The 144,179-nt window shown below is 40.4% G+C and overlaps 4 protein-coding genes and 1 long non-coding RNA gene across 18 annotated transcripts; 3 read left to right on the top strand and 2 right to left on the bottom strand.

Annotated features, from left to right (window-relative positions):
- Positions 4,200-41,387, top strand: DNM1L (dynamin 1 like). Of its 4 annotated transcripts, XM_021388814.1 has the most exons (21): positions 4,200-4,477; positions 15,324-15,471; positions 19,843-19,881; positions 21,064-21,110; positions 22,138-22,209; positions 22,810-22,896; positions 23,305-23,467; positions 25,001-25,121; positions 25,745-25,876; positions 26,172-26,378; positions 26,598-26,718; positions 27,909-28,064; positions 28,194-28,283; positions 29,251-29,343; positions 30,583-30,639; positions 31,774-31,855; positions 33,125-33,129; positions 34,368-34,535; positions 35,139-35,248; positions 37,663-37,822; positions 39,090-41,387. In XM_021388814.1, exons 1-21 carry the CDS (start codon positions 4,376-4,378, stop codon positions 39,144-39,146), a joined length of 2,217 nt encoding a protein of 738 aa, XP_021244489.1. In that variant the 5' UTR covers positions 4,200-4,375; the 3' UTR covers positions 39,147-41,387. The 4 variants fall into 4 exon arrangements, with proteins under 4 accessions (XP_021244489.1, XP_021244494.1, XP_021244466.1 ...); XM_021388819.1 differs by lacking the exon at positions 19,843-19,881 and having other exon boundaries at positions 4,202-4,477; XM_021388791.1 differs by lacking the exons at positions 31,774-31,855; positions 33,125-33,129 and having other exon boundaries at positions 4,203-4,477.
- YARS2 (tyrosyl-tRNA synthetase 2) lies at positions 44,793-51,631 on the bottom strand. Its single transcript, XM_021388831.1, has 5 exons — positions 50,470-51,631; positions 49,313-49,480; positions 46,935-47,090; positions 46,426-46,596; positions 44,793-45,945 (listed from the first exon to the last, which is right to left on the bottom strand). Exons 1-5 carry the CDS (start codon positions 51,483-51,485, stop codon positions 45,786-45,788), a joined length of 1,671 nt encoding a protein of 556 aa, XP_021244506.1. The 5' UTR covers positions 51,486-51,631; the 3' UTR covers positions 44,793-45,785.
- LOC110394811 lies at positions 51,825-68,958 on the top strand. Of its 7 annotated transcripts, XR_002435919.1 has the most exons (6): positions 51,825-52,731; positions 55,135-55,269; positions 55,763-55,843; positions 58,048-60,624; positions 61,491-61,612; positions 68,789-68,958. It is a non-coding gene; the product is annotated as an uncharacterized LOC110394811 (long non-coding RNA). The 7 variants fall into 7 exon arrangements; XR_002435931.1 differs by having other exon boundaries at positions 55,135-55,190; positions 55,763-60,624; XR_002435918.1 differs by having other exon boundaries at positions 55,763-60,624.
- Positions 69,173-86,077, top strand: LOC110394773. Of its 5 annotated transcripts, XR_002435875.1 has the most exons (7): positions 69,176-69,317; positions 69,621-72,055; positions 72,149-72,324; positions 77,268-77,496; positions 78,470-78,606; positions 80,364-80,448; positions 80,745-82,169. XR_002435875.1 is itself a non-coding variant. In XM_021388771.1 (3 exons), the coding sequence occupies exons 1-3, from the start codon at positions 70,151-70,153 to the stop codon at positions 73,304-73,306; spliced, it is 609 nt and encodes a 202-aa protein (XP_021244446.1). In that variant the 5' UTR covers positions 69,173-70,150; the 3' UTR covers positions 73,307-73,664. The 5 variants fall into 5 exon arrangements, 1 of the variants encoding a protein (XP_021244446.1); XR_002435886.1 differs by lacking the exon at positions 80,745-82,169 and adding an exon at positions 85,922-86,077 and having other exon boundaries at positions 69,173-72,055; XR_002435874.1 differs by having other exon boundaries at positions 69,173-72,055; positions 80,745-82,158.
- Positions 96,045-137,688, bottom strand: PKP2 (plakophilin 2; the record flags this gene model as incomplete). The annotated part of the gene is made up of 13 exons (XM_021395754.1): positions 96,045-96,939; positions 99,376-99,463; positions 100,439-100,628; positions 102,842-102,995; positions 103,602-103,775; positions 105,299-105,460; positions 106,893-107,010; positions 114,870-115,047; positions 119,627-119,834; positions 122,861-122,999; positions 127,204-127,898; positions 130,048-130,160; positions 137,130-137,688. Coding segments are annotated over 13 exons (2,847 nt in total), but the record flags the coding sequence as incomplete, so codon positions are not given.

Raw genomic sequence — 144,179 nt, 5'->3', positions numbered from 1 at the left:
CCATGAGTGCTGACGCAGGAACAGAAAGAACAGCGTATGCTGAAGGTTCCAGGTTCCAGGATCATGTAACTTCCAATGACAGGATGTGTTTTCACCACTGTGAGCCAGAGTCAGAACAGCAGTTCGTGGAGAGCTAGTGAGATGGGAATTCCCCGCTGAAGCAAAAGTTCAAGATGCATCACTCAGTGGGTAAAGTGATGTGCGCTGTCTTTTGGTATGGGAAAAGGGTGATCCTTCCGGATTTCCTGGAACTCAGGCAAACCATCAAGTCTTACTCCTACAGTACTACACTGACTAAGCTGAGGGCTCAAGCTTCCAGAGTCAGGCCAGGGAAGAAGACAGCCTTCTCTTGCAACACCATCATGTCATAGTCCATACGAGTTTGAAGACCGTGGAGCTCATTGCCATCCTATCCCAGACTGTCCTCCTGTACTCACTGTATAGTCTGGATATGGCTTCTTCTGAATTCCATCTGTTTGGGCCAATGAAAGATGGACTGTGTGGGGAACATTTTCCTAGCAGTGATGCCGTCATAGCAGCTGTGAAGCAGAGGGTCACTTCCACTGGTGCAGATTTTCGTGAGTGTGGCATGCAGGCCCTTATTCATTGCTGGCAAAAATGTGTAGCTCATGGTAGTGCCTATGTTGAAAAGCAGTGTTTTGTAGCTGAGAATTTGCCCTATCATATAGTGTTCTTGTGCTCTTAGTATCTGTTGTAGTTTCCATGGAAATAAATAGGAGACATTACCTTCATAGTGACCTATGCAGTTACAGCTGTGATAAAGCGTCTCAGAAGGATACAAAAACATAATTCAGTTTCACTTCACATAAAAATCAGGCTCTGCTGGACCCATATCTCTATATTATTATATTATTATTATATATTCTCTATATAATCTCTATATTACATGATTACAAAAGGTGGCACTACTAAGGAATAATTTGCAAAAATATTTTGCCAATACTCTTTGTACAGTACTAAGTAGCATGGCTATGTACACACTGTAAATGTTACATTACATCGTTGACACTTTAAAGTGTGGTTATCAAATATATCTTCCTATAGACAAATATGACAGCAAGGAAATACCCTTTACTGTCATGGTAGCCTGTGGTTTTCTTGTCTGGTATGAAGTCATTAAATGGCAGATGACTTGTCCACTCTTCCCAGTATGTCAGTATAAGGAGATTCCAGCTGTCTCAGTTAATAGAAGCAAATGACAATGCAAAACTGTGTGAGGAAATACATACCATGGAGAAGGAGGACTGGAAATTTTGTCAGTTTTGTTCTGACTTCAGACATAAAAACAAGGAAGTTTATGGTGAAATTAGGACATGAGAATTTCAAAGCTAACACCAAACTGATTTTTGCAATGTGCATAATCAGATCATGAAATTTACTATCGCAGGATGTTGCTGCAGCTGAGAATTTTACTTGATAGCACACACAAAAAAAATATTATACGGTATAATGTAAATAAAATAATCTGGTTTCAAGTAACATTTATAAAACCGAAGACATATTGATCTGTCTACTTCAGATTTTATAGACAAAATCAAAATTATTAAATACATAGGATTGAGATTAGAAGATCTTACTAATATTTTTTTTATAATTTCCCCAGGAATACTGGTGCTTAACATTCTCAGAGATGACATTCTGGGGTAGATTTATATCAGGTCAGATTCAGTGTGGCAGTTCCTGTTTTCTTACGTTAATTAACTTTTAGTAAAAACCAGTCTGACTACTACTGCCTTTTATCAGATCTTTGAGTTTCGTGCTCTGTACAATGTAAGTCTGTTAAGGAAATTAGATAATTAAAGCTAGAGATGGCCACTGCTTGCTAAAATGATTATTGCATTGGCGCAGTACTCAACTGGGTTGAGGTAAGCGCTGGATTTGGTGAGTTGGTAATAGACACAACATTTTATAGCAGAGGTATTTCCAGAACCCACTTTTTAGCCAGAAATAGACAAAATGGTAAGATTTTCTTTCTTGGGTTTCCTAATCTTATGTCTTCTTTGTCCTTTCTTCTTGCTTCTCTTCTGTTCATTAATTCATTTCCTCCATTTGAGTTGTGTTTCTCCATTTGGGTATTGTGTCCTTGATGGTATTTTTGACATCTCTGCTGAGCAGGCTAAGATATCTTAGAACTCTACACATTTTGGCAAATGGTAATTTCACTGTGTTCTTCTTGAAATATTACACTGAGTAAATTCTAAGAATAGCCATACTGGGATGAAACAAAGGGCAAACACAGAGTGCTTTTGCATGATACTCACCCAGCTTCCAGCCACTGTCAGCTCAGAAACATCCATAGCTAGGTTTAATTTCCACACTGTTACATATTTACATGCAATACATTTTTTTAATTATCCTTATTGCTCTGAGAGCAATTGGCTTCAGCACACCTAAACCTCATGGGTGAACCTTCTAGATAATTGTGACTGTATGACTATAAGAGCCCGTCCTGCTTTCCTTCTTGCCAACAGGATGATTATTCACATCCTTCTGTACATATGTTTGCATGTGTTAATCATCTCCCTCTGTGCCGAATACACTCATATTTTGAATACTGCTGTCTGCTTACCCATCTTTTTGCTTTTATCATGAAATACCAGTCCTGTGGCAAGCAGTGTGAAAATTCCTGGGTAAGAATGCAAAACTTGGTTGCAGAGATGTATAAATAAGAACGTATTCCCATTGCATGTTGTTTCTTTCAACATTTGAGAGTTTTAAGAGATGAAGACTGGAAAAGACTAACTCGTATACAATAAGAATACAAGTTCTAAAGTCATCCAGAATTTAAAATTTTCAGAAGCATTTGTATTCTGTTGTCTTACAAGAAAGGACAAAGCTGCATTACAATTCAGTGCTAGCTTACTCACAATTCCGTTTTGAGACAATGCATTTGGAGGAAAGACATTCAAAGATCAGATAGCTTTATTTGTTGTGATTTTGCATCGCAAATCATTCTCTGGTTTTATTCTATCTCTTTGTATAAAGCAGCTGAGTGTTAGATCTCCCAGTGATCCACCTCCCACACCTCAGCAGATACCTCATCCAACCCTGCTATTATCTATAGGAGGTACAAAATTTCAGATGAAGAGATGAGCTGACCCACAGCAAAAACAGAAGTACTCACTCACACACACACACACACACACACAAAGAGGAAATAGAAGAAATGTAACAGTTTTAAAACTGCCCATTGCAGTTCTTGGTATGTGAAGAGAAATAGGAAAATATTCCTTCTTCTGCACAGTTTGGAGGAGCGAACATTCTCTGGTTCTTTTCTCCCTCTCAGAAGAGCTCATTAATGATTTTTCCCTGTCCCCATCAGCTTTGTTTTCCTGCTTGGTTGGCTCTGTGAGGCAGGTTGCTGACTGACTTGGCCATTTGCCGTTGGGCACCTTGTTGCGTTTGGGCACGTGTTGGCACCTTGGGGCTCTTTTGTGCTTTTTGAGAGTTTTAAGGGATCTTCTAGAGAGAGCCCAGTGGAGGGTCACAAGGATGATGGGGGCCTGGAGCATGTCAGCTGTATGACGAAAGGCAGAGAGCCCTGGGACAGTTCTGCCTGGGGAAGGAATGGCTGAGGGGTGATCTTATCACTGTTTATGACTATCTAAAGGGCAGATGTCAAGTAGATGGGGCCAGGCTCTTTTCGACGGTGCCCAGTGACAGAACAAGGGGCAATGGATGCAAACTGGAGTGCAGGAAGTTCCATGTGAACATGAGGAAAAGCTTCTTCACTGCCAGGTTGACAGAGCACTGGGACAGGCTGCCCAGAGAAACTGAGGAGATATCTTCTCTGGAAATATTCAAAACCTGTCTGGATGCTTTCCTGCGTAACCTATTGTAGGGAACCTCCTTTAGTGCAGTGTTGGACTAGGTGATCCCCAGAGGTCCCTTCCAACCACAGTGATTTCGTCATTCAAAACACAGTGCCCTGAATGAACGCGGTGGTGTGCTGCTTGCTGAGGATTGCCTGCAGTGTGCTGTGGCTGGGCCTCGGCCGGCGGGCCACACAGCTGCTGGTGACGAGAATCAGCTCGATCTCACTAAAAGCCTAACATCTGAGGCGGAGCTGTGATGCGAGACCGCAGCAAACCCGCAGACTGACACGCGGAGGCCTTCGGCCCCGGGCACATAGCCCGGGCGGGCTCGCTCCCGCACTACAGCTCCCGTGGTGCCCCGCGGCGCTCAGCTCGCACTGCCTACTGGGGGCCGCGCCGTGCGCGGGGGCCGGCGCCAATGGCGGCAGGCGGAGGGGGCGGCTGACGGGAGCCGCTGCCCGTCGCGCCCATTCATCGCCGACGCCTTCCCCGGCTTTCTCCCTTCCCCCGGCCCCGCCGGGCTGCTCGCCGCTGCCGCTATGGAGGCGCTGATCCCGGTGATCAACAAGCTGCAAGACGTCTTCAACACGGTGGGGGCCGACATCATCCAGCTGCCGCAGATCGTGGTGGTGGGCACGCAGGTGAGGCGGGGCGGAACGGGGCGGCGGGCACGGTGGGCCCTCACCAACCGGGGCTGCGGCTGGGGCGTCGTCCGCCCCTGCGGGGCCGCTGACCCGCGGTCGCCTTTTCCAAGGGCACGGGGGGACGAGGGCGGCCGGGACGCCCTGAGCTGCCCGCGGCCCCCCCCGTTCGCGCTGGGAGTGTCTCTGCCGCCGCCTCTCCTTCCTCCGCCGCTCCCCGGGAGCGGTTCTAACGGCTGCGGGGCTCTCCCTACGAGCCGCCGAGCGCAGGGATGGAGAGCGGAGGGACGGCACCTGCGGGGTCGCCGAGCTGTTCTTTCTGCCTTTGGGACCTCTTTGTCTCGGCTGATGGTTGGGAGCCAAAGTGGCCTGCCTTGGCCTTGCTGTTACAGCCCGTGTGTCCCAGCCTGGTAACGCGGCGGGGCTGAACGAGCAGCTCCAGCCCCTTCACATGTGTCCAAGCGGGACGTTGTTCCTCAGCAGAACTTCTAGCAGCACAGCGTGCTGGATGGGACCGGTGGCAGTCGTGGGTGAAGTGAAAATGAAACATTAAACACGACCGAAACTTGGCGTTAGTGCTTTATCTTCTTTCTTTTTGTGTATTGAATGTATGCTGTTACTTGACTATAACAGGCTGATGTCAAGAGAGTTGTGCTAGCTGCTCTGCAGCCAGATACAGCTACATGGCTTTGAAGGCTCAGACTGCAAGCTTAAAGCTGAAGCGTGGCACGGGTTTCCTCAAAGCCAGTCATGGTGCAGGACTGGTGTAAGGCAGTCAGCTCTTTCTTTGTTTAGCCAGCATCAGTCTGGTGGTTCAGAGACTCTGTGTCAGTCACCTTGTAACATAGACCTACAACACTGGCACCTGTGGGGAGACTTTGCACTGGTCACTTGTGTCAGGTCCTTGGTTTCTGGAGATCACAGGAACCCATCGCTTCGTAGAAACTCCCAATTTTTACATTAGCAGTAACTCCAGTAAGTTGGTTTTGTTGGTGGTGGTATTCGTTGTTTTCATTTCTTTCTCTAAAAGAAAGATGTAAGGCAGAGATGTGACGTTTTTATATGTGAGATTAATGGAAGTATTCTTTTCTGCTTAATTCTGACATATTGAAGTCTTTTGTAACAACCGTATCCAATTAACTTTTCAAAAGTACGTAGAGTATGTCATGAACATTACGACTATACTGACGTACAAAGGCTGCTCTGAACGTAATGCCTCCTATTTTATTATGTTGGCCCACAACATCAGAGGTGGATGTTGATGGTATGGCAGTAGAGGTTGAACCTTCCTGCCCGTTTTCTATTCATTACATTTTGTTGCAGTGTGACAGATGGCAGCAGAGGGGCAGTCTGACAGAATGGTGTCTGACATGGAAGTGTATATGAAACAAACGTGGGGTACTGAATTCCTCAGCAGAAAAAATGGCACCCATTGTCATTCGTTGACGCTTGTTGAACATTTATGGCACCGAACAGTGCATGTGAGCACAGTGAGGCAGTGAGTGGTGCATTACAGCAGAGATGACAGCGATGTGAAAGACAAGCCATGTTTCCTACAGACATGCACAGTTGTCACATAATGAAATGAAGAGTGTCTCAATCTGCTCATCCATGCAAATCAACAGACTGCAACCAGGGAACTGTGTACAGAGCTGAATATCGATTTCAATGCATTGGAAACAATGGTGGCAACATTGGAATATCACAAAGTTTGTGCGAGGTGGGTCCCATGAGTGCTCACACAGGAACAGAAAGAACACGGCATGCAAGTTTGTCAGGACCTGTTGAGCCAATATGAGGTGACAGTTTCCTATATCGAATCATTACCAGTGATGGACATGGTGTCAACACTGTGAGCCAAAGTTAAAATGGCAGGCCGTGGAGTGGTGACATGAACTTTTCCTTCAATGGGAATTCAACAAGATGCAGCCCTTAGTGAGTAAAGTGATGTTCCACTGTCTTCTGGGATGGGAAAAGGGTAATCCTTCTGGATTTCCTGAAACCCAGAGAAACCATCAACTCTTACCACTACATCACAATGCTGACTAAGCTGAAGCCTCAAACTTGCCGTCAGGCCAGGAAAGAAGACCGCCTTTCTTTTGCAACACCATAATGCCAGGCCTCATATGAGTTTGAAGACTGGAGCTCATTGCCATCCTATCCCAGACTGTCCTACTGTACCCTCTGTATAGTCTGGGCCATTGGGCCAATGAAAGATGGAGTGCATGGGCAACATTTTCCTCGCAGCTACACTGTCATAGCAGCTGTGAAAAAGCAGGCCACTTCCACTGGTGCAGATTTTTATGAGCATGGCATGCAGTCTCTTATTCATTGCTGGCGAAAATGCATAGCTCATGGTGGTGCCCATGTTGAAGAGTAGTGTTTTGTAGCTGAGAATTTGCGCTATCAAATTGTGTTGTTGTGCTCTTTGTTTCTGGGGTAGTTTCCATGGAAACAAATAGGAGGCATTACTTCTGGAGCAACCTACATATATTTGACTTGAATAGTCTACCCTTCAGTATTAATACCCCTTTGGCGCTATGTTCAGTACACTCAAAACAGACCCATGAGTAAGGTATACTGGTACTGTATCTTTTAGGAGACTAGCTTAAAAGCCTTTATATATCTCAGGAAAATGTGTAGCAGAATGTGTGGAAAATTGTATCCTGATTTTGTTCATTTGTTTTAGTCAGAGTTCTTGGAGAATGTAGTTGTCTTTATGGACACAGTGATTCTGTAGATATTTTGTGCAGTTTTTTTTTTATCCTTAAGATTGTATTGTTTTATTCATTTCAATCTAGTTTATGGCAGACCAGATTTCTGGAGATGTCTCGCGTATGTCCTTAGAGCTGACAGTTTTGCTGCTGGTAGTTGGCTTCCATGTGTTTTTGAAACGTGCCTTTTAACAGTGTTGTTCCTGGAGATATTTTTGGTTAAGTGCTGTGTGACTCAAAGCTTTTCCCATAGTTGATTTCTTTGTAGCCTCAGGCATATGCCGTCTTTACTTTTTCTCCTTTTTGTAACACTCACAAGCAGTTTTGAATTTCACACCTCCATTTTCCTTTGTGAGAAACAAGTCCTATCAGTTAAGGCTTCTGTTGCTCTCTAATTTCTCCTACTATTTTTCCTTGTTTGCCTGTTGCTTTTCTTGAATGACCTCTCTACATATTCAGCAACATGAAATGTAGATTTTTGTGTGTTTTTCTTAGCTATGTTCAGTACCTCTTTACTACACTTCTGTTACGTTTTGTGCTTAATGTCTGACCCTAGTTCTCATTTAAGTATTCCAAATTAGTTCTTCCTTTTCTAGCTGTTGTAGAGTTAGTAACTGTGTATAATTCTTCCTTTCCTTGAGAGATTTCTTTCCAGTGTCACCTTTCCCCTTAGGATTCATTTCACACTGTCCCTCTGTTCTGAATGAATGAAGTATCCTAGTTTTTCCTTTTTCTAGGTAGGTTTGGATGATGATTACAAACTATTTCCCCGTAAATGTTAGACATTTAATGGCCTCTCACCCTTTTTTGAGTGGTGTTCCTGTGACTCAGTCACCTGAGAATTCCTTCTTGTTTTCCACGTAAAAACTGTAAAAGTAATCTCTGTACCCTGGTATGGAATTTGTTAAGAAAACTGCAGACTGCTGACAGGACTTGCAGGACACCCTTACACTGCCAACTTTGTATCCCTATTTTAGGGTTTTTCTGTCCTTCCCAGATAGGTGTGCTGTTTTTCCTGATTCAGTATTTCAGTTGCCTCCTTACAGCTGTCTCGTTGAAATGCAAAACAGCGTGCAGGCTGGGAGTACTACACAAACCGCATTTGTGCGATAGTACCGTAATACCTGACCTTATGGTGAGTTTTATACAAATGCTTTGCTTTGTGGTCCATGTAAGGGATAGTGAGATTGTACTGAGGTGCCACAGCCAAACACATTAATGCTAAAATAAAATGAGGTGAGGAGAAGAACAACTGAGCTATGGCCTTTTATGTGTTAAGGATGTGTAGGTATTAGAACAGAAAAACCTCCATTACAGAAGAGGGTATGACTTCTAGAATAAACATCAACAGGATCTGTACCTATAGATGCGTAGAAGTGAATTCCCTTTTAGTTTTTTCTTTTCATTTTTTTTTCCAGGTCTTTAATTCTTGGCGTCTGTTCTGGGTTTTTGGAAGTCATTGACCTAGATATGTACAAACTTCAGTGCTAGTTTTGTAGCAAAGGAGTTCTCCCAATACCAGCATTATTTCAGAAAGAAAAAAGATGTATGTTGCAGTGTTGATTCTAGTGGCAACTTCATGATGAAATTGCTTGAATAACCAGCAATTCACAAAGAGATTTTTTGGAAGACCTTTCAGGTGGATGTTTCAGTATAACTGAAGACTGAACAATAGTAAGTGCTGTGTTGGGACTTCCAGTGGGGAAGTGTATCTTACAGCACTTAATGTAGTTTGCTCTGTTGGATGCTGCCATCCAAAGGAGCTGTTTCTTAAGGCTCTATGATTGGCTTATAGATGAGCATTATATTTATTTTTTTCTGTTTGGAGTAAGTGTTATGTTTGATATTTCAGCCCTAAATCAACTCTTGTTGCTACTGAAAAAGGTTTCTTGATCTGACAGCCTGAGCATTTCAATCCGAACAGCTGCATATTCAGTTAGACCAAATAGATAGGATAGTAATTCTCACGTTAAGAAGCTAACATCAAGGAGAAACCAGTGTGTGTGTGGTGCTGGCTACTGAGATGAGGAGAGACATGTACTGAATGCTGTATCGAAACATCTAGTTTGAGAGAGAACAGCTCTGTGGTCTTAAAATTCAGGTGCGGCACAGAGCTTCAGTGCCATTCCTTGCGGAGAAGGAGCTTGGTTCATCCAAGAACGCATCCTACTCCGTGTTGGCAAAAAGACAGTTTTAGGTGAAGGAAACTCAAGGCTGTGCCAAACAACTGGGAAAGCTCCGTGCAAAGCCAGGTCAGGAATAGGCATCCTCCCTCCACTTCATTCATTTGGTCCTGCAATATTTCTTGGATTTTCGATGCAATTGTCTTCAGATCCCCCTTACCTTTGTGACAGGGCGTGGATGGATCTAGGGCATAACGTCAGTGCTGGCTCTGCTGCCTGGCAGGAGCTTGTTTTTCTCCTGGGTTTTGCCAGCTTTCTGTGTTTTTTAGTTTAATTTAATTTGCGTGTGTTGTTTTTGTGTTTTGATGTCATTCCCTGTGTCTAGTTACAGGCATAACTGTTCTCCCTTTTGCCAACCCTTCCTCCTGTCAGATCACGCCCTGACTGTTCTGGTGAGCGTTTCAAATGAGCAGCAAAATGAAGCTGATGTTAATTAGGTGTTTGCTTATGCCAGGCATAACATAAACTTTGCTGCTAGAGCAAAATAGTGCAATAGTTTTGTGTGCCAGCGTTATCTTCCTCTTGTGATTGGTAATAGTTTTGCTCTGAAAACCCGTATTATAATTAAAATAGGTGGATCCTATGTCTTGCTCACGGGAGATAGCACAAGGAAAGCATGTTTTCAGGAAAACTGAGGTGAACAGCGATGAAAGGAAAAAGCCTTGGCAAATGTGTTTCAGGATTTGGAGAGAAAACAGCTGTGCAGGTCTTGGAGAAGATTTCCTTGTATGGTAGCCAGGAGGTTCACCGGCTTCCTGTTATCTCGGTTGTTTAGGGCTTCTTAAATTTAAAAATACAACTTGGCTTTGTTTTGCTTCGCCTAATTGAGAAATGATAATAATGATGTGATACTATGTAAGGCCGATCTTTTAATGCTTTGAAATGTAGATCATTAAACATCGCATTTCCATGGAATAACCAGTACTGGTTGATTCTAATTAAATGAGGTATTTTTGTCTCAAATGAAATATCAGAGGACCTTGGAAATTGAAGTATTGAGAAATAATACAACTGCAAATCTTCTGTGTGTTTGTTAGAGTTTGGCCTGCATTTCCCTTTAAATGTGGTGTGAATACAGGATTCTCAAACAACTTTGAGTGAGCTCTTTAAGGCCTGGCTTTCCATGCTGCTTATACATGAGCTTTCTTTTGTGGAGGGACTCCCCATGGATTCTGGTTTCTTCCTGAATGAGGTACCCAGATAGATGCTTTGAAAAGAAGGTAATGTTCACGTGGATGATGCCTCAGTAAAAATGCATCTGCTTATATTATCCAATAATAGAGCTGGAGTTGAGTAAGCCAAATGCATGTGTATCCCTAAGAGCATTATTTAGCCAGCGGGGCCTTTCTCATTATTTCTCATGTGACAGAAATAGCAAGATTTCTGCTATTTTGCCTCGGATGTCAAAGTAGATGCACTGCTTATCTGAAGAAAATTCTTCAGGAACTGTTTAATGGAGAAGCAAAACCTCTCTGTCATTCTGATCATTCTTAGCTATTTTTGGTTATTATGCATTCTTACTTTCTTGTGCTCTCCTGTAGTAAATCTGTATTCTGTTCTAGGAGTTCTTTGCATTTTTTTTTTTTTTTTTGCTATATGATTAGGTAATTAAACATTTATCTGTTGGTCCAATCGAAGGAATGGTGATAGAACAAGGGGAAGTGGCTTCAAGCTCAGCATGGGTAGATACAGGTTAGATACAAGGAAAAAGTCTTTTACAGTGATGGTGGTGAGGCACTGGAACAGGTTGCCCAGAGATGTGGTAGATGCCCCATTCCTGGAGACTTGCAAGGAGAGGTTGGATCAGGCCCTGGTCAACCTGATCTAGCTGCGGTGTCCCTGTGCATTGCAGGGGAGTTGGACTAGATGACCCTTCAAGGTCCCTTCTTACTCTAAGGATTCTATAATGAAGAAAACTTACCCCCGTTTGAACCAATTTTGTTTGGAAATTCCCCAGGACATCTTTCCCAAACATTAGGAAGGCAACAGATTCTTATAAGATGACTTGAAACGTGTGCAGCTAAGCCCGTTACTGTTTTAATAACACTTGAAATATGCAACAACCCACGACTGTAAGATCTAATGGTGCTTGCGCATCAGTGAGTCTCCATGTGAGTCTGCGTGTTGTCTTCTTTCAGCATGGGCTCCCTAGGAGCAGGCTGGCTTGTTGAGTTGCTTGCTGAGGTCCTGTGAGACACAGGGCGGTGAAGCTCAGAAGACTTGACATGACCTTAAGGACATCCTCCTCTTAGCACGCTGCTAGTGGTGACTGGTGACTTGGTGACAGTGTATACAGGCAAGACTGAGGTACGCATTGCCTTCTTTGCCTTGATGTTCACCAACATGGTATTGTGGGCCCTTCTACCTGTAACTGGGACTGAAAGAGGGGAGGAACTAACAGTAGTGGGAGAGGATTGAGTCAGGGCTCCTTTGGATGTGGAGAATGCATCTTGGCGCTCTGTGTATAGGGAGCAAGTCTTCTAAAACTAGGACTGCTAATTAGGTCATTGTGGGCTTGGAAATAGAATAAGAATGCCAGGGAGGTGAATGTTTGGGATAAGTAGTATTTATATAGTTTGGGTTGTTCATAGTATTTCTTCGAAATTTTCAGTACAGAATCTTTTACATTTATCAGCAACCGTGAAGTGTTTCTGAAAATAAAGTCTGTTGCCATGCAGGAAGCTGGACAAAGTCATGTCCTATCCACCACTTCTGAGTTCCTGAGAAGTGTGGCTGGTAATACAGCTGGTTGCAAAGGAAATTCTCCTCATAAGAATTAGTGTAATGGATGGGAGCAAATGTGTGTTGCTACTTAGAAGTGCACTCAGGTGAAATAAGCAGGGACATGTAAATATGGAATGGAGGATCATGAGGATGTTTAATGAGTAGAGATGGTGGGTTTTTTTGTCAGAACTGTGACCCACTCAGCTTTTTAATTGGTGAGAGAAGTGCCCCACCATCTCCCTGTTGCTGTCCTTCATCCTTGATTGTTCCGGATTAATCTGAAAAAGATGTTGACAATGATGAAAATGTAACTGTTGACACGACAGTAAGAAGACTGGTAAGATTTACATCATCTGTTCTGTGTATTGAAATAAAACATTTCTTAAGTCCCCGTGCGTATCTTCCCTTCTTATGTTAGTACTTCTAGGAAAAACTGTTTTGCTGTCCACTGAACTTAGTGAGACAGGTGGTTAACAGAGCAGAGCGTTAAACACTTATTTCTGAGCAGTTTATATAAAGTTCCTCTGGTCATTGTGGCTTGCAGATATGTCAAATTAGGATCAGGTCAGGCTCCAGAGGAAAACTTGACTGATTTGCCACAGAAGATTAGAATGTGTTGATGCTTTTCTGGAATTGGTATTTCAGTCCTTGCTCCAAATCATGACAGTAGTTCCAATGAGATAATAAAGCAAGCACAATGCTGCTGCACATTAATCCCCCCAAATTTTCTGGTACTCTTGTTCCGAAGTATTAGTTAGTCGCTGCCTACAATTGTTGTGTGAAAGACTGACTGAACTGAATTTGTATTCTGAACAGACTCCGTATCTCTCACTTCTCCCCACTGGCAGAGAAAGATCAGCTTTGTGTTTACTGCTCTTCTTGCTGTGCTTCCAGATAATTCTTGGTAATGGATGTATATGGGACTCAGATTAAGGAGTGCATTATTAGATACTGTATCATGTTCCAAGAGCAGATTGCTTCAGTAAGGAAACGTAATGCAATTAGAAACAAATTTCCTGATGTGTGGAGTATTGTAATGTCTCATCAAATGTATGACTTCACGTTTGCCATTTATTAAACCACTGCAAGGGATTCAGATAGTTCCTTTTACATTTGAAAATAACTGGACTGTGGGAGTGATGTAGACTATAGTGTTCAAGTTCCATATGTAGTTTAGTATGGAATCATAAAATGGTTTGCGTTGGAAGAGTCATTTGCAAATCATCTAGTTCCAATCTCCTTGTCATGTGTAGCGACATCTCTAGATGAGGTTGCCCAGGGCCCCAACCAGCCTGGCCTTGGACACCTACAGCTTCTATAGTCTCCTCTAGTACCTCATCACCCTCATTGTGAACAGTTTCTGCCTTACATGTAATCATAACCTACCCTCTTTAAGTTCAAAACCATAATCCTTTATCCTGTCACTACATACTCTTGAAAAGTTTTCTCCATCTTGTTTATAGGCTCCTCTCAAGTTCTGGAAGGCTGCAGTGAGGTCTCCCTGTAGCCTTCTCTTGTCCGGACTGAACAAGCCCAGCTCCCTCAGCCTTTCTTCATAGGAGAGGTGCTCCAGCCCTCTGAGCACCTTCATGGCCCTCCTCTGGACCTGATCCAACAGCTCTGCATCCTTCTTGTGCTGGGGGCCTCAGACCTGCGCATAGTCCTGCAAATAGGGCAGAGCAGAGGGGAGGCAATCACTTCCATCTCCCTGCTGGCCACCCCTCTGATGTACCCAGGATGCAGTTGGCTTTCTGGGCTGCACGCACACACTACTGGCTCATATTCAGATTTTTGCCTGCTGATACCCAAGGCCTTCTCTTTAGGGCTGTTCTCAGTTCCCTGAGACTATTCATCCCCCAGACCGTATTTGTGTCAGGGATTGCCCTGACCCAGGTGCAACACATTGTACTTGGCCTTGCTGAACCTCATTAGGTTCACCTGGGCCTACTTTTCAAGCCTTTCTACATGTCTTGGGTGGCATCTCTTCCTTTAGTCACAGTTCAACTCACTGCCACAGAATTTGATGTAGATTTATTTTGAAAAATATATACAATCTGTGTTGTTTTGCTATTCATCCATTAGAACAAATGATGTTGATAAAAATTTGTTTGGTAACAGCATTCATATAGTAGCAACTCAGTAACTGACTACCGTGCTTGTCAGGGCAGGTTTTCTTATGGCATGCCCTTATTGACTTACCGACTACAGAAAACAGGAAGAATTGAATACAGTCCTATTAAAAACAAAACAACACCCACAGAATCTTACTGGTCAGGTTTTCGAGCTATTAGGCTGACATAACTGGGTCTATTGTTAATTGTTAGTTTTAATACGATGTAGTCTTGAACCACTCCTACAACTCGTGTTCACAGTTTGTTATTGGACCATGTAGCCCAGTTTGATGTTCCGTGCAGAATTCTCCAGAATGCTTCAGATGTAGATGCTTAAAGAGAATCTGGGATTTCCCAGCGTTTAAGCATTTCACAGCTTCTTCCAGATGTTTGCAGCCAATTCAGTTGTAAATATGCATGTGTATTCATATACACACACGCGCAGAGGGGGAAAGACAATATAAAACAATTTCTGTTTATATATTCAGATTATAAAACAGCATTTGTAGTAATGAAGCCAATGTAATATAGTCTCTACAAATAATAGTAAAAAAACTGAAAGAAGTGCAGGACTGTCTTGGCTTAATGGACTCAAGTGTACATAGTTAGTATTTTCTATTTGATGCTACTGCTGGTATTAAGGTTGGACTACAGAGAAAAGAGTTACTACAAGATGCTAGGAAATGACATAGTAGAGGATGCAGAATTTCCTTCTGAGTATTATAAAGAAAAATATCTTTAATTTCCAAAAGCACTTCTGGAGAGATGAATATTTAGGGTAGAAAATGCTAAAGAGGATATTATTTTGTTTCTGAAACCTATTTTATTTTTACTTGTTTAATTTAGCTTTAAAAAATAGAAGATGCATCTATCACTGGCTTTTAAATGCCAAAGTAAAGTTTAGAGATGTACTGTTTTATAGCAGATCTGTCCTTTATTGCCTACATGGTTTGATTTCACTGTTAGATACAGCAAGTCTGTTGAATGCTCCATACAACGCTGTATAGCAGAGGATAACTGAACACTGTTTAAAGGAGTGGTGAAAACAAGCTACAACTAATATATTGATAGTGTTTTGTTCATGAAAATCATGTAACTGTTTTTCAATTTTCAGAGCAGTGGAAAGAGTTCTGTCTTGGAAAGTCTTGTGGGGAGGGATCTGCTCCCACGAGGTACCGGAGTTGTGACCCGAAGACCCCTTATTCTGCAGCTGGTTCATGTTTCTCCAGAGGATGGTCGGAAAACAGCTGGAGATGAAAATGGTAAGTGTGATCCAAGAATGTGTTTGTCCTAGTAGGAAATAGACTTTTAGTTTTTCTTGTGTGTTTTACTGAAAAATCAGTTGTTGTAATCTTAAAACACTTGTTTTTTGAAGTTTTCTTGGAAGAAAATACTGCCATTGTCACAGCTGTGATGTCCATAAAGCAAAAGTCATGAAGTCAAAAGCGTTTGGGTATTCAGAATATCTTTTAAGTTTCAAGCTTTCCTGTTTGTTCTTAGCAAATGCCTTTGAGAAAGGCAGGCCAAAAAAAAGCATTTCACTTTCGATAATGATTGTCTAGAGCATCAAGAACGCGATTTCCTTGTTTGTGTTTTTCTCCTCCTCTTTTGCTGTTTAAATAAGGTCTTTCTTTGAGATATAATGAGTATCTGACTTTGTAGAAGAAGGTGAAGAAATGGATAAGCTCTGGATAAAGTGGTAGTAGAAACGAAAACACAGAAAGCTGTAGTAGATGCGAGGAGAATTTAATGGACATGTTATGTAGCTTACAGATACTGTCTGATTCAGATGCTCCGATTTTAAGCACATCAAGAACAGTGCTTTAAATTGTCTATAGGTGTTTACTTTGGAGCCTTTGTCTTCTGTGGTGCTTCATTATTATCCTGCTGCAGGTGAAGAAAAACGACTCTGGTCCCTTGGAAGTTTGAACGCTCCTGTTGCTCTTGGCCTTGTGAAAGAGCACCAGGGGCATATCCACCTTCTGATCATCATAGATCACTATCTAAATTAAAAAAAAATTCTGAAGGTACACAGACTTCTGATAGTATAATAATGTTGAGCTTATAATTATTAATTCTCATTGTGTTTAAATTATTTGGAATTTATTTCTAGAAATAGTACGTTAGGGTATCAAGTTGTTTGCAGTACTTCATCTCATGTAATATTTGTAATTGTTGGTCTGTTCAGCCTGAGGAAAAGAAGACTGAAGGGGTGATCTGATTAATGTTTATAGATATCTAAAGGGAGGTGGGAGGCAAATAGTTGACGCCAGGCTCTTCTTGGTGGTGGGTAGCAATAGGACAAGGAGAAAGGGCTTAAAACTTGAACATAGGAAGTTCCATACAAACATGCAGAAGAACTTCTTTACAGTAGGGGTGATGGAGCACTGGAACAGGTTGCCCAGAGAGGTTGTGGAGTCTCCTTCTATGGAGATATTCAAGACCCATCTGGACGCCTACCTGTGTGACCTATTGTAGGGAACCTGCTTTGGCAAGGGAGTTGGACTTGATCTCTTAGGTCCCTTCCAGCCCCTGTGGTTCTGAAAAACAGTTACTGATGTTATGCAGTGTAAAGGTTAAAGCTTTAGTTTTCAATATGGCTGCAAGCAGAAAACACCATTCTGATTCATAACAATTAAATGCTTTTAGCATGCAGTACACAGTGTACAGTCCAGGCTGTGCTTGATTGTGAAGAGATCATTGGATAAGTCAGGATGGAAATGATCTCAGGAGGTCTCAAGTCCAGCATTCTGCTCAAGATAGGGCCTGTTCTGAGCTCAAGACTAGATTGCTCAGGGCTTTATCCACTGGGTCTTGAAATACATCACAGATGGGAAATGCACGGATTCCCTTGCCTACTTGTTAAGAATGGCACACTGGATTTCTTTTTAAGCGGCTTCATGCTAAATGCTTTACACTGTACATGATTTCTGGTAATTTTCAAAAAGCTTTGATTCTGAGTTGTTGAATAAAACAGGATTTTGTTCTTCTCTGTGACTTCACAGGTATACAAGATAATTTTGTAATTAAGGGAATGCTGAGTCAAGGCAGAGGTTTTCTGCTGTAGGTTGCATTTGATCTGGGGATTTGAATTTTGAATTAGAAATGGGCTAATTATATTATTGCATTAGGATGTTGGGCTGAATTAATATTTATAAGGCCCATTTTTAGAGTCTTATAGACTTTTAGAGAAAAAGGTCAATATTTAAGACGTACATGTTATAATTTCTTCTAGATGTTCCTTTGAGAGAAATGTGGGCTTGTTTGTTAAGAACAGACAAACTTCTATGACTTTTACCAGTTGCATTTGAATTGCTTCTCTTCTCCCTCAAAAATTCAGGCAAATTACAGTGGTTTTGTCACTGATATGCATTAGCTTATGTATAGATTGTCTTGTTTCATCTGAGAACGTGGGATCAAGTTGATTGGAAAGAAAACAGATGGCAACCTGTTATCCTGACTCTTCTGTCTGAAATTGTAATAAGTCACTATACGATTACAGGTGTTACTTTTGTTATGAGTTGCATGTTGAGGTAAGGCTTGAATGCGTTATCAATTTCAGAGGGAGATCTTGCAGGAAAGCCTTTATTGGCGTGAACAATTTCTTCTTTATCCACAGAATCTTGGACAAGAGAACATCAGCCTTAGCATATTCCTTTCTGAATGTGCTGCTGAACTTTTTACATGAACAGATACTTTAATGCAGCTGCTTTGTTGCTTTGTGATTCCTTGTGATCTCGTAATTTGTGTTTTGTCACTTTTTTTCAATCCTATTCTCCTTGCCTTGAGCATCCTTTCTGAGGAATGATGCAAATCCTTCCTCCTTTCCTAAAAACTCAAATGCATTAAATTAGAGCCTTTGGGAATTTTTTTTCAAATGTTGAAGGAGTGTGTCATCGTTGACTTCAGGTGTGTGAGGCAAAAGATTCCCGCTATATAGAATGAAACTTCTAGGATAAATTAAACTTAGGTTTGCACCAAATGAGATTTTCTGTACATCTTGGGACATTGCATTTATTCCTTACTTTTTTTTTCCTCCATGTGGACTCAGGCTGAGGTTAAGACTAAGCCATTTATCATGGGTTCAATCTTCTGTTATATATAGCAAGGAAAACACGTATCTCGTTAAAGCTTAAAAAAAACCCTCTAATTAGATCTATGGATGTTAACAAGTTAAAATGTAATACCTCTTACTAAGCTGTGTCTTTTTTGTATCTATTTTTAAAAGCTGTTGGTTGATACTAAAAAAAAAATTATGCATAGAACTAAATCTAGCATCAAATTTCTATGCTGCCAGAAAACTAGTAATTTAAGACTAAAACAGCATGTCCTACATCATCTCCCTGAGAAGGAGATGACAGAAGAGTGCTTGCTCCATTTCTTTCAAATTGTGATGGTGGCAGTATCTTGCTGTATCTTCTGGATCTACGCCCATCATCCTTTTCTTGATTCTTAAGAGGGGATGAGTAATACAAGTTTGAAAGTACCGTGGGTTCTTCCTTAACGTGCTGTACTTCCTCTGTACAGTAAATAAATTAAACCTGTTTAATCATGTGAAATTAATAAGCCCTTTCATTTTATACTTCTTTTTTGGGGGGAGGCTGGTATGTGATGTTTCTGATAGGGAGAAAAAAAAAAAAGCTGCCTCCTAACAGTACTTTTCTTGTATACCTGTGGTTGTTTATAAACTCTCATAAAACAGTAAGGATAGAAGTCTTTTTTATTTAATAATTTTGTTTTTTAATAGATCTAGTTCACCTAAACCAGCGTATTTCCATTGATAAAGCTGTGACTTAACCGTCAGTGCAAGACATCAGAATTAACTCCCCAGATCTAGCAGGCTTTCCAAACTGATGAACCAGTTGTTGCTGTGCTCCTTGCATTTTTTGTCAGACAGGCACAGAATGCAACAAAAAGAGGTCTTCCCTGGTTTGTTTTGTTCTTGCACTTTCCGTGGGGCTCTATTGGTGTAATGGAAAAATACAGTCATAAACTCGCTAACCCTTCAATGAAGTTTTCATTTTTTGGTAATGGGACATATATAAACAAGGAACTTAGAAGTTGAGAATGGTGATAGCTAACGTTGTCTCTTCTTAAATCTGTCTCAGAATTGCTGTGATTTTTTTTTTTTAATCAGCATAAATTCTTTTCCGTTCTTAAAAAGATGGATACAAAACTCAAGTTTCTTTCCTGTTCAGTAATATTATCTCCAGTGACACTGAAGACATGCCTGACTTTTTTCCTCATTCTTGCCACGAGTAAATGATGACAAACATATTTTGCCAAAGTTGTTCAGCTTTGCAGAACCTACTGGTGCTCTTTTCTGTGCTCAGACAAAAATATTGTAAGCTGTTGGAATTAGATGAGCAGCAATAGTAGAGATCATCAAGTAAACGTTGTGATATGGAATATCTGATTAATACTCATCATTTATCGGTGTTCAGTTAAGATCTTACTGCTGTGCATATTGTTAATGTTACACATTCTCATCCGTAGTGGACTAGCATGGACGTCTGTCTGCATGCACTTGTGATCTTTGTAATATAATCTCGCGATGAAGGTGAATAAAATGCTATGTGAAATATGATGAAAAATTTTAAACATCTTTCACTGCTGTTTCTCTTTAACTGCAGACCCTGCTACATGGAAAAATCCAAGACACCTTTCTAAAGGTTGCCTTTATCCGTTTGCTTTTTCTCCCTACACATAAAGTGCATGCCTGTATACACTAACCACATACATTTCATGCCACTTTATTGTTGATCACACTTTTACACGTTGGCTACTGTGTTGATTATTTTGCTAAGTCTTGTGATTTAGTTTTTTTTTTTTTTTTTAAAGCTTCCTGACCGTTTTGCTTTAGAATGAAATGACTTTTGCTTTTCTGTGTGGTTGCTGCCTCACGGAACTTTCTGCACTTTTAATTCCCAAATCCTTTAAAAGATCTCTATTGATTGAATTACCTTGAAATTCAACTTGAGTGAAAAAATGTTTTGAATGCTGACTTAATGTTAGGTAAGCAGTGTGTTTGTCGAGTTGCAAAACTTCTTGTAGGCTATTTTTCTAGAGCAGATTGCTCATTGAGTAGCAGAAGGAAGAGGATCACAAACTAAAAAATTCCATATGGAACTTTTGGTATTTGGAAACCCAGCTGTGGAAGTGTGAGTGTATTACAGCATGACTCAATGTGCTGCCTGCACCACAAAGCAGGAGTTGACCAAACCTTTTTTGCTGTTTCTGGGACTGCTCTTGAGGAGCCCCCAGTAATTTGAGGCATCTGTGGTGACAGACAAGAATTAAGATGTTTGGTCCATGACAGATTTGGGAAGAGACATGTTTTCCTAAGACTTCATTGTTATGTAGAACACTTATGTATTTTCTGTTTGTTTTGGTTCTACAGGTTTTTCTAACTTTTTCTTTCAGCTGCAATTTGATCTCATTTGCATGGTAAAAGAAAAGTTGCTATCAGCTGGTATATATATTTTTTTCAGGGTTTTTTTTTTTAAGCTGTTGCTAATTATTTTGTTTTCTGTTGCAAACTGATTTTTAAATGGACTTAGACATTTGTCAAGAAATGGTAGGACAGCTGATTGGCTCAGTTCACAGTTATGAAGATGGACGTTGTCTAAGAGACAAACTAAAAAGAGTAATGAGATGCTGTGCTTAAATAAGCAGAATCATAAATATATTTGTATTGAGCCATTTAACATCTGATAGCAGAAAGTAAACTAATTCTTTTCTTGCTGCTCAAAAAAAAAAAAAAATCACATTCTAGTCTTCAGCAAACAGATTCAGAAAAACGTAACTGGAATATCTGCTTCCTCTTCCTCATGTACCTCATTCTTTGTTTTCAGAGATAGATGCTGAAGAGTGGGGTAAATTTCTTCACACCAAAAATAAGGTATGTTTGCTTTGGTTATGGAGCAGCCTTTCCCAAAAAGAGACCTATTCTATCTGCTATATTGCATGCCAGAGTACTCAGAGTATTTCTAAGAGTAGAAAATTAATCAAACCGTTAGTTACTTACTAGTGACTCTGTACGTGGATCATTGATTCTGCTGAGTTATTTATCTTGACCCTGAAAGTGTTGTTTTGCTGCTTTTTTCTTTTTTGTGCATGAATTAAATTGCAAAGACATGGAAGTATTACTATCACGAGTCGTTTCAGTCCACTGAAGAATTGGCTAGTTTTGAGATATATTAGAATGTTATGAAAAGGAAGGAAGAGTTTAATAGGTAGCAAGGAGAGAGAAACGGGGATGACTGAGGATTTCAAGTGAAGAATTAAGCTCTGTCTGTCTTTGCCCACAGCACAGCTCCTTGTTGGCAGATGTTTTAATACTTTAAACTGATTTCCTCACTTTGTAGGCAGTACTGAAGTTTGAAGGAATCTTAGAGGGGAACACAGAGGGAACATGTGGAAGGGTAGCTTGATGGTGGCTTCCTTTTATTGGTGGAAGGAGGATAGACTAAACAAGAATGTAAAAAGGAAATGAAACGCTGTGTTCTTTGTCCCTTCCCAAGATGTGAAGGACTTGAAGCTTGATGTTGTTCACTGACTTCAAATGGTTGTAACTAGATTAGCAGTAGAAGTAAATGTTTGAAATTCTCTTTAGGTGAGTGCAATTTGTTTTCTGCCTCATCCGATACTGTTGTAAGCTCTAGTAACTGCCATCTAACAGTGCAATGGATTAATAACAAGATTCCGATTCCTTTCGTTTTTAGCACTGATGGTTGCTATTACAGCAGTAGCTTAAGAGCTATTACTCGTTCTTTTTTTCCTCCCCCCCCTCACCTTCTGTATACGTAACTACATAGTTTTTCACTGTCTCTTGGAGAAAGGAGCACTATTTCACAATTAGGTGTTTGTGGATTAGGTGTTTGTTTGTAAAATGGCTATTTAAATAACCTTTCTTTTCTGTACTTCAGATCTATACAGATTTTGATGAAATTCGTCAGGAAATAGAAAATGAAACAGAGAGGATTTCAGGAAATAATAAGGTAAGTGCTGAACTGTGAACATCTTTGTCTTGTTGTAGATTCTCTTGCTACTGAAAGCTTTCTTAAACTGTTCTGGCATCTAGAAGTGAAAAGCACTGAACTGTTCCAATGAAGAGATACCAAGCAGCATTACTATGTTTAAAGATTTTTCACTATGTTCATGAAACAAGTGACTCAAGCTAAAACAAAACACAGAATTGTTATTGCTTTACTTCAAAACTTCCATAATAATCCTGCAAAAAATAATGTTAAACTTGCTTCCATTGTTTCTGTATGCATGCTTTCATGTATGATTACAAACTTAAGTATTGAAATAACTTAAGTAAACTTAGTATTGTGTTATTGAATATCCATATAATTACTGAAATAAAGCCTTTTATGCATTATATTGAGGGAATAATGGGGCAACTGATAAATACAAATAAATTGGTTGGCAGATGTCCTTTTTTTTTTCACCAAATAGGTAGGATGTATGATGGAAGAAAGATATTCTGTTATTTATGTATGCATTATTACAAAACTTCAGATTTGACTTTTAAAGAGTCATTTAAATAATTTGGTACAGTGACTCACTTTACTATATTATGAATACTTTTCTAGGGTATCAGCCCTGAACCAATTCATCTTAAGATCTTTTCATCTAATGTCGTGAATCTGACTCTTGTGGATTTACCAGGAATGACAAAGGTAAGATATGAAATGCTTTTATTCTGACTCTTTGTAAACACTGTTTGAAACAAGGAACTTACGTTCAGTCTTAAGCATTATTTTTGTATTGTTAGATTAGTGTTTCAGTTCTTAAAAGTTGTTTACATGTTCCTTCAGGTAAAGTAGTTGGTGACATCTCAAATGTATATATCCATCTTCTGCTGTAGGATTTAGGTTTCTGGTGCTATTCACGATTATAGCAGCCTTTATTCATTTTTTTTCCCTTCCGTTTTTTCCCCCTCTTCCCTTCTGTTTTTTCCCCAAGGTAAAGGGAAGGTCTGAAGACTCTGTTAAAGTGTTATGCAGAGCTCTAGTGGTCTAACAAGGGAATAAATGTACAGTTTTTAGGAGTTCTACACAGTGGTTGTTTGTTCTTTTTTTCTCTAGGTGCCTGTTGGTGATCAGCCCAAGGATATTGAACTTCAAATAAGAGAGCTAATCCTTCAATTCATCAGCAATCCAAATTCAATTATTCTGGCGGTCACAGCGGCTAACACAGATATGGCCACTTCAGAAGCACTTAAAATTGCACGGGAAGTGGATCCAGATGGTAAGCAGCAAGAAAAACTAGATCTTGTAATTCAGCTTCAGCTTTATTTTAAGATTAAAAAAAAAAAACTCAAAAAAACAACAGAAGTTGTTTGAGCAAAAAGAAGTAAGGAAATGTTACTTAATTTCCTGGAAAATGCAATTACTATATTTGCTTAAAGATTTCCAGTTTCAGTCTCTGCAACTCAGAAAATACTGTGATCAATTAATATCTCAAGAGTTTTCTGACTTACAAACAGATCAGAGAACTATTTTAATTGTCCTGTGAGCCACATCTGTTTTCAGAGCAACAAAACGGCATTACGGAATGATGGTGGTTTTGAGATTTTTAGTAGTTTAATCTGTTAGGATGACTTCATGCTTTATTGTCAAATATTTTCTCTTTTGTAAGAGAAAATATGTCATCCTGCGGCAGTAATTATCTGTTTAGATGTTAGTTTGGTGATTTTCGCTAAGAATAAAATTAGTGTGTACTCTTAGTATTCATTTTAGTGTTCCGCATTTGTAGAACAGAACTGACTGATTTGTTTCAATCTAAAAAGGATTGCTTTTATATTTGCCTAATGACTTTGAAACAAATCTGAAGGTACTGGGTGCTGTTGGTATTATTTACTAATAAATGGCACTGTGTAATTTGAAAGACTATGGAAGTGTATACTCTGAATGTACGTATATTGAAATTAGGGGAAAATTTTGTGTTGTTATTCCTTTCTCCTCAAATTCTTCTTCTCATAAAAGTATTATTTCTTACATGCTTTCAAACTACAAGTGTGCTTTGTGGTTTACAGGGTCCACAGCTTCGAGGGAGAATCTCTTCCCTTGGCTGTCTCTTTAGTCAGACTGTCCTGGTTCGAGGCAGCAGACCCTTTCCTTTTCATTTACTCCTGTAAAAGTGGTCAGCTGTGTTTTTTGGATCACTTCCAAAATTCTAAACTTTAAAGGTCTGGAGTGGCAGCTCGTGTTGCAGACTTTGTGGGCACAGTGATATGCAAAGAGAATTTGAGTGACTGTTTCTTCCACAGCGTCTAATATGAAGTTGTTTTAATTCAGAAAACATTGTCACATACTTGACAAAATTCTGTTTCATTAGCAGAAGAAATCCCATGCTGCTTCTTCAGACTCCTCGTACTTTTGGCTCTGTATTTGATGCACAATGCTTGAAGTGGTCCTGTTACCTCTGGGAGCTTCTCCAGTAGTAGTGGTGCTTCAAAAATAGTTTCAGACAGATTGCCATTATGTGTAGTGTTACATATATCCTAGAAATGTGTTCCATTTGCTCACACTTACAGGTCCCCTGCCTGTTTGCCCTAGTCTTCTCCATAAATGCTTAATAGCAACCTCATGTACTATGCAAAAATATTTATTACATTTAACAATTATATAATAAAGGGCTTGAGGTTGACAAGCACCACACATTCTTATGCTGGTCTCTGCTGGTTTGATCTATTACACTTCATGCAACTGTATGAGGAATGTTTTGAATGCTGAGCTTTGAAGACAAGAAATCCCTGTGAATGAGCTTTCCTTTTGGTAGGTCGAAGAACTCTTGCTGTTATCACAAAGCTGGATCTCATGGATGCTGGCACTGATGCTATGGATGTACTCATGGGAAGAGTGATTCCAGTAAAACTTGGCATCATCGGAGTAGTGAACAGGTCTGTCTGGGCACATTTACACTGTTTTTAAGACTTCATAGTAAGACTTGTTTAACCATGAGTATGAATTTAAGAGTAAGGTGACTTGACGTTGAAACAAGCAAGCAAGCAACAAATCTGTTTACTTCTCAAAAATCTCTGTTCTTCTTCTCATCAACCAGCTGCTAATTTAGAAGAAATGTCTCTATTCCTTTTTAGAAGAACTGTAGTGTTATGTCTTCCCACTATTGATTTTTAGCTTGAGGGACATTTTTGAACAGCTGTTCACATTATTGTTAATTCAGCACTAATGGATATTGTATATTAAGGCTAAGCTAGTGCTGACAGCATAGCACTGGCTGTAGTACTTGTTCACTCTTATCTTTTGCATCAGCTAGGTCAAATCTTATGTAATGTAAAGTTTTTTGCTCAGTCTGTATGACTGCTACCTGTACTGATTTACTATCTGTGCTCAGTGGAACAATGGATGAACCCCTTCTTTATTGTCCAAGCAATAGGAGCAATTGTTTTTTTTCTTGTGTAAAGAGAAACCCAGCCCTTCAGATGTCCTGTCAGGCAAAAAAGAAGTGTGAATTGGTTTTACTTTGCACGTTAACTAGTGTGAAACTCTCTTTTAACTTCAGGAGTCAGCTGGATATTAACAATAAGAAGAGTGTAGCCGATTCTATTCGTGATGAATATGGCTTTCTTCAAAAGAAGTATCCCTCCCTAGCCAATCGAAATGGAACTAAGTATCTTGCTAGAACACTGAACAGGTAATCAGTTAAAAAAAAAATAAACGTGTGTGCTTTTCAAGATATGTTGAAATGTAGACCTATGTATGATATATGTTATCATTTGTGTTTACCTTTCCTTTTTACTTTGGTGCCATACAGTAAAACAATAAGGAAAGCTCTGTTTGGTTCCAAATTCAATTTCTGAATTCACTGTAATTTTCCTGAGCAAATGTTTTCCTTTGGTGATTATTTTCTGTCTCATCTCTCTTTTGATGTAGTTGATAAAGCTGAAATTATTCCTTCCTTCTCATGAAGGTCTGTTTTTTATTTTTAGACTGCTTATGCATCATATCAGGGACTGCTTGCCAGAACTGAAAACCAGAATCAATGTTTTAGCTGCTCAGTACCAGTCCCTACTTAACAGCTATGGGGAACCTGTTGAGGACAAAAGTGCCACTTTATTGCAACTCATTACCAAATTTGCCACAGAATATTGCAACACTATTGAAGGAACAGCAAAATACATAGAGACTTCTGAGCTGTGAGTACCAAATGTTTTTTTAGAATTTTGACGACATGGTTAGATTGAGCCTGTAGCCCTTGCTGATTTACATTGGCAATAGTAGTACACTAGAGCGTAATATAGTCAAAAATGTTTGAATATAAGTAATTGTAAAAAAAAAAAAAAAAAAAAAAAAAAAAAAAAAGAGTTAGAGCTTTTTGTCTTCTTTACTAATTTTAGTTACTTTTGTTCTTTCAGGTGTGGTGGAGCCAGAATCTGTTACATCTTTCATGAGACCTTTGGACGAACTTTGGAATCTGTTGACCCTCTAGGTGGCCTTAACACAATTGATATTCTGACTGCCATTAGAAATGCTACTGTGAGTGTTACTCTGTATTTCTGGGTGTTGTTCCTGTGTATACTGCTTCAGTACTGTGTATTAAAAACAGCTGAATGAGTTTGCCTGGGTACTCTGAATCCTGCTTTTTGTTATTTCAAGTGAAAAATACAGCATTCAGATTTGCAGCCGTTACCAGATATGGAATGAGTTTAAGGGAAGTGCTTGCTCGTTTCTGTTGTGTATGAAGCTGAAGCCCAACTTCGGCAACCCGTTGCTGTTATATATTACAGAAAGTGTGCTTAAGGACTGCTTGTCCACTTGTTTGGCTTTAAACACTTCTAGGTGAGCTGTAAAGACTCAGTGTGAGATTTGCAGGCTAGAACACGTTCAGATACTTTCATTCTCTGTGATGGATGTGGCTCTTTAATAGTTAAGTATTTACGTGATGAATTGGTTTTGTCGTGAAGAGGGGAATTGACCGTAAGTTTACTTTTAAATGTTGCAATATAAGGAATGTTCACTCCTTAGAACTTGACTGAACAAACAAGTCAGCTTTTGTATTGAGTTCTTTTTGGTGCAGGCAGACGGATGTGTTTTAGCACAGTCAGCGATTATTGAGAGTTGGGAGACATCAGATACTTGCAGCAATGAAATGTGTGCATGCTGTTGTCCTTCTGTAAATCTAAAACAGCATTCAGTGACTGATTAATTGTATTGGTCTGTAAGGTCATAAATTATCCCCAACATTGACACAGTGACGCTGCACCACAAGTGTATTTAACAGCAAACCCAGCTGTCATGCAGTGAGAATTATATGGCCAGGAACGCTAAATAGTGGTACCTGTTCTGTCTGCTGAAAATTGGGAAGAGAATGTTTTAGTCTTTCTTATAAATTTCAGTTAAACTTTGATCCATAAATCTGAAAAGAATTATTCATGGTTGTAAGATTAGGTGGAAATGCTCAAGGTTTGACAGGGATGCTGGTTAATTATTGTTTAACACTAAATTAGTCTTACAGGCATTTTCTGTGTTTCTTTAGTCTGTAAACCTTTTTAAATTTCAATATTCTTATAACAGGTGTTACTCTCACATTGGCAAGGCCTATTCTCAGTGTTCTGGGTGTGAACACTGTGACCTGATCTATTATGGGCTTCATCAGAAACCCAAGAATATAAATATTCTTTGTTTTATTATACAATTTAGCAACTTCTGCTGTCCTTTTAAACTAGGGACCTCGTCCTGCCTTGTTTGTTCCTGAAGTTTCATTTGAATTGCTGGTTAAAAGGCAAATCAAACGTTTAGAAGAGCCCAGCCTTCGCTGTGTGGAGCTGGTTCATGAAGAAATGCAGAGAATTATACAACATTGTAGTAATTACAGTACACAGGTAAAAATACATGTATTTGAATTGTGTTACCAATTATTGGGCATTTCCCACCCTTCCTTCTCTCCTACCCCCCTCTCCCCCCAAAAGGGAAAAAAAAAAAAAGTCTTACCAGTAAATATTTGTTTTTAGGAGTTACTGCGGTTTCCCAAGTTACACGATGCCATAGTTGAAGTAGTAACCTGTCTTCTGCGTAGAAGACTTCCTGTCACAAATGAAATGGTAATTTTTCATGTTTTATAATGTTGCTGGAAAAAGTGTATGTTTTCTGGACTTTTCTATGATGCTTCTGTTTGCTTTGTAATGTCTGGAACCCAAATTATTAAAAGAATCACAGCTCATATTTGTTAAATGGCGAACTGTTTAATAGCTGCATTGTTTAAAGCTTGTACTATAGAAGAAGATAGATTAAAAAACCAAAAGGATGATGGTAGGGCTATGTTGGAATTTTTCAAGAAGATTTTACCAAAACTTGGATTTAAAACCTCCTAATCTTTCTGATGTAGGTATATTTACCTTCCCTGTAACAGAAACTATGTGTTTACTGTAGTCAAAGATGCAGTGATTAAAAACTTAAATTACAATCTTTTTTTCTATTTGTTTCAAAGGGAAGGTCAAGATAAAGTGTTGTTTTCACTTTTAATGCCCTTTAGCTAATGAGAGCTCAAAATTCCATTTCTGTCTTTAGGTAAATATGTTCTAATATACTAGTATATTTAGTGCTTGTTGTGCTAGTTCCTTGTTGGGAGTAAACATACTCTGTATATATGTGTGTATGTTTGATATGAAAAGCAAACAAATTTTGTTCTGTGTGCAAATAGTGAAACGTTTCTCATTGTTTCAGGAGATGTAGGCGGCTTGGTTCCATATAGTTTACACTCCTTAAATTGCTGAGTTTTGTTTATTTCTTGCTGGAGAGGGGTTAGCTTAACAAAGCTAACAAGTTAAACTGATACATGTTTCAAAAAACCTGAAGATCTGAGTGCATTGCAGGGACAGAATGAATTACTTTCTCGCTTTCTTCACAGTCAGAATTTCAGTGTCTTTGGGGAAGTAACAACAGTCTTTAGCTGAGGACAGTTACAATGTACAATGTAAAACTGCCTAGGCAGTTAGACTAGCATTGTAGGTCATTGTTCTTTGCCTCTGTTAGACCTATTGAATTTGTGTGAATGTCCTTTCATTGCAGGTTCATAATTTAGTGGCTATTGAGTTAGCCTATATCAATACCAAACATCCTGACTTTGCTGATGCCTGTGGGTTAATGAATAACAACATCGAGGTAAGAAAATACATCTCTGTGAAGAATAGTTGAATATTTGGAAGTAAAGAGGTTTGGTTATATTACAATGTGGCGTACACCTACTTTGTGAATGTTTGATTTATTAGATTTGTATTGCCTATTACGTTCAGAACCTGTGGTTGATATTTTGCTGCAAACAGTTCTGCCTCTGCGTGTCTTTGAAAAATAAGATGGGCACCAGAGTAGTGGCTATTAAATGAGATTTTTGGAAGGGAAACCTTAAAAAGATAGTCTTACACTTACAAAGTTAGCCTTTCTGTTTTGCACACTTAGTTTTGATTGGTAATCGCTGTTGCTGTCATAATCCTATGGAAGCAGTTGTTCTACGAGTGGTTTATGGAATTCTTTCTCGAAGCGTGATTTTTGTTGCAGTATTTCAACCATCTGCCCGAGAGCTTGCTAATATTCTTGTGTTCGCTTGTTTATCCAACGCACTTTTTCATAGTAGCATTCTTTTTTAAATGCTTATATTGTCATTTCTGCTTGTTAGTTCTAACTTCTTGCTTTCTGTTATATATTTTGTATTGACTGGTTGTGCAATTGATTGAAGAGCAGCCTACCAAGGTAAATTCTAGTTCAGGTACAATGTCTGCACAAACTGCTGTGAGTATGAGAATTAGGACTTGTCAAGTTGAACTTATGAAATTATTGTATAATTGTGTTACCTAAATTAGTTCTTTTTCCAACATCTTCCTGAACAGGACATTGAACATTTTGAAGAAACAGAGCATGTAAAACATCTTATCTTTATTCAGTGGAGAATCGATTATTAATTTCAAGAAAAATCAAGTTTTTGTTTGTTCTGATCACTTCAAATTCTGTTTTGTTGTAAAGCTAATGCTTCCTTTTGGGCTAATCAGAGTTAACTATGCTGGATGCGAAATCAAATCCTTTTGGATTATTTTGAAGATGTAATGCTTAATGAAGGTCGTGGGGAACCTATGCTGAGCCAAACTGCTTAGCTTTGATCCTGTCTTTTAAAGGCTCTGGTCTTGATTATGAAGAGTGTTGCAAAAAGTTTTGCAGAAGTATTTATGTTGAAAGTTTACCACATAATCAGTCTAGTTTCATGCAAACAACCGAGGCTTTTATAGGATTGTAGTATAGTTACAAAGCACTAGATGAGATTAAACTAGTAGTGTTTGTTTGTCTTGAAAATTTCAAGTCATCTGTAACATATGGATGTATAATTGAAGTCTTGCTGGATTGTTTTTAAAGGAACAACGGCGCAACAGGTTAGCCCGGGAATTGCCTTCTTCTGTGCCACGAGACAAGGTGAGTAAATGTTGGTTTTTATTTGTTTGTTTATTTTCAGTGTAATGCACTCTCCTTTGATCTAATCTAAATGCTGGAAGCTTTGATGTGCTGCCCTAGTAACACGCTGGGAAGCTTCCAAGTATTGACTTTTTTCTTTCGATTTCATGAGATGGAAGTAGAATGCTTTTTCTTCTTCCAAAGATGCAGTTTTTGTGGGTTTTAAATTGGAGATTTCTGAGGACTTACCTATAAATCTATCTCAATATTACACATATTACTTGAATGTCATTTCAGATGAGGCTTCATATGTTTGCAGATACTAAAGATGAGGTCAGAACATGAATGCTTATATTTGTGGCTGTGACACTGATATTGAAAGATAAACAACTAACTTAAAGTATTTATTGTGCCAGCACAGTGACTTGTTTTTTAAAGTCACTCTAAGACTGCAATTTTAGTGCTGCCTTATTTTCTTTGGGAGAAGATAGAGGAGATAAAGTTGTTAGCACACAACTGGATTATGATGATCAGCTATCTCTGGAGCTTGGATACCGAGCATCATGAAAATGTTGCCTTGTGGAAATGAAAAGTCTGACAGTCAGCTAGGATTTTAGGCAGTCGTGTGTTTAGTATTCTGTGAAGTACTTTGAATTTGAATGCACAGAATATGGTTTAAGCTTATCATTATAATAGGTGTTAGTACAGCTGATAGAAATCAATTCTTTAAGTTTCTTAGCTTAAAAAGTATGATAAAGTCTCAGAGCGGACTTCAATATCACTGCCTCTAGTCTGTAGAAGGCAGCTGATGGATTAACCAAGAATATAAGGTAGCTATTTAGAGATTGCTTTCACTGCTGTTTGTTCTTCTTTTAGTTGACTTCGTATTTAAATTGTCAGTGTAGGAGCTGAAATGAAATTGAAGGACAAGATAAACCAAAACTCCCCACCTGTCTTGAACATGCTTTTTTTCTCAGCTTATATTACTGTGCTGCTTGCAAATCCAAAATATTTTCTTTTCTGGATTAAAAAAAACCAAACAAACATAATATATATTTTAGAAGCTAAAAGTGCATGAATTTGCCAGGTAGATTTGGTGGTCTTCAGTTGAATATTTTTTTTCCCTCCCTGCATTTTTTTTTTTACCTTCTTTAGTCTACTAAAGCTCCAGGTGCATTGCCACCTGCTTCCCAGGAGACTGTTACTGCTGCTTCTGCTGAGGCTGATGGCAAGGTCTGTCTTGATTTTTCCTATAAGCACTGCATGCCAATTGATGTTGTGGTGCACCTCAGGTACTACAGGAAGCAGTCTGTGTTTAGTGCTCTGTCCCTAATAACAAAATGGCTGTAGACTACTTGACATTTCATGATGATAGTATGCACAGTGGTAAGTAAATATGTGCAACTAGGTGGCAAAGCCACTGCTTTCTGTTTAAACTCTTGGTTGCAATCTATTGTTGTCAATTGCTTGTTTGGTGCAACAGTACTGTAATCCAAGTTTTTCAGCATGGTTGTTAAACTGCATGTTTTTAATGTGTTGACAGTTAAAGAAGAACAGAAGATAAACTAAAAATGTGAGTTTCCTGCTTCCTGCAGGGAATCCTTACAGGCTTTGTTAGAACTGAGCCCCCTTCTTGTTGTCTGACATTAACTGTTCACTTCTATGTGTGAAATGTATTTTGTAGTGTCTTTTTGCACTTCAGGTCTGTTGTCATGTTAAAATAACAGCTCAGTACTGTAAAGACTTTTTTGCTAATTGATTTCATTGAAGTCACAGAAGATGGAGTGTCACAAATTTGTGTAGTAGGAGTAACTAAGAAGACTCAGGCTTTCTGCTTTACTGCGTATGTATGTTCTGCTTCTAGTGCAAAGCTGTCATTTCTGTCCTGATTAAAGTGCTTAAAGTCAAAATCTAGTCAGCAGTAGAACTTTAACTATGATTTTGGTCAAAGTTTTATTGGTTCTGATATGCTGCAAACATCTAAAAAGAAATCAGGAGCTGTAGTGAAGATAGTGTTGTGACTGCAGAAGTTGCAGGAAACTGCCAAATTTGGTTTGATTTGTGTTTCCCACAGACCTTGTTCTTTATTAAGTGGTGTATACTCTGGTGCTTTGTTTCTTGTGGAAGAATGTAGCTTTCTGAAACTGCTTTGGAGATGAAGCATGCTCCACAGTAATAATGAATGGGCGAGGTACAGGGATTTTTGCCACTCTGAATAGCTTTCTTAAAATCAGGAAGAGCGATGGAGCTTTCCTTATCAATGGTTATCTGTCGTTAGCAGAGGTTCATTTGAATTCTTATAATGTATTTTGTATTTCTCTGAACAGCAGTGCAATTTTATTAGACTTCTGAAAAATTCTGTAGAATGGTTTGGGTTGGAAGGGACCTTTTAAGATCATCCAGTTCCAACCCCCTGCTATAGGCAGGGATACCTCCCTCTAGACCTGGTTGCTCAAAGCCCCATCCAGCTTGGCCCTGAATGCTTCCAGGGAGGGGGTATTCACAGCCTCAGTGGGCAACCTGCTCCAGTGTCTCACCACCCTCACAGTAAAGAGTTTCTTCCTAATATCTAGTCTAAATCTACCCTCTTCCAGTTTAAAGCCATTTCCCCTTGTCCTATCACTACGTGCCTTTCTAAAAAGTGCCTCCCTAGCTTTCCTGTAGGTCCCCATTCAGGTACTGGTTTCCTCCTCATATGCAGCCATTTGTACTCCATTTGCCATTCCCTCACTCTTTAGACCTGAGATCAGCCTGTAGCAGTGGTTTAGTTATAAACACAATAGATGGTTCTACCTCAATTCCTCCTATTCCTGAAGGAAGACATAAGTAGTAGCAGTTCAGAGCCTTTAATGGCCAGCACGGAGTTTACAATGAACTGTTGTTGTTTGTTTCTTTGTTTTTTACAGTACGTAGTTAATAGAACAGCTGCTAGGCTTATGGGAAAGTACAAAACAAAAATTACTACTGTTCTACATCAGAATAATTTCTTTTTTCATTTAATACTGATCTAACATGTATCATTTGCTAATATATTTGTCCAGTATTTCTAATATGTAAGAGTTGGGTATTATGTCCTCTTCTCAGAAGAACAGGGTCATTCTTTCCCTGGAATGGAAACTGTACTTCCCAGACAGTGCTATCTTCACTTCCAGAAGACTGAGATTTTTCTTTTTTAATTTGGTACCAAAAAGCCTTCTGTAACATGAAGTCTGGCCACACAAGTACATTCATAGCTTTGGTACCTGGAAACATAAACATGCATATATTTCATTTATTTCATAACCTGTTATTGTAAAGAACATTGGTTTCTATACAGAGTTTAAATACACTGAAGTCTTTCAAGAGCTTGTGGTGAATCTGAATGATCCTGATAGTGTAGGTTATATTACTCCAAGAACATGTGGTAAAAGCCAATAGATTTAGAAAGACTGTATTTCAGAAGTGATCTGTAAACGTTAAGCTCATTTGTGCAAGGAATTTCATACCGTTATTAGGAAGAATGCAAATTAAAAAAGCTTTCATTTTACTGATATTTTACACTCACTAATGGATTGAAAATGTCCTTCTAATCAGCCTCCCAAAGGGGAAACAAAAATGGGGGCTGTGACGAGCAGAATGTAGAAATAAAAATACACATATGAAAATAGTATTTTAATTGAGTCTTTATTACCTGCAGCTTAGTAATAACAAATTTGCTTTGTAGCGCTCGAGTTTTAACTCTCATATTTTTCTTTGTGTTGTTTGTGCAGGCTGCTGCTGGAGCAGGAGATGTATCTCAGGAGTCTGGAACAGGCAGCTGGAGAGGAATGCTGAAACCCTCAAAAGCAGAGGAGGTATCAGCAGAGGAAAAATCAAAACCCGCTGCAGCTCTTCCTGCTAGTCCACAAAAAGGACATGCTGTAAACCTATTAGATGTGGTGAGTGTCATGAAAGACACATACTTCCTCTCTGTAGTTAAGGCTCAGGAAATAAGAGAATTCGTATATTTACCTTGTGACTTTGCTACTTGTATGTATCTTCACGAATAATGACCACTATAGAAACAGGGAGCTCTAGCCCCTCTATTTTCCCTTTGTTCACCTTTGTAGTTTTAGCCTACAGTTTTGGATAATTGGCTTCCTTTCACAAATTTCTGTGCAAGTGAAATCCTTATCTACATCACTTCTTCAACAGAAGCAAATCTCAGCTCATCTCAATTTAGCTGCCTGTTCATTTTTGCTTTAGTTGGCATTTTTCAGACTAGAGGAAAAGAATAATTTAAATTAGAATTAGATGGAGATTCTTAAAGTCTTGGTAGAACTTACTTCTTTTGGTGAGCTTTCAGTTTCAAAGATCTGGATTTTGATGTCTCTAGGTCAACAGTAGACTAGGGTTGCAAGACAGATTACATGTATCAAATTACCAGACTAAAAGAGCAAAAAAAAAAAAAACAAGTTTTGGTCTCCCTCAGTTTGAGTTTTATTTACCTATGCAAGTGATCGGAATTTAACATGGGGTTTCTTTTTTTTTTTTCCACACAGCCTGTACCTGTTGCGCGCAAACTTTCTGCCCGTGAGCAGCGAGATTGTGAAGTGATTGAACGACTCATTAAATCTTATTTCCTTATTGTCAGAAAGAATATTCAGGACAGGTAAAACAAAACTACCTAGACGTGTTTAAGCCATACAAATGTTGTGATATCTCAGGCGTCATGTGTATAATCTTGCTTTCTTATAAAACTTACCCCTCACAGAATTAAGAAGGCTGAAGTAGTACTTTGTTTTTTTTCTAACAGTTTTAAATCTGCGTTATATTGATGTAAGTGGTTCAATTAGTTGGTTAGGAGGTGGCAGTTTTTCTAAAAGATGCTGCAATTCAGATGGATGATTTTAAGCAAATAACTGGAATAAACTCTGGGTGTTATGTAGCAATAGTAGAATGTAGCTTTGTTGTCCTTTCTGTTTCCGATAGGGACTGCTGTGGCTAAGTTTTCTAGTCCTTAGCTGTATGGATGGAAACAACAGGAGGCATTTCCATAGTACATAACTACAGACAGGCTTTAAAAAATTAAGCTTATTAATTGTAATATTCCCCTCCCAAGTGAAGAATGGTGTAATGCTTAATTTCCCTTGTGTCTTTGCAGAAAAACATACCTTTTGTTTTCTTACATAGAGGAAACTGTGGGGAGGAATCTGCAAACTAGAGTTTTGAACAAATTTGTAAGGTCATGGGAGTTTTGTTCGGTCCAGAAAATTAAGTAATATTCTCTTCAACACAATTTTTAATATTTCACAGTAGGAAATCGCTATGTTAACCTTAATTTTATTGGTGTGTTAGTATTAGTAGTGTTACCTCTTTGTGTGCTGTAAACAAACCCTTTACATTCTTTGCAAAAATGCATCTTTGTAAAAATGCAGCAAAAATGCTGCATCTCAAGCATTGTAAATTTGATGCATTAAAACATCCTGACCTACTTCAGAAATATTTTTAAGAAATATCTTTTGATGACTGTACTCTTGTCCATCCCACATCACACTTGCAAAGGTGATTCAGTCTCTTATTTGGAAGATTCAGAGCTGCGTTGGGTTTGATACCAGAGTTTTGCTTTCACTCTTAGCCAGGCAACTCCCAGAATATTTTGGACTTCTTAAGTTCTTCTTTTGGTAGAACTTGAAATGCATTGGCTTGAAAAGAGGATGTAAAATGAATTATTTCACTATTAATAGACCTATATGGTCTCATCATGGTTTCCCAGAAGTCACTCCACAGCTGAGCAATAAAGAACCTTAAAGCAGTAGAGCATAGTGGGGAAAATTCCCAGCCAAATGTGGGAGTATGATTCCAAAAGCTGAGATGAGTTGATGGATCTAGGTTCATCTTGGATCTAACTGGTTAGACTTGCATGCGCTCTGGAAAAAAAGTGCATTCTTTTGAGCAAAACCTCTTGATCTGCCTAGGATAATGGTTTTGATTTGGATTTAGCACTGTGGGCACATGAGATCACATGGGATCATGGCCTAATGAGTCTGTACTGACTGTACGTCAGCTCCCAGTCTACGCTGGTTGTAAAATATTACTTACAGTGTTGCATTAACGAAGTGGTTGTTTAAACTGATATTTCTTATTTATCAACTGGGAAGGACTGTTGATATTTTCATTGTCAGTTGCTGCTGTTCTGATGAAATAACTCGAGGTGCAGTTATTTGATTTTTTGATCCTCTGTTTATATCTTCAGATTCTGGTACTGTTCTAATATAGTGATTTTATTTTACCTGTGCTCATGTAAATATTTTTGCCCACCTTTTCAGAAAAGTATTCCCACACATATCTTAAGTCCCCAAGAAAATCAGGTTCTAGCAGGTTCAGTAATTGTATTTATTTATTTTTCCCAGGAATTTTAGCAGCATGGAAATCAGCTAAAACCATGGTTTCATTGGGGGTATTGTTACCTAACATAAAACTGAAAAATGTTGCTCTACAGATTCTGTGGCCTTTTTCTGAAGGATTGTTCTTGAATCTCATTGATTGCTGCTTGCTTCCATTGTAAACAAACACATTTTGCACACTTCAACTCCATTTGCTGTTGTAAATTGCCCTTATGCTGCGTAGTCTTCTGTTAGAGATTATACGGGCTTGTATTTGAAAAGGAATCCTGCTTTCAGTTGATCTGATTAGATATATCAATCCTTTCTTTGACTCTTTCCTTTCTCATGTACACATAAATGTTGATTCAAGAGTGACATACCCTTTTTGTCATGCCTAGCACAGTGGAGATTTGATTTCTGATCCTTAGCAGAAAAAAAGTAATTTACTTTTAATGTGCTTTTTACAGTATATATTCATGTCCTTTACAATACAGCCATCCCATGTGGAAGAAATTCATCTTTTAAACTGCACGAGATACTTGATTTACTTGAGATAGAAAGCTTTTACGTATGTTAGTGGTAGATTCCTGGTAGTCTGAGCCAAGGTTCTGTGAAGCTGCTTGCTTACGTTGGGGATTCTTTGATCTAGGCCTGGTTCTGAGTATTATGTCCTGAAGAAACAATCCTTGTGTGCTTGCAGTGTGCCAAAGGCAGTGATGCATTTTCTGGTGAACCACGTGAAAGACACTCTTCAGAGTGAGCTGGTGGGCCAGCTGTATAAATCCTTGCTGTTGGATGACCTTCTGACGGAATCTGAAGACATGGCGCAGCGCAGAAAAGAGGCAGCTGACATGCTAAAGGTATTGGGGGGGGGAAAAAAAAGATATGATCAGGGGCTTATGGGAACAGTTGACGAAACCAAAACCATGTAAATGCTAGATTTTGTTTCCGATCACTTGCTCGTATTTAACTTTCCTTTATTGTGCTCAGTAGTTCTTTTCTGGGAAATTGATTACAGTGTTTTGACTGTTGTTCCCATCTTACAGTGCTTCACATGGCCTACGGGCTTGGAGGATCTAGAGAGTTCCCTGTAATATGAGCAGTGGAAAAGCTGAGGCTCAGTTATTGTGATCACAGTGTATGTCTGTATCAGTGAATTTGGGATGTACTAGTGTTTAAAAAAAAAACAAAAAACCTCTTCATTTCTTCATTATTTAGTTATGTGATGTATCAATCTGCTACAGCTGCAGCAAAAGTGCTTCTTTGGATTGAACCATATAGAAAAGAATGCCTCTCAGATAACAGTGAAGCTTCACTAAAGAAGTAGCGAGAGGTGCTTCTCTCTTGTGGACAGAACAGTCTGTTCAAGCAGTGCACGTTTGAGAGATCAGATGCCCTGAGATTCTGCTTATCCAAGATGCCTGTAGCAAGTTTAGTCTTTGCATCTATATGATAAATGCTCTTGAGTGAGGGGAAGTGTCTTAAAACTGTAAAGTTCATCGGACCAAACTCAACTCTGGATTTCTCCAGATTGGAATAATACTTCAGTATTAGTTGGTATTCTGAGCTTAAACCAAAACAGTTTAAATTTCTGAAGTTTAGCAGGCTAGACTGTAATGACTGCACCTGAATACAGAGATAATAGAAATGTAGTTTCCCCCTCTTTTTTATGGGGGATATTCAAAGCATTAAAACTGTGATGGTGAAAGGTCTGCTCTTGAGAATTTATGTATGTATATACACGTACAAAATGTTAAGATAAGCATGTGTTATTGGGAACACTTAAGCATGTTAATGTTGCTCAGAACGATGATAGTTCTTTTTGCTTAAAACTAGAAATGCAGTTTTAAAATAACTCAGTTCTCATCTCTCTAGAGAGACAATTTAGTTATACCTTTGCTAATGTCTTAGCACTAGCTGCTGTTTTGTAGTATTTCTCACTTGTGTGATCTTTTGCAGATGGAAGGTTCCATAGTTGTTTACCAATGTCCTTGCAGCTTGCTACCACTAATGAAAATGACTGGCTTTGATTTAAATCCTAATGTCACGCTTTCTGACTGCCATCCTTGCTAGAAATCTTTTCAGAAATACTAACTAACTTGTCTCTTTTTATCTCTCTGTGTGCAGGCCTTGCAGCGAGCCAGTCAAATCATTGCAGAGATTCGGGAGACACATCTTTGGTGAAGACTGTACCAGCCACGCTATTTATATGCATTGGAGGTTACACTGACTTCAAAATTGCTAGGCATGGTATACGGAGTAGAATTTTTATTTATGAACTCTTATCTGTGTACTGCAACTGTGTAAATCTGCTCATGTAAAGACAGTTGGTTTGATTTGCAAACAGAAAAATATGCTGTATTTTGCAAAATAAGTCGTATTTAATCCACATAATAAATGGCTCTAAATGTTTCCTTACCAGCTTTCTGGTGCAAATTAAAGCAGACCAAGTCTACTGTCTCAATGACAGGCTCATTTGAACTTGGGGAAAAACACTGAAGTTCCAGTGCCTGACTTGCTAAACAGGTTGCCTGTGGTTAAGATGGACAGTGTAGTCTTGTGGCATAGTTTTGAGCTGCTTTTACAATAGAAGTTTAAATACTGTGAAGAGACGAGAGCACCAAGTATTTTCTTTCATGAATATATTGCATGCACTATGAGAGATGGAGGTGTCAATTTTATAGCACAGTAGAGATGTCTACCGTATTGCTACATATGTGTGTCCCCATTTCTTTCCGAATGTTGAAACTGCAGACAAAATTCTGAACTTCATTTAATGGAGTATCATGTTGGATGAATCAGCCTGGAGCTTGCGAACAAGTAGCGGCCTACTCACAAGTGGGCGCCAAGTTGTTGACGTGCACTGGAGCTTGCGTAAAAATGTTGGGGTTTATAATCAGGTACAAGAACACCTTGCCCTTCCTCCCCCTTGGGACCAAGCCCCTGGACCATCCAATAGTAAATTTGTTCTGGCACAACTGAAAAAAAAAAAAAAATAATAAAAATGGATTTCAAAACTGTTATGGGATAACAAGTGTTTTTTTCAAAAGCAGATGAAGTTGGCCAGGGAGAAGGGGATCCCCACAACTTATTACCAAACTTTGGAAGATAGGACAGTATGAAAGAATGCCTGTGAGATTGGAATATTTATGCTAGAGATCACAGTTACTTTTAAGGAAATTGTACTGTAAGTAGCTTTTTTCTTTTTTTTTTTTTTGAAGACAATCACATTAGGAAACCTTAAGTTGGAAATTGAGTTGTTTTCTTCTGATTGTAATTCATAAAGTCAAACACTGTTCGCACTAACCTTTAAAGGGTAAGCATTTTAATTTTTATGAATAAAAAAATTATTTAAATTCCAGCCAGCGCACTTGCATGTACTTTTCAAACAGATCTACTTTTTTTGTATAAAGTAAAAGATGTGTACTGTGGTGTTGCTGATATTTTTATCCTTAACACAACTTGCATGTGAAAAATGAGACACTGCTGCTAACAGCCATGGTCTGCTTTCAGTATGTTGGGCCAGTACCATGAGGTTTTTATTCCCCTCTTCAGTTCCTCTTTCATTTCATCCATTAGCAGAAACTGAACTCCTCTTGTAAGCTGCTAAAGATTGAAAATTCAAAACCTGTTAAGGTCCCAGTTTCCAACAAGACCTGTTTTAAACATATATTTTTTTTCACATAATATTTTTGAGTTTGGCATCACTATATACACAAGGAGTTAAGTCTCACCTGCAATTCTTGTTATTTTATGCATGATCTGAAGTAATTCACACAGGACACAGAAACATAACCTGTATTTTTAAACAGCCTAAAAAATCACAATGCGTATGTTATGTATAATGAATACAAAGGAAGTAATTGTAACTTCTCACTTCTTATTCAGGGATGGTAGTTCTCAAATTTAAGAAACGTGATTGTAATGAAGTGCAAGCCACTTCTCAAGTGAATTTTAGCGAACAGCGAAAGCTTTTAAGAATTTTGTCAAAATCATTACATTTGTAGTTGGAATTCCCTAGCATCTCCTTCCCTTGTACTTTTAGCATCTAAGAAATACGTTTTCAACAAAGTAGAACTGTCCCTAAACAAATGGCTACCTATGTTTTAACTCCCAAATGTCAATCAACAGTCTGTTGTCAAGGGATATGCTCAACTGCGAAGTTTTCAAGTGCTACATAAAACAAATGAGTTCTGTCTATTTAAGACGTCTTGCAAGTGATAACTGGCTCTGTAATGTCATGTGAAGTCTCCAAAAAGTTCATCTGTTTTTTATAATTTTTATTTTTTTTGTTTTACAAACATTTTTAATTTGGTAATGTTTAAGTGCCAAGAAATGAACTTATCATCCTCAATGCAAATCTTGAAAAATCTATGCTGTAACAATCCTGTTATTAAATAAACAGATACTATACAAAATGAATTATCCCAGAAATAAAGTTTTGAACTCACTTTTAGTTCAGGTGCCAGGACTGTATGCCCTTACAAGTTTATAGAATAGCTAAGAATACTTACACAGCCTTAAGTTTGCTCTTGCCCTCCTGTAATTCGTCATTTTTAGTTCTTGTAACAGGTGCTGTATTTGTGCAAGTAGTAGGGTTGACAGGCTGCTGGTGGCCATTAATTGTTTTCAGTGGATCATCAGAAACAGAACTAAGTGCTGTTGTTGCTGCCACCGTTAGAAATACAAACTGGGCAAACTGGTAAGAAGTCTCACTAGGTTAGATTGACTGCTTATAGAGTTATGACAGTCAACCTTATTTATTTAAACCTGAAATATTTCTGTCATCAGTGATCAACTTTTAGCTTAGTTAAAAACACCTTATTATCCAGTGAAACAATCACAGGGAGAACAACTTCTGTAGCCAAGTTTAGACTCTTAAATGTTTGACATTAATACCTGACCTGTGTGTGGTAGTACTGTAAATAAAACACAGTATCTGTGTGTGAAAAGTTTATCAGTAAATTTTGTGGGTTTTTTTAGTAGTCAGTTTCAAATTTCACTTGATGGGTAAGGGGAGTGTCTATCTGCTTCAAACTGTATTCCCAAGTAAAATGTAACTAAACTGAAGTGAAACTTCTGTGGTACGGAGGACTAGCTATGAGAGATGCCAGATTGGATATACTGCAAACTCAGGTCCCTGCTTTATGGAATTGCAGCAGGAGAAACAACTTATCTTTCTCTTTGTAAATTGCACTGAGTTATTTTGAGTCTTTTTTTTTTTTTTCCTTCACTGTTAATTCCTTCAGTTATGCAGGCAGACTGCTAACCGGTGTTTTCTGCAGATACTGAAGTTCTCAAATGCATCTGCTTTTTTAACTTGTTGCCAGTCAAACTCTGTTTTGAGGTGAGAGAATGAGATGATTAATTCTTCAAAGTTTTTAAAAGAAGAGTAGACTATTATTGTTTTATGTCCAAATAGCTGCACCTTTTAAACTGCTCAAGGTGTTTTTCTGTTCAGATAGTTCCTTTTTTATTTGCTACGTGCCCTCTCACCATCTACCTCGTTAAAATCTTTACATCTATGTGCTTCTTGAAAGCAGCCACCACTGCTGCTAGCTGCCCCAATATTCAAGTCCTTCAGTTTGTGTTGTCTCCAGCTGCTGAACAAATGTTTTCCTTTTTTGTGTTGTTGTTCTTTTTAAATCTCTGACCCCCAAATCCTGCTTTTCTTTCTATACTTGCAAATCGCCCGTTTGCACATGCAGTAAGTACTTTAATATTAATTTCCACTTGTTCACCTTTGAACAAGCTATGTCTTTGAGTGATCGCCTGAACACACCTGATTTGGGGTATTCAAGGAACAAGAACAGCCCAAGAAAGAATACTGGGTTTTTAAGTTGTCCTTCATTCTTGGCCTAACTGTTCTAACATTCAGGTGCAACACCCTGTACAGGCTGCCTATGAAATGTAGTGGTTGCATCTATCTGCCTTGTGGAAAGAATCAGGGAAGGCTTTGGATTGCTAGGAGCTGGTTAGAAAGGAGCACGGAATAAAGCTCTCAGAGTTAATGGATCGCATTATAAACCTTGTATACAAAGAGTTTAACTTTTTTAATTTTGTATTTGTAAAAATAAATAAAATCCTTTTAATACTTGATGAAAGTGGGTGCTAATGCTTTAAAAAAAAATTTGAAATTTGAGGATATATGTGGATCTGCACTGTGTGGATACAGAAGGGAAAAAGGCAGGAGGAGATTAGGTATGAGAAATATGACTTATTTGACTCCTATGAGTTTTGTCTGCAAACAGAAAGTAGCTGTTAACTCGGATCTGTTGCGTTTATTGGGAGGTTAATATGGGTGTGCACTGGTGTATTTTGTTCTCAGGTGAATGTTCCTGTATTGTTGTAATGCTTCTGCCATGTAAGGAGCAAGGTAAATGCAAAAGTACACAAAGTGGATGATCTTCTAGGAAAGCAAATTTTTTGAAATTGCTTAGCTTCTCTCTCTATTCTTCTACCCTTTTCCTGTCAAAATTGTCTTTTTTCCTTCAGATGTTTATGATAGCTCTGAGCATTACGGCAGCTTAAGGCAAAATAGCAAGCAACACAAACTCATCTTGAGAACTGACAGGATATCTAGATTATTTTTCTTTCTTTTCAAGGTAGGAATAACTCAAGTACTTTTTTTCTTTATATAGCTATATAACATACACAATATTGTTATATACTGTTGTATATTAAAGATAGTAAAATAATATAATAATATATAGGATGTGGATATCTCATTAAGCGAGTAAGTGGGATCTCAGTCTGAAACTAACACTATTATCTCCATGTAGTGAAGTACTACCATACTACAGTTTAATCTGAAAAATAAACCCTGGTATATAAGCAGCAAGTCACTGTAAGCTGTTATTACTGAAATCTTGATTGACAATGCAGATAAAACCACCACCAAGTTAATCAAGTAAAAATAAAAAAAACCACCATTTCCACCCCACCCCTCAAGATACAGAATATAGGGGTCCTTGAGAAATGCTAGAATTTCTTGTAGTTATTTCTTGATTCTTAAGTGTTAGGTGGCTTTAAAGCAGCTGAAATACCATGACTTATTCCAATAACATAAGAGCTGATGATTAAATACCACTATCTAGACAGCTGAATTTAGGTTCCCTCCCCTTGCAGCTGCTGCAACTGTAAAACTGTAAGACAATACAGTTTCACAGACTAGGAAAGCATTTATTTCCCCCAAGAGTAAGGATTAACCTAATCCTTGCAGACAACACTGCAGCCAGTGCCCAAAGCAATCACTTTATAAATCCATGGGATTTCACACTTGTTTACACTGGGGAAGGAAAGATCCCTTTAGAAGCAAACAAAACCAACAAAAAAACAACACAAAAGTTTGAGCCAGTCTGCTATGTTACTATAATGAGCAGTAACTTAACCAGTTCTGAGTTATTCTAGTATGGACTTTTACTGCTAATATTTTTGGTAACCACACATAGCTTTGTGTTCCTCAGGTGGCAGGACTGTGAATAATGTGGGACCTATGTTCCATGAGCAGTCCCAAACCCCACCATAGGAAGAGAAAAGTCTGAAGAGAGCAAGGTACTGTACTGATTTGAGGTGTGTAAGCAGTAGCAGGGTCTAGCAGTGTAGGTGTTTTTTTTTTAGAACAATAAAATAAAACACCAATGCCTTTAAATGTATTCGGGAAGCTGTGATCCCAAGTGTTAGCTAGGCCATAAGCATGAGGATGATTTTCTGTTCTATAATGAAAAGGTGCTGCTTTTGCATATTGCTCTGTATTACCACATTAAAGCTGCGAAACTCATATGCAGTATGCTCACATACATAACCAATAAGAAGCTTAAATATCAGGACTTAACTGTTTCACTTATTTATTGTGAATCTTCTGCAGCTTGCTTTAAACCAAACCTGTTAAAAAAAATACAAAATGAACTGTTGATTGTAGGTTGTTTGTCCTTACCCACTTACTTATCCTGATTTTCAGCGTTAGGATGAAGTCAAAAGTCAACAGCAGCGTTCCACCTCAGTTAGAAGGACAGGTTGCAAGTATCCCTTTGCTCATCTTTCTGTAGCGTATCTGGTGACCGTTCCCCCTCCCTCCTACAATACAGTAGTTGCAAGAGAGTCTCCATCTTGGCACCTTGAAATGGATCTTTTCATCTTTTTGTCCATACCCTTTTGAATGGTGCTTTGAAAAATCTCTTCATTGGTATAACTTCTAAGAGTTGCATATGACAGTGTTCCAGTTCTGGACTTCAGCAGTACCTGTTTCCAAGGCAATTCCAAACGCTCCTTTTTGGTGTTTTAGATCCGTATCTTGTTTCTTAGTGGAGAGAGCATGTCATGTAAATCTGTGTACTCTTCATAGGTAACAGCTGATGCTGACAGGCACTGCCGTAACGTTAAAAGTTCTAAGTTAAGAAAAAGCCCAGCTGTAACAAATAATAACTCCACTAAAGTTATTAAAAAAATCCAGTGTAGGTGTAACTGCCATAATATAGTGTGCAGCTTTTCCTGCTATTTGCGATTTGTGGCCTACGTGAAGTGTGATCTATCCTTAAGGAATCAGATATACAGCAGATAGGGGAAAAAAAAAATCTGGTACGGATTTCTATGACTTTCTGGTTCACTTATTCACTTCCAGCACTAAAACATGAAATCATACATGTTTAGAATCTCAGCTGCCTTTATTTGAACCCTGTTGATATATTCTGAAAATGGAAACTATGCTATTAGGCAGTTTGTGAGCTGCATAGTAAAGCACAGTATAGACACGTCTTCAATTACATTCTTCAAGCAACAGAGTTGAAGTGGTATCTATCTCATTTTAGGGAGATATTCTTCTTGTCACAATTGCAGCCATTTTATGATGTAGTAATTTTTCTTTCCAATCCTGAGCAATGATACTCCATTCTTGAGAATATGCTGTCCAAGAATAAGAACAGTCTCGGGATTGGTTACACGAATCCCATTTACTGAAACTCCACCATCTGTAATTTTCTGGTACCTTAAAAAAAAAAAATCAACAACAAAAACAGTGGGTAATTGCAAGAGGAAGATATCTATTGCTGGAAAGTATTGACAGATCAGTTAAGAGTTATTTAAGAAGTTTTTTTGGTTTGATTCGTAACTGAATACATCTTAAGTCTCATGCACTTCGAATTCAGTCCAGGTCAAGAATAACTGAAGTCAGCCTTAGCCTCTGGCGCTCCCACTCCTCCTGAGAGGAATAAGGGAAGATAAACAGTTGCTATCTCTGCCTCAACTGCATATTTTAGAGATATGGTACATGACAGTGCATTATCCTACAGATTTTCTTCAAAATGCAATGAGGCCTCCCATCTCCCTCCTACTTAAAAGTGGTATGTAGGTAACTAACGTGTTACTACCTGATTTGATTATTCTGACTTTTTGTAACACTTCTGAAAGCACACCACTACCACCCATTTAGGTGAGGTATTACAGAAGAGGGGGAGTGATAACATACCCACTAGGTCCATGCTGAATGACGTTTGCTTTGCGACACAGGTCAAGCAGAGTCATTCCAGGTTCAAGTATCAATTCAGCAGAAGGAGCCTGTCTAAAAAGTTCCTGTAGCTCCTGGTCAGACATAGCTTCCAGTGCCTCCACACTGCTGTGATAAAGGGCTTTGGTACACCTGTGAGAACAAAGATCATGCAAAATACGGTTCTAGTCTCATCTTTGGACAAGGCGCAGTTCAGCTAAACAGACTCCCCTCCCCAGTTTCTTCTGATGCTCCTCACAGTAACAGAGGTAGTTAGGAGCTACCTTCCCACTCTGAATTTTTGTGGTTTTTTTTGATTCCACTCCTGCAATTTTAATATTCTTAAAGTATCTCTTAAGCCTACAGCATTACTGTATATACCTCTTAATATCTAAGCCTCAGCTAACTCCATTACAACAGTCCCTGCAAAGCTATACATAACTATCATTGGATAAATCTGAAAGAAAACTGCTCAATAAATCAAACTTCACCTCTTAGCAGATTCCAGCCCCTCTCTGCCATGAACAAGTTTAGTTACTTCTGCAGCAAGTCGCTTCTGAGGGCCCCATTTTTCAGGCTCTTTGGCATGCATTTCCATGATGTGGTCAATCTCCTCAAGAGGAAGAAAGGTGAAGAGTTTCAGGTATCTACGAGCAGGGAAAAAGAAATTCTTTTGTCTATAAAACCATCATTGCAGATTTCCTGTCTTTGTCATTCAAACGTCATTAACTACACTAAAATGATTCTTATTTCTTTAAGAAATCCATGTTACAGGTATTCTTTCAAACAACTCTTCGTTTTTGCCCACATACTTCAGCTTAGAATGATAACTCATGTTTTATTTACTATTTTATTGAGGGTAATGCCTACAGAAATAAGACAGTGCCAAAACCTTTTACGAAGCTTGTACTGCAATCAGGAATTGACTTTTCTAATGAAATGCACTTTCCAGAATCTACTGCAATTGCATGTCTACTCGTGAGGTTCTAACTTATATCTTTAGTAGTTACACAATACATTAATGCAAAGCAATGCTGCTATGCTGATCACCAGACAGAAGTATGCCGTATGTTGATGAATGAGTATCTCAAGAGGAAGATTATTCAGGACAATCAACACTTTAAAGGTACATATCTCAAGCATACTCTTTACAACGAGGATTATTTTAATGGACATGCAGTTGTGTGGAATGCAGCATACTAACAAAGGTACTTTCATGATTATAAAGTCTGAAAGCACGAAACGTTTCAATGTTAAATATCCACATAGACCTTTTTTCAGTCTGAAAAGTGCTGTGGATGCAGAACCTCTATACAAAATCAAGCCAAGTTACTCAAGATGTTTTTACTGCAGTTTCACTATTAAACCCTACCCTGGAGTGCTGATTACTACTCGCTTTGAGAAGGCTCAAGCAATTAGCAATTTGACCAGGTAGGTGAATTTTGTTGGTTCTGCTTTGCTCCTCTCCCTTTCTTTTTACTTTCGACAATGACTTAGAATTGAACCCTGAAAACCTCTGCCTTGTAGATAAACTTATATCATCTGCCATGAACTTCAAACAGCATTGTTTTCTCTCCTTTTTAATTGCGCTACTGCTGCAGTGTAACTGTCTACTATGTGTGTCTCTATATAGGCCAGTGGTGTCCCGAGTGGGGTGCAATCACCCCAGAAACTATGCAAGATGATCCACTACATAGATATAGATACATATACATACATGTATTGGGAGTGCAAGCTTAAAAAATTGTTTTTAAATTTTAAAACTAATAGGAGTGCATGAACAAAAAGTTTTGGAGACCACTGATCTAGATAGTCAATAATCACAAATATGAATGTGCTAATGACTTCCACGCAAGACACCATTTTAATTTGCTTAAGGATAAACAGTTATTCATGTGATGCAGTTCTAGATGCTGAACTTGGTAACAAGCTAAGTAACCTATGATCAGAATGTGGCATTTCTGGGTATTTCATACTAGCTGAAAATTTCTGGTATTTAACATCCATTAATATCTATCAAATTGGTTATTATGGGAGAGATTTTAATATCACAGAATCCTCAGAGTTGGAAGGGACCTCTGAAGGCCATCTAGTCCAACTCCCCTGCAATGAACAGGGACACCACAGCTAGATCAGGTTGCCCAGGGCCTGACCCAGCCTCCCCTTGAAAGTCTCTAGGGATGGGGCATCCACCACATCTCTGGACAGCCTGTTTCAGTGCCTCACCACCCTCACTGTAAAAGACTTTTTCCTTATATCTAACTGAAATCTACCCACCCCGAGCTTGAAGCCATTTCCCCTTGTTCTGTCACCACAGACCCTACTGAAGAGTCTGTCCCCTTCTTTCCTGTAGCTCCCCTTTGGATACTGAAACGCCACTACCAGGTCACCTCGCAGCCTTCTCTTCTCCAGGCTGAACAGCCCCAGCTCTCTCAGCCTATCCTCACAGGAGAGGTGTTCCAATCCATGGATCGCTTTTGTGGCCCTTCTCTGGACTTGCTCCAGCAGGTCTACATCCATGTATATGATCTATATCATGAAGTTACAGTACTGAAATTAACATGCATCATACGAAATGTACTCACCCCATGGGCAGAATGAAATGTGCCACACTTTTTTCGTCATAAATGAACTAATTTGCGGTGCACACGCCAGAGGGAAGCAGGTTCTGCTATCCTATGTACCTATGGCTCAGTCACGCCTGTTTAACTAGCATATAGTTATAATTAATGCCTAGATCTACATGGAACTGTTGGAAGCGATGCTATCTACTTGCCTTGCACATACCTGCATGCAACAGTTACAGAGAACCATTAGGATCTGGTTTTATAAACAAAGCCAAGAAGGAAGATGAAGAAAAACTACTTACTTCTCAACTATGTCATCCTGTTGCCTAACAAAAAACTGATACAGCTCAAATGGAGAAGTCTTATCTCTGTTTAGCCAAACTGCATTGCCAGCAGTCTTTCCCAGTTTATCTCCAGTAGTACTGGTAATAAGAGGCACAGTAATTCCAAACACATCTGTTCCTGTCATCCTGAGAGGATGAGAAAAGATGAAAAATCACATTTTGGTCATCTTTAAGAAAACTCAGGCATCCTGTAAGATACTATCCTTTATGTAAAGCAGTTATGCAGCTGTGAGCATGCAAAGTAATTCAGAAGAGTGTTTTAGGAGAAAAAACTGGACTTAGATTTTTAAGTTCTTTGTGCAACGAAGTTTAAGTATGTAAAATAGCTTTGTGAGCAGCAGCACTAGCAAGTTAATGCGACCTGTACCTTCTGTCTTCTGCTCTGAATAGTAACTAAGGCTGCCTGTGGGGTTAGGATACCTGTAGTGTTTTTTTCTGTGCTGAGTGTTTTGTGATAGTCAAGCACACACTTCAGGGCAAACATCACCACCTACTCACGGTGATACCTATGTATCTCTGAACTGTGCAAGTGTCCACACGGTTCCTGAACACCTCCAGGGATGGTGACTCCACCACCTCCCTGGGCAGCCTGCGCCACTGCATCACCACTCTTTCTGAGAAGAAACGTTTCCGAATATCCAACCTGAACCTCCTCTGGGGCAACTTCAGGCCATTCCTTCTCATCCTGTCACTGTTACCTGGCAGAAGAGGCTGACCCCCAGCTCACCACAACCTCCTTTCACGGAAGTGTAGAGTGTGATGAGGTCTGCCCTGAGCCTCCTCTTGTCCAGACTGAGCAACCCCTGTTCCCTCAGCCGCTCCCCATAAGCCTTGTGCTCCAGAACCGCCCCCCCCCAGTTTCATTGCCCTTCTCCGGACACACTGTAGGGCCTCACTGTCCTTCTTGTAGAGAGGGACTCAAAACTGGACACGGTACTCGAGGTGCAGCCCCACCAGTGCTGAGGACAGAGGGCCGATCACCCCCCCGCTCCCGCTTGCTGCGCTATTTCCGATCCAAGCCAGGCTGCCGTCGGCCCTACCGCCCACCTGGGTACCTCGCAGGTTCCCGAGCACGGCCCATCGCCCTCGCAGCCCCGCCCCCCGTCCCCACGTACTTGGTGACGAGCTCGTATCCGGACATGATGTTTCCCATCTGGTCAGCGCCGCCCAGCTGCACGCGGCAGCCGTGGTGCCGGTGGAGGTGCAGGAAGTCGTACGCCTGCAGCGCGGGGTACAGGAACTCGGCCAGGCTCATGCCCTCGGCGCTGCGCAGCCGCGCCTGGCAGCCCTGCCGGCTGAGCAGCGTGCCCATGCGGAGGCGGCCGCCGGCGCCGCACAGGAAGTCGAGCAGCGGCTCGCGGCCCAGCCACCACGCGTTGTCCAGCAGCTCGGCCCGGCCCAGGGGCCGCCCTCCGTCCGCCGCCCAGAACAGCGCGCGGTGGTTCTCCAGCAGCCGCCCCAGCCCTTCGCGCAGTCCCCGCGCGTGGGCCCGCACCCGCTCGGCTTCCAGCGGCTCCCGCGCGCGCTCGCGGCCGCTGGGGTCGCCCAGCCGCGCCGTGGCGCCGCCCACCACGGCCAGGACGGTGTGTCCGGCGCGCTGGAAGTGCAGCAGCGCCATGACGGCCGGCAGGTGCCCGACGTGCAGCGAGTCGGCCGTCGGGTCGAAGCCGCAGTAGACGGCGACGGGCGGGCGGCCCGGCTCCAGCAGCGCCTCCAGCTGCTCGTCCGCTCCCTGCGCCGGGAACACCTCCTGAAAGAGGCCGCGCTCGCTCTGCTCAGCCAGCAGCCCCTTGGGGCCGCGGGCCCGCTGCGGTCGCTCGTGGACGTGCCGCGTTCCGGGCTGCCGAGCCCGCCGCAGGGCGCCCCACAACCCCGCCGCGCGGCCGCAGCGCCGCGACAGCGTGGGCGCCGCCATCTTGTGCGGGGCACGCTGCGCAGCGGAGGGGCGGAGCCGGGGGCGGGCCCGGCGCGGAGGGGCGGCCGCGGTGCTGCGCAGCCCAGCCCTGGTGCGAGTCAGAGGTTTCCTTAGCCCGCTTGGAACTGTTGTAGATCTGTGCACAGTGTGCTTGTGTCTCAGAGGATATTGAAGAAAATGAACACAGAAACAACGATGCGTTGGCTCATCCTTCATTTTTTTCCCAGCCTGCCATCCTCAAATGCTAGGATTTCAGATGTTTTCAGTCTAAAATACCTTGGAAGTCGAGTCTTCAGTTTTCAGTAATTTGTTTGGTGGAACTTATATCAGGTGGCTGAATTAGTAAGATTACAACGTTTGAACTTTAAAACTCACACTAGAATTTGTGAAGCTTCTAAATCAGAGCCTGCTGAAAACACTGTTGTGGTTTAAGCTTAGGAAGTGTGGGATAGATGAGAGGACGGTGAGGTGGGTTGAAGACTGGCTGACTGGCAGAGCTCAGAGAGTTGTCATCAGCGGTGCAGAGTCTGGTTGGAGGCCTGTAGCTAGTGGTGTTCCCCAGGGATTGGTGCTGGGTCTGGTCTTGTTCAATATCCTTTCGTCAGTGACCTGGATGAAGGGATGGAGTCCCCTCTCAGCAAGTTTGCTGATGATACAAAGCTGGGAGAAGTGGTTGACATACCAGAATGTTGTGCTGCCATTCAGCGAGACCTGGGCAGGCTGGAGGCTTCGGCAGAGAGGAACCTATTGAGGTTCAGCAAGAGCAGATGTAGAGTCCTATGCCTGAGGAGCAGTAACTGCATGCATCGATGCAGGTTAGGGGACAACCTGCTGGAAAGAGCTCTACAGAGAAGGACCTGGGTGTCCTGGTGGGCAACAGGTTGGCCACAAGCCAGCAGTGTGCCCTTGTGGCCCAGAAGGCCAGTGGCATCATGGGGTGTGTTACAAAGAGCATGGCCAGCAGGTTGAGGGAGGTGATCCCTCTGCTCTGCTTTGGTGAGGCCACATCTGGAGTGCTGTGTCCAGTTCTGGACTCCTCAGTTTAAAAAAAGATAGTAATAATCTAGAGAGAGCCCAGTGGAGGGCCACAAAGATGATTCAGGGCCTGGAGCGTCTCCCTTATGAGGAAAGGTGGAGAGCCCTGGGACTGTTCAGCTGGGGGAGGAGACATCTGAGGGGGGATCTTATCAGTGCTTATAAATATCTCATTGGTGGGGGTCAAGTAGATGGGGCCAGGCTCTTTTCAGTGGTGTGTGGTGACGAGAACAAGAGGCAATGGGCAAAAATGGAAACACAGGAAGTTGCATCTGAACACGAGGAAATACTTCTTCACTTTGAGGGTGACAGAGCACTGGAAGAGGCTGCCCGGATAAACTGTGGAGTCTCCTCCTCTGGATATATTCAAGACACACCTGGACACTTTCGTACATAACCTACTGTAAGGAACCTGCTTCAGCATGAGGTAGGACTAGATGATCTCCAGAGGTCCCTTCCAAGCACAACAATTCTGTGATTCTGTGGTGATTTAGTAGGAAATTGGATTCAGCATCTTTGAATGTATTCTACTTGGCTGTTAACTTCCTTGTTCTTTCCCACTGTATTCTTGAAATAAATCAATGCTGTTGGTAAGGTAGCACAAAGAGAGCAGCTTGCACAAGTCACATGGCACTTCAACGAATTTCAAGACCAACAAAACTAGCACTTCTAGCACTTTCCAGAACTGTCCATTCCTCCTTTTACTTCATGTTTCATTTTAGAAAAGTGATGTGTCTATTGCAATTCAGTTGTAAAAGACACTGAAAAAACAGTGGGAATCCTGATTAGTATGGCTTGATGTTTTCACAGAGCAGAGTAGTAGTAGGAAGTCAGCAGCAGTTAAATGGCATGAAGAGCAAGATGGTATAAAAATTTTATTAACCCTTTTGATGATTTTGTGAGATATTACGTAGATTTTACAACAAGCCCTTCCAATTTTGGACAATCCTTCTCTGTATGATGACGACATGGATAAGAATTGTCAGACTGTGTATTTCAGAAGTGAACAAACATCCTAAAATAGGAGATATTTAGATTGCCCAATCCCCCCTGAGTTAACACAGCCTGAAGAAGATGTTTTATTAGAGGCTTGAACAGTGCAATATAATGATTCCAATAAAAATCTGTCTTTTAATCTATCATTTTAAGTCAGGAGAAGAGCATTTCTGTGTGTGTAGCAGTGGCAGGTCAGTTTCTGGTTGCTCCGGTCACCTCTGATTTGCCGAACTGACCTCTGCATGGCACACACATATTGACAGAGTGGTTCCAGGGTGGTACTAAGGGGAAAACAAAGAGTTTATAGAACTCTGTGATGCACAGGAAAGAAAGAAGATGATTTTAAGCATTCATTTTGTTGTTCAAAAGTCACTGCCTTGAAGACTTCTTGCTAACAGACCTGCAGGTTAGTGAAACATGGAATTAATCCATTCTATCACGCTGGGGAGAGACATGATGGAAAAGAGAGCAGATTTGGTGGAAAACAGTGCAAAACAAAAAAAGGTGGATTGTGCACCTGGACACAAGCATGTAACACTTGTGCTAACTATTTAAGAAAAAGTGCTGTGAAGTTACCTTATGTCACTAGGTTGGTAGCTGTATACTTAACAGACATGGTACACATTTGTTTTTTTTCCTGAAGTCTTACTGGTGAAAAGAAGAGGGTTGGCAATACAAGATGCTAGTTCTATGTCCTGTAGATTCTACTTTGCAACAGTGCTGCTGAATATTCAGAGAAGACAAAATTATACAAAATAGTTGGCTTTGAGGTCTGTAAGTAGTCAGATCCCATGACTGGTTATAGCTGAAAAGATGGAAGAATAGTATAGCAAGTTTCTCAGGTTATTGATTTCTGTTATCTCTCTTAATCATTGGTGTTTCATTTTTACTCAAATGACTAATCAACATCTTTCATGATACCTTTCCTATTTCAAGTCTTTTCTGTGAATTTCTTCTTGCCTTAAATGGAGGTATCCAAATCCTTGGAGATACTGGGCTTGAGTCTTCTCCCCCTGCACTGGCTGTATGTTGTTCTAAGTTATGCCACTTAGGCAGTCAAATCTCCTACCACAGAATAATGTCATTAATACTGATATTATCCTAAAAAATTAAAAAGACAATAAAAAATAACAGATGTTTTTAAGATAATATTTTGAGAATACACAAAATCTCAGATACTGTTTTCTTGGTTTCAGCAAAAAAAAACCAAACTGAACTAAATCTTGAAACTTTAATGGTTTATAAGCTGAAGCCTCCTTGCTCTTCCTGAAGGGGGATAGAGCTTTGAAATCAAATCAGGAATTGCGAAAAGAAATTAGAAGATACAAATTCCAGAGAAGTTTCTGGCCCTATCTTCATGGAGAAGATAAAATGGACAAGCTAGCTGGGGAAAAGAATGTAACTGAAGTTGAGTAAGGGACAGGATATTTTAAAATGGAGGAGAACAGTGTATATTTTTAGTTTAAAGAAATCACTCCATAATGTGAAAGCAAAGAGAGAGGAGAAAGAGTAGGTATTGGCCGCTCTATGCATGAGAAAAGCAATATGGATTTGTTTGGGAACTGAATTTATTTTTGTGCAAAATTCAGGTAATTGTTGTTCATCCAGGCAGTTCTTACTCATTTTCATATACTTTCTGAATAAAGTATTAGAACTTGAACTTAGCATCATGGTTGTCAAATATCATCCTAAACCAAGCTTGGCTTCTGAGAAACCTGACTCATAGTGGATAGTCTGACTGTTGATAATGAGGGGAGAAGAGCTGAAATACTACTACACTTCATGTAATCTGTGTGATAACTCTAATCAGACCTTCTTGTTTTTTGTCTTCCAGCTTCCAGTGATTCAAAAGACAATGAAGGAACAGAAGAAAGCGATGATGAAGGAAAAGTGAAATAAATTTAATATACTTTCACTAATCATTACAGTATTTGGTTTTCCTAATTTTGTTTGTTTCCTTGCATGGCAAGTAAGTGAAATTTTCCTGAAAGTAGTGAGATTGATTTTAGGCAGTACAGATAGCTGATACACGATCTTCTGGCATATCTCTGTCAGTATGCCTGTCTTAACTTTAATTTTACAAGATATTTCAACCTTGGTCCTCATTTACTTGTTATAAGAATGATAGTGAAATTGTTGTTATGACTTTTAAAACACGTATAATGTTGTTCTAACAATGGTTTCTTAGGTAGAGATGGAAAATAAATAGTAGTTAAAGGTCATGTAAGGATAGACTAAGCAAGATTAAGAGTAGCAGCAGCAAAACTAACCTGATGGGATGATACAGCTTTCTGTATCAGTGCATGGACATAACCTTTTTTTACCCTTGTTTTCACTTAGGAAAGCTAGATAACTATTCTGTCTATCTCATTACCAGTAATTATTTACTAATTTTATGACATTAGCTACTGTTTCTCCAAGACTGTTTGATTAACTTTTATTTATATTATTTCTTTCCTCAGGTCCTTTGGTTCTTCTCCTGAAGAAAGGTGTGCATCTTAGCTCTACACATGGAACCGTCACAAAATGAATCACAGAAAGCTGTGAGTTAGCAAAGTTAATAAATTCATAATATCAAATAGCATCTCCACTTAAAAAACACTGATTTGATATTTTTGTCAAAATAATCTTAACTTGAGGAATTTTACTTAATTGTATTTTTATTGCCAATAAATGCAAATTTCTAATCTCTATATTGAGGGGACCCTCCCACTCCCCCTAAAAAGTACAACCACTGGTGAAAATATATAAGGAGTAAAACACTGCAGTAAGCATCTTTCCTCCATTTTATCCAGTTTCCACATAAGCCAAACACCTGTCCTCCCACCTCCTGAGCCTCTGAGCAACATCCAGCGGTTGCTCTCTGTTTATCCCAACTCCTTCAAAGAGGTGACAGGTGGTTCAGGAGGTTGGTGCTGTGTGCCTAATGGTTTGTCTGTTGCTCCTCTGTGCTTCTTCCAGTTTCCCTCTGCTCCTATGTGCTTCCTACTGGCCCTGTCCCAGCATGGATTGTCCGTGGGTTGCAGTCCCTCAGGGGTGATCCTGTCCCATTGTGGGTCTGTTGTGGCCACGGTCCCACAGCTGGGATTTTAAACAATTGCGTACATAGATTCTAATAGTTCTTGTTATAAATTAAAACTATTTGAGGTTTGGAAGTTCCATAAATGTTTGCTTCCTGCTGTGATTATCCTTTGACTAATGTTGGCGGTTGTTTGAATCTACACCTTGTTACTTCTTTCTCCTGTTTTGCTAGTCTGTAGTAGACCAACTGTCAGGGTATTAATCTCCCTCTTTTTTCAGCACTTAACAAACTCAGGGGCTTTCCAGAGATCTATCTCTTATCCCTTTCTGGACTCCAGTCAAAATATTTGAATTGTTGATGTAGAATACAGCAACTGAATTATATGCTGTAGGCATATCTGAACTGTGACTGAAAATCCACAGGAATCAGTGTAATTCTAGATTGATTCTATTGGGATAGAGGGATTCTGAGGGATTTCCAACAAATGCCATTCTTTTTCTGTGGGATCCTTTGGCTGATGATATTTGCTCCCCAGCAGTGATGTTACTTTAAGTATGTATAATCTTGATGGACTCACCTTCAATGAATGGTTATACACCCATTTGTATATGTGTATGCAATGTCTCAGAACTGGAATTACCATCTGTGAAATGAGCAAGCCAAAAGCGATTATTGCAGTGGACTGCTCAACAGAGGAACTTCATGCTGTCCCAAAAGCACTGTTAAGGTTTCCTAATGCCTACAAAGGCTGTGAAGTATACATGTCCTGAATGCCTTGCAGTATTTGTGCAGCATTGCTATTTCAAGGTCCGTATTAGAGCTGAAATATCTACTAGGCTAAAATTATTCATGTGTAATACTCACAGTCTGGTAAACTATTCATGCTTAGTGTCATTTTATAAGCTTACAGAGAGTGAGACTAATGAGGGGAAAAGTGCAGTTTGGTTCAGTGTATTCCACATCACTTTACATTTATTAGTGGGAAAAAAATGGCCACTAGTATATTTCACACTTAATACTAATCCCACATATATTTTTTTCTTTATTCAGCACAAGTGTCCCAAGTAAATTACTGGCTAACTTTTGAAATTAATATGGAAGAAAAACCCACAAATAACTATCTGATGAAACCCATTAAAACCATCCTTACAGAAAGCTGTGTTGTTGCAGTGATATTTGTTCCAACCATATGCAAAGAAAGAAAGATGCAGATACTTAATTCAAATAGAAGACTGTCTTCTGATGGTGATCAAATCCAAATGTCATCTATATTTGTTGGGAAAATTACTGAGGATATTTTAGAATATTTTGAGACACAAGAAATGTAGCTCAAAATATAAAGAAAATCTTACCACAGCAATGAATTGTTTTAAATCTCTGGCAAGTTGCAAAGATGAAAAAATAATAATCTTAGAAAACAAGGAGGAATACTCTGGAAATAATAATCCTAAATACACCCACGTGTTACAGCTCTGCAATTTATTAGCATCCAGAAGTAGTAAGTAATTAATATTCGTAAATTTAGCTCAGTAATTTAAACAGTGTAGAAAAATCCTACACAGATGTTACTGTATTCCTGGAGATGTGATATACTGAAGAAAACTTTGATTGCATTGCATTCTGTCAGCTAATTCACAAATGTCTGTATATGTAGCCAGTTTTAGTATCGCAGTGGTATTTCCTATCTTATAAAATTAATTCATGTTGTATCATTGTATCTTACAGTACTCGTTACCTGAAGAAGGCTGATAGTACAAATTGGGCCTCCTGAGGCCAATTGCAGGATGCTTTGGTTGGAGCCAGTTTATCTGTGGTATCAAATGTTGCAGCCAGTTCTAACATAGTTTATTTTGGCAAGATTTCCTGTTTTTGCATTAAAGATTTGTGAAAACGAAGAAGCACTGTTCCTTCAATGTTTATAGGAAGGAGCAGAGCCATTCTCAAGAGGCCGCTCTGCCAACAGGAGTCCTCCTGAGGACAGTGTCCTCCTGCTTCTGCAGAAGTTGGGAACCCTGGACCAACCTTCTGGGCTTTGAGTTCCTTCAGGTCCCTGCAGCGTTATGTTACGGCACATGGTTTTGTTAGCTACGTGTTTTTCAAAGCTTGATTTATTTGATTAATTGAACTAATACAGCACCACAGAACCACGCTAGACCTGGAGTCAGTTTCTACCTTCTTCTGCCTCAAGAGTCCCAAGAGACCTCTGAGCTGCTTTCCCACTGCTTTTGTGAGGAGCGAGCTCCTCCTGCCACATCAGTCCCGGGGCTGCAACTAATTCTTCAATCCATTAATTTCACAACCTGCTCCCTGTCTTCATCTGCAGGGACCTCACAAATGGGCTTACGTGGGTGAACCATCCATCTGGGCTGGCTGCAGTCTCCCAGCCATTACTGAGGTAGACCCATCAGCATCGTGCCCTCACCAGCTCCCATGGATTGCCAGAAGATGCTGAGGGGTCTCTGTAAAGAAGCTGCAGGTGAAACCTCTGCCTGCAAGCAGAACCTGCTCACATGGAAAGAACTTGATCTCTTTCCACCCACAAAGTTGGTATCTGAAAAAAGCTTTGCTTTTACTTGGGCCAATAGGATCTAAGGAAATAGCTATTAAAAAAAAGTAAGTATTTCTCTAGTTTCTAGTTTTCCTTTCCTTTTCCTTTTTGTGCGAGTGGAGGTGGAGGGAATGATCCTGGGGCATATGTTTCATTCAGCGTGCCTGTGCCTTGAGGAAGGTCCTGTTCAGGTGCAGAAAGCAATTTTTAAACTCTTTTTGAGCTGCAGCAGTGGAAAGCATGGTAGACTCAGCAGTGGGGAAGGTCAGTGATTTTGGTACTTCCATGCAAGACCTCTAGATAGTGCAATCAAAAAATGGACTACAGAAGGCAGAAAACTACAAGGACTGAAGTAAATATTTTGATCAGCCTAACACCTGCTGAGCCTTTTTGTTTGTTAGCAGTTGCTTGGTTTGATAATTTCTGGAGGGCAGTTGAGTAAAGAACAGCTCAGTCCCAGCAGGTGATTTTTGCATCTCTTTGCACCAGCAGTCATGGCTGAAAACATCAGACCTTTTGACCTGCAGGTTTGTTGTAATATCATTGTGTTGTATGAATTTGTAACTATGATTTTTTGACTGTTTCTTCTAGACAACAGTAATGGAGTAGGGACTGTGATTTACGAGAAAGACAACATTTTATGTAAAAGTTCATATGGCCTAAGAACTACTCATGTTTTTTAAATATGAAGAGATACTGCTCAGGATCACAACTTGCATTTATTGATTCTCTCCCCATAAAAAAGTGTAGTCATGATCTATTGTCACATTAAAGTAGTACTTGGAAGATTGTTATGGAATAAGTTATCAGGTACAGAAATGTTTTTAAAAGACCATGTATAGCTGTGAGAAATACACTTTTAAGTTTATTAGGCTTGCGTTTATGCATATAAATGAGCAAGCTGGTTTTCATTATATCAGTAGTTGTTCATGTTTACTGTCTTCAGAAACAAGCTGGTAAAGTTACAGAAGTATAAAAGAATTTTCTGGAAAAAAAAGAAAAAGGAAAAGAAAAAGTTTGTATTCCTGACCTGTGTTCCAGAACATTAAGATGATGGATTATTTAATATTTTCTCAGCAGTTAGAAGAGGTGAAGTGCCACATCTGCTAAAATCCTAAGTAACAAGCCAATGTTATTACATGATGTTATTACTATGACTGTTAAAATTTCAAGCTTATTTTTATTTTGCGTGTTTCCAAAATGAACTGAGAATAGTGACTCAACTAAGAAAATATAGCAAACATTTTTTATACCTTTTCAATTACTCTGTGTTTATCAGCCTCCTTGTGTATGATTCATTTTTAATAATCAACTTTTCCTGTGATAATTCTTTATAAGCATTATTTTTCACATTCAAAGGAACTTATATTTCTGAAAACAAAGACAAATTATACTTGTGGGCAAAAAAGACTTCATCATTTTCTGAAACTTCACATATCATACTGATGAATGATTAGGATCCACAATCAGTCATTTTGAGATGGAGATCTGCATAAGTGTTCCCAAACATCAGTAAACATTTAAAATCACACAGGAGCTCTCACTGAAGATTTAACAGCTTGTTGGAGTTAGATTAGACTGTAAATAACTGAAGCTACCAGAAGAAAATTCCCTTTTTGTTTCTGTCCATAGGTTGCCCTGGGCTATGGTGGATATCCAAAAGGGGAAACAAATAGTTTGTTTTCCAAGAAGGCAGAGGTTGACTTAGACCGATGTGCAATTGTATGTGCAGAAGCTAATGCAATTATTATGAGGTAGGAACTCATTAAATATTTAAAGAAATTTAAACAAAGAAAGTCTTGGTGCTGGGTTTCTCACTCTGGCTCATCTAACATGGGAATTTCCAGTGCCCAGAAAGAAGTGATGTTTCATAGAATGGAAGCAAATTTAGTCTCCTAAGGCACTGGGGGCAGTTTTTTGTCAGAGATCTGGGTCAGCGTGTTCTTACATTCTAATGCACCGAGCAAACTTATGTGGCAGTGTTCCAGAGCTTCCTGCTAGTCCGCTGTCTTTAAACTCATGTAAACCCAGTTTCCACATGCAGTCATGGGCAGGGGTCTTCATGTGTGCTGGAGGCAGGAGTAGCCAGCACAGAGCTATGGCTTCTGTGTGGGCTCTGTTGTTATGGAGCCATTACAAATGCAGGGCGTCCAGGCTGGGTGATAAACTTAGACTATTTGATACACACAGAGTGAGTTTCATGTGGTTTCCTACCTGGGGGAGATTCCTCTACGTGCTGACTGCTGTCGCAAATGTCTGTGTTTATATTCTTAATTGATTGCTCCTCTTGACTGAACATGGGAACTGTCACCTACTCCCATATTCAGGTGATTATGGTTTGATGCTGAACTGATCCCTGAATACATTACATTAATAAGAGTATTTCTCTTTATGGAGCTGTGAGTACACAAACAGTAAGCAGATCCATCTCCTGAGCTGGCAAGCTCATGGTACATATTGTAAGTATTCACTTGTCATTGGCTTTCAATCACTTACTCTCCCATCTCAGCTGGTGATGGAAGACAAAAGAGAGAAGAATCCCCTCTACATTCCAAGAGAACTAATTCTCTCCCAACGCACACAGCTCATTTGTAACTATGATGATTTTGCATTTTTTCAGTTCTGTGAGAGACCTGAGTAGCGCTGAACTTTGTCACCCCACGTAAGCCTTGCAGTGACTGTATGAAACTGGTTGACTCAAAGGAGACAGCAAAAGTCGTTCTGCCGAAGAAAGATGGAAATGTAGGTGATATTGGATATGGCTAAAAGCTATGTGCTATGTTCAAAGCTTGCTGTTCCTTTGTCCTCTCTCTGAGGATGTCTCCCTAAAACTGTGCACTTTCCCTTGGGGGACATTTGCACTCTCTTCACTCTTTCAGGCTGGGTCATGTGTGCCACTTCTGAGCTTGTTTGCACTGCGGAGTTGACTGCCAAGGAAACTACTTCTCACAGGAGTATACATGGGAAAGGTAGTTGCTCCCGTGGTGAAAGGGAAGAGGATAGGATGATGGGTAGTGCTTACAAGCCATTCTTCATCTTCAGCAGATAGGGAAGGTCCTGGGATAGCACACCAAAGCACACAGACTTTAAATGGAGCTTCATTTCTCCCCTTGGCCGTATGATGTACAATTTCAAACAAATGGAAGACCTCCAGAGCAGGCTCTGCTCTTTTGTCCACTACCACAGGGTTAACGTTACCAACAACCGTTCTTCTCTCTTTGGGAAGACATATACCCCATCTACATAGCTTGTGCTCTGCTAAAGACATGTACAGCTCCCTAGAAATCCAGGGTCTACATGCTTTTCTGTATCACCATCTAAACATCCTGGCACTGACAGCTCAGACTTCTGAGATTGTGGTAAGGACTTTATTTATAGTCATTATCAAAAACTTTATCATCTAAGGACATTATTTTCCAGTAGAAAACATACTGTTTCAAGTAGTCAAACAAAATTATTGCTGGAAATCTAAGTTTGGGTTTATATATCACTGCCCTTAAATTGTGTCAAATCTTTGAGGCTACATGAACAGAACTGTATTTAATGAATGGAGTGCACTGGGATAAGTACTGGCTTTCATGGACTCTTGCAGTAAAGAGCTGTCTGTGTGGATAATATGTGCACAGAACCCTCTATGGAACTAAGACGTTATTGGTGTCAGATACTGTTAGTGGGGTTGTTTTTCCCTGATAAAAATGTAGCTCATTAACTCAAGTTATTTTTAATAAGCTTGATTTTGCAGAGCTTTTTGGCACAAGATTAATGTACATCCTAGTTGCTTTTTTATTTATTTTTTAAAAAAGCCCATCAAATAATACTAAAATAGAAATATGAAATCAGAAAGCTATTTTAGAAAGTCATGTTGTTTAATGGTGCATACTATACATTTCTCACTTAGTGTGTTTTTGTTTTTTTTTTATCAGCAAGCTGGAGGATTAATGGATGATCCTTTGGGTAACGATAACCAGATAAGATAATAGCAAATATGAAAAGTACAAATCATAATATTTTTTTAGCTACAGTTATGAATGGCTCTGAAATGTGACCATGTCTGAGGAGGAGCGGTGAAAATGAAATGGAGCGAGGTCATGGTGTGGGCTAAGTGTGAGACCAGGACGTGGGTGCGCTGATTACATAGGCTGTGGGGAATGGGCCAGCTGTGGGGAACAGGGACAGCTCACACTAACTTGAAAGTGGCAAAGACACAATGATTGCATCAAATTGCATATGCTATGCTGCATAGGGTTTGCTTCAGCCTGTGGCTCAAGGGTGAGAAATCATTCGCTTTTCATGTACCTCTAAGAAGTGCCCTCTGATAGGCACATATCTATTTTTAAAAACTTGTTTGTTTGGTTTTGTGCCGAGTTGATAATATTTTGGACTGAGTTTGATTTGCCAGTCCTTGAAACTAGACCAGTTAATGTGGAACATGCTTTCATATTTTTACAGGCTCAATCATTTATATCATTTAGTTCTGAGACAGGGTTTTGCAGGCTGTGGTGCTGACAACTGCTTTTGTCCTTGCTTTTAGATGCCGGCAACTGTAACACCAATACTGGGATTCTCTAGGGTGACCCTAAATCCAGAATAATCTATGTAAACCTTCTTTATCTTTAAAATGTCATTATGAGAATGCTGTTATTTGTGGCTTGGTGTCTTTCAGCAATCATTTCTTTTGCGCAACCTCTATAGAGGACACTAAAGCGTTTTTAATGGGATTAAATTGAAGATTTTGTCACCTCCAAAAAATGAAATTGTTTGCGCTTTTCAATGTATCATATGTTTGTGTTCTCTTTGGAGATGGCAAGCCTCTTTCTTCAGTTTCACCCTTGCCTTCTGTTATCAGATTTGGAAATATATGTGGGCTTTCTGCTCGGTCTGGAAGCTGAGAAAGCAGCAGCAGAAAAAGTATTTTGGTAAGGGATAGTATGGAAATAGTTTATGTGTGTGCAAGCACGCATGTACCATAGGGGCTGTAAGAATTTCCCAAGGACGTTCAGCTCACCATACAGTATGACAAAGCCATGCTACAGGCATCCTGTAAGAAGAACTTCACACAGCTAAATACTGTATGTAAAACAGCCTGATAGTATTGTAAATCCATAGTCTCTCCAGACTCCATAAGCAATTGTGCACAGACTTCATAGTGCAGGATGAAGACCTTTATTGTATGTGCTCACAGCCCTTTATACCCATGCAACAACCCCTTGGTCATGTGTATGAGCCAAGCATCTCGTATGTGTTTACGTCCGGGGGAGGGGGGCATACAAGTCTGGTTCCTTCTTCAGGCCCACTGGTCCAGGGTCTAAAGGGTCACTGTTTTTGTAATAGAGCCCAACAGATTCATTTGCAGCGGCCCCCACCACAGAAGGAGTGGTGGGCTCTATTGGCAAGGTGGATTTGGCATGGTTTTTCAGTGACTCAAAAACCGATCTCCAGGAACCCAGAAGGTCTTTAGCCACAGGGTCAGAGCACAGAGCTGCGTCCCTTGGGTCATGCACAAACCCACAAAACAATCATAAACATAATCACATTGTAGTTATGTCCCCGTCTGCTAAGTGCATGCCTGTCATTCTGGCAGAGATGGAACAAAAACTTGTGTAGGATAAATCTGTAAAGAATGCTGCACTTCTGAAGAGGCTTCTTCCAGCCAACACTGTCAGGCTTTCCTATCAGAGTCAATGCTTGTAAACGTCAGATGCCAGCCTTTTTAATCACAGAATTGCATATATTTTTATGTGTATGCGTATAATGTATAGTTTAGAAAATTAATGACATTGAAATTTAAATAATTGCGCAGTGTCTATATGCAGATAGTGTATTTTTTTCCTTTCTCCTTGACACTTACAAGTTGGTATTGATTGCTAACAAAATATTTGTTTGCAGCATTAGAGAAAGATCTTTGGTGACCTTTTCACCACTCACCACACAGGAACTGTCAAACTACTTGTTCTAAGACTTATTCGCTTAAAAGAATACGGCAAAGCCCGGGAGAATGTCTCTTGACTGTATTATGGCATGCCAGTAATGTAACAAGTAGGGAATGTTCAAGACAGTCCTGTTTTAAGACAGACTGAGCCTGAGTAGAGATAAGGGTACAGTTAGAGTTCATCAAAGTTCTGAGCCTTTTTAGTGTAAATCATCAGTCTTTCTGTGATATTCCCATAAAGTGTAAAGCCATTTATATTAGCCTTCTAAGAAAACGATCTTTGCAGGCATTTTATGAGCAATTGCACAAAAAAGGGTAGAATTGATTGTAAAAGTTTAGCCTTTCTTGTGATAAATAGGATGAACAGATAATTGTTTTCATGGCAAAGTACTTGGGCAGATAATGCAGATTAGTGTAAGAACTATCAAGAGCTAATAGTGAGAATTAGGATTTTATTTTTCCAATTGATTTGTTCCAGCACAAATCCTTTATCCCATCTGTCTGATGATGGATGGTGCTGACACTGATGGAAAGGAGTACCAGCAATACTGTGAAGTTGTATGTGAAAGCTGAGGTTCCCAGTGCTTGTCAGCTCATGTATACAAGCGCCCTAGTGGTGTGATGGAAATTTCTTGGAGAGTCCATTGAACTGCTAAATGAAATCGAAGTAAATATAAAATACTAATATGAAGGCTTCTTTGGAGATTGGTGTGTGCCCATGTGGTGCACGGGTCAATAACTGATGTCACTGACTGTCAAGTGCACCCCTCTTCTTGTGTTTTCCTCCTCATTCTGTATGGCACCCATGGAGCCTTTGCCTTTCCTTGCTCTCAAGCAGAGATGAGCATAGTCAAATTCGGCCACCACAGCACTGTGGGATCTAGTTCCCAAAAGAAGGTCAAATTTCCCATAAAACACAATCATCTGTCTCAACTGAATTGCACATTGCTCAGAAGCTTTGGAAAGTATTACAGGAGTTAACCAGAAGAAAAGCCAGCACGTCACAGCAGTGGTGGTAATTTCCATTCTCACTTCACACTTACATTTTTATTTAATATTTGATGTATATCTTTCATGTGGAGAAGAGTCTCATTCAATTGAGAAATATCATTGTTAAGTATAACTACAATTTAAAATGCTGCTTAGACTTATGCTGGCACTTATCAGATCTCTGTGCAGTATGAGGTCCTTTTCACCTCTCCTTCTCACACCAAAGTGAAGTTATACGTTCTTTAGCCACGAGGTGGCAATCCAAGAGCTCAATATATTAAATTGTGCTCATATTTGTAGTGCTCATGCAGGTTAGGCTTACCAGTATTAGTTAAGTAAATATATTTGCAGCGTTACTATGGAAGGACTGTTTGTTTGCTGGTATGGGATATCTGCCCCACAGCTGCATGACTGCATATAAGAGCTAAGGAAGACAAAGTTGACGTTCTGGCTCAACAGTTCATGCCTTTTATGACACTATTTATTGTTAGTAACAACAGTGTATTTCGGTGGCTTGGTAGTCCACAAGAGATGTTCCAGGAACTCAGCTGCTGTGAAAAGCAAAATATCTCAAGAAAGGGGATGTGCTGGGGAGATGCTGCTGTCTCACCATGCTCCTCTCCCAGCCTCACCTCCTGGCTTTCCTGAGCCCCAAAGGACCTGGGAGCCCTGTGCTTGTGAATTGCCTCCTGGAGCTGATTTCTTCACTGCTTCAGTTCTGCTTCAGCCATCCAGGTGTTTGGGTCACTTCTCAGCATGTGCTTTTTTCCCTACATTATCAGTGAGTCAAAAGTGGTGCCAGCTGGAAATACTTCATGGTCAGGCTCTGGAATGTGCTACCCAGGATGGCAGTTGAGTCACTGTCCCTGGAGGTATTCAAGAAACATGCAGATATTGTAATAAGGGACACGGTTTAGTGGGCAGTATTGGTGGTAGGTGGATGGTTGGACTCCTTGATCTCAGAGGTCGTTTCCAACCTTAATGATTCTACGATTTCCACACTTTCTTGTAATTGAAAGTGTCATTTGCAGGCTTACAGAAAGTGATAATGTCTCTACTATTCTCTGCACAGAGTTCCAAGGACTCACGCTGTAATGGAGAAAGTATTTTAAGACATTTTCTAGTTCAGCATTACTTCTTTCAATGGAAGTCCAAGCGTCAGCTTTACAGAAGTTGTTGGTTTTTCTCTATTTTTCTCTTCCCTCATTCAAATAAGATAGACTTAAACAACGCATAGCATAAGAAACAAAGTGTGTGTTTGGAGGTGTTTTACATCATTATATTCACCAAAGTATTTATTTGGACACGGGAAGTTATTATGGATGTGCATTTAGTTATTTCACACCTAAGGAATAACAGCCTGCTGCTATCTTCTGTTGGCATAGCACCAGTTTTCCTCTAAGTACATTATGGGAAATCTTATTTTCAATCAGGTAATGTAGTGTGAAGTCGATGTGCTAACTCATAAATCTTTCAAACACACAGATCTGTGGCTTAGTAAGTAGGTAGCGATATAAAGGAGAGGAACACCATGAACCGCCTTGAAAAATTCAATAGCTTTTGAGAAGTGAGCATCTCTTGGGTGGATTGGTGAAACTGTGTGAGCCGGGGCTGGGGCTCTCTGAGCTGCTGGGGGCACATCTGCTGCGACTGCCACATTCCTCAGAGCCCACACCACCATTTCTACAGACCTGCAGATGGCCCAGCTCTGCTCAGCACCTTATGCTCATGTTCCCTGCCCTCTCAGAATTCAGGTTTCACAGTTCCTACAGCTTGAATAAGCATCTGGCTTTGCTTAGCACTGACCGCTGAGTTTGACAATGAGCATGAGCAGGGACTTGTGTCTGGGAGGTATGTACTTCTGAGAGGCACCTGGGCTGTGCTGTATCTCCAACCCTATCTGTAAACGCCTGCTCAGCCAGCTGATAAACAAACTTTGCCTTCAAAGCTGACAGCAGACGCTTTCTTCTGGGAGAACGTGTGATCTTTCAAGCCCCTTCTGTTTCTGGAGGTTGTTTGCATGCATATGTCAGCTCTCTTGTTGGCACACTGTACAGCCTTCAGACAGAAGAAGCTTTAAAAGCGAGCTCTGGGACTTGGTGTTTGAGGAGCTGTGTGCCTGCTGCCTTTCCCATACAGCTTTCCCCTACTGTACTTGCCAGCCCATGGGTGAGGTATCAGACATAAACCCCAATGCCAGACATTGCTCAGAGACCACGTACTTGGCTCTATGAACAGAAGGCTAATGAGGCTTGCTGTCACAGCAAAAGATATTCAGGTAGTATTTCTATCCACATTTTTTTTGTAGTGTCAAATGAAGAAGATAGTTTCATACTTTTAGCCCATTGTTTTGGGGCATGATCCTCATAAGAATGATTGTATAGAGTAACAGGTATGCTTGGAAAGGGAGAATTTAAATGAAGAAGAGAGGAACAGAATGTGACTGATAGCCTTGAAGTACAGTGCTGCAGAGACTATACACCATGTACTTCCAGAAGAAGTCATTTGTTTCTGTCCTGTGAATTCTTCTCTGTGAATGAGCACTTCTGTTGTACTGCTTCCCATAGCAAATACCTTTTTCTTTCCCGTATTTTGGTGCTCATTAGTGTGGGCAGGATATGATAAAGGCAGAGAGAAGGAAGCTTCTGGAGGCAGTCACAGAGCACTCCTTGCTTTTACTGAAATGCTTTTGCTCTTTTGCTCTTTTGCTCTTTTGCTAGGCACAACCTGGGAAGTCTTCCTGGAATCTCTAACATCTTGAAGGACCATTCCAAGGATTTTAGCTTGGTATTTTTTTATGAGTGTAATTCTACCTGCATTCCTTCAGTCTCTGTGTTCTGCATTTGCTGAGCTGGGAATCAGCTTTTGGTGAGGTCAGAGGATAGGCTTTAACCAACCTTAAAAAAATAAATCCCACTAAAGCATAGTTTGCATTTATCTAATAGCAGAAGATGTCATTCTGCTTTGACTTTTACCTCAAGTACTATGTTCTCTTTTAGGCCCCTAACTACAAAAAGGACACTGAGGCCCTGGAGCATGCCCAGAGAATGGCAGCGAAGCTGTGAGGAGTCTGGAGCACAGGCCTTATGAGGAGTGACTGAGGGAGCTGGGATTGTTCACTCTGGAGAAGAGGAGGCTCAGGGGAGACCTTATTGCTCTCTAGAACTGCCTGAAGGGAGGTTGTGGTGAGGTGGGGGTCAGCCTCTTCTCCCAGGTAACAGTGACAGGATTGGAAGCAATGGCCTCAAGTTGTCCCACTGGCGGTTCAGGTTGGATATTAGGAAAAATTTCTTCTCAGAAAGAGTGGTGAGGCACTGGCACAGGCTGCCCAGGGAGGTGGTTGAGTCACCGTCCATGGAGATGTTCAAGAACCATGTGGATGTAGCACTGAGGAACATGGCCAGTGGGGATGGGCTGGTGGTTGAACAAGATGTTCCTAGTGGTGTTTTCCAACCTAAATGATTCTGTGATTCTGTGACTTGCCACATGAAAACTTCCAGTGAGATGGATGAGAATATCTTCTTTAAGGTATTGTATAGATGATAAAATGTTACTTTCTCTCCCAACTCCCTTCTCCCTTCTTCTCTTTCACATCTCAAAATGTCATTTCCAAACTCTAAGAAAACTGGTTTTCAAACTTAGTAAACTTTAACTAGGAATAGCATCTCTCTATATTTCCATGAGATGCTTAGAACATTTTGTGGCACTTGGTGTTTATATGTTAGATAATGATGCTGCGTCTTCTCTTACCACGTAGGTCATTTTTCTTGTGTGCATGTTGACATGATAACGAACATCTGTTGTATTGCACTTTTCTTTTTCTCATTTAAGGTGTTCAGTAAACATTTACATCAAGAACAGGAATCTGGTGGCCACATAAGCAAGTGATGAGATAGAATGTTCAACGGACAACTGTGCCAGCTTTCATTAGAGATCAGCAGCAGGTAATTGTTGTTTTTTTACTGATACTGCATCACGTATACAAATAACTGTCTTTGATGTTCACAGATGATTAATGTGATGGTTCTGTGGCCTGACAGCTAATAATTTACATTCTTGCTCAACTCCTGGGATATGCACTTCTATCTTCCCAGGAATTGTTAGCGTGCTCCTTTCAAGCTGTTCCCTATGGCTTTGTATTGCTGTGCAATAAGGGCAGTTTCTACCTGAAATCTTCTGGCCCTGACAGTGTTCCCGTAGAATGTCACAAGCTTCTCCAGATACAGGGTAAGGCAAGCTTCAAATAGAGATAAAAGGCAGGGAAAAAAGTTCATTTTTTTCAGAGTGGAGGTGAAACCCATTACGGATCTACATTAGGCTCTGTGCTGTTTTAAATGCTTGTAAACAATTTGGAAATGTAGATGGCTAGTGAGTGGCTGATGGGTAGGAGAGGATATCAGATTCCAAAGACATTTCAGGATGCTCTAATCATGTTTGGGGATTTTCTGTGTATCAAGGTGCTATGGTATCTAATCTGGCTTGTCAGACATCACGGAGACATCACAATGTGGACAGAATGTGGTTCGGGAAGAGGAGAAACCTTGAAACTTATGTTTCTGACAGGTTTGTATGAAAAACTCCTTGCTTCAAGAGCAGGATCCACTCAGAGGAAAATCGTTTTTTTTAATATAAATGATAGTGTTTTTTGCAATAACAATCCAAAGAGAGGGTGAGGGTTTTGCACAGTACAGGACTTCTTTGTGTACAGATGCAATGTTTAACTGCTCTTATCAGCTCAGGCTTAAGAAATGCTTTAAATTCCTATTGTAAATGTGTGTTTATGTCAAAAAGCTCAAGCATGGGAAAACTGATACCAGTGCAAGTACTGTGTCTATCCTTCCAGTAAAATGAAGTACAGTCCTATACAGCCCTTGTATTTGGTGCTGGTAGCGATTGATAGCCCACACCCAATGCACTTCTGAGAGGCAGCGGGCTTTGCTTTCTGCGAGCTGCAGTGTTGGGGTGAAGCATCTGTCAGCCCAGAAGCCTTGCTGGAGCTGTGAAGGTGTGATGTTGGCCAGACCAGGCCAGGCCAGCAGAGACTGCAGAACAGCCAGAGATGCCAGCTCCCAGCAGTGACTCAGACCAAGTGATAATGCCTGCCCTCAGTGTGAGGAGCCAGCCACTGCTTGTGCTCTCATTATCAGCTGGATGGATGGCTGTGGTCCTACGTATCCCCAGAGCTGCAGCGCAGTGGGGTCTGGCTGATTTTCACCTTTCCTTTGCCTCCAATACTATGCAGCAACTGCAAGCTGGAAATCAAAGCTGCTTCATTGTGGTTTGGGTAATAGAGACTTAAAGATTTCCTCAGCCTGCTGAAACAGGTCGCGGCAGTAGGCAATCCTCCTCATTTCTCTGGGATATTAAAAACCAGGCAGACAGTGTCTCTGCATTTCCCAATCTGCAATGACTCAGTTATCCTTGCAAGTGAGGAGAGAGGCTGCTCCTCAGCACAATGTGCATCTTACCATTATGGCTTGCTACAGGGTGCTGATAGTGGTTTACAATGCTTAATTTTAATGTCAAACAAGGCAAACTGTTTCAGAGCCCAGTTTAACTCCTCACTGCCAGACAGGAGGGAAGCAGTCCAGGTACAGCTGTGTAAGTACTTTGATTTTTGTGTGAACCTTGAATAACCCTGAGGAATTCATTATTCCGTCTTTACCATCAGCACACAAACAAACATGCTTGCTATAAATAGTAATTTCATTATCGGGGTAGGCAGAGGAGCTTCCTGCCTGTGTGGCTTTGACATTGACACAACCAGCCTATCATTTTTAACACCTATTATATATAATAATATAATAACCACGATTAATATATAACTACCTCTTAGGTTATATCTGTATACATATATGAAAGTTATTAATAAAAATCTGTATCTAAAAATAAGTATGTGCACACACATGTATAAACATATACATAAATACAACTTCTAGTCCTTTTAAAAAAACTTAAGCTCATGTAAAGAGGAAGGAGAGAAGCTTGGGGAGATGATTGCTGCTATTGGAGGCTTCCCCACATGGCTCACACCAATGCAGCTGGCTCTTGCTCTCTCTCTTCCTGAGACCTGTATTGTGGCCTGTGGCCTCCTGACATTTCTTAAATCCAACACAGCTCAGAAAAGAGGAAGAGTAACTTGAGGAACCGTCTTTCAAAAAAAAGCCCAACAACAGAGCAACAAGCCCAAGAGGGTGCTGCCCACATTTGGCAGAGGCAGATTTGGCAGCTGCCAGGATGGTCCCTCAAGCGCTACTGAAGCCTTGGTAACTCAGAGCATCTCTTAATTACCTCCAAAATCTGCCCAGATGTTTACTGGGGTGTGAAAATGTTTAAGCCCACCTTCTCTTTTCTTGTAGATGCTGCTTTTGGTTCCTTGAAGCACTCCATTCCAGGCCTTTGCCCACAACTACGTCAGAAAACCTCTCTGCCCCCCACTCATTTCCCAGCTGAGAAGTGGAGATGTTCAGAGCCGTGTGCCCTTGGTGAAGGATTGCTTCAGCTCAAACCAAGGGCAAACACTGGGAACAAAAAGGTCAGTGCTGGGGAATGGGAAGAATATTGAAGAACCAAGTGGGATGCAGGGAAGCTGACAGATGCGGAAAAGACACTTCAGAGAAACTTTCTTTGCCTGAGATATTGAAGAAAAGAGGTCTTTGTCCCACTAAGATCTCTTCACCCTTTTATCACAGTCATTTTTCCTTTGTGTGCCAACTGTCCCATTGTAAAAACACTGAAAAAGAAAGGGAAGCTGATCTGTTCTCTGAAGTCCCTTGCATGGCTGCCTCGGTATGGTCATGTTTGTGCCCCATGCTATGCAGAGGTGTCCCTGCTTTGTTCCTGCAGCCAAACTTCAGTATTGATCTGAATGACAGAATGCCAAGCAGAACTAAGCAACACATTGATAAATGATCAGGATAAAAAGGATTTTAATCCAACCATTCAAAGATAAATGGCAAATACATTGAATATAATCAGAATTATTAGACTGTAAATCAGTTGCAAAAGCTGCAGTGAAGCACTAGCTCAAGACACTATGCAGCAGTCACTGGGGCAATGTACGTGCTTAGAAATGTTGGCAGCCATTGTCTCAGAGTCACTCCTGTTTGCCGTGTACTGCATGATACTGAAGTTTTATCATAGTGACATTTCTATTATTTCTTTTATTTTGTTTGAAGGAGATAAGCCACCATATTTCCCAGGCAGCATTTTTTCATAATACTATGCTTCAACCATTGGAAACCTTTCTGCTTTTTGATCATTTATATTCCACTCACATTTTCCAGATTACAAAGAGATTTCCATGTCAGGACCCGTACCCAGCCACGTCACCTGACACCGAAAAACATGACCACTGCTGTAGCAGCCCTCCTTCCTGCACAGCCTTTTCTCTCTGGTGGCCCTGCGGCCTTTGGGCATACCCCGTGCTACAGAAGCCGAGGCCCAATTGCACATTTAATGGTCATTTTCTTCTATTTTCTTCTCCCTTTGCAGTAGAGTTATGTACCAGGAATTAATTTAGCTTTGGCACATATAATTTCCACGGTGTTCATAGTGAGATTCCTTTGTGCTGAGCTGCGTGATTTTTGTTTGGTTGTTTAATATTGCCTGATCTGTTGCACTGCGATAGATGATTAATCTTTACCAGTTGTATTATCGAGCAGTTCCTACCAAGTATGAACTCCAAGGTCTGCACTTCCCATTCTCCCTGGATAGAAAGCCTGGGCACATGGTGCATTTCACTTCTAATTACATATGTTAGGATGAATTATGGGCTATTACTCAAAATAAATTACTCTTTGATGTAAGTTCAACACATGAATGGACGGTTATAATTACACCAAGTTGAAACAGAAATCAGACTCATTGTGCCTAGTCCAGAATAATTGTATGTGTTTTGTAATAGAATAAAATCAGCAATTTTCTATTATTTCTCAGTTCAACATGGTTATTGTGAAAGCGTTTTTACTTTGTGCATTTGAACTGCAAATGTGAGCAGTAAGTGAATGGCACTGACAGAGGCAAAGGAAAAGTGAGCTTTTCTCGTTAGTCGTCTCTGGTTTCCATATCACTTCAAAGTGAGTGGCTGCTGCACTCTTGCTTCAATTCATCCTTCTCTTGGGAACATGCCAAGGTCCCAGTGTACGTTCTGGTATATTTCATAGAATCATAGAATCGTTTGAATTGGAAGGGACTCTTAAAGGTCATCTAGTCCAACTCCACTGCAGTGAACAGGGACACCCACAGGTAGATCAGGTTGCTCAGAGCCCCATCCAGCCTCATCTTGAGCGTCTCCATGTATAGGGCATCCACCACCTCTCTGGGCTACCTGTTCCAGTGCCTCACCAACTTTATTGTAAAACATTTCTTCTTTATATCCAATCTAAATCTCCCCTCTTTAAGTTTGAAACCGTTTCCCCTTGTCCTGTCACCACAGATCCTGCTAAAGAGTCTGTCCTCTTCCTTCTTACAGCCCCCCTTCAGAAACTGAAAGATCACTCTCAGGTCTCCCCAGAGCCTTCCCTTCTCCAGGCTGAACAGCCCCAGCTCTCTCAGCCTGTCCTTGCAGGGGAGCCGTTCCATCCCTAGGATCATTTTTGTGGCCCTCCTCTGGATGCGCTCCAACAGATCCACATCTTTCCTGTGCTGAGGACTCCACATCTGCACACAGATGTTTTCTTATGTAGACACCAATTCCTTGCCTTATCTGCTCTATGGAGTAGAGGCTATTTTCAGGCTTTTAAAGATCTGTGGATGTTGTTGAGGTCATTTTAGTGGTTAGCACTGATCCCATACCACATTGGACAGTGTCCTCTGGAGCACATCAAGCAAGTGCTTTTAACACAAACTCAGGATATATATATATGTGTGTATATATTTAATGAGAGGACATGCAGTGTGTCAGGCCTTAACTGCACAGAGTTTGGCTGATTTGATTAAACTGTAGCTAGCACCCATATTGCACTGGGTGGGATTTGTTATCGGCATAGCCAGGTGCAGCACCAAGGCTGTGGTGAGCTGTGAGGTTCTCTAGCATTCATAATCATGCTGTTGGCTGCCTGTTTTACAGAAGTGTGTGTGCATGTGTGTGCTCCATTTTGGCTTTAATTATTGGTGGTAAATAGGCTTAAAGAGTGAAATGTGTTTAATCAGGAGAACTCTGGAAGTGCTTTCTCAGGAGAAAAATAATTAGAAAGGTTAATGCAATCCACTCTGCAAAAGGCTTTAATCTCATTTGCTTGGAGATGTGAAGCAGATGCTTTGTTCACATTACTATATTAAATTAGTCCTTGGGGGGTCCCATTACTGTTTCTGAAGTGTAGCAAAACCAGCAAATAAAATATAAATCAATTTTAAACATTGAAGATAAACTCTGCTTGCAAACGTGTACAACACCTCATCCAAACCACCATCATTTTACTGTGTGCTTTGTTTCACACAGACCTTTGGAGAGTGAAAACTGGAATTGCCACTTCTCTGTATTAAAGCTGTAGGGTCTCTTGGGCAGATTGCATAAGAATGTGATCTCAAGGTGATGGCAGAATCAGTACCCCAAGCTGTGAGCCATGTACTGGCAACAAACACAGACCAGAGCTGGGAACAATTTCCTATTGAGGCTCACAGACTGACTCAATGTGTTGACTTCACTTAGTACTGTCACCTCGACGTTCCAAGCAGAGTAGACAGAGCCTGGTCCTTAGCAAAAGAAGCAGCCAAGAGAATACTTTTCATAAGATCATAGAATCAGGGAATGGCTTGGGTTGGAAGGGACTTCAAGGATCATCAGGCTCCAACCCCCATGCTGCAGGCAGGGGCGCCAACCTCCATATCTAATACTAGACCAGGCTGCTCAGGGCCCCATCCAGCCTGGGCTTGAACACCTCCAGGGACAGGGCATCCACAGCCTCTCTGGGCAGCCTGTTCCAGCACTTCACCACTCTCTTGGTAAAGAACTTCCCCCTGATATCCAACCAAAATCTTCCCTCCTTCAACTTAAAACCATTTTCCTTGTCCTGCCATCATCTACCCTTTCAAAGAGTTGACGCCCCTCCTGTTTGTAGGCTCCCTTTAGGTACTGGAAGGCTGTAAAAAGGTCACCCTGCAGACTTCTCTCCTCCAGACTGAACAAGCCCATCTCCCTCAGCCTTTCTAGGGGAGGTGCTCCAGCCCTCTGATAATCTTTGTGGCCCTCCTCTGGACCCTCTCTAACAGATCCCTGTCTTTTTTGGTTTGGGGGCCCCAGACCTGGACGCAATACTCCGGATGGGGCCTCATGAGGGCAGAGTGGAGAGGGACAATCACCTCCCTCTCCCTGCTGGCCACCCCTCTTCTGATGGAGCCCAGGATACCATTTGCTTTCTGAGCTGCAAGAGCACACTGCTGGCTCATGTTCAGTTTTTCATCCACCAGGACCCTCAGGTCCTTCTCTGCAGGGCTTCTCTCAAGGATTACTCCTCCCAGTCTGTATATATGCCTGGGATTCCTCTGGCCCAAGTGCAAAACCTTGCACTTTGCTGTGTTGAACCTCATTAGATTCACTAAAGCCATACAGATCTGTGGTTGTGCTGCTTATGAAACAGACAAAATCTCCCATCACTGAGAAGTGTTGGTTGTGCAGATCTTGCTTCTTTCTGTAATCCAGAGAAGAAAGAAATGCTAATGCACAAAAAAAAAGCTTGTTCAGAGAGAGATGTGAGCCTTGGTTTTTTTGTGCCCCCACTGTCAGTGCTAATATGGGATGGATTGCTGAGGTGAGTATTCAAATTGGAAATTTTAAGCTCTGTGAATTTCCTTCCTTTGAATCTAGTAGTCTGTCATTTAAATTACAATGGGTTTGTTATCTCTGCAAATAATTTTTCACATAGCCATAAATCTGAAGGGATTAAGACAGAAATTTGCATTGAACAGAGGTAACTTTGGGGCTAAAATAAGAGCAGCTGTTTCTCAGGAAAGCACTTGAGAGGAATTAATGCTGCTCAGTGTGTTTCTCAATTGTTACTTGAGCCAAGATCTTATGTATTTTCACAGGCTGATGGGACAAAAAATATAAACCTTCCGCATTTTATTCCATTGTTCTGTGATCTCAAATTTATTACTTCCCCTTTGCCTGGCTAAACTCAAAGCTGTGTGATATAGGAAAAACTACTTGGCATAAACACAGAAACGCAGTTCAGTCTGAGGCACAGTGAGAACAACTACAGAGGCTGATTTCTTAATAGAAGGTGATTTTTTCATGCTCTTTTTCATGTTCAGTTCTACCCAGGTCATTTGTCCAAGTGACCTCTATAAGCAATGTTCTGTGAGCACAACAAAGCATTCCCCACAGGTATGCTGCTGAAGGTCTTAGCCTTAAGCGCTCCCTTATAGAACAGTCAATTATTAATAAGACGCCTGCCCAGTAGCTTTCCATCGTTTCCTGTCCTTATTATTTTATTGTTGGTGTCTGAAATGTGGTTTATCTCTTTTGTCGCTCTCCAGCTGAAGAGATTACGTTTGTGCTGAGATGCCCTTCCCAGTATCTCCATTTGGCCATCCTTGCAAGGTTTGAGACCAAGCAAACCTGCTGCAGCTTGGGAAAGCTGAAAGCTTGCCCCCTAGACCTACTCCCTTGAGCTCTTCCCAGTGGGGAAATGGAAATCCTCCTCTGTGAAGTCGAAATGGGATATCCAGCCACGATCTGCCTGCTGTAGCTCAAGTCCTGCTGGCGGTAATTAGTTCTTTCCGTTGACTGGCACTTTCCTCCAGATCAAAGCTTACATAACATTTAACCAAAACTATCTCCAAATTCTGCATAACTGAAAATGAAAGTTGCCCCAGGCCTTTAATTTAGTATTTCCTCCCTCACCAAGAAGTTCTGGGGAAGAGAGCATTACCATTCAGTTGTTATCTGACTGGAGAGCATCAAAAAGCTCCAGAAGCTGGTTTCATGACTTTGGGACACTGGGCACCTGGCTTGCTACCAGCAGCCTGAGTCTGCATTGCCAAGCGTGCTGATGTCTAGCTCGGCTTGTTCGTATTCAGTCATCTGCAAAAATACATGAAAGAGCCAGCAATTGGCTAGAGCTGAGCTACTGAATTTGAAGTCACCTTATGAAGGTATTTTCCAGGCACTTGTCATAAGTGTATTTTGGTTGTGTTTTAAGGCAAAATTAAGAGAAAAGAAAAAGATAGGATTCACACCCCTGTCAAGCCCTGGCTATGGCACCTCCATAGGCTGGGTGTGGCTGTGACCTACATACAGTTCAGCTGAAGACCCTAAAGTCTCCTGAGTCTTTGGGCTCCCACACCCCTATCAGGTGTTTTAACTTGAACTAAAAGATGTCCTCCATAGAAGAGGCCCTTTGGCTTCAACTAACTCACCTGTGGTGTGTGAACCTGGAATTGCTATCTGGTCCCAGAATGTTCCTCATCATTCTGCTCTTATTTCTTGACGTGTCCTAACTCTCTTTTTTTTTTTTTTTTTTCCACCCTGCATTATTTTACCTGCCCAATGTGGCTCTGCCAGAACTGCTACAAGGCACTAAAACCATGCCTTTAAAAGCCTGATTGCAGGTATGAGGGAGAAAGTTTTTAGTTAGGGTGTTTTGATTTCCTGAGCAGTGATGTTGCAAATTTCAAGGTCAAAAGTTGTTTTATTCTGGCTTAATTCTCTTCTCTCCTCGTCTGTGTTTGTTCTGTAGGAAACAGGAAAATGTTCCAACAGCAGCAGCAGCAGCTCTGGCCGGTCCAACTTCTTCTCATTCCTTACAGCGCCTCAAACGCTCAGTGCCATCTGAAAGGACTGCCAAGTTGTCACAGAGGAGTTCTACTATCAAAGGTGCTGTATAACAAAAAGGAATAAGAGTACTCAGGTGGAAGTGTGCTTGCCCCATTAGACTGAATGCTTTTTTTGCTTTTTCTATTTTTTTAATGGTAGTTTTCCCAATTGGGATAGGGGTTGTTACACATACAACTGCAGATAATTCTTCTTAACTTCTGATCATTAAACGGTGATTTTATTGTCATGAGTTCTTTTGCTTTACTTGGATGTCTTTTTGTCAAAATTGGGGGCCCTGCAAGGTCCTAACACAATACTCTTACTTTGTTACATGACAGGTTGACAGTTTTTATTTCCTAAATATGTTTCAAATTAGATCCACTCCCTAAATGCCTTCAGAAGTTTGATTATATTATGTTAAGTCTGTTAATCTAGATGTTGCAATGCTCTGGGGTCAAGATTATATTCACTGAAAGTTCCTTATTTGGCTGCATGACTTCTTGCTAAATTCCTGGGAAAGTGATGAATACATTGGCAGTTAGGAAAGCACACAAGTCCGTCCTCCTGAAAAAACTGAGATGGGTTCAAGGAAGGGTGGAGTTAGCGAAGCTCAGTTAGCCCAAGGACATCATAAAAAAAGAAGCTGTTATCTCTGGAAATTTATTACTGATGATTGTTCCAGGGAAATTACTCCCTTCAATGTCATCTTACTTGTAACATGGGTGTTCAGTTTTTTAGCTTGCCTGGGCTGCATTGAGCGAAGAGAAAACATCTTGGGCTGTGTATCAAATATATAATACGATGAATGTATATAAGTAACAAAGCTTTATATATTTTTTATATTTTTTTATTGAAACATGAAAAAAGGAGAGAAACAAAAACATAAATCTAGTGGGACATTTAACCCTGTTTTTGTGAAACTAATGCATCAGTGCCTGGTTTGATGGAAATGGCTGCAATTCTTTGTGAGTTCTCAAGGTGCTCATCAGCAATTTTTGATCTCACTTTTTTCTTCCTATACTTCATCCCTGAAAACAGTTGACCAAAAGTGTATGTATTGCCAAAAAAAGCTGACAAGAGTAAGGCATGATTGTGAAGTGAGGGATATTTCTCTTTGGTAAGAGAAATCTTACCTGCCTTCCCCTCCATTACACTCCTTTGTCACCTGCACAGTCTGCACTTGAGCTACACGCAATCAACTCTTGAAAAACATTGCTAAAAAACACATTATAATGTTAAAAGTTTACAATATGCATGTGGCGCGTGGGTCACACATTGGATGTGTCTCACTTACAGCTTCATTGGAACAAGACCTGGGCTGCCTGTGTCCCTCCTGCGAGTGCTTTGGAGACATTGAGTCTTGTGTTGTTTTGTTACCTTGGGCCTAGTTATTTGTAGCACCAACAGTGAAAAGGAGATTGACTTGTCCTATCATACTGCATAGTGGAGGAACATGCTGGAATGAGTTACATGGGCTTGTAGGTTACACAGGAAGAAAGAGTTTTAACTGGGGTTCTCCCACACCAGGGGTGTGTAAAATCTAAAAACACCAGGGACTTTTGCATATCTGTGGTCTATTTTATTTTATTTTAATGCTCCACTTCCTTTTCTTTTGGTAATGCAGAAAAGGAAAAGCTAGAAGTAGAAAAGTGTTTTGTTCAGTCCAAAGTGTAACATTTTTTGTTATACTGACCCCCAACTTGATGCATATATTTTTGTTGGAAATCTTCACTGAAACCTTTTCTGAAATGGTGCTTTCTTACCTGGTGCTACCGACACTCAGATTTTAAGAGAAATCACTGTGCTTTCCCTTCCAGGGCAAATGGGCTGATATTACCAAGAATACATTCGGCAGCAGCAATGTGGGAGCGCACACCCAGCAAGCAAGGGAAATTACACAGGGTAAGGGGTGTGGCTTTTCTGCCTAGAGTTCAGTTGGCCAGTTGTAAATGAAGTAGCTGCAACAGCCTTGTATTCCTATGGGTAATCAAATATTGCTTGTCAAGGGTGGGTACACTGTGGTTCACAGAATTAAACCCAGATGCAGAAAAGGGCTCCGTGATACTCTGCTAGGCGGTTTCCCTCTTGATATAGAAGTGCAAATAATGACTGCTCTCCTGTGCTCAGGCAGCCATGGACCAAAGAGAGCCATGGCACCTGAAGTCCTGCACCAAACATGGGTCCTTGTTTCTCCACAGAAATTACCCCAAGAGTCCTGAAGGCAGCTAATGTGGTCCTTCTTTGACAAGGCCAGCTTTTGGCTTGGACATCTCCACTTGCTCACATCTTGTTTCAGGCACAAAGATTCTCAGCTAGCTCCTTCTCTAGATCCTGTTTGCTTGTGTGGGATGACTATGGACCATCACCTCATGGCATGCTAGTGGCTGAGATGCTGTACCTTCTTGGGGTCTGATGTGTCTACTTTCCACCATGTAAGTCTTCAGCTAATGAGCAGCTTGCTTTGGCCAGTGATCCAGAACAAACACTTTGAGTTACTAGGTGATATTCAAACAGCTTACGTCTGTAGGCTGCACGCAGTGCATGCTGCTGCAGCTCTTTTGAGGTTAATGAAATAATGGACTATGATATGTATCTTTATGACTTGTTTAGTGGTTGTGTTCCTGACTCAGTGGGCAATCTAGGAGGATGCTTCCTGAAATTAATTACTTTTGGGGCATTTAACATCATTCATGTTCACGAAACACTGCAAGCAACAAGACTTCTGATTTTTCTCATCTCCCTAAGGAAGAACAGATCTGGGACTTGAATCAATTAAGTTTAAGCAAGAGGAGACTTGAAACAAGTAAGATGACTCCTCTTGTCCTTTGAAGGAGAGAAGAAGCTCTTTTTTCACTCTAGGGTACAAGGCTGTGACCCACTTTCCTGCTTCACCCGTATAAATGGGGCATGATGGCCTGATATGAAAGGCATGCATGCAACCATTAAGATAATCCCTTCCAGGAGTGCTTGTCTTCTGAATAGCTTCCACTGCGCTTTGCAGCACCTGACTCACTCTGTCATTCCTTGTAAGCCCTGACCTGAAGCAATGTGACTGGATGGGGACCTGTGACAGGTCTTGGGGACCTCACAGAAACGCACGTATAATTCAACTGCATAAAATAGCAATAAATGAATAGATAAGAGATCCAGTTACTGTCATTATGGTCTTGATTTCTCTTGAGGTCTTAGCAAGTCTTCTGAAGAGCAAGGTGCCCATCAGGTGGTGCATATCCAAGCCATGATAGCCAAGGCTTAAACATGCCCGTGCTGCCCCCATGCCACAATGCCCGGCACTCAGGCACACTGCTGTCTGCAGAACCATGCCACTGGAAGGAGCCACAGCAAAGGTGGTGGAGAGCAGAGGACAAGTGTTGAATAAATGCCAGAACTGATGCAAGAGAAGGCAGAAGGAAGATAAAGTCATAAGGGAGGAAGCAGCAACCACTTTGGGTGGTTTGAACTATTGTAAAATTGCATTCAGAGCCAGCAGTGGCACCTAGATCAAAACACAGGATTTCCCTGTTCTATTTGATGTTGTTGTGGCTCTTTGCCTTTACTTTGCTGTCCATAGTAAATTTGCTTTGAAGCAAGCATCAGGCTTTTAAGTCCTCTATGAAAGTGCTGAATCATGAGTCAAATAGCCTCAGTAAGGAGGCTTTGCAAATACATGCTCTTCGCAACTAACTGAAAACTAGTCAGCAACTAGATCAGACTGAAGAGGTATTCCTTTACACAAAGTCAGGTACAATTAACTTAATACCTTCAGGCAATCTCTCTTTGGTTTCATGGATTTGGTTTTTTTTTCCTCTTTCAGTTCAATTCAAAGTCAATTGAATCTCACCTTAAATCACAGAACACCTTTTTGCTTTATGTCAGTCTTTTTTCTTTGAGCTTGTGTGAAGAAACACTGGTAATGGCAAATTAGGGAGTCTATTTCCCTATAATTGCTCCAGCTTAATTTCAATGAGAGAAGCATTTTTCAAATTTGAGTGGCAGAAGCTGTTGTGAGATCATCTAGGAAATTTTTAACAGGCAGCACGTCGGGCGCAGCAAGTCTCTGTCCATATTCACTGTCAGAACAGAACTTTGTTTATCTTACCAGAGACCAGACTGGTTGGATTGCTCTATAAATTCCAAGCTCGCCTCTTACTCTTTTACGATAATTGTTATCTTACCATTCTGCGGTCCTCTTGAACCTTGCCACTTGTGCTGGATATAACTGCTTATCTTCAGAGATTATTTCAGTCTAATGATTTTTGAGGATATGTCATACTAGACCCTGAGAACAACAGCATGTGTTTTATTAAGCTAACAATTAACTTGGTTTTGGTCTATAACAGCCCATGCTTCTATTTCCTTGTTAATCTTAGCAAGATATTGCATGTAGTTCTGTGGGCCTCTTAAAGCACTGTCTAATCTGCTTGAAAAATTGGAAGTGAGCTTAGGCATCTGACTTGGCCGATTCTAATACTGCACTCAAAGTAACACAAAAGCAGTTAGACTACAGATAACTTAATACAGGTAAAACTTTTTAGATGGCCACAGAGCTGGATATCCTGCAGGTCTTGCTGTAAGTTCAATTTTCTTCATTTGATCCTTATTAATTTAGAAGAGAAAAAGAAAAATGTATAAAGCACAGGTGATATACAAGTATCAGGACTGATTTTGTTACTGTGAACACTCCTATTGAAAGGAAAGTTAGTTTCCTAACAAGAAACCTGGGTAGATCTAAGCTTCTGCAAAATATTTGCTGCAGAGCTGAAATAAAAAATGTTGTGTGCTATCTGGAAATCTGGTAATTTTAATTAAACCATCATCTACTTTCATTCTGGCCACAAGAGAAGTAATTTTCTCAAATGCTTAGAGCATGTTTTCAGTATTGCTGTTAGAGGAGCTAAGCTTGCACAAAGCTTCTTATGCTCTGAGCATAAACTGGGAGAAGTTTTTGGTTAGGACCTCCAGGCTTCTTCCCCAGAATTCTTAAATACAGTCAAATTCTGTCTTCCCTGGCCCTGTGCTACCACAGTTCCGAATATGGCAGCAGCATCGATGGGCTCTTGCCTTGCGGGTAGTGTGGTTTGACACGGGTACTACAGGGACGGCCCCCAGCCTGGCTTCCAAAATGAGCAGTAACTTCAACATTTCACAACACTAAGTCAAACAATTCTCCTGCATTTCTGATTCTGGCAAAATCATAGAATCATTTCAGTTGCAAAGACCACTAAAATCATCTAGTCCAACCATCAGCCCATGCCTATGACTGCTCTAGATTGTGTCACTAAGTGCCACATTTACTCTTTTCTTGAACATCTCCTGTGACTCCACCACCTCCCTGGGCAGCCTGTTCCAACACATCACCACTCTTTCTGAGAAGAAATGTTTCCTAATATCCAACCTGAACTTTCCCTTGTGCAACTTAAGGCCATCACCTCTCATTCTATTGCTGTTACCTGGGAGAAGAGGCCAACCACCACCATATGTTGCAGAAATCTATGCTTTCATGCATGATTATTATTGTCTTTCTCAGAATGGTATTCTGAAACACAGAGGATTTGCTTTTCACAAGGACTTCCTTGCTGCAAACCAGGTTATGAAATCCAGCTGTTCTAGTTCAGCTATGTTGTCCTGCCATCTCTCACTTTCATTTTTCTTTACGCTGTCCAGACAACAGGAACGAGAAACAGGGTCTTCTTGTTTTGCTGTGTTTGTATTTTTTTTTTTTGGTGCCAGGTGAATTTGCAGAGCTGCTAGTTGGGTAAGTCACTGCTGCTCTTGTCTTTGCAGAGAGGATTTAGAAGCGATAATATAAAAATGCCTGTTTTCTTACTTTTCTATGTTGTACTTTGGCATTGGAACTCAGTTTATGGTTGTACATGAACTGCAGACGTGGCCTAATGGCAACATTCAAACTGCAGCAAAAGGTTGTATCTAGATTTGGCACTGAATCACCTCTTTCCAGGATTGTGGGGATGGGTTGCCAAAGAACGTCCTCTTAAACATTTATCTATGCATCTGGCTTTCTCTTGGCATGGGATGGGCTTGTGTGGTGTGAAACAAAGCTACAACTTCAGCATAACGTTGAAATATAATAATCACCTGGAGTGGTTTTGAATATTGCTGAGGAAAATGAAGCACACTGATTGACCTGCTGCCAATACGCAGCTGGCATCCATGCATTTCAATCACGTGAAGCTTCAGGAAGTACCGAGGCAAGGTCAAAAACTGCTAATGCCAGGTTGAGTACTTGCAAAGTACCATGAAATCTTGAAGACATAGACATAAGACTATCATTTTGATTGTCATTTAATTACAAGAAAAAACTCTTCCTCTCTGTTCCCATGCTTTCAGTGTTTGACCTTTTTCCCTCAGTCTTGAGTATTTTTATAACCAATGTGCAGAAATTTGTATAGACACACACACACACGTATGTTTGAAAGACACTGGAATCATTGCACCTGAAGAGATTTCACGCCCTCGTAGAAACAACCCAGGTGATATGAAAGCTCTCTTGGCAAAAGCATGCCCTTAAGCTAGTGTGTTGCATGAGGTAGCTCCTACAATGCATGTGGGAGTTGTTAAATACATATAATCTACAGTTGCCTGTCAGAAATAATAAATTTCAGCAACAACAAACTAGTGGATAGCTGTTGGGCTTTAAAGCAACACCTGAACCTGCTGTGCTTGCAGCAGACAGCATGCTCATGAATGCAGGTAGTGCTGCTCACAACTCGGGGCTCCTACATACCATCTCTGCTTAATAGCAATTGGAACTGATTTGCCTGAATGAGGAGAGGAAAGCTCTTCATCTGAAGCACGCGCTTTAAGTTCAGTACACAACATTTCCAAAAAATGAACTGGGCAAAAAAATAAACTGTGTTTCTGTTCACTGCCACCTTTGAGAAGTGGCACAGCGCTGTTAAGCTTCAGCTTCCTACAAATACCATCAAGTGTTCAGTGTCTTAAGTCAGAACAGGGAGATGATCGAAATCACCAAGTCCATCCAAACTGTCAGAAAGTGATAGGTTAAGTGATAGGCCTATATCCCTTCTGGTTTCTGGAAAGGATTTCTCAGGTCTTTGGTCCCATGGCTGAAACGCAGTGGTGTGATTTTTCCGAATCTTACTGTGGGCTTGAATCCGGGCTGCTGCCTGTTTGTACCATGCTTGTTTATTCAGCTGAGCACAGGCTTGGTAAGCTGTAGTATGGACTGATGATCTGCACGTTCTGAAACACATTCTGATTTTTTTTTATAGTAAGCAGAGACTTTTTATTTAAAAAAAAAAAAATACTAGAACAATACATTTCTGTCTTAGCTAATGTCTGCCCGTCCTGTAGCCGTAAGATACAAAGACCTTCCATTTCTTATCTGTTTCAGCAAGGATGAGAAGGTGATGCGTAGGCTCGAAGCCATGTGAGGGCACCTCAGTGGCGACTGCCCCTACAGCTCCTCAACAAAGAACAGCCCCTTTCCAAAGTGATAGATCTACTGAAATCAGGCAAGACTATTTGAAATAAATAACTAAATAAAGCAACAGCAGATTTTCAGGTTAGTGTGGGGTCCTACAGCTATGAACTTTTTATTGAAAAGATTTCATCGATAGTGCTACTGCCTCTGGCTCCGTGGGGGTGATTCAGGAGTAGGGATTTTTTTGTTTCTAATCATTAGACTGCTCTAACACGCTGAGTTGCTACAGATATTCCCACTGCCCTAAAGAATAGTTTTGGTAGTATCTTTGACCTTTTTATTTTTTATTGAATTCAGCCCTGTACATTCATTACGCATGTGTGGAGTCCCAGCAGACACAGAATAATTCACCTGGTGTCGAAACTGTCTTTTGAATAAGACTTCTCAGAGTTTTAAAATGTAACTGCAACAACAAACTGCAATTTCAGTACTTTGCTGAGGAATTGGCATGGATTGTCACTGGAGAGGAACCGGAGGTGGATATTTTAGGGCAGAATGGAGTGTTTGAGATGGAAAAGGTGAGGTTAATTCAGCTGCTGTTCTTCCAGGTTATGCCAGCACAGCCTGGTTGTTTTGAATGGGTTCATAGTAGGTTTTATTGATGCCACGAGCTTTTCATTGATCTGACAGGTGAGCATTAATGAATAGATTACCTTTCAGTGTGAGAACCCAGTAAAGTCTTGAAGAACAGGTAAAACCTGTTGATCTTTTCCTGACGCACGTTCTGAACTGTAATATTTATACTGAGAATAAGTTTTGAGCATAGTGTTCTCGTTGTTTCCTCTACTTATTTGTGTCTGCTGAGGTTTAGCTATGCAATGCTACAGCGCAATTCCATAACCCCATGTGGCATGACAGCATTTTTTAATTAAAGTGACTACATACTTGAGGAATAAAAATCCTAGTTTTATATGTGATTTTTATGGCACCAAGGCTTTGTAAGTCCTCAAATTTCTTGGAAGGAAGACTCCGGGGTACACTCTTCCTAAGTAGTGAGGTCTTGGCTGATTCCTAAGCCGTTACATCCACTTACCCAATTGCCTTGTATTTGGAATCTGTGCTTGGGCTCTGCAGGCTTGCATGCCTCTGTTTCGTATGGTCAGGACTAGCTCCTCTATTAGTAGACAGTGCCAACTAGTTCATATATTTTTATAGAACTGTAACCGAATTTGGTCAGTACCGATGTTGAAGTCAGGATTTTAGCATGTTTTTTTCCTTAAGAACAATCAGGAGAATGATGACCCAGAAACAAAAAATAATCCATACTTGCAACTCCTAGTGATATAACTAATGATAACCTTTAATATCTTTGCATACTAAATGTGGTAATTTGCATCTACAGTAACTATTGAGAAAAAATATTGCCTCATTATACAAATATTTATACTGAGGGCCCAAAATTTGAGTCTGGAAGCCATCTATTGACAATAGGTAGTGAAGACAGCCAGCGAAGTAGATTAGGTTTCCTCCTTGTCTGAGACCTTTTTTACAGTTGACTGCATTGCTCATTCATCACCTAGATGAGACTCTAAGTCTTTTAAGAGATTGAACTTCTTCCTGATGCAGTGCTCACGTATCAGCTCCTGATTAGTGAGTTGATTAAAGGAATTTCCCAAGCTGGCCCAGTCTGACTAATGATGGCTTTTCTAGCTGTAATATGAGAGTTTTACTGAAAGGAGATCACAAAAGGATAAAAGTATGGCAAAAGAAGCTGCTGCTGTTGTGAAAAATCAAGGCTTGAGAACCAGTAGTTCCTGACAACAAATATGGAGAAGCTCTTTGGTTGTGATTTTGAGATTTACTTCAGGAAAACCTGTGAATTACTGTTGTTGTTTTTTTTTTCCCCTCAGTGTGTGCTTTTCCTTTAAAGTGAGGGTTATATGAAATCTCATGGGAGCAGAGCTGTTGATTTGATTAAAATAACAGGATTTGATTACAACAAGAAGTTAATGCTAATATTATTAGCAAGAACAAATGTTTCTCTGATTTGGTTCTTCCACCTATAGGCAGGGCCACACAGAGCTTGAGTCCCCAACTAGTGGATGGGACTGCCATCAACTGGAAAACATTTCCTAGTATTAAGCTGCAGTTAACTGAAAGAATTTCTCTTTCTGTCCCCACGAGTGTAAACTGGTTAGTCAAGTTTTCACTCTATGCAAAGAAGCACTTAACATTTTGTACGGATTGTGTATGCTACTAGTGGAGAGCAAACACTAAGTACCATTGAAATGTCACCTACTGTCAGCAGTTACATTGGTGACACAGAAATTGTCACCATTTACCCAGAATACGAGTTATCACAAGTTATTCATAGTGCAGAATCAGATGAATTAATCTATTATTTTTACTACGTTACACTGGAGGAGAAAGATTCTAGCTATAAGTTATAGAAATGCTGGTTGGAAGGAACTTCTGGTTGTCATTTAGTCTGTCCCCTCCCTGAATTTGCACTGTGGATAAATCATTTCTGTTCTGTGGGTGGAGCAAATGGTGATAGCTCCTGTGAATGTGTTTGTGGCTGCCCGCACTACAGGGCTGACCTGTGAGCAGCACTGACCTGTGAGCAAACGACAAGCTGACACAATTACTGCTGAAATGAAAACAGGCCTGAACATCTATATCACACTTTGTTTCGGAAAGAAAATCCCCGAGCCACACTTGAAACATCTCTTCTTTGCGGGAGGAGCTTCTCTTCCCTCCACCCTGTTCTGACTTTCTGTGTCTGGGAATGGGTTTTGGGTAATATGGAGATAAACAGTATGGTACCCTGATTTCACTGGAAAATGTACAGGAGGTGGAATGTACTTTCATGTGGGAGTGGAGACGGAACTGCTGGATTAGTTCTGGTCTTACCTTTTATCAGGGAACTGTCACCTTCAGAAACTGCTTGCAGAGCCACAGCAAAATTGGTTTGTACTTGACAGCACGTGTGCAGTTTACAGACACCCTGCTGTACAAAGGCATTCCAGAAAACTCATTAAGTGCTTTCTCTTGGAGGGGTGTGGAGGAAGAAGCATATATATATATTTTTTTTTTTTGGAGGAGAGACATTGTTATGGCTCGGGAAAAAAGAAAGAAAGTGTTAGCAAAATCTTCACAGAAGTCCTCCTTTTCTTTTCATTCTTGCTTTCCTCTTCTTGCCCCCAAAATGCTATTGTTAAATAGCATGAATGCAAAAATTAAACTGCCCCTCTCAGCAATGTGACAGGTGCCTTTGCTTAATGGACGGCAGTGGGAAGTGGAAATTATGGGTTATTTGCTGTCACTCCTGTGAAGATGGAAGGTTGCGGTGGGCCGTTGCTTGCAAGCAGCTCTGGGAACTGCCCACAGGTGAAGGAAAGGAATAATCTTGCCGGTGACACCCTTAGTTGACAGGACAACGTCTTATTGCCCAAGCCATGAATCATGAGTGTTTAACAAGAATTTTGTTAGGAGGTTTCTCTAGCTTGTCCTGTTACACTGATTTTTAATATGTAGGAGCTGCATGTCTGTGGAAAAAAGTCCTTGCCAAGGCCTTACAGCCAGACTGCATGAGAGGCAACAGTGACAGAGCAACACGTGCATCTTCTGAAGGGGGCTGGTGTAAGCACACAGGAGGTTGACAACCATTGTCCAGGGCTGCACCCTATTTACCTTTGCTTTCTTTCCTGGCTGGAAATCAACCAGCTGCTATTTGCTGACTTTAACAGAGAACCTGAGAGCAGACATGCCTTTTTCAAGTGTTTTGCCGAGCACCAGTCACACAATTATTTTATCAATGCAGCTAAGGGCATTTTTCCTAAGGAGTGAGCACCCCCAGTACCAGCAGAACGCAGCCTCTGTGCTGCCCAGAGCCCTTCCAGGTTTTAATGTTGTGCCTGCCTTCAGTTTTGTTGACCCTTTGCCAAAGCGTCCATCCCATGGGCTGCGTATCAGCTCCATGAAGTGCCCCATGGGTCTCCTTGCCACCTGGCACCCTGCCCCATGCCATTAGAGTGGATGCTGGTGGGGAGCCAGCCCCACACTCAGCTGAGGGCATTGCTTCTGCTGTGGTAGGGGGGAAATATCAGGTGCCTGGTTGCAACCAGGTGCAGGCAGTTAATGCCTTGCATGGATGGGCTGAGGTGGCTGCCACAAGCTGGGCTGCTCTGTAGTGAATCTGGCTTGAGGACTGACTGGCTGCTTCTTTGCTCTCTGAGTCAGAACAGGAGGATATGAAAGCGCTTTTTCATGGAAAAATGCACACAATGGCAACAGTGTGGCCTAGCTTTTAAATCTGCTTATAAACACCTCAGATCATATCACTTCTTGTTCTTACACTTTTTTTTTTCCCCCCTTTTGTCACTTCAACAAATCCACACCTGTAGCTACTGCAGTAGATGCAAAGAGCAGGAAGTTGCTTCAAAGGTCTTTGTCTTTCATAAGTATACTAAACACTTTTTCCTTTATAGAGTTAACTATAGCCTACCAAATTAACTATGTCCTATTTACTATCCACAGTTAACCCCCAAAAGCCCAGGTAATGGTGAATTTGTCTGTGTTCTTCCTCACAGCAGTAAATGCCTGATCTAATGGGAGAAAACCTCGGTGGAGGGACAGCATCCTTTGGTTACTCAGTAGGCCCCGAACTGGCCAGGTGCTGACCTGTGGGCCTGACTGCATCCAGTGGGTTGGATATTAGGAAAAATTTATTCTCAGAAAGAGTGGTGATGCACTGGCACAGGCTGCCCAGGCAGGTGGTGGAGTCACTCCAACAGGTCTGTGTCTCTCCTGTACTGAGGTCTCCACATGTAAATGCAGTACTCCAGGTGAGGTCTCACCAGCACAGAGCAGAGGGGCAGGATCACCTCCCTGGCCTGCTGGCCATGTTTCTTTTAATGCAGCCCAGGATACATTTGACATTCTGGGCTGTGAGGGCACATTGCTGGCTTGTGCCCTGCTTGCCATCCACCAGTACGCCCAGCACCTCTTCAGCAGAGCTGTACTCCATCCTTACATCCCCCAGCCTGTACTGAGAGTGGGGATTGCCACGACCCAGGTGCAGAACTTGGTTGGTTTTGTTGACCCTCATGAGGTTCTCCTGGGCCTGCTGCTCGAGCCTGTCTAGGTCTCTCTGGATGGCATCCCTTTCCTCAGGCATATTGACCGCACCACACAGCTTGGTTATTTCAAGGCTGTAAGAGTCATAGGCTTAGAGAAGACTTTTTCCTAACATTATGAAAGGAGAACCAACTTCAGGATCCTTATTTTCATTTCCAGAAAGACAGACTAAAATTCGTAAAATCCCAGCTTTCATTTTAGGCTGAGAGCTGGACACAGATAACACATCTGGTGCTATATGCTAGCACAGAATAAGCTGACAGCCCTCATGGCTGCCCTGTTGCTCCCCAGGGATAAAGGTCGTCTCTGAAAGCCTGCATTGTTCTCCCTGCAGTATGCTGTGTGTTCCCTAGTTGCAACCGCTAGGTAAATACAAAGGTAACCACAGTACGAACGCATCATACAACCCCTCCCCTACCCATGCTGCCAAGAAAAACTTCTATAACAAAGGAAAAGTTTTATGTTGAAAAAGCATATTTCCTTTTTATTTCCTTTTCACTATCAGCTTTTATCTAGCAGGATCTGTTTTAATCTCAGCCACAGCTCATTCACCCTACGTGCCATATTCAGGTTTCTCCAGCCCTCAAAAGCCATATGGAGTTCAAGCTGTTGCTGCGTTTTTAATTGGGCCAAGCCTAGTGTCCATTGTTTTGAGTTAAACTAAAATCTGCTCATGTATCTCGAAGAACTCTTCCAGGAAGAGTTCAGTACTGATTTTACAACAGTACTGACTTGTTTTGTTATTACTCCAAGCCAAACACAGCTATTCTGCCTGAGGCCATTATATTATGACCCCCATGGGCTTCAGAAAGCTTTTGAACTTTCTGAAAGATATTGCCCTCTTAACGAGTATCTACGCTTACCCTAAAAAAAGCCCCTCTCATTCTTTTTTTTTTTTTTCGTGATCACCCATGGTCTCATTTCTAGTGAACGTGTGGGCTGCAGGTACCACCTTGGCAGTCTTTTGGTTTCTTCTGTTGATGTTTGCGATCTCATTTCTGAGCAAAGCAAGAGGAGCACCACATCTTCAGAGTGAAGGGATTCAAAGCTCTCTGCATTATTTGGAGTCTCCATAAACGATCCTTTCACTTGCAAGGAGATGTCACATAGGAAATGCTAGTTACAGCTTTAATGTACAGGTAGGCAGCTCTCAGCTCAGTGCAGACCTGCCACTGTTCCTCTCCTCCAAGTACCAGTTGTTCACTTGGTTCACGTTTGAGGGTTCACCAGCAATTCTGGGACACCCTCTGGCCTTGATTCATGCTTACTGCATACAGCATCAGACTCACGGGTGTCTTGACTCATGCTGGGAACCTGTTTGTTGGTCTCACTGGCTAGATCCTGGTCATCTGCACCTGGCTCTGGCATCCCAAAAGGAAGCTGAACCAGATGGCTGCTCAGGGTGTTGCCAGTCTCACTTTCTCCCGCCTCATGCCTCTTGCTGAGGTGATCTTTTCTTTGTAGCACCCTGAAAACCTCTAGGAGTAAAACACTCCCTTTGGGACTGCCAGTGGTGCAGTAGGAACTCTTGGTTCCTCTTCTCTGGGCTATGTACTTCACGTGCAAAACACACAATAAGGTATTTTGGAGGGTCACAAGATGCACTTAAATCTCACAAAAATTGAGAGAGGCCTGAAGTCATATTTAAGTTACAGACACTCCCAAATGTCTGGCTACATTTGGGGTCATAGTGGTTTCCTTCTGAGCCCCAGAAAGCAAGAGCGGCCTGGGGACTTCCAAGGACAACACCTTTCAAGGTATGAGTGATAGCAGTTCCACCCACAGTCCTACAGCTGAGTACAGCTTACAGAAAGCAAAATAGAGACATAGGTAAGAGAGGGTCTTGTGCAATTTCAGAAGCATTTATGATCAGCACAGAAAAAAGAATGTAATGAAGTTCACTGTATTTGCAGCTGGTACTGATGTCCCCATTTCCCTGCACAGTCACAGTGCTGCCTGCCCTGTGAGCAAAAGCACGTGCATGTTCAGAAGGCCCTGATACCTTCTGGGGATTTGCAGTATAAGCTGTTCACTATAGATGATATGGATGTTTAAAGCTAATGCCTGCTATTTTTCATGTATGTGGATATTTAAACTGGTCTGGAAGAGAGTTAGATCACTGAAAATTATAGAATACAGATAGAGGAATGTGAGTTTAGGGCGAATAGTTATTTTTTTTTTAATGTTAAATTCCTAAACGTGAATTGTTTACAGTTACACCGGACACATCACTCAAACATGCAGCTGAAGAAAGGATATAAGCAAACTCTGCTTTCTGATTCTGAGCTGATGATACCTTTGCTTGTGAATGATAAAATATATTTGGCTCTGAATTTGTGAATTAAGATAAAATGGATTTATTTTCTTATCATAAGAAAACCTGCTAAAATATCCGAAGTATGATTGCAGAGAATGGCACATCCCTGGTCTACATATACTATCTGCTGTAAAAACCTTTTTTGTCTTTGGTATATTTCAGCAAATCTCACGTTTATGTTTTCAGTGGTCAGATGCTGTGGAGCATTTAAAACTGTAGGCTTGGTGCAGACTCACATGGTTAAATATCAGTGTCTGATTCTTCAAGTACTCGTCCTTGATGCACTGTGATGCTGAGTTCAAACTTGCCTTTTCTCCAGTCTGATTTCTGGCATGACTTCCAGACATTTTGCTCATAGCAGGCCTTAAGGTTGTGATCTTCCCCATGAGCTGCATCTGGGGTTGAGTCAAGAATGACAATGGAGGTCTTAATCAGCAGCAATAATGGTAAAAAAGAATGGAAGGACAGCTGCTGGAGTTGAAATAACTTCCATAGCTTTTGTGTGATTCACGTGGTGTCTGCTCATTTACTTATCTCAAGAACCCCTGCAAAGAGAGCTACAGAGTGATAACATTGGGTGTTTGGGTCCTGAATGCTAAGGATAGGAAAATATAAGGCCAGCTGAAGCCCAAACAAGCAAACTGGAAGCCTGAGATAGATACAATCCCTCAGCTTTAATAAGAGCCTGGAATTCTTTTATCATGGCTCATAATCTGAACGTGCCAGTTAATCTCATCTGCAGTTTTTCATGGGCCCAAAAGGGAAGGTTAACTTTCATTAATACATGGCATGCTCCTGTGCAAAAGAAAAAACTCACACGCAAAAAAAGCAAGCAACATAATACCTATGTTCATGCACAGTATACTGCAGTATCTTACATAGATCAGTTCCATTTGGCAAGTGAGGGAGAAGAAAAGGCACTAATATTTCGGAACTATGCCATCAGAAAAAAGGTAGGAGGATGTTGCATACCAGCAATGTGTTTCACTAGTAACAACAAAGGCCAACGACAGATATTTCTGTTAGAGAACACTTTGTTATTTCTCTAACATTCATTGCTCCCTGTGGGATCCTGCTGAAATGTTTTTAATTGCCTACAAGTAGGAGATCAGTTGTCATAAGGTGTGTCACTGTTCCTCATTGCTGTTTATATAGCTTTTAGCTGCTGCCAGGCCTGACATTTCTCTTGGTGACTTTTGAATGCTGTTGTGATTTTAAAGAGACACTATCAACAGAAACAACCCCAAAAGTTTGTTATTACCCTCATTCTTAATTACCTCACACTGAGAGTTAGATAGACTAAGCAGAACATCTACAAATGCAGAGCACTGGTGTTTTATTTTTAAGTGTGTGACTTTCACAGAGTAAAACCAGTTCTTGATTATTTCTAAAAGTCCCTTCCCTCATTTTCAGACCGCAGTTCTTCATTCCAGTGCTACTCTGTCTTCACGTTTGCTCTTTGTATATCAGTTTTCACTACCACTACTTTCGGGGCAGTGAAAGTAGACCTGTCCCGTCTTCCAGGTATTTATTCATTCATGGTATATGCAGCATTACTTCGGTTAACAAGTTAGAAGAAAAAGTTAGATTTTAATTGTCTATTTTCGGTCATGTTTTAAAAAAGTTATAAAAACATTTTCCTCAACGTGAGGTGCTGTAAGTTCCCTTCCTCTGTGTTGTTTTTGGACTTGGAGTATTTTGAAAATGATCTCTTAAAAGACCATAGTATTTTTAAAACCTCCTACGGGAACACATAGAATCATAGAATCAACACATTTGATTTAAATTATTCGAAGGAAATGTGAAGGACTAACAGACCTGTGAAAATGACCTCTGCTGGAAAAACAGGGTTGGTTGTTAAACTCCCAGGGCGTTTTGTTCTGAATGCATGTGCGTGACTTCCTGGGAACTCTGCAAGAACTTTGTGCACCTTCAAGCACAATTTAGCTCCGATATCCAGAAATACATTTGGATACAATGCAATGTCACAGTCTGCAGGTTCTAAATTTCTGGTGGGGACTGAACCTTTGAGTAGAAGCGTTGAATTGAGCAGACCTGATGCTCTCCTCTGTGAGGTCCCGAAAGATTGCATGTCTCTTTCTGGGTCAGAACAGCTACGGAAGCTGCTGTGCCAGCAGTTCAGGGTGAGGGCACAGCACGGGTTCCTTTCTTGCAGGAGGGCTTGCAAATGCATATGCCAATTGTGGGTGCCATCAACGTAGCTTAGCTCCTCTGGTTTGTAGAGTAATGGCAGATCATGTCAACTCGGAATCCAAACCACAGAGCTTTACATATTTATATATTTATTTCCAATTGGTTTAATGGACAATCTAACTGCTGGTTTGTTGAGATAACTACTGTTTAGTGAAGGCATCATGTGGAGGGCTTTAATGCTTCTTTTTCCTGTCCTAGGATCATATAATGGGAACAGTCTTCAGGTGCTTAGGAATTTGTCTCCTGTTACCTATTCCCACATGTGCAGACATAGTCCTTCTGTTATCACACTGCAGGTATTTGCTGTAGGGAGGATGATGATTTAAACTAAGAGAATATGAAGGAGGATAAGATGCATTCCTTAAGCAGCAGTGATCCTAATCTCACATATCTTTCTCTTCAAAAATAAAGACAAGACTCCACTCCTTTTACTATATTTAATCAACAGAATTGTTTTGAAAATGTGATTTTCATAAAATAATCACCGAATCACCAGCAATTAGCAAAGTACAATGGATCAGCCCAAAGTGTCTGACATATTGATTTTAGATAAAACCCATTCTGGACACAGTTATTAATTCCAAAAGCCACGTGACGGAGCATGATGAGAGCCAGGCATAACCAGGTCTATGTAAAATCAATTTTATTGCTGTTGCTGATGAAATCTCAAAAGAAAGAGGCTTAAGAACCAGTGAGCACATGAATACAAGTAATATAAAAATACTCATTTTAACTTCCTTAGTGCTTTTATAATGCAGGTAGTGAAACAGCTTCTTGTGCATACTCCAGAGTCTGGAGATTTTTATTTAGCGTATGTGAAGAATCAAAAGGGTGAAAAATTACTATGTCCTGAGCGGTGCAATTGATGCTTACCCCCTGTAGAAAACTATCTGTATAGAACATTCTGAAAAGTATTTGCTGCCAGTCAGCGTTTTAAACCTCTGTGTATAAATGTCTGCTAGACTAAGGGCAGCCATCTGAAACTCTGAGTAGTGGTAAACCTAGATGAAACTTCACCTCAGTGTCCTGAAGAATCCATTTTTGGCTATTCATATACTGATATACACAGTGACAACAATGTGATGAAAATTAAAAACACAGGACAGCTATCACAGGTCATTCAAGTCTATAAATCAGCCTGTTTTTTCCGAGATACTTCCTGGTTCGTGACAGCAATACCAGCCGCATGAAGATAGTTACACTAATCAATATATGCTCTCATTTGTCTTCCGTGATGTTATGATCTGATTCAATCTTTTAGAGAGTTATAGGCTTTTGTGGTTCGGGTATTGACGAAATCTGTCTTCTTTAAGTCAGCCTTTGGAATGAAAGAAAGAATAATTAATTATCTTCAGTGTTGATTTTGCAATAGTTCACCTGCCTAAAAGATAGGTATGGAGCCATAGCAAGGGTCTAGGTAGACTCCTCTGCAGTCAACAGAGACTGAAGAGGTATCTCCAAGAGTGACTCAGTTCAGTCTAAGATGAGCAAGGGGGTATTCTACAGCTTCCTCATGAGAGGAGTAGAAGGGCAGACACTGATCTCTTCTCTGTGGTGACAGTGACAGGAGCCAACGGAATGGCATGGAGCTGCATCAGGGGAGGGTTAGGGCCGGGATCAGGAGAAGGTCCTTCACCAGCAAGTGGTGGGCGTGGAACAGGCTCCCCCGGGCAGTGATCAGGACTCATGCTGCCTGAGTTCAAGGAGCATGTGGACAACACTCTCAGACATAGGGTTTGGATTTTGAGCGGTCCTGTGTGAAGGCAGGTGTTGGACTCAATGATCCTTGTAAGTCTCTTCCAGTTTGGGATAGCCATATCCATATATGCCAATACTATGAATCATTGCTGGGAGTTTCTGAACTCTCTACTGAATGTATGGGGAGCCTATTCCTCTAGCTCCAGCTCTACAGACTCGTAAATCTTAGGAGACTAATGTCAGTTGAAATTAACCCTATACAAACAAAGAGTATGGGACAATGCCAAAATGCCTCATGACTGCATCGATCTCATTTGATCAAGTAATTTCTGTTGCTTATTAGACTGACTTTTCAAAAATGTCTAGACATTAGGTGGCTTGCAGTTTTCCGTGCCATACTTGATATCTCCTTGCAGGGGAACAGCGAGCAATTGGCACTTTTGAAAAAAAAACTGGACAAATGTGTCTTGTATGTACATCCAGAATAACAAAGACTTCAGAAAATTCATGCCATCATGAATTACTGCATGGTTCAAGCACCCTTATTCTCAAATACAGATTTCTTGTTTGTAAGGCAACATACTGCTGAGTACGATGAAAGACTGTAAAAAGATAATTAGCTAAGTAATTTTCTTCAGCAAATTTCAACAAAAAATCTACAGTTCTTACCGTTGTGCTTTTTTTCTTTTTTTTTTTTTTAATCTAGAAGATTTCTGTTTCATTGTTCCTCTGTTAAGAAGCAAACTGGCTAACATATGCTAAAAGCAAGAGCTTGAAAGTAGCATAGTTATAGATTACTGGGAATTCTAGGTGACAGATATCCTGTGCTGCAAGTAAATAAGGAATGAAAACAGTTTGAAATGCAGGTTGGAAGCAGGTTGAAGTCAACCCAGCTGTGTGTGGAAAAAGGAGGTACAGAGCCTCAAAAGGAAAGAAACAAGCTATTTTGTTGGCTGGCTGACTCATGCTGGTCATTTTTTGTTTGATTTTGACTATGACAGTATATGTTTGCCAAACCTTTCCCTGGCTGTACCTTTTTGTTTGAATGCAACTAACACCTGGGCTTACAGACCACACAGAGAACAAGGAGAATAAAACTGTGGGTTTAAAGTAAGAAGCTGCTTTGCCCTTCCTTTGCTTTTGCTGGCAGCTTATGCCCTCTGTGTCAGACTGGTTCAGTCAGTGGTGGATGGATATCTACCGAGCATCGCTTCTCAATATCTGACTGCTCTGGCAGGAAGCAGAGGTATTCTTCACAAAGTTTGCTAGCGCATACAAAACCAGAAAGGGAGAGAATACAAGCACAGATAAGTAAATTGAAGAGCATTCATTGCTTGTGAAGGATTATCATAGAAACATAGAATGCTTTGGGTTGGAAGAGACCTTAAAGATCATCCAGTTCCAAACCCCTGCCATAGGCAAGGGATACCTACCATTAGATCAGGTTGCTCAGGGCCCCATCCAACCTGGTCTTGAACACCTCCAGGGATGGGGCACCCACAGCTTCTCTGGGCAACACATTCCAGTGCCTCACCACCCTCTGAGTGAAGAATTTTTTCCTAATATCTAATCTAAATAGACTCTCTTTTAATTTAAAACAGTTATGCCTTGTACCATTACTGATAAAGAGTCTCTTCCAGATTTCCTGTAGGCTCCCTTTAGGTATTGGAAGGCTGCAATGAGGTCTCTTCTCCAAGCTGAACAACCCCAACTCTCTCAGCATGTCTTCATAGGAGAGGTGCTCCAGCCCTCTCATCATCCTTGTGGCTCACCTCTGGACCTGCTGCAATGGGTCCATGTCCCCTGTATGCTGGGAGCCTCAAAACTGAATGCAGTATTGCAGGTGGGGTCCCTTGAGAGCAGAGCAGAAGGGGAGAATCATCTCCCTTGTCCTGCTGGCCCTGCTACACGCTAGTAAGAGAAACACCAAATTCAGTAACCCCTTGAATTCCTACCAAGTAACACTGCAGAAGTGCTAAGGGTCCCAGGGGGCAAATGAGAGGGTTCTACATCTGAGATGACAAGTTAAATGTCTTTGCTATAAGACGGGTCTTACCTTTTTGTAAGCATTGTGGAGATCAGTATGTGCCCACAAGGCGTAGAGGAGGACTGAAGCGGCCTTACTAGCTTTGCTGAACATGTTACTGAAATTTTGTAAAAAGAATGATAAAATATGTTTAAATTCCCACTTCTTAATCACAGTGCATGTAGATACTTAAGATATTATAACCTCATATATTTTTTCTGTCTGTTTCCCTCTAAATGATGCTTTCTTGCTCTTTAGGCATTCTAGCAATCTCACGCTGTCCTGACTACTAAAGAAAATGAAACATACAAATCTGCTTCATTTATTCTTCAAAATTAGAGAGAAATTAAGTACTCTATAGCCTTAATCCTACAGCACATATCACAGTATTCAAATTCAGTTGAGAAAATACACCTCAGAATAAAAACTATTCAAAAGGATCTTTCCAGCAGTTAAAATGTCTCATTAGTTAGACAAAATTAATACCATTCAGGGCCTCAGGAGGCCTCCTTTACTGAGATGAATTTCTTCTTTTTGTACAAAAAGAAGAAGGCAAACAGAATAATTATTCATATTCATAAATCATAATTCTCTTTTGATTAAATATTGGTTACATGTGATTAAATATTAAAGAATTATTAAAGAAAATTCAGGACCTATTACCTATAATGAAACTCTATAAATAACTTTGAAGTACAGCTCCATCTTTTCTATTAAATGTACTCCTGTGCTAAAGTTTAAAGATTATCAGGGATGTGTTACAAAGGACAGGAAATACAGAAACTTTTTTTGGGATAGATAAGATCTGATAGTCTGCCACTATATATATTAGAATGTAGATAATGTGCCATCTTCTTTTGAAGTGATATTTAAAGTACTGGAACATGGCACATTCCTTAGTGGATGGAACAGCTGTTACAAGAGATTTTTCTTTGTTTTCTAACATAAGTAATTCTGTTCATATTGCAGTCATTTTCAGTCTGTCCTGTACCTTACGATGCAGTGTTTTCCTCCCAAGTGGAAAAAGTTGCCGTTTCTTTTTTTTCCTGAAGGAAGGGAGGAAGGAGAGGGAAAGGCTTCTCAACCTTCTTACCTGTCATTCATGCTGATGGCAATGATCTTCGGCAGGCCACCAGCGTTCAGGAGAAGCCGTGCATTGTGAGAACTGCTATGTGTCAAATTGTACAAGGTGTAGCAGACAGAAGCTGTGGTTTCACAGGCAATATCAGACCCTGGGACATAGTCAGGAAGTATCGAGACCAAATCAGGCAAAACTTCTCTAGCTAGAAGTTGGAAGACAGACAGACAACTCCATTACTAACTGGTTAGTAACGTTACTATATTACTGCTTACCTAGGAGTCCTAAAAGACATTATTCCTCCCATTATCACCTATCTCAGTGCTGTGTGCTCTCTGAAAAGAGTCATGGTTTCATAGCTGCATTACATCCCCACAGTTAAGGTAAGCTGCATCCACACGAAATTGTACACTATGTATTTTACTTCTTATACACAATACATTAATACTTAGTGTACTGCAATGAAATCATTAAGTGTGCAAGCAGGAGGCTACCACCTCCTGAGGAACTTTGTGTGTCTAAAGGTAAACATGGATTTAGTAGTACACCACAAACTGACAGAGGGTGACTACAGCTCGATTTTAATGCTGCATTTGGCAGTGGTAGGATATAGGGGGTGTGCACATTGAACCTTCTATACCTGTAGGTAAGTTACTTATTTAAGAAGAAAGCCATACTTGAAAGTTTCCTCCTACTCAAGGAACACTTCATTATTTTGACCACACTGTATGTGACCCTACCAGCCAGCCAAACAGCAAATACAGCTCTGTGCAGCTGCTGAGCCCTGCTGTATATTGTGAGGACTGGGACAATGTGGAGAACTATGCCACATGGACTGGTCCACGTTCAGAGTTGATGGAGAAGACTACAGGAGTCAACAATAGGCTGCAGCCAGCTGCTCTTGGTGTAAGAAGAAGCACTGGGAAGAAGCTGCAGGCATCTGGGGAAGGAATTGTCCCTCAACACCCAGCATGCCACTTGAACCGAGAATGTTTTGCTCACTCTGACTTTCAGATAAGGACTTCTTTAAAACTGAATGAGCCACCTGCTATGATAAATATCAGACAAAGCAATTATGTCGGGCATGACAGTCCATTTTTTTCGGCTGGAAAATCAAGTAAGGTGATTTTCAGAAAGTTGACATCTGGCAGTGTCTTGAAAACGTCTTTTCAGAAGAAATGATATTTTTTTCAAATCAAATTGAAAATTTATTTTAATTTTTCAATAATTTTATTTCCAGATATGTTTTATATGAAATTTACCTCAATTTGGTATGAAATGTTCATTTCGCTTGCTAAATAGAAATGCTTTTTATCTAGGAATATTATGTCCTTCCCTTCCTTTGGCCAAAATGACTCGAGAATTTGACTTGAGTCCACACATTTTTAGTCAATCAAAAAGAACTCCTTTTCATTGAGCAAAGGTTCATCTGACATTCCCCCCATTTTCTCGACTGTGGGTAAAGCAAGAAAATAACTGCGAAGTTGAAGCACCTCTCTCCAGAGCTTCATACTATTCTGCCTTTTCCACATTCTTTTACAGATTGTTTTCCCTAAGAAAAACCTGCCCTCTTCCTCTCAGGCTAATTCCAGCATTTCTGGAGGATTCACCACTTGTAATTTTTAACATCATATGTATTATCCTTTTGAAATCAGTCTAACAATATATTGTTATGTTTACATTAATAGGGAATGCTCTCTAAGGATTAATCAGTGACCAGGAGACTGTTCTGCAGAATTCTGGATGCTAATTTGTCCCATAAATCAGCTTTATGCCTGTAATTTCAGAAGGAGTACAGAAAAGGACAACAAATGATGTGAATTCACTTTATACTATCTGTAGGAAAAATATTCAAATATAAATTAGATAGAAATGAAAATACTCAGAATAGAAATGGCTTCTGATGTGAAAATAATTGTAACATTTTAGAAATAACACCCTCCAGAAATAATTAGTTGTTTTCTCTGTAGGATCTTTGAACTTAATTCTCAAAAAAGTTATGCAGGGAAACTGCAAGCAGCAAGCTTGCAAAGTTTTATACCTAAAAGAATAAAATATGGTCTTCACTGGAATAACTAGAGATGTTCCATTACATAGTTGTGGCAGCACAGAACTCTGCATTTTCTTACCTTTACCCTATTTTAAGCAGAAGAAAACCTTTGTTCAAATCTATGTATATTTTACTACTTTGAATGTAACATCACTGGAAGTATTTGATTGAGGAATACACAATGTAGAAAAAACTTGAGGTTAGAGTCGTTCTTAGACAAAGCTCTTATTTTCAATCCCATATAATGAATCAAGCAACAAACATAAATAACTTAAAATTCACATACCAGTTCTTTCTTAAAGAAGGAAAGGTTAAAGTAAGGAAAGCAGAGAAAGAAAGCCCAAGAGACAGCGTTAGTCTTTGCTTACCTATATCATTTTGCAGAGAGGTGTTGCGAGACAAGTTCCTGAGCAGTGAGACTGCTGTCTTCTTTACTGCTGGGTGGCTTACATGCAGCATAGTTCGAATACTTGGAAGGCCATTTGCCTTCCTAACAACAGTCTGGGCCACTGCAAACGGCATCTGTTATAAAGGCATTTGGCAAGAATGTGTCATTACCATGAATGTATAGCCTCAGAAACAACAGCAGTAGGCTTTTTGTATCATTTTATGTCTATTTAAGATAGTTTATATCTGGAGCTAGGTATGAGCTGCAACAGAAGAAGAAGGTGATATAAAAGAAGCTTCAAGCCCACTATTTCCCACATATTCTTTGGGCAGTTCCTCAGCCAAAACATAATGTAGGTCATCAATTTCTAAACCACAAAAGTGATGTGCAGTTGTGCCAGAGAATTCCTCTCTCCATGGGACCGATTTTGTTCCGCAAATCCATTTTTTTCACTCTTTTAGCATCAACTTATCCCTCACTGTGCAATGAATCGGCGAATTCCAGACATGGACACAAAGTGAAAAGAAGCGATCCTCCTATTTGTCAAGCAGGAAGTATCTGCAGTGCTGGTTATGACTTTGACTTCAAAGTTCTTCAGTTTCATTTATTGTGTCTGGGAGCCAGTGACTTGCCTGTAGTTATCTGAGCTCCATGCTCTGAGCAAGTTGCAAATGCAGCCCTAAACCCTAAGCATTTACATCAAGAACTAAGTGACAAGAAAAAGAAAAAAGCTGACTTACTGGTCCAGTACCAGCTGTGAGGTTCTGAAGAGCTCCCAGGGATGCTTCCTGAGTATAGTTTCTAGTACTCTTTGCTATCAAGGAGAGATATATCCTAATCAGTGTGGAATGCCAGAGCGATTCCACACCTCTGGGATTGCTCTTTTCCTCAGGTAGTGGGGTGTCCTGCTGCTTCTAAATATGTAAACAGAACAAGCTGTTAGAACCAGTAAGCTTATATGACATAATGCATCACAATCTAAAATAACCATTTCATAACTCTATGACCAGATGATTTTGCAGAGCTCATTACAGAGAACCTTCACGAGAATGAAAGTGAACATTATTTTAAGATAGACATTTACTGTATTATCACTGATATTTTAATAATCAAAGGGTCTAAAAATGAATTAAAAGCTGATTCAAGTTATTTTCTAAGATAAATATTTATTTCCTTGTTTTCGTTGATATTTTGGTTAGCTAGGTCAGAGACTGCAATTGAAAGTAAAGAATATTTTCATTTTTACTACCATATATTAGGATTATTTGTTAAAAAGTACCCATGTAGTATCCCAAGATCTATTATCAATCATATGAGTTGAAATATGGCAATTGGAAAGTCATGATGGAACAAGAATTTTTACCAGTAGGCTCATGTGTTAGGACATTTCTCATCTTTGATGATTCAGGGAATGAACCTGAAGTAATCCACTGCAGAGAAATAGGGATGTATTCTCCAAGAGAGATTATCCTGGTATTTGATAACACATAGCCAAGAGCACTCACTGCTACAGTCTTCTTGTCATAGGAATATGGATATGTTTGATGACTGATTAAAGTATGCTTAATTTGCAATAATTACATTTTTCCTAACTTTCATAGTCTAAGAACAGGTCTGATTTTGCTTCACTTTCATGAATTGAAATTATGCTATTGATAACCAGAAGATCCATGCTCACACTCCTTTAGATTTTAAGCTCCTCAGCAAGTATCAAGTTGTGAACACTAATGGTAACTGGAAGAAATTTCAGTATGTAACTGTACTGACCATTCCATCTGAAAATGGGAGATAGGTGAAGGGGAAGATGCTTTGCATCTCTAGCTATTGACATTGGGAGCTGAGCTGAAGGAGAAAGAGAAATAGCATGCTAAAACTGTACTCTGGATGGAACAGGATAAGCAGGAATAGACATCAGCAAAAATAATGGATAGGGGAGGAGCATCAATCCTTTTATTTCCCTTTCCTTCTCCCTGGTACCTGTTTTTCTCTCCAACAATTCCAGTTGGAAGAATATTTGGATCTGTACCACACAGCATCAAAATAAGAAGTCTGAAAGCCGGCAAGCCACAGAGATGGCAAAGCACCTTGTGCTAATCTCATTTGTGAAACTGCCACAATACCCAGTCATTGGCAGGACACTTGCACAACTGCTGTACATGGTGCAGACGCCAGTTAGATCCATCAGGTAATGAAACTGAGAGGCGGTATTTCTCAACTAATGAAACTGTGAATTGCTTTGTCATTTGTTCCATCAGCCATCTAACAAGATAATGGACGTTAGAAAAGGCTATTGATAAATTTACATTTTGAGGGTGAGTGTCACACTGCCAGATGCATCACCCATAGAGAAGCAAGCTAATTAGATCACAGCCTTATATTCTCCAGAAGTTGCTACATCTGATGCACAAAATGAGATGTAACGAAACATGTGCTTTACCTCTTTCACTTTTCTGCTCCGTGTTCCAAAACAGCCTGGTGTTCTGTCATTGGTAGAAATATTTCTTCTTTGCTTATAGATGCTTTGGGCATAGCTTTCAGGGAGTTCTATCTCTAGTTGGTAGGAAAGATTGTGAAGAATGCACACACAATTCTCTGTGGCCTAAAATAACAAAAGAATAGAAAATTTGGAAGCAATGGCATGTGTTGAAGGGACATGTATAGACAAAGAACTTTCATGTTTGGATCTTAAAACAATTAACTGCATAGCTTATAATGGTTTAAAGAAGAGCTACTCTTCATGCCAGTGATCCACAAGACTGCTTTTACACTGAGAAATTAAACATGTCCTGAGATGTTCCTAAGCACTCAGGCCAACTGGCTCACAGGGCTTGCATTCAGAGCAGGGTGCATGTCTGTTGGAAATCATCCTGGGATATTATAATTCCTGAATGTACCTGGGATTTGTTTGAGCACGTGCTATTTGGCACAGACCAGAAGTGTGCCAAGGAATGCACAGAAGCTTAAGAGCAAAGATGAACACATATACACCTAGTCAGTGTCAGCCGAAGGAAAGCTTTGTATCTTTCTGAAGGATACAGCACATTTTTGTGGTGGAATGCCATTTAAAAAAATAAATAAATTAGATGTGCCTTTCTGGGCATGACTGAGGTCAGACTGACAATTTCTGAATGATGAGTTCAGTGGCAAATAGTTTTATTGCCAGTTCTTCATTTTTTGAAAGCAAAAAAGGGACGAGTGGTTTTAGGACAAAACGCAGCAGGGAGCTACTGACACAAGTGTTATGTGCTGGATTCTCCCTGGAGCTACTGGCTCTGAATGCAGGAAGATGGAGAAGCTCAAGTAACTAATCCTAGGAAAGAGCTACAAATACACAGTAATTACCAGTACACAGCACAAGTTACAGCAGGAACACTAGAAGTGCCTCAGAGGCTAAGGTTAACCTCATAAGTGGCTCCTAGTCTTCTCACCTAACTTCACCCAGCTAAAAGACAAACATCTAGTCTAAGCAATGTTCAGGGTTCATCTGCAGTCAGTGCTGGGAGGAAGAGAAGGAGAAAACCTGTCTTTTGGAGTTGTCCACATCCTTGCAGTTACTGGCTTAGGCTGAATGCTTTACTTCCAAAAAAACTGAGGAAAATGTATTCCATTCTATAAGACATAAACTCCTATTTACTCCGCCACCCAGATTTAGGTTCTTCATTTCCTAAGGGCCATGTAGCATTTCCTATTCAGGAAAGTGCTCAGAATAATTCTTTAAAACTTCTAGCTAGCTAGCTCCCTTAAACAAGTAAAAAAGTAATATCTGAATCTTTAAAAGTTTCTAGTTCTCTGTGGTGATCCTTAAGACTGTTTTCCTAAAGCTAAGGTATGTTATTCTTTTAGACAGCAGGATAAAAAAGACTTTTAAAAGCTTCTTTTTGAACTTTCATCTTTGGTAGAAGTTCTAAAAGCATTGGAAATAAGTATAAATTTGGCAGCTACATCAGAACTCTTTCTGAATACTGATTTCAGAACAAAAACTTGCTCTCGATGATTTCCCCTAGGAAAAGACCTTCCAGCTTGAAGAATACCTTGTCATTAGGCTCGTGGTCTGCAATAGCTCCTTGAATATAATACACAAGAGAATCAATCAAACCGTCACACTCTCTCATCTTTTTCCTTCCTTCTGGGCCGGCAGAGCTCATGTTTCTGTGCAGGAAGAAATACATTGGTAAGAAGAGATTTAGTTGAAGATACTTCCTTGAGCCTCTCTGACAAACTTTTCCAGATAAACCTTAAAATACTAAAGTTAAGGACGACTGCTTCTTTTCTGTAGGGCTTTACAACAATATGAGACTCTGTTAAGTAAGACTTCAATTTTAGTGCATTCCCAGACAATAACAAATTAAAACAAGCTGTTGTGTTTGGATGGATAAGTTATGCCCCACTTCCAGTCTCCATCTCGATGTAATCTTTTCTAAACAAACAAATTGAACTTTTTTTCCCCCCGAATATTCCACTTTAAGCTATGTTTTTAATATTTGGGATATTGGCTATGTCAAACTATCATGGGAGAAGTACTTGCAAAAATTTCCTTTCAATAAGAAGTCTTTTAGCATTTACCTAAACCAAACCAATTCTTGATCACCCACCAACAGACATAAGTTCTGAGAGTTTTAGCAACATCTACACACAAACTATAAAAATTCTGGAAAACAGGAAACAGCTGTTTCTTTATAGCCTAAATTCATTTTTGTGCTTGTAAATGGACCGCAGAGTAAACCCAACTTTTCTGCTTGAAGATGATTGATTTCAGTTATGGGATCAAATTCACCAGACATCCCACGCGCTGTTAGAAGGGAGGGAAAGAAAGCTGAGCCTGCAGGCTAAGCTCAATGCAAGCAGCCAAGTAATGCATCGCAAGGCGGCAAGTGACTGCAGTCACTGCCAGCTGAACAGTGTGCAAATACTGAATCTTCTGCTACTGCCAGTGGGGAGAACATAGAGTCACAAAGCAGCTTGTGTTGGAAGGTACCTTGAGGCCCACTCAACTCAAATCCTCTGCCCTGAGCAGGGCTGCCACCCAGCAGCTCAGTCTGCTCAGGTCCCCATCCAGCCTGGCCTTGAACACCTCCAAGGATGGGGCACTCACAGCTTCTCTGGGCAGCCTGTGCCGAGGCCACACTACCCTCTGAGTAAGGAATTTCTTCCTAACATCTAGCCTAAAGTTCCCCTTATTAGTTTAAAACCATTCCCCATTGTCCTACCACTATCAGTCCATGTATAAAGTCAGTCTCCCATCTTGTTTATAAGCTTCCTTTAATGTACTGGAAGGTCACAATGAGATCTCCCCAGAGGCTTCCCCAGGCTGAACAAATTCCCTCAACTTTTCTTCATAGGAAGGGTGCTTTTCTACTTTCCCCCATTCCTCTGACAGTCCTCATAGTGGCTGAGCACCCTTCCTCACTTAGTTTGCTCTTTTGCCATTCTGTCTCATGTTCTCATGAGGACAACAGACCTGTTACTACTGATATTTGTTTCCCCTTGCCTGCAGAAAAAGACATTTAGAAAGGGTGGGAAAGAGCACTTCTTCTGAAGAGTTCCACCAAATCCTGCCAATTCTCTGTCAAATATTTCCTTGTGCACCTCTGTGGAGACACTTGGGTTCTCCGACCAGTGAATAGTTTTTCCACCCAACTGCGAACACAGTCTCAGTGCAGTGCCTCTGCTGCCCATGTGCCTCCCATTGCTCCTGCAGCCTTCAGCAGAGGAGATGTGAAGGGATAAGGAAGAGTTAAAAACACACTGCACTCTGCTGCTTCCTGGAGCATTCTTCTGGCTGCTGGCACCCAGGCAGACAAAGCTGAAGCCACTAGAAACTGCTCTGTCCAAGCGAGGGAAATGCCAGATGCTTTCTGCTGATGCTTCTGCTGTTCTACCACAGTGGCTCAGGCACTGCTGCACACGCTGTCTGCCTCCTCCAGACTCAAAAGAAAACACTGTATGTCCTACTTTCTACTCACATTTCTGTGCTTTGTGGTAACCTGAGTGCAACTTGAAAATGAATTATGAAAGCCATTTAAAAACCCTTGAAAAGCTAAGGACACGCTTCCTGCTTGAAGTTTGGCTCAAAATAAGCTACTGATTATCAGGGAAGTAGCAACACTTCATTTTGAGGTATAATTACTTTTACAATGGAACGACCTCTGAATTATGGAATGCTGGAGTTATAAATCTCAGCCTCATTATTCTGGCCTCCTGCTGCTCTGTTGGCCAAAAGGCTGCATGCAGTATCACATTCCTGCTTCTTTGTTTGAAATAACATTAAATCCAGCTCAGTGTTAGTATCTATCACAAACAAAGAGGGTCACGTTCTTTAAAGAATTTCAGGGAGTTTACTTTACCCTCTCATTTACCCACTGGAAAATACAACAGTTTCAAATGTTATTAATGACAAACTCAGAAAGGCACAGCTTTAAACTTTCCTGTGGCTTATGATAATAAAATACATGTGACATTTTTTACATACTGCCAGTGCAGTTTTGTCACCTCCTCCTGGGAAGCACATATTTAGGTTAAATATTAATGCTCTGTAATTACAGCTTTACTTTAGGTCATACTGTTAATAAGGTTCCTATTTATGAGTTCATTCATGCTCTCGTGGAATTATATATCACAGAATTAATACTGAGATTCCTCAATATGGCAACATTTTGGAATTCAATTTTACCTACATATGTCACATTTGAGTCATGTTGTCCTTTCGTCAGTTTATGGCTACGCTGACAGCAGTGTACATGCTACAGCCCTTCTAGTGCATAGCACAAATAGTTTCTGAGGTGCACAGACTAAAAATACCATTAAAAGATAAGTGCGGAATTTCCCCCACTGAAGACCTTCAGCTGATATAGCACTTCATCTTGTCACAGCACAAAAATCACTGAACTTTAGACAGTTATGACCATTCTGAATGGTTGTGCAAGGAAAAACCATCACTCGTACTTGCTGTCTAGCATGACTATGGGGTGGCACACAGCTTCATAGCTCAGGAAGCAGAGAAGAAGGTGAAGCTGAGGCACTGCCCTGCTCAGCAAAGGAAATGAATCACGGAACTGCTTCCTTGAGTTGCTGGCACTCAACTGTTTATCCAGTCAGAGATAACACTGTGCGTGTCTGCACGTGTGTGTGTACATATATGGCCATGCTGTTCTCCATCTCTCTCTCTCCTTATTACCGCAGTGTGCACTGGGAAGAGCTCCTACTCTCCAAATTGTCCAATTACAGTTGGAACCACTTTACTTTGAATGGGGTCAGATTTGGTTTTCAGGATTGGGTAGCATCATGTAAGAGTCAGTTTCTAAAAAATAATAATATCAGCATTTTGAAACAATGGCAACATTTTGCTTAGAAAATTGCAAAATTGACTTAATCTTGCCTTCGCAAGGACTTGAAGGTCCTGACAAATATAGCACCTCCCTCTGAGCTCAGGAATTTGACTCTTTTGTTGTGGAGCTCCTGGAGGCCTTGAAATATCCATCACTTGAGCAACTGGGCAATTCCCATTCTGGGCTGGGCTGGCCCAGAACTGCAGCTCCTGGCAACCTCATGGTAAGAGCCCAGGCTACCTAGAAATCTTCAAGCTTGCTATGCATTTCATCAGAGCATACTGAGACAAATACATCTATGAAAAAAAAGAATCAGATGGAGTTAAGATCAAGCATATTATTGTAGAAAACCTCTTGCGCTACACAATTCCTGACACCTCTGCCTTGCATCAGTAATGAATGGTTGGGAAAGTGCAGCATGAGACAGATTGCTCCTTGTAGGAATGCTCTCCTTCGAGTGACTTAGAACTTCGGTTTTGATGTAATTTAGCCATAATATATCTCTGACTTCTGGCATGCTTTAATACGCTCATCCTGGTGACATGCCCCAACTATACTGCATGCTAAAGTAGATGCACGTAACTACCTACGTGTCTCATTCATCTCACACCATGCATGGTATAACTGTATCTGTGACTAAAGCAGCCATTTTCCCATGTGTCAGTGGCACTTAAGGAGGTGCAGCTAGTTCCCTACTGAGAAATATTTTTGGATCCAGGTGAGGTAAGTACAAAGAATTGTAGCATAGTAAAATCAAACATGATTTTCACAGAAACAGAGTGACAACATGTGCAATTACATTGCAAATTGAACCAGATGAAAGGGATTTTCCCTTTAAGGCAGCACTGAGTCACACACTGGCAGATGTCGGAACAGGCTTTTGCATTGCTGTGAATGATCCACACCACTGATAAGAAGGCGGATTTTGCTCCTGGGACTCATTCTGCCAAAACTGGTAATTTGAATTTAACTCAATCATGTGACAACAATCTCCTGAATTGCTTCATGATGTTCCTGAATTACTTCAGGAAACTGTATTCCCTTCATGCCTTACACAATTTAAAAATGCAACAAGGAGAGAAAGGAAGCTATAGATTTACACTGTAATACTAGGCACCAGGCTGCAAGCTGCTTGCTGGAAATAACAAAATTCCTTTCAGGAACTGGGTGAGCAGACAGACCAACGAATAGACACAGGAAGATAAGAATGGATGGAAATAAACCTAAAGGAGTGGCAGTGCTGTGAAAAGGCCTTGCTTCAAAGACTTGTTATCATTTGTCATTTGTTTTACAACTTCAGTTAGAACCTTCCACTACAAGCTTGAGCTGCCATTACACTTTTCAACCAATAGTAAGGGCTTTGGCCTTACTTATCTCCAGATTAAATGAAACAAGATGGCTATGCAGCCTCCTGGTCTAAAGTGCAATGATAATACTTCCTCTGTCTACAGCTTCACAGTCTCATTGGGTCACTGTCAAAGGTAAAATAGAGCTGGCACAGACAACAGGAGAAAAACACTGATGAAAAATGAAGAGTTGTACCTATTTTACTGCCTGGGGAACCATGAGCTATGGTTAGCTGACTTTTCTGAACATGGTTGTCTGAGAAGTTTTGAAGAATTAGGATACATAGGGCCACAGGAAAGTCCGGTTACAGAGCAGTTTTAAAGGAGGACTCCAATGAAACACAGCAGTTGTAGCCATTAGCTCAAACACTTAAAAAAAAAAATGCTTTGCAGGAAGAAGTGCAACCAGTAAACATAAATTCTGGAAAGTTCAGTCCTTCAAGACAGCACCCAGGATAATGATCCCATTGGCAACTTCAGCAGATCATGTTCTATCCCTGAATAACAGAAATATCTTGCACTGCAGAGCTTTTGGAACAGGTATTTCAAGGTAAAAACATAAGAAGATCATTATCAGCATTCAAAGTACGATAGAAAGCCTTCTACTAAGCCTTCTTTTTAATTCACAAGAAAAGTCATCCCAAAGGTTTGTATAATTATATTCAAAACCATATATTCTGCACTCTTTTGACATCTTACATTTTCAGACTTGGAGGAAGAGTATGGAGGAAGAACCTAAATATCTCCAGGACACTTAGCCAATCCATTCCTCTTGGAACAAGAGGCAGTACTATCATGCACAAGACTTCAATGTCAAGAAAAGTAACTTTGCTTTTAAAAAACAGCAAGAGTTGTCTTGTCTGCGAAAAGTCTGCAGTACTCATCTCCATAGTTTAATACAGCAGTTTTACTTAATTGGCTTTTGTCAGACAACCAGAGAAGTCTTTTGATTTGCTTTACTCCGCCTGCTCAGAGCACAATGATTTTTATCATATTTCAGCACTGAACAATACCATCATTTATTCTGTCAATGCTAAATTTTGTGTTGTACGCAGCCTCATTTTGTTCTTTACAGTTTTGTGACCTACAGTTTCTGTGAAACTGCCAGAAGCAAAGCTTTAGGACAAAAAGCAGATCCAGAGAATGGGATTAACAAATCCTTCCAACTCCTTATCAGTGAGTGTATGTGCAGACCCAGGCAGCTGAAGTTTGGGATTCCACAATATGTCTTGCAGTTACTGGTTAGCAGAATGAGGAGTGTTCTGGTTGTTCACTCATTCCAGTGCTAGCATCTGCAATATTATCTGCTAGATGTGGATTCACTTTCTGTCCTGAAACTCTGTTAAAGAGAGCTTTAATTTACTATCTGTAAGTATGTGGCACCATGCACACACCCATGCCAGATGACAGCATTAGATGTGGACTGTAGCTGACTCTGTCAGGCAATGGTTGCGTGCAAGTTTTTGGAAAGAAGTTCTGGCATTCTTCTATACCTAAGCACTGTACTATACATAATGTATTGCACTTCAAAGTTCTAATTTTACTCTGTAATAGAAGCTGCAGGCTATAAACTTTATCAACATGCACAACAAACATGTTAGTATTACAAAAGGGAAGACTAATTACAGATTTATATTCTGGCACATAAATCTACTCTTTAAACATCTTTATTAGCAACATAATTCCCTCAGTGCACAGTTTTCTTTATTTTGTAATATGCTGTTCTCATAGATTTTGTGCAAATATATTATTTTTAAATAGTACATAAGTAAAGAATACTTCTGGTGATACTTTGGGAATAAAGAGAAGCAAATTAATTCATATTAAAAATCTTGGATTTCTGGTCTGTGGAAATATAAGCCTCTTTAAAATCTATTATCTGCTAGAAAGTATGTTGGCAATCCTACATATCAGCTTTACCTGTGAATTCAAGGCCTTGTTCTCCTCTCAGTTACAATGTGCAGTGTTTGAGCATTTAAAAATGACAAGGACATGGACATCCTATTTTTTAAAGTAGCCAGTGTATCTTTGTGCAAAGGTCAGTTTGAGAGACTTTCATTAAGGCTGTAGAACTATCTGCAGCCTTAGAGCAGCCCCACTCACTTTCTGTACAGAGTAAGGTACATTCAGAATCTTCTTTTCTTTAATTTAAAACAACCCAGTTACTGTAACTCATTATTTGTCATATACCAAGTGGTGTCACGTTGCTACAACAAACTCTGAAAGAATAATACCACATTAAAACTAAGAATAATCCTGTGACCCCCATATGCTGGCTTGCTGCGAAGAGATGGTTCTGGAGTCCAAAGCAGGAGCAGGTGCAAAGTGGCACATCCAACTGGACTGGTTTCTGTACAAATGCAGCTCCAGTAAATTCATATGAAAAAAGATGATCTACTTCATTTTACAGACAACACCACTAGCCAGAGTGATTTTATTATGGGTAGTTAATGTTTCTCTGCATTTGTTTTTGAGCTATCAGAGAAAGTTAAAGTTAATTATTAATTAAACCTGAAGTTACTTAGTAGTTGGTGGGCTGACAGAGAAAGATACCTTATTGTTGAGTATTTTGTATTGCTAACAATTCTTTTGTCCTCTGAAATCACTCATGAGTCAGACAAGGGACTATTTACCCAGTACAAATTCATACCTTACTAATACAATTACTCTGCTGCTGGACGTGTTAGCAAAACAGTAATGTACAAGGCAAAACCAGGCAGTTTCCCAAGCCTCTAAATTTCTAACTTAATTCCTTGTACTTCACTAAAAAGATTTTAAAACATAGGCCATGCCTTGTCACTTATACCATTATTTTTTTTCAAACTCTGTTCATTTGTATAAACAAAAGACATATTTCTGATACTCACATTTGCATTTACTTAATGTGCAATGACTTTGAACTCACAAAAAACTCAAAGGGCCACACTTCAATAGATTGTTATTTTTAAAGGCGTATCCTGTTTTAAAGATGTGACTTTTATACTTCTGTCAGTTAGGAGTGGGTCTACCTTAGTAGTCTTTTGTACTGTTTCTCTGTTCTAATCACTACTGTGTTCATGAAGCTGTTAGCTGACTGCTGTAGTAGATGCACAAATCTAATTCTATTCGTCCACCCTGTGGCTGCAGCCTGGCCTTTATAGATCTGAACTTGTGCAAAAAGTTGGATGTGGTTAATTTTGATTCAAAAATGACTTTTTTTCCTAATTTAGTTACTTACCAATCTGTATGCAGTCTCTTCTCTTGGTGCCATCTCAGTTCAAAGCAAGCAAGAAAATGAGTGTGTGCAGGCCTGTTTTATCACCACTATATTTTAGGTACTAGTGAACTGAGTGCTCACCTCAAGCATCCTGTGGCATTGTAGAAGATATCAGGGTCAGGTAGAACACTTGACTTGGGGTAATCTCTATCTGGCCAGCCAGAGCAAGGGATAAGAACAGCTTCTGTCAGTGTATGTAGGGCTTCTTTAACCAACAGGTGCTTCAGCTGGTCATTGGAAGACAAATTCCACAACAAACCTGCAATATCCAAAATAAAATCAGAGTGGCAAAAGATTCCTCCCCAGTTTGAAAGACCTAATCTCAGACTTCTTGAAGTTAATCAAGAAGAGCCTGACTCGCTCCTGACATCCTCAAGAGGAGCACAAGGGCATGATTAGAGTTCACCAGCCACCATGACACAACATTGCACAACACCCTCCCACATGTGATTGCACACTGCTCAGTCTTCAGAGTCTTCACTGAGAATCTGGAGGTTTTTTTCTTGTTTCGTGTCATGAGATAAGTATTTTGGCATTCAGTCATATGTGGACTAAATGAATGTGCTCTTCCTTTATCTTGAGCTACTGCAATGAGCCATAGTATGTATGTCTAAGAGGCTCTACGGTGTCAAAAAAACAAATCTGAACTACACCGTGGAGTTTCTTTGTCCAAGTAGTACTTCTTGGATTGAACATTGCTAATGTCTGAAATGGGTGCCTATTGATTCATACGTCTTCTCTCTAGGGATATGGAAAAAAATAGGAAAAAATTAGTGAATGCACAAGGAATTTGATTTCCTATGTCCTCCCATTGAACAGGTAAGTGACAGAGCTTTTGGACATACTTTCATGACTGGAGAGCACAGCACAAATTTTACCTTAACACTGAAACGAGAAATAAATAGCTCACCGAAGGCTCACTATTGCACCACTTATTAATTTTGACCGTGTCCCGCAGCTGTATGAGGTTCACAAAGAAAACAGTTCCTAACGTTAAACTCCCCTCACTGAGGATGCAGCTAGCTGTTTGACACAGGAAAATGTGTATGTACATTCACAGCAATGTACTGCAACTCTGGAAGCGAACTTTTCCTGCATGATGGGACTTTGATCCAAGAGGAAATGATGCTGAAAAAGGATGTACTCATCTGTGTATCAGAGTCAGAACTCTACATACTCTAATGTCTGACTGAGAATGGTCTTCCATTGCTCTGCATGCACATCGCCAATTTGCAGCTAGCTCAATCACCAAAGTAACACAAATGAAATAGTTAAGAACCCCCAATACCCATGATCATTTACACATTTCCAGGGAGGAATTCATCCCTTTTAGATGCGTGGCAGACTGGTTGCACTTTCAAGTACCATCAAAATGCTGGAGAATAAACTTGCAAAGGGAGTAGATGTGAGGCACAAATAGTGACTTTACAGGTCTTTGGAAACCTGCTGGAAAATGGGAGATGCCCATTACCACATTTCTCAAAGACTTGATAGCAAAATTCCTCATAGGAGGGAAAAATTTACCTTAATCGCCGGTTGGCTGTTACTTTCCACATATTTGTCACTAAACAAACCATTAAGTAACAACACAAACCATCAAATAACACTACACACTTCATTAACTTACAATGTACAAACACTGAAACAAATATCCAATATAATATTGTAAAATTGATTAGCTCTACTTCTATTCCAACAGATGAAAAATCTTTTTAAAGTAGTCTTCCCCTAGACATGTATTTCTGCTTTTCACTACAAAGGCATTCATTGTTTCCCCCCACTTGCTGTTCTGTGTTTCTCAGACCTCCTCCTCCAAACACTGGCAAGGTATTAGTGAATGTTCCTTTCATCAGCTCACAACAAAAAATGTTTCTTTTGTATCTCCTAACACTTTGAATTTAATCACAGCTATTGTGAACAACACTAAAATAAAAACAAAACCCAGCCAGAAGCGGCCCATTCGTTCTTCTGGGATCAGCTCTCCAACCTCTGAATTAGGGGATAAAAGGAAGAATGTACTTTCCTGGGGGATAAGTAAGGCTTACAGGAAATCAGACATGCAGTCCAAAGGGCATTGGTGAGAGATGCATGTTAAGACAGAACAGCACAAATGTGTAGGCACAAGGACAGAATATCATATTAAAAGGAACAAGTGCATTCTGAATTATAGATGGATACCTAGAATAGAGGTCAGAATTGTCGGAACAGAATCTGAATATTGCTTACATTGTAAATTTTCTGACAAATACTGCCTTTGCCCACAGGCACTGTCTCACTGAGGTCAGAAGGATTCTCTCAATGGCATTCTGGTTTTGAACAAATTTGTTCACTTTTAAAAATATCTTTAAAAGTGGGCTCTTTTCTTGCAGCTATATGCTGTAATGTATTCACAGTGGCATATTTTTCCTTTAGATGATTATTTGGGAAAATGGGTGGGGTATACTTTGAAATTTATTTTTCTTTTTATGACAGATCTGTTTGTGCAGTAATCTTCCCTGCAGAAAAATTTTCTTTCATTTCTTAGATTTACGCTGCATGATAACAAGATCACAAGGTTAGGTACTCCCTAAAGGCTCATCTGGCTTACCTTCAAAAGTTGATCTTTTTTTGTTCATGCCTCAACCATTTTCCTTTCTGATCCTCAATGTGCTCACTAAATGCTAAAAATGCCATTCCTCTCTTGGCTCCTGCACTGTCTCAAAGTGACATCTTCTCTCATTGCTCAGGAGTAACCTCATTCCTTTTGTAAGATATGCAAGAAGTTTGTATGTCAGACAGAGGTCAAAGCCTATGGCTCCTTTACTTTAGTTGTATCAATGACTTTAAGAAACTAGCAAACCCAGTCAATGCAATCTTGTGGGATCCTTGTTATCCCTAAGAATAAAGCACAGAATTTGCCTGTCTTCGAGAGCTGGGGAAGAAATGTGGCTGGAAGCAACATTAATATTCTCAGAGAAAATCATTCAACAAGGCTGCCCTCCATTCTGTGGTCTCCTTGCAGCTTGCCAAGGAGCCAGAAGAATTTCACAAGTGATGACAGAAGATCTGCTGTAGTGCCATTTTCACCAAGAGACCCAGCATACTTCTTCCTGACTGCACATTTGGTCCTGAACATAGTACAGTGTTTCTCCTGTCTTTTATTTTTAAAGCCATGCTTTGCACCTTATAGGCATGAAATTTTATCAGAATACTTTGCCTTATGATAGCCAAAACAACCTGCTCAATGCTGTTTAAATAATTTGTTTGTGTCTTGAATGCTTCATACATAAACGTTATGCTCAAAGACAGTAGTCATTGAAGAAAAAAAAGGTACCTCTCCATCCATTTTCACATGGATGAAGGGAAAGACAGTAACATTCACAGTACCTATATCCATACAAGTCCTCTTGCAAGAACATTCAGGGGTCCTATAAGAAATGATGAAATGGCAAGCAAGAAATGAGCAAAGCTTTCTGGTCACTGTGTCACCATTTTCACTGCTCCCCTCTCTAGTGCATAAATGCACGAAGAGACAATGCACTATGCAATAAACTACTTAATGACCCAATTCGGTATGTGATGAATGTGAAAAACTTTAAGACATTTGGAAGATACAAAGCAATAGAACAGAGCCAAAAGAGCCAACAATACAAAACTTTGTTCTACAGCTTAGGGAGCACAGCTCAAATACTTAAAAGAATGCAGAATTACAGAAGGTCTCAACATGCCTTTGCTTCAAGGCAGGGCTGTTGACACATTCTGTATCTTTTTTAAGCTCTGTTATTTTAATAGCTTCTGTTCCTGTTGCCTTTAAAGAACACTTGAAATACATCCCCATTCATTTATTCATGGTGTTTTCTTACAGTTATAAAATATAAGCCAGCTCTTCCTTTGCATGCTAACTAAAATGGATGTGGGTCACAAGTAGTTGATTTCCCCAAAACAGGAGGGCAGGGATGAAGGAGTGGGCATTTCTTAACTGGTTGCTGCAAAGCCAACAAGGCAGTAATCACAGGTTTCTTGTGAGAAATGGTAGCCATTTCCCCCCAGCATTCCTAATGCTACACTGATGTACAAGAGATGTAATGTGGGGTTTCTGATCCAAAGGGCTCTTCCTCCAAAATCTCAGTGGGCCATGCTCATTTTTAACAATTCCTCATGGAAACCAGAAACAAAAGGATGAGGATATAACCCTCACAGAAACTGACTTACGAATGCAGGTCACTCCACTGATTGTTTCATATTATTTTTACAATCAAATGGTTGTAAAGCAATTCTCTCTCTCGCACACAAAGGAAGCACGGTGTTGCTGTGGTAGTATTCTCTTGTCACTCATCTGAGAAGATAGACTCTGGGGTACAAACAGCTACAAGTGAGCACGCTCAAAGAAGGAAGCAGTGCACCTGTATTCTATCCCCAGTGCTTGACAGTTCTGGAGGACAGATCCAACACAGACTCCAGAAAGGAACTCCCAGAACCACAGAGAGGGCTGAGGGCTAAGCTGCTGTAGAAATAGTGGGCATAAAGTATGGTCCCAGGCACCTCTGGGACTGCTCAGAGCAGAGTTCATCAATATGGTTTGATAGAATTTCTATTATTTTGTAGAATATTAAGACATTTGATTCCACAAATACATAGACACTTCATTTCTGAAGAAGCTTTGACAGGGAAAGTTGCAGTTCCTAGTCTTTTCTTGCTATTGGTCTTCTGTAAAGACCTTGGTATCTCACCTTAAGAGAAGAAATTAGAATAGGTGACAATGCTCTTGGACTCAGTCACCAAACATTGGCCTAAGTAAGCAATCAGGCACCTCTGTACTACTTAAAGCACTTCATGCTTGAATGCACAGAAAACACTACCTGTTATTTGCTTTTTAGTTTCTACATCCTTGGTATATCGGAGTAAACGGAGCAAGATAGGGATCCCTTTCTGCTCTGACACTTCCAATTTGTTGTCATTGTCTTCAAACACCAAGTTTCTCAAAGCACCACACACTGCTCGCTGAATATCCTCGTTTTGAACGTCAAGAAGCTGTATAAGTTTGGGGATACCACCAAGTGAGAAGACCTGTGAAGAAAAGAAAACAGCAGAGAATGGTTAGATAATGATAATGACAAATTCCATCTCTCCCTTGCCAAAAACTTTAAACATTGTTGTAGGATCTTTTTTTTTTTCATTTTCTCATTTGAAACACTTAAAGCACAGAGCATTAATCACTTGGACATGACTGCTGACCTCTGAGCTTTTATATGACTCATAGTTAAAATCCACAACTAAGGGAGGCATCATATTTTAGTAATTAATGCAAGAGAATGAAACTAAATCACTTCAGCTCTGCCACAGATTTGACTTGCTGACAAGACATTCAATTGCTCTGTATTTTAGCTTCTATGTTGGTGAGATGGATATTTGAGATGTAACTCTGGAATATTCATAAACTGCTTTGAGATTTCTGGATGTAATGCATTCCTGATGTGCCAAGTTGTTTTTTTTTTTTTTTCTCAGCAGCCAGACTTGTGGGAAAATAATATTTTTCCCTGTCAACTTCTGTGCATGTGGTGAATATATATTAAGTAAGAATGCATTTTACTTAGTACTTATCTGTGGCATACTGAGAAAAGAATAGTTAACTTCAAAATGTAGACAATTAGAACATTGTAAGCTAGTCAGCTACTGAATCCCACATGTAACAAAGACTACTCTTCAGCATCTAATTGTTAGAAAATGGGGTTTTGGCCCCAAATGAATGAAGAATTAAGATGTTCTTTTACAGCAGCTATAAGGAGGAAACAAATAATTTCCAAGTTCTACGTGTTGTAGCAAATGATGAATCCAACATGAGCTGTAATGTGGATAAGCAAGCCTAGGCTCATTTAGGAATGAGTTTACTATAGAAAATACCTTCCTTACATTTGTGTAAAATTAAGGACTGCTTCCTCCAGTAACTAAAAATGCCATGTGGTTTTCTGGACAAACACATCCTTGTGTAGAACCGACAGCGTGTGAAAGACTCAAACCCGATACAACTGTTTTGAGCAGTCCAGAGCTTAATGATAAGAGGAATTCAATATGACTGACAGGTACTGGGAACTGGAAGGAATGAACTGCAACAAGGCCTTTTGCTCTTCATGCCCTGGCAAACTACACTGAATGTTCACCTTTCCTCTGATTCTGTTGTACAAAAGGCACGGTTTCTTGCTACAGCATCGTTGACGTAATCTATTTTGCCTTCACCCAACAATCATCTCTGTTCTAATAGAAAGAAATACAGAAATCTGTATCTAAAAGTAAATGGAGCATAAAACATTCTGAAGGCACATCGACCCATTTTATTTCAGTTGATAAGCCTGTTTGACATGGATACCTTAGGGTTTTGTTTGCTTGTTTGTTTTTTACTTTAAAGATTTATGCAGACTTTCTGTTGATCGTTTGAAGTTTAGGTGAGTTGTAGCTCTTACAAAATAAGTGGTTTTATTTGGACCTCATGGGCAGAGGGGAATTTACAAAAGCTATTGATTGACCTGTCTACATTTTCACTGGTAGATGAAATCCAAAATACTGTAAGACCACATGTTCAAAAGAAAAAAAAAGAAAAAAAAAAGAAAAAAGCCATTAGACTCACAAACTATCAGGTAACAGGAAACAAAGCATTAGGAGAGAGAGAAAAAGAACTCATGCTGAATGTGGAAACAAGATAAAGGGAACAAGAACAGGTCTGATGGGCACCAAATACAAAGCTCAGCTAGAATATGTGAGACAGACAGCAAACCCAAAGAGGGCTTCAGGCTGACTGATACAGTTTGAACTCTTTTTTACTCATCCACTTGATTTTCAGGGAGGCTGCTTTGGAGAGTTTTGAATAATAAACCACCTTCAAACATTCAGTTCTGAAGCTCTGTCCTCAAACTGAAGTTACAGCTGCTAATTACACAGGTGTTTTTTTCCCAAAACAGTCTGACCTACTGCGAAGCAAGTTAAAACTACCAAAGGATTGAGGGATGTTTGGCTGTCATTGAACTGGACTGCATACACATGAATACGGAGTTAAGACTGAGATTACATATAAGTAATACCGGGCAAATTACGAAACAAAGCAATTGTAAAAAATGTTTTTAAATTGTTAAAATAAAATAAACAACTATCATGCACATTAATATGCAGAACTTTCAGGCAAGAGAACTAGGATTCTGTTCAACAGTGAAATTTAAAGAAGAGTATTTCTAATATGCCTTTTCAAAATCTTGTAAGAGACCAGTTTGATTAATCTATAATATATTAATGTATTTGTGCAGTCCTAGAACAAACCCGTAACAAAACCTAGCAAACCCTTAACAGTCTAGCTAATCCACAGACTGTTTTAATACATTTGTGTGGTCCTAGCAAACCCTGATGCTTGGATAATTTTGCATTGTGCTCACAGAGTTATCATTTCCGGGATATTTCTGCACCAATGGAGTAACAATGCCAGTCAAAAATGAGACATAGGAGCAATCATACCAATACAAAGTTCAGGCTCTAAGACTTACAAAGGCTGAAAGAACAATTTTCATTTACTCTGCAAAAGAGCAGACACTTAGCAGCCTTAAATCATATGAAAAACCATTATAAAAGGGACAGAAATACAGCCATTTTTCTTCACATCCATCAACTTAAGATAGAAACTAATGAACGTAGTTTGCAAAGGGAGATTTAATTATGCTTTACAAAAAACTGGTATGGATAGTAAATCTTCTTGACTGTCTCAGAGAGCTTGTGGTATCTTTTTTAAAAAACTTGATCATAAACATCTGCAATTACAAATGGTTTGGATGAATTATTGATGTCTCTTCTTACTCTACATTTCCATGTTTCCTATCAGAAAATGCTGAAGACCAAACTTCTGGTAGCATAGACCAGTGCTCCTCTACTCATTACTGATTTAAAGAATCTGCAGCAAAAAGCATCAGCATATTCTAGGGAAAATATTCAACATCAGTAGCAGTATCAGTATCCTGCAACATTTCTTGGAATGCTTTTTTTCATGGTGGTACAGTGACATATAGTACAGTTGTTTGCTCTACCTGACTGAAACTCACATAAAAACGATCACTTACTTTTCTTCTGGCTTCTGCTTTCTGGAAGCATTCATGCTGTATGAAAGTCACTGCAGCAAGTATCCTAGGTGTTGACAGTGTATTTTCACTCTTCAGTATACTCACTGCTCGCTCTAGAGTCATCTCCACTTCTGGGCTCCTTAAAAGTATAATTAGAGAAAATGCAGTGAAGAAAGACTAGAAAAATCATTGTTTAGCCTGTGAACTACCTTGTAACAGCAGGCTATTCATACTTTTCAATTAGTTTTTCTTATAAATTTATTCCCTTACCAATTTTATAAATGTTTTAGGGGAACAAGCAAATCATAAATTGAATTGTTGCAGCAATGAGAAGTTCTGGACGAAACAAGTCATGCTTGAAATTATGAAAACAATATGGAAACATCAGCAGGCTGAAGGACTAAGATTCAAGGAGGGCCAAAGCCAAGTTATAGTACGACTTTTATGAAGATATCTTGATGCTTTTCTCAGCAATGTGATGATAGTTTTTTTTGTATTTGTTTTCATGCCTTTCTTCAGATTTTCACATCTCAGACTACATACATGCAGAGCTCAGTCCCTGACTTTTTCTGACCACGCAGAAGTTGCTTTAGTTTGAAACAGATGCACCAAGCCTTTTTCAAGTAGGAGGAAACAAAATGACTCATTAAATGAAGTAAGTACATCACATCTGGTAGGATTAAAAATATGCATGTCCATTTTCTGCTTAATTGCCAGTGTGTTTGCTTCAGTAACTATTATGTTAGAGAACCATATCAAAATTGGATCATATCATAGAATCACAGAATCATAGAAAGACCTGGGTTGAAAAGGACCTCAAAGATCATCAAGTTTCAACCCCCCCTGCCATGTGCAGGGTTGCCAACCACTAGACCAGGCTGCCCAGAGCCACGTCCAGCCTGGCCTTGAACGCCTCCAGGGATGGGGCATCCACAACCTCTCTGGGCAGAGTTCACAACTCCCATTGGAAAGAGTTCACAACTCCCATTTCCTTCCTAGTAAAGGAAATAAAACAATTCATGGCACAGTCAGGTGCATTTGCCCTGGGATAGTTGTTTTACTTCTGGCTTCAAACACTCCGCACTCAGAAGAAAATATAAAGAACAAAAAGTATATATACATTTTTTAAACCAAAAAATTTTATAGAACCAGATCAGAGACTGTCCAGACAGGGCCAACTAGGCATTCTGTGAACCACAGTGAAGGTAGTAACTTTCATGATAATCATTTCGGTAAGTACATCTAATATTAGAAATTTTGATAGAATTAATTTCTTTGGTAAAACAAGTGTTTGGGAAACAAATTTGCTTAAAAGAAAAAAAAATCAACTTGACTAAGAGATGATGTTAAATAATAAATCACGCTGAGATTAGAAATGTTTTAACATTAAGAAAAGAAACACTCCTATAGCATGTGTTTATGGCCTGCACCAGGAATCACTGGGTTCTTCATCTCTGTTCATTGCTATCTCAGTAATGGACTAGCAGCAGTGAAAACCTGGAAGCATAGGCTTGCCCAGAAGAAGTGGTAGAGGGGCAAGGTAGGGAAGCTAGGCAGAAATCAGGAAGATCTCTCACAGACAGTCTTCCTACAAATGCATTGAGTCAGACCAAGACATTTATGATGAACTTATGAGCTCGGAGACAAAAAAAAAAAAAGGATTTTGTTTGATTTTTTCCCCTCAATCTACTTTATAAATCACAGAGCAGAAGACAATTTGTATAGCTTCAAGAACAATAAAGAGATGAAGAACAATTTTGATGCACCTGTTCCAAATGAAATTGTATTCCAGTACCCTGAGGTTTCCACCTGCCTTTACATTTCCATTTGGTATAAATCATGTAATTTCCGTCCTCTTCTCAGCTGCCATTTTGAGCGAATATGCAGCGTATTTAGATACTGACATGTGCTTGTGCAAGACAGAGGTGAAATGAAGGGGACAGTGTGTTGAGAATGTCAATGGAGAGCTTAAACCAGAATGCAATTAGAACAATGGTTAGTATTTCTAGTGTCCTGGGCTCTATTCTGGCAATGCTTACAGCTTCCAGATTTTCACTTACTTCAGCTCTGATTTACAATAAAGTAGCTGCTAAATTTCTTCACATTACAAGTTGGATGCACTGTTCAGAAACCTACTTAAAAATCGTCATGAGTACTGGAATAAAAGGCAGATTATGTTTTTTGTTCTTAGTCTCTTTAAGAGGAACAGAAAAAACAGGCTTTTCGAGCATGGGTTTGGCCAGCCTTCTTAAACTGACAAGGTTTTCATGACCATATTGTGCACAAGCAAGAAAGCTTACCTGCCTGTTAGTCACTGTAATAACTTTAGAGCCCTTTGACTCCTATGGAGGCTGATGCTTCTTCAAAAGCAGTAGCCAAAATCTCTCCCTCATGTTGCACACTGCCATAGTAGGACTGCTTTCCATTGGAAGAAAATAACATTTGCATTCACTGAAGTTTTATCTGACAATAATATAATCTTTTGATTCTTAAAGGTATTCAACAAATAGCAGCACCCCAACTTTTGTCAAAACAGAATTTGATGAAATGATTCTGTCCTATCCTCAAAACAGTTACAGGCAAACCTAAAAGCCACATGGCTAATTAGCATGTGTACTGGTGACAAACAGAAGGACATTCAAGCAATGGTTGTTAAACAGAACAACGATTTGACAAGTTGTGGCTTCATCTTAATTATGAGGATATTAGGATGCTTTTAACTGTTCCTCTCTACCAGAGGATGCAGAGATAGCATCTCTATATTCCGTTTCTTCTACTTCAAGCTATTCTTCTAAAGAAAGTTTGCAAATGCATTTATATATGTAATTTTAAATTCTGTACAGAGCTAGCCTAGTGCTTCTTTTCAGTCTTACAAAACAGTTTTACATGCTCTTAATTATTAAGCCTTACCCTTGGAAAGTCCTACACTGTGATTTGCATTAAAAAGTACAAATTTATGGAAAAATCAAATTGCTTTGAAAATGAGCCAATCTTTTTTTGTGCCTTCCATTATTAAGGGAGCAACAGATAAGAGAGCAATATATCACATAATGCAACCTTAAAATCAAAAATAATGGGAAATGACAGGAAATGTGAAAGTCATTAATAACATTTTAGACTGAGAAGTCTTGATGGAAGAAATTGTACTTCTGGTGGAATTATGAACTCAGGTGAAATATCTCTAATTTGACAGCAGTGTATGCTCCAAAGCCAAATTTGGTCTATTATGTTTTAAATACTTAATTCTGCATTAAATTGTGCAGTGGCTGGGAGTGGATGAACTAAAAAGTACTATAACCAATACCCAATACCAATAAGCCCTTGCAATGACAAGAAATACAAGGGGTCTTATTAAACACATATTTTAGACATCTGAAAAGTGTATGATATCCACATATGTTATTACATGTTACTGCATAAGCAAACGTAACAAATATTGACCTCAGCCAGCTAAAATGACTATAGCTTTCTCCCTTGTAAGAATCTAGTGGTCCAGATCTCTTGGGGAATTGTCTTGCACACCAATTTTCACCAGGCTCTCACTAATTTAAGGTGTTATAATTTACAGAAGCCTTTTTAAACTTTGAGTAGACCAAAGAGCCCCCGTATTCCCCCAAAAAACTAGCTCCGGATCCAAAGTAAAACTAGTTTATTTGAAAATTATGAGTAAATTAAATAGAACTACTGAGATAAATGAAATCAGTAAAGATTTGCAAAAGGAACTTCAGAAGCTTTCACAGCACTTCAAATCATTTTCCTCTGAAACCTCCAGCAAAACTTGAACTGAAAAACTGGCACTTAAGGAATTACACTGTCAGATAGATTTCCATTAGGACACAAATCTACCACATGGAGTTCAGCACAGTCCCAAGCAAGTCACAATGACTGAAGATAAATGTTTACATCTGAAGGCATGAAAAACATTTTGGCTGACATTTCTGCAGGCAGACAACTAGATTCCAATGTCTGCACCTGCAAAAGAACAACCAACACTGCTTGTACAAAAGACTGAATATCAAAATAGCTGTGATGAAATTACCTGGTTTCTTATGAGCACAAAATTTGCCAGTACATTACATTTTATTGTCACTTAGGTTGTAAATTGTTCAGCATCTACTCTATGTGTCTCCTCAGATGTAAGATTAACTCCTAGCATAAGGTGGTCCCAAGCCTGAGCAAGAAGTGTGGATCCTGCAGTATGTATAAACACATACTTTTTTCTCCCTTTCCTCTGTTGCATTAGAAGTGGATTTTTACACTATGTTAGCTGTCAGTTTACTTTCTTTTCTCAAACAAATCTTTTCAGCTGTGACACTGAGACAAGAATTCTTCATTGAGCTTACCCTAGCTGAGATCCATTGATGGTGGCTTGTTCACTCTGAAGGAAACCATTTCTCCCTGCTGCTGCCATAGCAGCTGTCAGCATCATCCTCTTCCCATCTGGTTCTGCAGCAACACTGGTTACTGAAGCTGGCTGGGAAGCTTCCCTCCTGGTCTGTGTGTTTCTGAAAGTAGTTTGGTGCCAGCTGGACCTTAAAGATTGCCTGTTCTGAGACCCAAAATGGGAAGCTGTTGGTGATCTCACTTGTCCCACTGCACTGCCTGAAGTCAGGTAGTTTTCTTTCTCTAAAAGGTTGGTCATACTGCGACTGTTGCCTGCTTGATGGTACAGGGATACAGGGGGGCTAAGGGGGACACCGTCAGGGATGGTGTCATTAACAGCCCCCAACTGGGAGTATCTTTTAAAAGAGCGTCCCCTGCTCACTGAATCACGAAGAGTGTAACCAGCAATCTCAGATCGAGCATATCTTGGTGGGACAGTCCCGTTGGATCTCCTATAAATTCCGTGCCTTGGGGAGAATCCAGTTGAAAACCCTCTGTCATAGTAAAAATCATTGGACAGATACGCCAATCTTTCAGGACCTCGCTGAGGTGAAACCTCTAATCTCTTCAGAGGTTGTCTTTGAGCTCTCTCTTCCATTGTCTTGTAAGCAATTCTTGTCCCCCAGCCATTTGTATAGGAGGATGGTGATGCAACCTGTACAAGAGTTCGTAAAAGAAAAGGAGTCACGGTAAGATCATGGCATTTAGGATTAATGGCAAAGAAGCCAAACCAGAAAAGTAAAGATAAAAATGTTAGGGTCTGCTATGAGAATAAGAAAACAAAATTTCAACATTACCAAAACTGGATATGAAATGAGATTCTGCAACACTTCTTCATATCTGCCTTACAAATGTAGGAACAAGTATGAACTAAATATTAGGAGACAAAGTCTAGACTACTGTCATTAACTCAAAATAGGAGTCAATTATACTTGGTAGCAAGAAGTCTGTTAATGGAGATTTTAGTTTCAGTTTCAAACTCCTTGAGGATTAATCTTCATGTCAGCTACTGAAATGAAATTCAAGGCTGTCTGATAGAAGATAATTTATCAGTCACATATTAAAATATTATACTAAAATGCCTGTATATTGTTACAGTGTACAGCTAGACAGGACATCGAGAGGTTATTTAGCTCTCCTGTTCACTTTGTGGTAGCACCTACCTATAAAAAAGAGATATTCCCTTTCCTGTTTGTCTAGCCTCTTCCTAAAGATGATGGAGGTCCCATAACATTGCAAGGAAGAAAAAATGATGATTTTTATTTTGGTGAGTGAGAATGATAATTGATCATCCTCTTGTTTTCCAGTTTTTTCTCAACTCCATAAACCCACTTTCTTCAACCTTTCTTTGTAGGATGTGTCTTCAAAATGTTTTACTGTGCAGGTGATGTCTGGGTTCTCTCCAGGTTTCCTACCTTTTTGTTAAACTGTTATGCTTTAAATTGGACTATGTGAGACTTTCCAGAACTAAATCAACTTGGTAGACTATCTGCTTGACATAGAGGAGCGGTGGCCAATATTTACTTTTTTTTTTTTTTTTAATCAGTGAGTGTAGTGGCATCCAGCTGTAAACCAAAGCCCCATACATTTTGTTTTCATATTGTATTAAAGTATTAAATTATCACAGGTATTTTTAAGGTAGAAGTGAAGTTACACTGAAGCTATTGATAGAAGGGATAGAGCTTGGCTGATAGTGATCGAAACCCCTTTTCTTCACTGCTGAGTAGTTACTGAAGGTGATAATTGACTCACAAAAGGACAAAAGGTTGCTGAATCTAGTAGGCTGAGGCTAGAATCATTGGATATATCTGTTTATTCTGCAGGAATTATGCAAGTATGTCTTTCTGTCTTGTCTGAGGTAAGGAAATGAATGCTTTGTGAAATACTAGACCTTGAGGATTTTTCTGGCTTGCATGGCTGCATGGCAGAACAAATTGTCCTATTTCCTTTATTTTTCCCCTCCTTTCTGCCATGAAAACTGTTGTGGGAACAACCACATAAGAAGTGCTCCCTCAGCCACATAATAACTGGTTATGAGCAGAGTCAAAAACCCTGAAGAAAATCAATTATTTCCCTTAGCATTTAGGCCACAAACCCAAGCAAAGAGAGTCAAAATAAGAAGTGAAGCTGTAATTAGACAGCTTAGAAATGTTATTGTACTACAAGGACTGCTGAAATTCTTGTAATACTAAAACAGGTTACAGAAGGACCGTTTAAAATGATAAGGAACACTTAATGTGTCACTGTGAAACCTGTGCAATCTGCTTTGCTGTGGCTTTGGATGCTTAATTCCCTAACCTCTTTCATCATATTCCCAGCTCCTATCCATGTCACTCTTTACGTTGCAGGACTATGGAACTCCCTCCAGCAACTTCTAACTGTATGGCTGGGTGCGTGGCAGCACGGCATCTGGACACTTTGGGCTATGCATGTGCTGACTGACTGGCAGACTGGTGGGAGAGTTAAAGGTCTGACTTGTAACAGCCTCTGTCTTAACGGTGTGTTAATATGAATTTTCATTTCCTAATCTTATGCCAATTCTCATAAAACCAACACGGCTGCAGAAAGCCTGTTTGTCGTACTGAGCTGAGTTTAGCCCCTGAGCTCAGACATCACAAAGGGAAAAAAAACATTAACAGAGCTCAGTTACAAAAACCTCCTTTTTTAGAAATCAGGCTTTAAAAAGTGAACAAGCAAGGGAGCAAACCTTGAAATACCATCTACATGCTGTTATTTGTGGTGACAAAATAAATAAACTATGCATGTGGTAATACATTTGTTCCTGTTCATTATGTTCTCCTCACCTGGTTTGACTGATAATATGAGAAACCATACTGAGATCTTGGTGAAAAATCATTTTCAGTAATTCCCAAGTTATAGACACGTTCTGGGACACTGGAAGCACGGTGTAAACTGCCTGTGAACAAAGACTAGTATTAGTAAGGTTTTAACAACACTTCGCATTACTATAAAGGATGGTTTCCAGTACTAGGGAAATGACTCATTCTATGCTGTCAGTAATATATTAGCTGAAAATCAGACAGAGAAAAGATGGAAAGACATTTGCATTCAGTGTAGCACATTCAAAACATAGTTACAATTTTTGAGGACACGGTTCATATTTTCAGTTTCTCTTTTATTTTACTTAAGACGTATTTTTAACTTTTAGAAGTCTTGCTGTTATTCATCTACTCCATGAAAGACATTTTAACACAGCACGCTGATATTTTTAATATCCCAGATAATGCCAAATTATTAAGTACTGAGAAACTGTAGCACCTTGCAGCTACTGAGAACGTTTATCTTTCATTGTAACCACTTCAAGTATGTATGTTTTACCTCATAGTCCCACTCCAACAAACACAGCACCCATGATTGAAGCTAAAATATTGCAGCTGTAGATTACACTCGAGAAACCTGGGTTTATGTGTATACCTCTGTTACTGCATGCCCTAGAGATGCAATTGTCACAGTTGCTAAAGTACAATAACTGAATAGGGACTATTTACTTCATCGCTGCCTGCTGATATCTCTTCTCCCTCAGGCACTTGTTTAACGATAATATATCGAAATAGGTAGCTCTTCACTTGTCTTAGAGCTTCACCCAAAGAACATGAAGAGCCCACAGACAAATTCTATGGCTTATGGTACGTGGTGTATGGTGCTGAAAAAGAAGGGAAGTTTAATGACGCTTTAAAACTATACCTGTAAGGTTCACTAATCCAACAAATAATGTAGAAGATCCACAGTATATCTGCTTTGATAGATTCTTTCCACAACTCAACTTTGAAAATGGAGCAGTGCACTGTGATTATTTCTTTCACTAGAACCTTAAGCTTTGTAATAGATACAGTTGAAGTAACTGTTCATGAGATTGCAGTGTTACTATGAGAAGCTGTGTACAGGAATATAAAAAACACAGGTTTAAAAATGTCACAGAGAAGCTGAAAGCTAAAGGCAAGATATACCTCAAATCTGTCACAAATGGGGCCAGTATGGGTTGCAGAAGTTTAGGGTGAACAGATAACAATGGCTAACAAAGAAATTGGCCACGAATTTTCAATATAGTGGATACCGTCTGAGATACTACAGGAAAGAAATCTGCAGAAGAAAATCATTAACTTAGCCAAACTGATGGAAGTTTCCACTTCGAAAAATATTAGGAGCCATACGCACAAGGAAATTCAGGTGCCAAAAACAAGCAGACAAGTGCCTGCCGGGATTTTTGAAAGCAGCTTGTGTGTATGTGTCAAGCTGCTGAAGCTTTTGGTTTGTGCAGTTAGGCCCGTGGATGCATTAGGTGCATGTGGCATCCCTAGGAACCTCAGTATTCCTGTATCTTTCATCATTAGTGCATGTAGTCAGTAAAAGCTTGACAAGGGTGAAAAGAAACAAGGCACTCATGGAACAGGGACAACTTGTGAATGATTCTCTTTAGCATGTAACTACCTGGATAAATCCAAATGTGCACATAATATAATATAGAAGTTGAATGCGATAATTTGAAGTCCAGTTTATTCATATTTTCCAGTTATTTAATCATACTTTCCAATTGTTGTGTTTTGGCTATGCGAGACAGATTTGAACATGTACTAGGTGATTTGTTAAGACACATTCATGCTAACTTTGCGTCAGTGAGAGTGGAGTGATGCAGCCTGGTCAAACTCATGATTTGAATTGTACTAATTCCTCCATGACATACAAGGCTGTCACAGCCCAAGGTTTACCCAAGTACATGACAGAGCAGTAAGAGGAGACTTGTTTTCATATTGCATGAATTTCCTGCCAATTTACACTGACATACAGAATCTGACGATTCATATAAATCTCTCATTTTTATGATATTATTCCCACATTAACATACAATTTCAGGCTCCCAGTAAGATCACATCTTAGTGTACTGCCCATGCTTGCCTTTCAAAGATTAGCTTTACTCATTGCTACCTACCAAAGTACTTTCATATAATCAATCTTTAAATAGATACTCACATGACTGTTTCTTTATCGTCAGTATTTTTTACCTAGTCTACTTAATGAGCAATTATTATATTCTTCGAACATAAAGATCCCTTGAGTAAGTCATTTTGGCATGTTTTAGTTAACTCTGAATTTTCTGACTTTATAAAACAAACAAAATAATCTTGATAAAATAAAAACAATACGGCTGTCCATGAACTGGTGTAGGGTAAACAGTCACCCTCTTTGTAAAAGCAAAAACACATTCAACCATGAATTGCAACACTCAGTTATCTCTGACTTTAAGTGGCTTGAAGCAGTCCTCTGTTTTTAACCTTCAGCCTCCCTGTGAAACCATCCATCAGTAAACAAAACATTTTTCTCAGTCAGAGATAAACACAGTAAATGTTAACTTGAGGAATTTCTCTTTGCATTTTTGTACCTCTTGTTTGTTTGCTCTTACCATACCAGTAAGCTATTTTGTCAGCATTTTACCTGAAGATTTATTATGGAGACATAAAATGTAGATTGCAGGATGGGCTCTCTACTTGTGCCAAAGGTAGTGCGCTAAAGGAAAAAGTGGTAACTAAAATGCTGCAACTTTCCATTAGTTATGAGATACAGAATATGTCATCTAGTCAAAACTTGCCTCTGTCAAAGAGGCTTCCTCCAGCTAAGTTTTCACCACACTACAAACCCTTACGTTTTTTTCACCTCACAGATTTGCTCAGTATTACATATATTCAAAAATAATTAGGGAGCCCTTCTATACTCAGTGAATTGATTCAGAAAAAAAAAAGACACAAAGGATTTTTTTTTTTTAAACATTATGGGTTCATAGAATGTATACTTTCTAACAGTGTTTTAAGTCTCACAGAAACTCTCCCTTCAGAAGGTATGAAATCAGGATGCTTGGCTACATTTGATTTCCAGCAGTCAAGAAACGGATGGTTTTCCTACAGGCTCTGTGTCCCATCTGTCAGCCAGCGTGGATATATTAGAAAACCCAAGCATTTCAAGGAACGGCAGCCTCTCATGCATAGGCAATTGAATGGAACCTTTTATGACGGTCTCCCCTTTCTTCAGTCAGTCTGAACTAAAGGAGCTCAAGAACACTGGCTCTGTGGATGTGGTCAGTGGAGGAGAAACACTAAACCTCTTCACTCTTCCCGATATGCAAAATGAAAACTGTACAAAAATCACCTAATTTCACAACAGCTATGATAAAATTTTGAGATCTGGCAAAATGATTACACTATCAGGAAGAAGACTGAATAATTAACTGAGAAAATAGACCTATTCATCTTCACGGTGGCTCTTTTGAAGCCCCCTTAGGTGTGTTGGTTCAACAATTCTAAAGGCCTGGAAAGTTCCTCCCCAGTAATTGCTGGCTATAGCTGCAGACAAATCAATCAGTTATGTGCTTGGCCTTTGAAAACAACAACAAGAGACATCTCTAAGGCACACGATGTACAAAAAAGATGATTACCTGTTAAGGAATTAGGTGTAGGATTCCTCTCAAATTATATGCATTGTTACCTCTCAGTTGTGTCTTTTTCAGTACTTTTGTACTTGAATGACTACCGTGAAAGCCAGATTTTGGATTTAAACCCTCTACTGCAGGAAATAATGTAGTCATATCCTGTACACACAAGTCTATTGAGGACTGTGGTATTTTCACACATTCTGAGTGCCCACCTGCTGAGTATCTCTTGTCCACTGATTCTCAGGGTGGGAGGGTGATTATATCCTCGACAGACACTTGTAGTGTTCCTGGTTTGTCATCTTTTAATCCTTTTTTATACTTCGTCACTCACAACAGACTGAGCTGGTGGCATTTAGGAACAGTACATCAAAAACTTCACTGAATCACCTCATGCAGAGAAGAAAGTCCCTTCATTTTGATCATTGCCTTTCATCATACTGCCAGGGCATGCCTGGTCCCAAGTGACATTTCAACATTTTTTATTCTGTGCTGGCTATTACACTGACACAAGTGCTCAAACGCAAGACTCTTTATGCCACTGTTTTTTTTATAAGGCTGAACTCTCTAACATCCCATTTCCATTTTTAAACATTAAGAAATTTCACATGGCTGCTTTGGCTGAAATTTTTCAGGGCAATATAATTTTTCATTTGCAAAGGATCAGCAACTGGTGAACTGGAAAAGCTACAGCTGTTGTTAAACTACTGCTTGAAAAACCACTAGCAATGTTTGACAGTGTCTTAAAAAGAGTCAAGACAGTTCATAATTTTAACCATTTGGCAGCTGGAGGAATCCTCAGATCTGATGATGATCTGAATTCCTATTATAAAATAAAAAAAAGTAAAGATGTCCTTAATAGGGGATGCAGGTAAGGGCATAAAGCAGAAAGCAGTATGGATGTAGAAGGCAAAAAGATGTTTTTCCATTTAAAGACAATGTTTATGGCTAAATCTTTAGTCTGAAACTTTAAGGAGAAATTATGCTGCCTGACAGTTTACTTCTTGAGGCTTCACATCCTCTAGTACAGTCAGTGGAAAATGAGTGTGCACAGAAAATACTGGGTAAGACCTTTACTGCCACTGATTTTTCATACCCCGTTGTTCTGTGCCTGGCTAATTTTAGCCATGCATGTGAATGCTCTAGTTAGGTATGTGCTAAGTACCTTGCTGAACAGGGTCTGAAATACAGATAGTACAGTTATATCACAGGGAGCAGCTTCTGATGCTTTTAAATCTCTGTATTATCTTCCCTGCAACTCCAAACAATATGACACACTTACTCAAATATATCTCAAAAACCATTCATTTCCATTCAGTGAAGTGGGTACATTTTGTGTGTTAAATAGTGCATATTTTCAGATGTAGCTTACATATAAAAAATTAAATGCTTTTCAAAGCATAGTAAAACGTTGTGCAAGTCTTCTATGAAAAAAGCACAACAGGATACACACACACATATTTTTCAGGAAAGACAACATGTGAAATACATTATATGCATTTCATACGCATTCTAGATATCCCATGTATAGATGAATAGCTACACGCATATATACATATGTGTGTCCACGTGTGTATGAATGCATGTATAAATACATGAAATGTATTCTGATTCCATTTATTCTTCTGAGCTTTGCATAGGGACTAAAAAATGCATGGTGAGCTGGGCACTGGAATATTTGAAAGAAGAGAAGTTCATTTCATGCACAAACAATCCATCTAACAGAAATGATATTTGCCACTCCTGATCTTCAAGCTTATAGTTTTGGTGCCTCAGAAATGCAAAGTGTTCAAACACTTGACCTCTACGAAAACAAAGGAGACGAAGACAATTATCCCTAAATCTATCAGGTCTGTTAACATATTTCAGTGAAGTTAAGATGAGCTGGAAAGATGGGAACTTTGTCTTCATAGTTTCATCACAGTTTAGGTATATGATGTCAGGTTCACAACACCATCTTATTTGTTACCCATTGCTTTAGAATACCCTTTCCAGGTTGTTCCTCTCTATTGAGAGAAAAATGAAATTACTCTAAAAACTGTTTAGAAACCTTATTGAAAGGGGAGCTGCCACACTAGGGACTTACAGGTATAGCTAGCTGTACACTGTACAGCTGTGTGTACCTGTTTCTGTGACTTTGTGCGCCTAATTTGTCAGAGTATGTCTGCATCTGCATTGGATTCTTTTAGTGATGAAGCATTTTTCAGATGGGAGTCAGAAGTATAAGGAAACATTCTTCTGCCTGACAAGATAGGTGAGTGAGGTATGGTCATAAATTTAAAGACACTTTGCTTTTTGCAAATGAAAGATGAGGACTTCTATAATGACAAATCTAGGAACAGTGTATATAACCTGCAAATCCATTATATCATATCATAGAATCACGGAATGATTATGGTTGAAAATTATCTCTAAGATCATCTAGTCCAACCACCAACCCATCCCCACCATGCCCACTGACCATATCCCTCAACGCCACATCCACATGGTTCTTGAACACCTCTAGGGATGGTGACTCCACCACATCCCTGGTTCCTCATAACCAACCAGAACCTCTCCTGGCACAGCTTGAGGCACTCTAGTCCTATTGCTGTTACCTGGGAGAAGAGGCTCCCCTCCTTTCAGGGAGTTGTAGAGAGCAATAAGGTCTCCCCTGAGCCTCCTCTTCTCCAGACTAAACAATCCCAGGAATATCTTCCTGAGTGAAAACAGGATTAAAAGGATTAAAGTTTTCATAACTTTTTTGTTTGGTTGTTTTTATCTTGTTCTGCTTTTTTTTTTTTAACATACTATTCAAAGAAAGCATTTATTCCCCATCAATAGCTGAGACCAGACCTTCCAGCAGCTTGCCTGAAAGCACTGACAGCCTGCTGGGCCCGGTTCTGCAGAGCCCCATGGGGCAGCGGCACAGCAGTGCAGCCCTGTAGGCAGGCCGGGCCTTCTGGCCATCAGACCTTCTGGCACAGATCACCCAACTTCAGTTCGTATCCTGCACGCCAAAGAGCTGCCAAACACACCTCTGCCAGCACTGCCGCTCGGTGTTTGCCATCCACGCCTTTCCTAAATGTGCTTTGCCAAACCTCCCCTTTGTGCGTTTGCTTTTACTTAGAGGTGAAACCAGGAAAACCATTTCTGACTCTGCCCCCCAGCTCATTCTGCAAACAGGGCCAGTGAGTGCGAGCTGGGCTGCTGGAACAAGCACAACGAGCAGCTGCTGGATTAAGAGTACTCCGGCTGCAACCATCTCTCTGGCAGCAGTAAATCCTGAGCAACTCTCACGGCTCTCACAAGTTGCAGCAGTTGGGAGAGAGAAACTTCTCTTTCCGGCAAAAGGCAGTGTGATAAAGCAGAGTTGCTACAGTCGGGCAGCTGGGGCTCACACCGGGGTTACCCCAGCGACCCAGGACTCCGGGCCCATAGCCACGCACGGCGCAGGCGGGCACTCACCGTTGTGCAGCGAGCCTCGGCTCTTCCTGGCCAGCGTCTGCTGGACCTGCCGGTGGATCCGAAGCGCCTTCTCCTCCCCGCCCGACAGCTTGAGGCCGGCCTCGGAGGGCAGAGCCAGGCTGGAGCTGTCCAGCTCGCCCAGGATGCGCTGGCCCAGCACGGTGCGGATGTAGCTTTGCTCGCCGCCGGGGCCGCGGCCGGCCATGGATGCGCGCGGTGGCGGCACGGGGCCGGGGCCGGGGCCGCGCCGCGCGGGGACCTGTTGCGGCGCCACTCCCGCGCCGGAGCTCGCACTGCTGCGGAGGGACGGGAAGCGCCGGAGCGGGACGCGCCCTGCGCTCAGTGCGGCCCCGGGCCCTGCCCCGCCCGCCGCGCAGGTGCCAGGCAGAGCCGCGTCCCTCCGCCTCCCGCCTGCCTCATGCACGGTCCCCGCTCCTCCCGTCCCCTCCCCTCGCCGGGGTGAGGGACTGGCGGGGAGGCCCGGCCCAGCTGTAGGCAGCCGCCCCGGGGCCGTACAGCCGAGGCCTCCCGGGGAGAAGCTGACAAACGGAAACGTGTTTTAAACGCGTGTACATTCACACATCTTACGCTAGCATTCAAATACTTCTGTGTTTTACACATAACTTACAGACAATACGTATTTCACGTACATGTCGGTTTCAATTTGGACATGTAAGACATGAAACTGCTTCACAGTTTCTGGATGTGAGGCAAAAGCTTTTGGGTGGGTGGGATTGTGCTGGTGCATGTAGGGAGGTTTCCCCACTGCCCGCGGTCTCCAGACTGTCCTGAGGCTTTGAAGAGAGCTGAATGGAAGCACTCTGCTCTCTGCCTCTTCGTAAAGGGGTACGGAGGAAATTCTGCAATTAAAGGATGGAGGAGACCCAACAGGCTCTGCTACTGCAAGCATCCATGCCTGTGTTTACCATCCTGAGTTGCTTTGTACAGCAGAAATAGAGCTCGAGGAATAGGAGCAGAACGGAGGCCTCAGTTGTCCCGCTACCTTGGGACATGACGTGGAGCTGCTGGCTCAACAAGCTCTGTGACTGAGTGGATCTGAAAGGAGGAGGGAAAAGGAGCAAGCAAAGTCTTGTGAATAGGAAATCTCAGGCTTGTCACACTGCAGTTAGAAAAGAAGATAGAAGGACCAGGGTTGTTTGATTTAAAAACAAAGAAACAAACCGAAAACAAACCAAAACAAACAAGCTAAACGTAGGTATTCTCATGGAAAAGCTGGTGGTATTTCCTAAAAGAAAATGAAAGGTGAATATGGCTTTTAACCTCGCTTGTTGTTTCAGAGAGCCACTGAGACTCCAAATGAGTCAGCGTGGCTTAACAGTGGTGAGGGCACAGGGGGGCTGGGGAGAAAACGGCATTGGGATGATTCCTGTCTGAGGATAACACAAGGAACTGCTCCTATTCATTCCCTGAAAACTCAGGAGGGGGGAGGACTGGCCCCATGCAGTCCCACTTGCAGCAACAGAATCCTTTTGCCTTTGATTTACTTTTTGTCTCTCTACCATTTTTCTTTAAGAGGAAGAAGCTCTGGCCTGGCCTTTCACTGGTCTGGCTAATGTCATCCCCTTTGTTCTCATGTGGCGTATCACAGCATTTTTGCATAATACACAAAAATAGTTTCACTGGTTAAGAGAGGTGGAGTGACACATTCCTTGCTAATAAGTGGGGAAAGGTAATGTATGGGAGCAGAGTGGCTGGAGATAAGCAGTGGGGTACCTGCTGGGAAAGGAAAACAGGAATTTGTGAAGAGGAGGAAGCTGAAGGTATGTGGCAGAACTGTGATGGGCAAGCCTAAAAATGTAACAGAGAACTGGAAGGATAAAAAATGGGCAGGACAAGGCAGGAAAAACAATGGACAGAACACATCACAACTCAGAAGGAATGTAAACTATGCTAGAAACTGTTAGACTCTCTTACTATAACACAGATAGTCACAAAGGCATCTCCTGTAAACAATAGATACTATGTTCTAGTTGGATGTCTAGAACAGGCAGGCACAGATGAGAGAAAACTGCCAAGGAGACTAAAGTACAGGTTTAAAAATGTGAAACATTTCCTTTCCTCCTCCTTTTTCCTGCTCTCTTCTCCTTTCCTGAGCTTCAGCACAAACATAGTTTTTATAGTTGAAACTAATTTGGTTTTACACATAAAATATGCTTCAAATAGATTTAGGATTTAGAAAATAATTCTGTAGAGGGTGTTTTCAGATGCTGCTGAATATTCAGTGAGATTTCTGAGACGGATTTCTTCCCCTGTAACTATAAACGCTAAATGAAAAGGTTTTGGGTGGTTTCTTTTTTTTTTTTGGGGGGGGGGGGGGAAGGGGGGAAGGCAGTACATTTGCTTTCACAGCCATTCAAAACAATGCTTAGTCAAGAACTGAAATAAAAATGAATTAAGGCACTTTTTACTCAAGGAAAATGACGAGATTCCATGCTCCACCAATACCAGTTCTTTGAAGCTGACTTGTGTTTTTGAGAGTGAAAGAATTTATTAATGCCATTTGTAGAATCAAAGCACTGTAGGTGGGGTTATCCTTGAATGGATGGCAACATGTTCAGTCTTTTGAAAAAGAGGTGTAATTATGATGCATACAGTGACTAAGGGGGAAGGTATCACATACAAAAACGCTTGTTTCCTGTCTGGTGTCTGACAGAGTCAAGCAATTCAGAAAAAAAAAAAAAAAAAAGAAATTTCTTAAGATTTGTTTTTTACTCTGTCCAGGTGTGGTTGGTCTTAACTGTGCAACCTTTTCCTATCAGAAGTCCCCCAGAAAGAATATGTACATTAGAGCTGTGGTAGTTGGTCCTTTCATGCTTCTTTCCCTTCCCTCCTCCCTCTCCCTGCAATATGACTGACAGAACAAGCTGCTTTTGATGGCACACTGAAAATAGATTAATTCAGGAAGCTTGCAGGAAACTGGTGTAAGTATGAATATTGATGTGTTCCGTTTAGGTTTGAAAGAGCTGAGCAACAAAGTCTTAATTTTAAAGACAAATTCCTATGTAAATCTCTAGGATCACCAGGAGAATTAAATGTCATTCGTCCAGGGCCTTTTGTCTTTGTTATTTATGCAGAGGTTTGGATACCATGGTTGGAGGTGTCATATACAAGTGCAGGCTAGTCAAGAATAGCTGTGTTGTTTCTACAGCTGGCCTATTCGTTTGAACAACACGGCCGAGAGAAAGCGAACCCATTCCTGCGGAACTGCTGCGAGGACGGAGCGGCCGCACTGCCACCGCGCGTTTCCTGCCTGGAACAGCACGACCCCGCGCCCTGCTGCCTTTCCTCGGCGGGATGCAGCCTGCCAAGCGGGCCTATAGAGGGCCGGGGGTTAAGTCCATACTTAGAGACCTGAGATCCATGTTTTATTGCAATTATATTTGTCAGAAGGGTTAAAGCCGAAGTTAAATCCAGCTGTCTTTTGCAGTAGACACAGATAACCTAAGCTTTCATGGAAATGTATCCCTTTCTTTAATCTTCACGTCCCTTTCGGAAGCAAAAGGTTTTGTTGTTGTTGTTGTTTGTTGTTTTTTGTTGTTGTTGTTGTTGTTTTGTTTTTTTCCCTGAGACACATGGGGAGAAGTTTTACTTGTGCATTACTAAAATGAGTGTGATAGCAGTTCTCTGCCTGACAGATGACAATAAAAGCAGTGAGAGCTGTCATAGAATCATAGAACATCCCAAGTTGAAAGGGACCCAAAAAGCTTTGATGGGGACTCTTTCTGAGCTGACAGTGTTCAAGGGAGTGGAAGTCCTCCTGAAGAGAGAAAGAGTCCATACATGCACACACAAGATGACAGTGATCTGCGGTTTGTGGCACATCACGAACTTTCCTTTGCTTTGCACTTTGGTGAGATGCATGTGCAAGTGCTGGTGCTGGAAAGCCAGCCCACAGCCTAGAGCTGGTTGACCTTCCTGACTTGTGAAAGGTCAGGTAGAACTGCTTGGTGGCCATGAGCTTTGTTTTATGTCTCAAGAGAACCAAAGGTGGCAGGAATTTAGGATGGTCCTGAATTTGTAGATAGCAATGGCCCCTCAGGCATATGGCTGTTTGGTTATGTAGTAGGGCCTAACTTGCATTATGACCTGGGGGGCAAACCATGTTCATTTCAGCATTTTTGCTTTTTTGTTGTTGTTGTTTGTTTGCTTGTTTTCTCCTGTGACTGGAAGTGTCTAGGCCTCCTGTGCCAGCTGATGTTGGCCAGTGTTATAAAGTCTCTGCTTGAGCTACTGCTGGGCCACAGGCCATTGAGCAATTTTGCGTGCTGTCAGTGCCACCCCAAGCTTAACCTGATGAGGATGAGATCCTACTGCTGGAGATCTATACTGGGATGCACTCAGCCAGGAGATATTTTGGGATGCTCTACCCAGCACAAGTTGTGGGGTTAGATCATGCTTGGATACACAAAGTAGACAGAGCACTGTCCAAGAGAAAGGACTGTGTGTGTGTGGCTGCCCTTGTGTACAATGGCATCCAGCCTTCTCTGAGGCACTGTGAAAAGGATCTGACACACAGAGAGAGGCAGAAGGAACAGGAGTAACTCAGAGGAGGTTTATAACAGGCCTGACTTGGAGCAACCTCCATGGATTGTCCCTAGCAGGTCTCAAGCCTGTTGATCTGCTGGTGGGCTCTTCTCGCTGTGGTAGGGGTCCTGATTCACAGCCCCATTGGGAAGACGTGTTCAGTGAGCAGGAGAGGAGGTTCATTTAGTCCAGGGTTTGAGGCAGCCCCATCTGCACATTGTGACCTGGAGTGAGAATGCAGCAAGTTTTGAAAGAATGTAGTAAAGCCCATTTTGTCCTACCCAGTGAATGTCTAGTGTATAACACTGCCTTGATCTCTCTCTTCTGTAATCTATCAGAGCTGGCTCAAAGCTTGCTAGCAAAGCAGGCAGAACTGAAAAGCAGGGAAGCAAGGGCAGTGCTGTCAATATTGCATTGAAGGACTGACAAAGTAAGGGCACAGCCTGTCCCTGCATGAGACTGTTTTCTGCCTGTGCCCAGCATTTGCACTCCTCGTTTCTTTTTGTTACAGGTTGCTGTGCTCTCTCAGTTTTATCCTTTCACTCCCTGTCTCTAATTTTTTTTTTTTGAAATAATCAAATGTAATAATTTAAAAGTGTGATTTTTTTTTCACTTTCATTCTAGGCGCAGAGCCACACACAACCATTTACCGGAACAAAAGCTGTGCTATGCATCTGTCAGTTCTTGAGCGATCTGAGCACTGGGGAGGCAGACAGAAAAGGTGCAGAAGGGCATAATCAACTAGTCTTACCAGATGCTGCCCTAAAAGGAGCAGCAGTGTGACATGACTTGTTTGCAAGGTTTGGAATGAAAGGAATGAAGCAGAGCTAATTTCAGTAAGCAGCAATCAATACTGTGAGTAACATCTGTTCAGTTGTTTCAGGTGGTAGTTGTTCTTCCACACGTTAGCATTTTGGTCGCTGCAGTAAAAGTATATGGAGGTACAGATACTTTCAAGGTGTTGACACAGGAGCACACCACCAGTGTTTACTGAAGTTCTTACTGCATGCAGTATCACCAAGAAACTCTGAGTTTATCAGGGTCCTTTTGCTGGGTTATGCACGTAATGAAAGGTTTTTTGTTACATTTTATAGCACAACTAAACATGATATCCAAATGACTGATGTATCATCTTCTTATACATGTCAGGAGCTGAGGAATTAAATGCTATTCCTGAGAAATGCTGAAAACCTGACATTTTAAAACACTTTTTATTGTTTCGTGGCTAATTTTGAATTGTTTGAAATGTGGGTATTCAGTTCATGATGAAGCAGCATTTTAAAATAATCTTTTTTTCCTAGTACTATTATAAAGGTTTTTACTGATCATATTTCCCCTATCAAAGCATCTTTTGAGCAAAAACTAAAATTTTGTGGAATTTTTTTGGATCAAATTATTAGTTTCATTAAACTATCCAAATATCTTTTGCTAGTACACCGAAATTGTAGTCAATAGGGATGAAGGGACTTAGGAGGACATCTACTTATCTCCTGCTGTAAAGTAGGATTAACTATATATACGACACAACAGATACCTAATCTGCTTTTAATATGTTGTTTAAAGCACAACGGGAGACTATTTCTGTGCGATACTGCTTTTTTACCGCCTGAGGATGCACACATGAAAGATCTATTATACTAGACACTCATCTGCATAATGTCACATTACTGTATCCAAATCAGTTACCGTAAGAACATAACAGAAAGGACTGAAACATACCAGAGATTAAGTTGGAAGAAGACCAACGTGCACATGCATATTCATTTTGGGCTGGATCCTTAACTCTTCTTCAGCAGCTTTGTGCACAAAGCACTCACAAACCTGCCTACTCTGTTTCTTTGGGAATGGGAAGTCTCAGATAGGCTCCAGCTGCCAGAATAGTTTATAATTGATTTGTGTGTAAATGAGCAGGTCCAGCTGGCTAGTAAGAAATGCTGTTAAGAGCTGCTCTATGAAAACAATGATTTCCTGATGGGTCCCTTCCTCCCTTCCTCCCTTCCTCCCTTCCTCCCTTCCTCCCTTCCTCCCTTCCTTCTTTCTCTGTCTCTCTTCCTTTCTTCCTCTGTCTTTCTCTCTCTTCCTTTCTTTCATCCTTCCTGTCCTTCTTTTTTTTTTCTTTCATTTTCTGTCTCTTTCTTCTTTCCTTCCTTCCCTCCTATCTTTCTTTTCCTCTCTTTTCTCCTCTCTCTTCCTCTCTTATTATTTTTATCTGTATGAAGTCAGACATTTTATGGATGCAGTTTTGTAGTAATTTATCATGGGTGAAACAGGTCAGGAAAAGTACAGTCCAGACTGATCGTAGCTCCAAATAAATGCAACCAGTTCTGCAGTATAAAGCTGCCTTATTTCCTCTACTTCTCAGTTTCTATTAATTTCTTTCTTTCCCTCTCTCTCTTGTTTAGCATGGACAGAATTTTACAACGAAAATTTTGTATTCTAGGAATTTCCAGTGCAGTTTAGGGAATGACGTAAGAACAGGTAAGTGTCTCTCCTGGATCAGACCGA

Source organism: Numida meleagris, chromosome 1, assembly GCF_002078875.1.
Source record: "Numida meleagris isolate 19003 breed g44 Domestic line chromosome 1, NumMel1.0, whole genome shotgun sequence".
NCBI lineage: Eukaryota > Metazoa > Chordata > Aves > Galliformes > Numididae > Numida > Numida meleagris.
Note: the sequence above shows the minus strand (reverse complement) of the source record. Positions and strands in the feature narration are given on the sequence as shown.

What these genes read in the sequence shown, in the direction of transcription:
- LOC110394773 (XM_021388771.1), top strand. Translation starts at nt 70,151, where the DNA reads ATGGCTAGTGAGTGGCTGATGGGTAGGAGAGGATATCAGATTCCAAAG. An exon ending in GAAACTTATGTTTCTGACAG is followed by an intron (nt 70,353 to 72,148) that starts GTTTGTATGAAA and finishes CTTTTCTTGTAG; the next exon opens with ATGCTGCTTTTGGTTCCTTG. An exon ending in CAAACACTGGGAACAAAAAG is followed by an intron (nt 72,325 to 73,075) that starts GTCAGTGCTGGG and finishes CACATTTTCCAG; the next exon opens with ATTACAAAGAGATTTCCATG.
- DNM1L (XM_021388814.1), top strand. Translation starts at nt 4,376, where the DNA reads ATGGAGGCGCTGATCCCGGTGATCAACAAGCTGCAAGACGTCTTCAAC. An exon ending in TACATAGAGACTTCTGAGCT is followed by an intron (nt 26,379 to 26,597) that starts GTGAGTACCAAA and finishes TTGTTCTTTCAG; the next exon opens with GTGTGGTGGAGCCAGAATCT. An exon ending in CTTCTGTGCCACGAGACAAG is followed by an intron (nt 30,640 to 31,773) that starts GTGAGTAAATGT and finishes TACCTTCTTTAG; the next exon opens with TCTACTAAAGCTCCAGGTGC.
- YARS2 (XM_021388831.1), bottom strand. Translation starts at nt 51,485, where the DNA reads ATGAAGGATGAGCCAACGCATCGTTGTTTCTGTGTTCATTTTCTTCAA. An exon ending in CAGGATGACATAGTTGAGAA is followed by an intron (nt 47,091 to 49,312) that starts GTAAGTAGTTTT and finishes CCCTGCTCGTAG; the next exon opens with ATACCTGAAACTCTTCACCT. An exon ending in ATTCAGCATGGACCTAGTGG is followed by an intron (nt 45,946 to 46,425) that starts GTATGTTATCAC and finishes TTTTTTTTTAAG; the next exon opens with GTACCAGAAAATTACAGATG.